The sequence below is a fragment of the Camellia sinensis genome, chromosome 1 (genome assembly GCF_055761805.1).
Source record: "Camellia sinensis isolate YWXY chromosome 1, ASM5576180v1, whole genome shotgun sequence".
Taxonomy (NCBI): domain Eukaryota; kingdom Viridiplantae; phylum Streptophyta; class Magnoliopsida; order Ericales; family Theaceae; genus Camellia; species Camellia sinensis.
The window spans coordinates 253,666,981-253,811,159 of NC_138961.1; the positions used below are offsets into that span (position 1 = coordinate 253,666,981).

Consider the following 144,179-nt stretch of genomic DNA (forward strand, 5'->3'; position numbering starts at 1 on the left):
CTCTAGGTAACCTGGAGTCCGAAAATGGCTCTTTTTGCCCCAGCACTTGGCTTTTTTCCATTTTTAAACTTGGTTTCTCTTAAAAACATGTAAAGTTGCCCCCATGACATGATAAATTAACATTACCCAAGTGTAATCTCATTTCAAACAAACCAATCTTTGCCTCCAAGTTCAAGATTCATGCTTAATCTTTCATGATCTTCAAGGTTCTTAGGACACAACCCACAACCCAAAAATTCACCCAATTCTTCCTTGATGGACAATTCTAAGGTGCATTTCATATGGTATTCATAAGATTGAGCTCCAATCATAAACAAAACCATAGAACCCAAGGTCTCCTTCCTTAAATTGAATTCAATCAAATACATATATAGAACCCTAACTCCAATGATCTCAAATCTGTCCATATCATCATGGTTTCATGAAATTGATATCTAGAACACAAGGATTCAAGATAAATTATCTTACCTTTGTTCAATCTTTGTCTTCCTCTTAATTCTCCTCTATTTCCTCAAGCCTCCATCGTTGATGTCCTTTCTCTTTCTTCAATTCCCTTCAATCATCTTCAACCCCCATGGTTGTTGAGCTTTCCATCATGAATCTTGGTCTCCCTTCTCTCTTTCTCTCTCATGGTTCTCTTCTCTCTTTTAGATATTTTGGCTCCCAAAAGATGAGACCAATCACTCAAAACACATCTATATATCTAAATACACACACACACATGACTTAACACAATAGGGAGAGCCAAACGTGGCCTTACGAATCGCGCAGAAATCAAATTTCAATTAATTTTCCCAAGTGACTCTAAAAATTACGCTGATCATAAATATGTCCTCTGTTCTGGTTTCTAAAGCCTCTAAGGCCTTCAATTGGCAGTATAAAGTTAACCAACCAAACGTGCATTAACGAATCAGACAAATTGGATTTCCAATTACTTTACCCAGTTAGTTCTAAAAACTCCCATTAACATGACCAAGCACTCAATTTTGATTTTTGAACCCATAATGGTCGGTAAATTAAATTTTAAAGCCGTGACTCAACAGATAATTCCTCAATTCGAACAGATATTATTAAATTAAAATACGTGAACCCATGAGGACATAAAAGTACTTTCAGATACGGATTTTGGGGTCGTTACAAGAGTAGGTGACCAAAATACATTCTGTATATATATATATATATATCATACACACAGCAGCAACCAAATAATCTCTCTCGCTCTCCTCATCTCCAAACCCTAACTCGGTCGATGCTCCTCTGACACTTTCCTTCGTCGCTGTTCCTCCGTTGCTCTCTTTCGTTGTTGCTTCGTTGTCCTCCGTTACATGATCCAGATCCATAGCTCATTGAACAAAGCTCAGATCTCAGTTTAGATCGTTGCAGATCTCGAGTCGGCGATGATAATCGTTGCAGATTGACGGTGATGAGATGAGGGAGAGGACAGCGGCGGAGGGAAGAAGTCGACGGTGATGAGAGGAGGAAGAAGACAGCGGAGGGAGGGAGTATAGCGATTCCGGTTTTACCTTTCTGTATTTATTATTTTCCGGACTTGGGTTCTGTGATGTTGGTGGTTGTATACCTTGTTGTCATCCTTTAATTCCACTTGATTGAGTTTTAAGATGTATTGGGCAGAGTTGTTACAGGTTGGTTAGGCCTTGGTTTTAATTCTTTGTTGCCTAGTTTTTAGGAGGTCCGTTCGAGCGGGTCTTCTTGCGCTTGAGCAGAGATTGCACACTCCCAGTATTTTGGTGCTCTGTAGAACTTCTGCAAGCATGTTTTTCACGCTTGAGCGGGTTTCTTTACGCTCGAGCGGGTGGTACTTTTTGGGTGTAAGTTCTGGAAGGGGGAAATCTACGCTCGAGCGGACTGGTTTTCGCGCTCGAGCGGATGTACTTTATTCTTGTGTCTTGGCGCTCAAGCGGGCCTTCTTGCGCTCGAGCGAACCTAGTTTTTTTGTTCTTGACGTTCGAGCATTGTGTTTTCCGCTCGAGCGGGAATGTCGTATAACAGAGGGCAACTGGGCATTTTTGAATCATTTCTACACTTCCTCTCTCTCTCTCTTACTTTTTCAAACCGCCATTTGAGAGCTTCTCTCTCTAGAAACTCCCTTCTCTATAGGGTTTGATCTAGTTAGAGTGCTTCCCTCTCCTTTGGCCTTTGTAAAAGTTGTGTTGATCGTCGAGGGCTACACTTTGATCCGAGAAACTTGTGATTTGGAGCAACTTCATTTTCGTCCTCTCTTCTCTTGGGCTCCGAATTTGAGGTAGGGATTCCTACTCACTACTATGGGTTTTGACTTAGATTTTTGGGCATTTTGTTAAATGGTTGATTTTGGGACTTAGGGTTTCAAAAAGTATAAATGGGGTTTTTTGTCATTTTGATTCTTAAATATGTATTTTGGGTTTCAAAATGGTGTTATTGATGTTGGTTGTTGATATATAGACCATTGGGTCAATATTGGGAAATGGGATAGAAAACCCTAATTGGTTCTATAAATTAATTGGTATGATTAATTTGGGAAAATTGTGGTTATATGGAATTGAGTTGAAAATAATGAAATTGGCTCATTTTATAGTAGAATAGTGGAGTTGGATTTATTAATCGCTCACTTTCGAAAACATTGATATTTTATCTGTTGGAGCTTTTATTATCTGTTTAGAAATAATTGCTTGGGCTACCGGTGGAGGGTAGTTTTGATTGTTGTAGACAATACATGATGATTAGGCAAGCTAAAACTAATCAGTTGGATATGTCATAAAGTATGACGGTTGATAGAATACATTAACGTTACGTATTGATTGATTGTGTATATGACCTATATGTATATACGTTGTATGTGTGGGAGGAGATAGGGGATGTACTCCACGGTTTAGGGGAAGATAGGGGATGGACCTCTAAGCCGAATGTTGTTTGGGAGGAGATAGGGGATGGACTCCACTAATACAGCTCATATGCTTGTCAGTTAACGTGTTGATATAGCTTATATGCTTATCTATGGAAGTGTTGATACAGCTCATATGCTTATCTTGGAAGTGTTGATATAGCTAATATGCATATCTGTTGAAATGTGGATACAGCTTGTATGCTTATCTGTTGAGATGTTGATACAACTAGTATGTTTATCTATTGTAAAATGGGAAACGTTTCATATGAGTCACTGTCTCATATAAATGGTTGGCTAGGTTCTGTGCCATTGATGTAAATTGTGAAATTGATAAGAAATGGAAACTGAAATGAAACATGAACATAGTGGTCATGAAATGGAAATGGGTTATGAATTGGTTTATAGAAATTGAACATTTATCAATTGCTAATGTCTTAGTTATTGGTCATACTGTGTTTAGCATATCTCTACTGGGCGTTGGCTCACCCTTTATGGGACATTATTTTCAGGTACAAGTAGTATGCCACCTCCAAGGACATAGCTTGGATGATGATGAGAGTTGAAGACTCTTGATTTTGTTTATTTTGTTTGTATTACATGTATATCAAGCCTAGGGCTTATTTTGTATAGAGTTAGTACTTTTCTTTTGTGTAACCAGGTGTTGACTTGGAAAGCTGTAAGCCCATAGGGCATTTTCTTTTATTGTGAACATGTAATACAGTTGTAAGAATTACTCTGATGAATAGAAATGGTTGGTTTCTTTTATATTAATGCATGTCTATATTGATGGGTTTCATGTATTATTTTGAGGGCGTCACAGGGAATGAGGGAGTCAGCGGTGGTGGGAGGGTTTCAGAGAGAGAGAGAGACCGTGAGAGAGAAGATTGAGAGGCATATGTGTGTGTGGGAGAGTGTAAGAGGTTTGGTTTATATATATATAGAAGGTAAAATGGTAATTTTATTTCGGGGATAAACCGGGGGGCGGGGGCGGGGACGGGGCCGGGTCGGGTACAGGGCTTGGATACTTATCCCCGTCCCCGGTCCGAAATTGATCGGGGATTGATTTTTCAATACCATCCCCATCCCGTCGGGGATATTTTTCGGAGAAACACCGCACAAATCGAGATCGGGAAGTCGGGTCCCCGTCGGTCCAAGTTTAAATTGCCATCCCTACACACCTACACCTACACCAACATCTACACCTGTCCTCCTGTATGGGATATCTCTCCCGCATCTCTGGACCAAATATTGCTGCCATTTCTTTAATTTGCCCATATACCCCTCTGTTTTTTCACTTTTCTCAATGCTACCTCTATTTTATTTATTTATTTATTATGGCTATGTTTAGTAATTGATTAATAGTTTAAAAAAAAATTAATGCAAAAGGTTAACTCATTTTTTTATTTTCTTATATTTTTTTAAAAAATTATTTAAAAAATTCATTCCCAAAATAACCTAAGAAACAGTTGTTTGTTTAATTGAGCTTAATTGGTTTCATAATTTCATTAGCCTAAAAATTTAGTACAATCTAGCTCTATGAGCTTAAAAATATCAATTACAAATGCTTCAAAAATTGAACATGAGTGTGCGGGGTGACCATGCCAATGACCACTGATAATTTTCTTTTCAACAAAAATGAATTTATCAATTCATTAAGTAAAGATCTCGGGTTAATTACCCCCAAAAAATATCTCTTGTGAATAAAAGTTGTAAAAAATATAAAAATAAGTATTAAAAGGTTTACCAACTTAACAACAATAATTTGGAGAAAGAAACCTCACGAATTCATTAATAACAATAATTTGGAGAAAATTGTAAGCATTAAGTTATTGCCAACTAGCATCTGCAATGATATTGGTGACCATCAACGTATGGCAAACGTTTGCCAACTTTCGTTAGGAGGGGGCATAATTTCATGACATTCTAGGCAAAAGCCCAAGACTAGTAATTCGTTACATCATATATTTATGATGGGTTTGGATATGAAAAAGAAAGGGAAAAGTGAGGAGGAAAAGATATTCTTATTTACATTTTTCAACGTAATATCTTTATGCAATGTCATATATAATTCTATATTTTTTCACTTCTAGACACAAAATAAGAAGATTCACATAAATAAATACACATGGGATTTAAAATATAAATTATAAATCTGACAACTGAAGCTGATGGCCACCGAGCTCTGCTCTTTTAATTAAGAACCAAACATTTGAAGGTAATCAAAGTCAATTAAAAAGGTGCGGATTTCCATTGGGGAAAGTTCAACCACCAGTTTTACCGGATCAACGGCTCCTCCCCTCACTACCTTGGGTTCTTCTGAAGAGCCTTCCACTTTCCAAACTAGTCTCTTTGCCTCCATTTCGGCTCTCTCTTGATTCGCAGACAAATTCATCTCTGTCACTTTCCGGATCTGAATATATATATATATATATGAAAACAAATATAGACATCATCATCATATGTGTGTCAAGGAAAAAGAGCATTTACGAGCACTGTGAACAAGTTGCTTTTACATACCTTCTTGGTTGGGAACAGCTTCTTCAGTTCCACACTCGTCAATTCTGAATAGTCTTCGTCCTCTCCAGTCTTCACATATATCAACCACCACAAAAGCCTAAATTAGATTATATGTGGTCCTAAAGAAATCTGATAAGAGTAAGCTATATAGTCAGCTTGCAATTTTTTTCCTGTTAAGAAACCAGCAAGTCAGCATGCACACAAGCAAGATCTGCCCTTCTTTTGATAGATATTATTCAAGTATGAGAGAATACCTCATATAAATGGGCTAACCGAAGGAGCACTCTCCCACTGTCAAGTTCCTGCAGTGTTGGGGGAAAATAGTTTTTAATTGACTAGCAAAGCAAGAGGAATAAATCTAACAGGATACCGCATGGAGCTCTATCAAGACAGGCCCCCTTCAGGAATAATATCTGAGAAATGTTGCATGGCGTTCCCTACATACCTGGAGAGTTATCACTGCAATGTTATTTGGTAAACTGTAGGAAGGATCAATCCCAGAAAATGTTGGTATATGGGAATTTGTCCAATTATTTCCATCCTGCAGAAAAATAACGTTAATCATCTAACGAAAGGCAGCCCACACAACAAAGAGTCAAATATGTATTACTTCTCTCACCTGCTCAGTGAATGCTAGAAGTAGTGGTGAATACACCTCTTGGCCAAATGTGCGACGCCACTTGGCACCATCTCCTAAAGGGTCTATTCTAATATAAAATTTTCCTTGGACCTGCAAAACACATTTAATAAGATAGGAGGAAACTACTACCAATGCTTCAACAATCAAATTAAAAATAACAAAGATACAAAGAATTAAAAGCCAAAGTATCAAATCCTCAGTTCTGTCAATTTCAGTCCCCATTAAACTAGCAATGAAGCTAATTTGGACCTACTAAAAGATAGTAAATCCATGAAGTCCCAGTTGGATGCATCACAAAAACCAAAGCCAAAAAGAAAAAACAAGAGGACCATGAAACAAATAGTTCTCTGCATCTTGTTCATGAAAGATTAAAGAATGAGTTGATTCCCACAAGGCAATATGCACTCTTGTGATTCAATTGAATTCAAATTTCTGATAAGAATCTCAAGCTACTAAATTGAGAGAGAAACTTAACAAGGTCTTTGCACTTGCTTTTGTTTGACGAAACTTAATTTAACTCAAGAAAATTCAAAACTATATGCACTAAGAAAGATTTGCGAATATATAGGTAATACAAGCAAAACATAATAGGTGTACAGGCCCCGTTTCCAACTCCTGGTTTCAGGCCTGTGTGTCAGTATGTACAGATGCACCACTATGGTCAACATGGTGTACACAACTCCTGGCGAAATTTTCCTACTTTCGTGCAACATATTTGTTAGAGAAAATTGTAGCATCCAAGAAACCCTGGAAGGAGCACGAGAAGGAAAAAATTGAGTTTTTGTAATTCAGTAACAGGAAGCCCAAGGGCATTATATAAATTGTTTAGAGTATTAAGTAACAGAGCCTGGGAGAACGGTTTTTGTAATCCAGTAACAGGAAGCCCGAGGGCATTGTTTAGAGAATAAAGTAACAGAGCCTGGGAGACAACGGTTTGAACAACAGCCAACACCAATAAGCTTTGACCATCTAGAGTTAGTAACTAAACATGAAGCTAAGCAGCAGTTTCAAAATAACTACTGACTCTTATATCATATATGCAGTTGGTAAAATATGCTAACCGTTAAACCTTTGCATTCATCAAGGACACAAACTTCTTCATTTAGAGCCTCACCAACACCTCTAGCATCATCATGAATTAGCCTCCTATATAACAAAGAAGACATATATTGGAGATCCTGATAATGCAACATGTGAAAATAGAATTCAAGTACTGACATTAAATTAAGTAGTCAAAGGAGAAAACCTATGGAGCATCAGCTCTATTTGACCATCCACCAAACTGGATCCACCTACTGCACGGTCCACCAACACAGATAGTTCAGTGCTTTCATCTTCGATGTAAATTCCCAGATTAACCTGAGAGAGAGAGAGAGAGAGAGAGGCAAAGTAACTATCAAATTGCGCATCAACCCTCAAATTATTTATGTATTGAAATAGAAGATCCAAGCAAAATCATTACCCCTCCTTTTTGGCAAATTAGATATTGACACCTACTTAAATTGTTGCCGATAGTAATACTTCCAAATACATGTATAATAGAATAGAAAGTAAACAAGATTTTGAAAGCAAATTAGATATTGCTGCCCACTTGAGATTCTCGCAAATACTTCCAAAATATAACTCCTCTTTCAAATCATTCATTCCACTCTTCTTTCTCAGTGCGGTGGCCTCAACAACTTCCAAACTCTTAATTGTTCCACTTCTTTAAACCCTCCTTTGACAATTTCAATTTTTTGGCTGACCCCGATCTCAAGCTACTTGCCACCGTGTAATTTTACCATGCTCCTATCTTCTCTCGAAAACCCTCCACTTAGAACCTCATATTTCAAATCTGAAAGGAGTCCTCCACCTCCTTATACCCCCTAAATCCAACAAAATTGGGAAGTGATCCAACCCCAGCCTTGGGGTGTGAATCACATCAGACAAGTGCTCCTCCTACAATGGAGAAATAAATAAATAAATAAATCTATCTATATAGGATAGGACATGGATGGAGGATTCTGATAACTAGACCAAGTGAATGAGCTCCTAATCAATGGAAGATCCATCAAACCCAAATCATCGATGAAGTTAAAAAAATATTGCATAAATCTAGTAATATTCGAATAACCCAACCTCTCCACTAGGAAACGAACATAAAAGTCACTCCCTAAACACCAAGGAGCATTTCATCTAAAGGAAATATTCGCAAATTCCCCCCACATATCTCTTCTGTCCGCATCTGAAAAATGAAAATAAAACTTCACTAGAATCCATCATCCACTCATTTGAACAAACATGATAATGAGAACATACCAAACTCACAATCCTCACCAACCAGAATCCATGATCTACGCATATGAACAAACACGATAATGAGAAGATCCCAATCTCACAATCCTCCCTAATCAACACCCTACAATCCCACATTATTTGGTCTACACCTGTATTCCCCACAGCCCCCAAAGGGTCCCCAATTCACAAATACTTCTCACCACCTCGACCTCTAAATCTTCCATTTTTGTCTCCACAATAAATCCCCTATTACCGTTGTTAAGAAAAGCTTTTGTTACAAATCACTTATCTGGAGCATTTAAAACAAATCCTAACTTATAATTTTTAGTCACATGAGGAAATGCATGACATCCTCCTTCCCTTCCTTAACATACTCATATTCTCACGGATACTCATCCCATCATAATTAAGCGAGCACTCCAAGTTCTTTCATTCTCGCTCTACTTCTTTGACCACCACTCCTTTGCTGCCCTCTATTTGAAGTATCATTTCACCATCTAGCTTCAAAAAGTCGCATGGCCTCCCTCTCAAAACCAACACGTCCAAGAATTAGCTAAAACCTTGCATGCACTTCAACACCCAATCTGACACCTGCATCTGATCACAGCCTTCCCTTGCCAGCCATTGAATCTCAGAAGCAGCCCCTCCAGGAGCTAGCATGGCCACCGGCGAACAGTCCAAAGCTCTAAAACACCCAGGTATACTCTAGAAACCCCTGGCATCCTCTCTTCATCCTGTGACAAAATCACCATTCTCCGTACCAGAAAATAAAACAAGCTAAAGGGCCTCTGAGTAGACTAAAACAAGTTCAAGCAGGAGCAAAATTAATGATATGGAGACCTTGGATCATCCAGAATCTAATCAATAACCATATAAAGACATTTCTCGTGGCCTTATTATCATAGTGTGTGTTTCTTTTCTTTTCTTTTCTTTGGAAGGGGGATTGAATATAAATATGCAATTTTTACTTATCAAAATATATACAGATATATATATACATATATGCAATTTCTGGACATACAGGATAATAATTTCCAGCAACAGGTTGGTTAACTTGAAGGTCCCAGTCTTCTCTGTAATCTCGAACCTACAAAATAAATTTTAGTCAAACTGCAAAAGAGTTTGATATTTTCAATTCAGTACCCAAGAACATAAATTACTATCTTGTGAATTATGTAATTAAAATTGAAGCAAATGCTCACATACCCTTTTAATGAAGTCCCGTCCATTAGAATCTGTATAGAAGGTTTTGTTGGTCATTATAGCTGTTGTGATTTGAGTGGTTATTTCTTTTCCAAATCCGTCATCCACAGGTATGGGCCCAATCTGAAGTTTAATATATGAAGTCAACAAACCATATACCTAACTGCAGAAAGTGGATTCATTAATTGTATCAATTTTTTTTTTTTTTTTTGATCAGCAACAAACAAAGATTTATTAAGGCTTAAGGCCAAGAAAAAAGAGGATAAGATATCCTCTTACAACAGAAATGGAAAAACCAAAAAGAGAAAAAAGAAAATACAAAAATACCAAACTCAAAAACTTCTACATAGAACAAACTGACACTCAATTCGAAGCAAGCAAAAAAAGCGGAATCCCCCGAAATAATGAGCTCGCCAAGGCCCAAAAAGACGCCAAGTCTCTCACCCTATCCCATAAGTAATCTATATCCCAGGCCACTCCTTCGAAAACCAGAGCATTTCTTTCCAACCAAACAACCCCGAAAATTGCAAAGACTACACCACTCCACAGTACTTTAGCTCTCTTCGATCTTCCAAAAACTTGAAAATCAAATAATAACATTTGAGCACATCCTTTTGGGGCCAGCCACATCACACTACCCAATCCAAACACCCTATGCCATAACCACCTAGCCACCGAGCAATGCAAAAAGAGATGATCCAAAAATTCTCCACTCCTACGACACATAATGCACCATTGAGAATTAAGATACCGCAAAGGTCTTCTCTTTTGCAATGAATCATTGGTCAAAGTGCCCCCATGAACCAAAATCCACATGAGCACTTTCACCTTGAGAGGAGCACACGCCTTCCAAATCTTGTTATAAAATAAAAACTGAGGGACATGAGAATTATCAATGATTTTATCAAGAAAGGACTTACAAGTAAAGACTCCGACGAATGGATATTCCAAACCAACCTATCCTTCAACATTGGAGACAGAGAAACATTTTCGAACCTTGACAAAAGATAAATCAATTACGGAACTTCCCTATCATGAAGATTCTGACGGAAATTAAAATTCCAAGATAAAGGAACCACCAAAGAACCCGCCACAGACGCAACAGAACAATTATGAGATTGAAAAACACCATATAGAAGTGGATATGACTCAGCCAAGGACGTTGAACCCACCCAAACATCCTCCCAAAATTTGACCATTTCCCCATTACCCAAGGAGCACGACCGCTATCCCTCGAGACCACCTGAGAGTTCCTACCATTAATCTGAATGCCATATTTACTTTTAATAACCGCATGCCATAATGAACCACACTCATTGGGAAACCGCCATAACCACTTGCCCAGCAGAGCCATGTTTCTAGCCACTATATTACCAATGGCCAAACCCCCCTTCTCCTTAGATAAGGACACCGTTTCCCAATTCACCAAATGATCCTTCCTACCCTCATCTTTCCCTTTCCATAGAAAATCCCTCATTAACTTTTCAATAGATTTTGCTACCTTGACTGGAACCTTAAACACAGACATGAAATAAATTGAAATTCCACTTAGCACTGTCTTAACCAGAGTGTACCTACCCCCACGGGATAGTAAAGCCCTACTCCACCCTTCTAACCTTTTGCCTATCTTTTCCACAACCGGATTCCAAAACACTTCACCCCTTGGGTTACCTCCCAACGGAAGCCCCAAATACTTCATCAGAAATGTCTCTATACTACACCCAAGTAACTCAGCCACTCTCTGAATCAAACTTGAATCAACATTAATACCTGCAACCCTACTCTTCTCTAAATTTACCCCGAGACCAGAGAGCACCCCAAAAAGCCTAACCACCGAAAAGAGATTCACTCTCATCCCCTTCAGAGAAGAAAATAGTGTCATCCGCAAACTGCAAATGTCACACTAATCTTATCTCTACCAACCTGTAAGCCTTCAAACAGACCAGCCTCTTTAGCCCTACCCACCATCCTTCCTAACACGTCCGCTACCATGATGAAGAGAAAAGGAGATAAAGGATCTCCCTGTCTCAACCCTTAAGATGCCTTAAAAGTTTGCCTCGGTTTACCATTGACTATCATCGACATATTGCAAGACGCTAAACATCCCCTTATCTAGGGCCTCCATCTCTCACCATACCCTTTCCTAACCATCACAAAATTCAAAAAATGCCAATCTACATGATCATACACTTTCTCAAAATCTGCCTTAAACACAAGACCTCTCTTTCCAGACTTTCTACACTCTTCAACCACATTATTCGCCACCAGAACCACATCTAGAATCTGTCTACCTTGCATAAAAGCCCCTTGTGTCGAAGAGATTGTATCCCCTAAAGAGGCCCTAAACCTTTTTGATAAAACCTTCCCCAAAATCTTGTAGAGTGATGTTACCAAACTAATTGGTCTAAAATCACCAATTCGGATGGCTCCATCCTTCTTGGGAATCAAACAAATAAATGTGACATTAGCACATAAATTAACCACCCCTGACTCATAAAATTCCATGAAAACCTTCACCAAATCCCCCTTTACCACCTCCCAACAATCTTGAAAAACTGCCAATGAAAACCCGTCGAGGGCCTGGAGCCTTGTCCCTCTCACAGTCAAAAACTGCATCCTTAATCTCCATTTCCTCAAAAGGCCTCTCTAACCAGATGGCACTTTCCTGATCAATAGATCTCCATTCAATCCCCTTCTAACCCAGCCTTGACTATCTCATCCTTTGAAAATAATTTTGAGTAAAAATCCAAAATCCCTTGGACTATTTGCTCCTCTGAGTCCACCACTACCCCTGGCCTTACTTCCAACCTCTTAATGAACTTTTTCTTCCTTTTGCCATCCGCAACCCTATGAAAGAATTTTGAACTAACATCCCCCTCCTTTAACCACCTCACCTTTGCTTTTTGTGCCAAAAAAATCTGCTCTCTAAGAGTCTACTCTTCCAACTTTACGCCTAGCTCCCTCCTCTCTCCTCTCAAATCCTTGACCTCATTCCCCTGCATTTCCAAAAAACCTATCTCCTCCATTCTACCCATAACTTGGAGTTTAGATGATTCCAAATTTCCAAACACCTCCTTATTCCAAAGCTTCACTTGCTCTTTAATGACCTTCAACTTTCTCATGAATTTAAAACCCTTCTACCCGTGACATCTAGCATTATTCCACCACCCCACAAAGTTCTCCTTAAATAAATGATGATCCAACCACATATTCTCAAACCTAAATGGGGCTGGACTCCACCTAAAAGGACAACTCTCGATCATAATGAGACAATGATCGGACACCAATCTTGGAAACACCTCCAGTCTCATATTGGGGAAAACCCCCTCCTAACCCAAAGAAAATAAAAATCTATCCAATTTATAACATACCCTGCTTTCCCAAAGATTAGACCATGTGAATCTTGCATTAAATAAAGGAAGATCCACCAACTCACAACCTCTAATGAACCCATCAAAATCTCTCATACTCCTATTGATTCTACCCCCAGTAAGCTTCTCTAAAGTCTTCCTAACCATATTGAAATCCCCCCCTAAACACCAATTGGAGTAGCATAATCCATATAACCCACCTAACTCCTCCCACAAAGCCTGTCTCTTAGCGGGGCAATTTGGGCCATATACACCCGACAACCACCACTCACTATTATCTAGATTCCTGAACCTAACAGATAATGAAAACTCTCCAACTAATGAGTCACACTCAAAAACCACCCCCTCATCCCAAATACATAAAAGACCTCCAAACCTTCCCACTGATGGTACAAAAGCCCACTTTTTATGCCTAACTCCCCAAACACTTTTAATGAAATTCCTATCACAAGCGTCCACTTTAGTTTCCTGAAAAATGACTATATCAGGTTGATGCTTCTTTAAAAAATCCCTAATGACCCCCTTCTTCTTTCGGGAGCCCAAACCCCTCACATTCCAACTAACAATCCTCATTGAGAAACATTGCCACCCCTAACCTCCTCATGTCTCCTATCATAATTAATTGTGCTCACCAAGTTCCTTAACTCCCTAGCCCCCCTTTTAATTGAAGCCTCTCCCCTTCTAACACACTCCCCCCTGGAGACACTAAGTTCCTTTCCACTAACCCCCTCCCTCCCATTTAACCTTACTAACGAAAGCCCCATAACTTGAAGCAAATGCCTGAAAAGAGGTACTTCATTTTCCTCAATAGGACACGACGCATACTTGCTTAACTCCATCAACCAATGCTCAATTTCAACCTCATTATCCCTCACTCCACTAAAAACATAACTTCTCCTGGGCATATGATTAACAGAATCTCCCACTTGAGCATCATTTACTTGGCCTACATGAATGTTAGCATTTTAGGACACAGGATTAATAGTAGAGCTAGACATCATGGCTCTGGAAATATCTGGCAAGACTCATTGATCATCCATTCCCCTAACAGAACCATCAAGACCCTAACTCTGAGATCCTCCTACCCCATACCCAAGAGAAGAAAAAATTTGACTAGCAATGTTACCCCTCTCAGATGTTGGAGCTATGAGATCTTGGATAATAGTGTCACTGACATGATCCATTGCTTCAGAGACATCCTCGGCCTCCTCATTCTCAACAATGCCTTGTTCCTTAAAGAGATTACACAGCTGAAAATCATACTCTTCTTGATCACCTCCATCGCCTTCTGAACCAAAGATAAACTTAGAGCTTGTCTCAGGCCCATACATTTCCAAAGCTTATAACACTTCGTTAGGCTCGAAACATCCATCATCAACCTTGCGACTCAACAAATCAGCATCGTTCACCTTCTCTATCCTCTCATCGACCCACTCCACCATATTCCTCTCTGTTTTCTGTAGATCCTCAACAGATCCATTCACGACATTAGCTAATCCTAGCTGAATCTCGTCCCTCGTTAGTTGAAACTGATTAGTCCTTGAAAAATTCATCTCGCGATCCACATCCTTGGGCTCTAGCACCCCAGACAACTGCTAATGCTGAGCCTCCTCCTCCCCCATTGATGGTTTCTGCTCTACAAGCAAATCAGGTCGAACTGCATCACTGAACCTCTTTTCCGACCCGTAAACCTCTTTTAATTGACCCACTAGACCCAAATCAGTTGAATAGACCACATCCACACTTTGAGGCCCAACATTACAACCCATTTGCTTCTTACAGCATGGCCCAGCTCTTGGAGAATCCAACTTGGACCGTTGATTCATAACACTCAGGACCTTCTCATAAAGATCACTTAGGCCCAAAATAAAGGTTAGCCCACTACGCCCCATTGGCCCAACTGGAGCCTCCCAAAGCCCCTTATCCCTTGATCTACCCTCCATTTCAGCCACCGCATGGGAACTAACCCCAGCCCCTTCAACTCCTGCACCCCTTCGATTTTCCCCATCGAAGCCGCCACACGTATCCCCCCTGGCTGTCTTTCCCCTTGTCTTCCTCGTCGTTGGCAAAAGATTCGCCAGAAGACTGATGTCGGAAGATCGTTGGCCAAACTTCCCCCTTCGGTCGCATTGACTTGGACAGAGACTTGAGACGCGCCATAGAAGATCGATCTCCCTCCTTGATCTCCATACAAAGCTGGCAGAAAACCACAATCAAAGCCTCTGATTTTCAATCTTACTTCAAATAGATTTTCCAAAGAAACCGTTCTTCTATCCACTTTCAATAAACCAAGACACCCTTGACCGATGTACTGGAATACCTTTTCATTCCAAAGGGTAAATGGCAAGTCACACACTGCTATCCACCCTCTATAAGAGACAATCACCTCTGATTTAACATGCCTTACCTCTGACCACTTCTCCAAACTGATCACCACACCTTTGTTGAAGAACCTCAATCCCATGTTTCCAATAAAATTTGCTTTCTCTCTATTACTTACCCAGAACAGAGCTCTATTGACTTGATATGGCCGAAGTGCAATAGACTTCTTTAAATATTTGCTCAACTCCTTTTCAATTTACGCCCAGCTGCTTGAGAAATCACATCTTACACAGACTACCGCCCGCTCCATATCAACCCCTAAATTACCCATTCGATTCTCAGTGAACAAAGCAACAAACTTTCTCCCTCTGTTCACCCCTGTATTCCTTTCCCAAGTCTTTTCCTTTGTCCCCTTGCTCTGAACTCCTTTTGTAACTCTAACCCTATCACCCATACCTATAGTTTTCCTCTTGGGTTCATTGCAAATGATTTTACGAAGCATGGTAGCTGTATCCATCCACCCACTACCATTATTCCCCGCCGGAATGATAATATTGCACTTCTTGACGCCTCCCTCCCATTTCAACAAATCAACAAAAGCACCCTTACCATTGGTATACTTCTGTAAACAAAACACAACGGAGCTGCTATGGTATTTGCTAAAGAAAGAGCCTCCTTTGTAAAGTTTCCCCACGTGCTGTAGAGCTTGCACAGCCCAACTTACACCTCCCAAATCTATCTTCAGAGAGAAGCTTTGTAGTCAATTCCTCTCTATAATCTCCACTAGACTCCCTCTAGATCTCTCGTCAACCTAGATAATGATTAACTTCTGTTCAATCCTCAATTCTGAGGATAACTCCCTATACTCTCTCATTTCATTCCCGTGACATATATCACTCCGTGTGTGCATTATATTACATCTTTTATGATGATGAAGCACTGAATGAGTACGAAAAACTGAAAACTGCACCAGAGTTTTGTTAACTTATTAATTGTATCAATTAATGTCATGTAAACTTACAATGAACTCAACTTCAGCATGTTCCTTTCCCTTGTATACCCTGCTGACCTGCATCCGTGCAGTTTTGTGTTATTGAAAGTAAAAAGCAACAATATGGGTAAACTTAAGAAACTCAAATTCTAGTACAGCGGATTATTATTATTCTAATTTCATAAGATTGAAGAAGAAAAAAGGAATATGATTTTACAGATTAATTTCAATGATTTGGTCTCTACGCTTTTGTAAAAGCACAATCCTAGAAAAAATTTCCACTAAAAGGTTCCTCAATGGACTAGTAGAATTGTCTGGATATGATCAATAAAACTAGAACTCCAAATTTAATAGAAACATTCAAAAGGATATTCTCAAATGTATGTTGTTCGCAAACAATAGAGTTCTAGTTGACTAAACATGTGAAGTGAAATCTACGTTACAATCACGGAAAACACATTTTAGGATAAGTAAGACTAAGACTTTGCTTATCAAACTTATTATATATATATAAACTTTGCTTATCAAAAAAAAAAAAGGTAGGACTAAGACATAAGGTATGGAGTGTAAGTTTAACAAAATTAGAAATAGCAATGAAGATATAGAAAAAAATTGATGGGCAAGAGATACCTATGAGTGACTATTTGAAATATCTTTATTTAAAAAAGAATGAGAGGTTGGGGAGCATATGGCCCTTAAATTAAAGCGGGATGAATGAGATGGAAGAGTGCACAAAAAAATGTCTTGTGTAGGATTCCTGTTAAGTTGAAAAAGAAGTTCTTTAGAACTGTTATAAAGCCTTATGTGATGTATTGTATAGAATGTTAAATGATTAAGAAAAAATGATTAAATAAATATGTGTAGCTAACTGAAATGAGAATGTTGAAAAGGATGAGTGGTGTTACAAGTAAGAAATAAAAGGAATGAATGCATTTTAGGAAGTTAGAAGTGGCACTAATTGTAGATAAATGGGGGAAAGCTGTTTGAGATGGTATGGTCATGTGTAATATAGACCAATGTGCTTGTGAGAGAATGATTTGATGCGCTTGAGAGCGGTAAGAGAAATAGAATACCCTAGATGTAGTTAATGGTATAATATAACTGTTAGAATTTCTCATCTTTACCTTCACCTACTCCACTACACACTCCACTTCACCTACCTCCACTTCACCACACACTCCACTTCACCTAACCCACTATCACCTCCACTACACCCACTACCACATTTTCTTCTATATATAGATTGTATAGGAATTGTAAACAATCATCTTGTAATCAATCAATTCAACATATCAATAATACATAAATTTTTATATGGTATCAGAGCAAGGTTAAGAACCTATTCATTCTGTTTCACCGGCGGGCGGCAGCCTCGCCTTGGCCGCCCGCCGGACCTCTACACATAACCCCCTGTGTTCGTCTTTGCAACACTCTCTCTCGCATTTTTTATTTCCCATTTGATTTGGAACTATGAAGCTAGTTACCAACATCAACCCAAAAAGACTCTTCAGGTCAAAGAAGAGCTGGTCGGTCTCACGATCCGACCCGTTATCGTTCAGCTCCGGTTCCTCCTCCTCTGAGTCCTCAACCTCCGGGCCGCTCCACCACCGCAAATCCGAACCCGAAAAGGAGACTTCGACTAGCGTTTTGCCTTCGAAATCATCGGAGATCTCATGCGATTGGTCCGAAATCTGCTTCGAGTTCGTTCAAACCTTCAAGATGATCGATAAAGACGCTGATGGAAAGATCACGAGCAATGAGCTCGAGGCTTTGCTCAGCCGAGTCGGCCTAGTCGGCGCCGAGCCACCGACCGAGGAGGAACTGAAGTTGCTGCCTGACGTTGAGCTTACGTCACCATTTTGGTCGGGATCACTGTACCGGCGACTGTGACCATTCGACCCAAACCTAGATGAGTCGGAGGGACCATTTGCTGCAGCATCAAATGCAGATCTCCAATCCTCACCGGGTCCACTGGTTCTTGGACTGCTTTCTGATCCACCACTATCCAGCATGCTGGAGGCTGCAGCTGCCCGATTGTCATGAATACTAAGTTGCCTGGTGAGCTTTGAAAGAAGAGAAGATTGTTTCTGACAACGCTCCCTCTTGCGCTTTACATTTTGGTCCTCCATCAGCAACTCTTCAATCCTTGCCATACTTTGAGAGCTGACTGAACTGTACAACTTATTAAGCATGTCTTCCTTGGCTTTCTCCACTTGGCAAAGAACCACTGCTTTTGGGACATTGGCAGCAAGGCTGTTCAGACCTTGAGCCTGAGCTTACAACCGTCACAGGGAATGTGCACTTTCAGAACACAAGTCTGGATCTTCAAAATTAATGGGGTTTTACACAACCCATGATGATGGCTAATGGTCCGCATATGCATAAAATGATGATAATACTTCTTTTCACACACTGATGTTCCCCACTAAACTTCCTTTTCTTTTCTTTTTTTTATTTTAATCCCTCTTTTTTAAAAAGACAACGCAACACACGATTTGCACACCCATGCTTTCCTTCATATATTCTTGTTATTCTTATTATTATTATTATTTTAATCAAAAAAAAAAAAAAACAAAAAAAAATGGGCCAAGCACCCAGGTGAATATTTCCCCTATCTTTCATTTTGATTTCCAAGTTATTCTTATTATTTCTTTCTTTATTTTTCTTTTACATTATTTTTTACTCTTTTTTAAATTTCATTCATACCATATCGCTTTGCACACCAAACCATCTTTTATTCATATCGGGATCAACCCCGATTCACATTTTACACAAAAAAAAAAAAAAAAAAAAAAAAAAAAAAAAAAATACACAACACATCACAACAACAACAGCTTTGTTTTCTTTTCTGCAGACGGCCACCCACCGACCTACTCTGCCGCCGGTCTTTTTTTTTTGCCTCCGTCCTGGGCGGTCCTTGACGGTGTTGCCTCCGTGTTTCCCACTCCACTGGGCACGATCACTCCCCCATACTCCTCCACTGCAGCATATGGCGGACCTCCAAATCGGAACATCACGGTGGCCTTCCGCTTCAGCTCCTTGTTTTCTGCCCTTAGCACGCTTATCTCTGCTCGCGCATCCTTATACATGCGTTGGAGCAGAGACAGCTGGGAGTTTAAATGCTGCACTTCATTTGTCCTACTCTGCAGCCGGTTCGACAAATTTGTGACCGCCGTCATGCTTTCCACACATGCCTTCAAAGTATACTGATTAGCCTCAATATCAGTTTGCATCGCCATTTTTTGCTCCACCGACCGCATCGGAAAGTTCAATGGAGCAAAACCAGAGGTGTTTGGTTGCGGTTCACTGGACACCGCACCAGTTATTTCTCCTGTGGGCTCGTTCAGTTCTGGAAAGAGCGTGAGCAGGTTCTGGGTAGCTGGACGGGAAGACGAGGCCATGTTTTTTGGGTTGCTAAGTGTTTCAGCGAAATAGCAATTTCAGACTGGTAATGTTCGGAAGGGTTGGTGACAGAATGGCAACAGAGTGTTCCAGAATCTCTTTCTCAGAAACGGAAGAGTTTTTTCAAAGGTTTTTCGGCGGTTTCAGACTGGTTTGCACAGCCTCCGCCTCAACCTTGGTTAAATAGTCGAGGCAGCCACGCGCATCGCGCGCCTCTTACCACCAGCCGACAAACGGGCACGCAAGCCAAGGCGCCCACGTGCCTCGCCATCATGTCCGGCACACCTTTTGATGAATTGGGCACGCCTTTTGATGGCACGCCTTTTGACAAAATTGGGCACACCTTTTGAGGGTGCCACTTTTACAAGGGTCCGACAAGACTCTATAAACTGTCCCGACATTTGATACCGGTTAGCTTTTTTAAGGGTCCGACAAGACTCTGTAAACTGTCCCGACATTGATTCCGGTTAGCTCCTTTATGGGTCCGACAAGACTCTGTAAACTGTCCCGACATAGATTCCGGTTAGTTTCTACAAGGGTCCGACAAGACTCTGTAAACTGTCCCGACATTGATTCCGGTTAGTTTCTACAAGGGTCCAGCAAGACTCCGTAAACTGTCACAACATTGTCTTCTACAACGGTCCGACATGACCCCATAAACTGTCTTTTACAACGGTCCGACATGACCCCATAAACTGTCTTCTACATCGGTCTGACACCACCATACAGTGTCCTCTACAACGTTATGACACCCCATACAGTGTCTTCACCAACGGTCTGACACGACCATACAGTGTCTCCTATCTTTTTTTATTTTTATGTATTTTCTTGTTTTGCTCCTCTCTCCAAACTCAAGTTGGTTAGTTTCTATCCTCCTTGAGTTTGCGGGGGGCTGTTAGAATTTCTCATCTTTACCTTCACCTACTCCACTACACACTCCACTTCACCTACCTCCACTTCACCACACACTCCACTTCACCTAACCCACTATCACCTCCACTACACCCACTACCACATTTTCTTCTATATATAGATTGTATAGGAATTGTAAACAATCATCTTGTAATCAATCAATTCAACATATCAATAATACATAAATTTTTATAATAACCAACAAAAGGAAATGAATCCACGCACACAATAAAACCCAAGTGCTTGGGACCAAGGCTTAATGAGTTTAGTTGAGTTGCAAAATTGCTAAACAAAACCATACATGATATGTAAAAACATTTCACTTCTAAAACCGTCTATCAGCATATACCAACTATGTGGGCCAAAAATAAAAGATGAAGTTCAAATAAAACTGAGAATAAAAGCAGAGCATATATCACATTGACATCTTTATCACCTGGTATATCCATGGATTGAGTTGCTGATGTACTTCATCCATGAGCGAACCCCTCATAACAGTTAAGGAAACCTAAAAAAAAGGTATCCATTTTCCTTCAAAAACTACCTCTTCACAGGCAACAAACTTATGGTGACAGTGCTTTATTTAACAGAATGACAAGCCAAGCATGTAAAATGATTACCTGGCCTTCAGATTTTATTGGGAATGTACCATTTGGACGAAAAATATATGCCCCAGAAGCCTTCAATCATTAGGGGAAAAACCATTCACAGAGGTTTAAAATCGTGGAACAAAATCCCTAATAAATTAAACTAAGAGAGAAAGTCATGCATACAAAGCAAAATACATATAGACATAAATAACAAAAATATCTGATGATTTTTGGTCAAGAAAGGTATACCTGGGAATCTTTGTCAGTTCCATTATATGCATAGTAGTAACTGTATGATTGCCTGGCAGCTGTTCTAACCTTCAGTTAAGAACAATATAGAAGACAAATCGTTACGTTGCATAACAAATGCCACAACACTATGTTGTTTTATTTATTTATCCCAGACAGGCAGACACTATGTATTCATTTATAGAATGAAATTGTATTTGCGCCTATATTTTTCCTGCCACTTGCTGTCATATGTCTTTTAGAAAGCAATAATTCCAAAAAAAAACAGAAAAGAATAGAAAAAGAAAATCAAGCATTCGATGAAAATATTTTTTCTTTTCCAAAAAAAAAAAAAAAAGAAAAGGAAAAAGCAAATGAACTAGGAAAGCATCACATCAATGAAAGATATTAAAGCAATAAGCTCAATCTCATCATGATTATTAGAATGAAAATAAAAATCCAAACAAATTTAAAAACACAACAATCAAACAGGATATGTTACTATCAAAATACACCACCAGAAAAATAACATAACATACCAAACTTCTGCCATTAATGTAATGAGTAAGCTTTCCCTCATTTGCATTGTAAAGTAGCTTCAAATTTCCTTGGCCAACTTCAACTGTAAAATCCGTACTTCCTTCTGAAGTATAGACTTCTGAGATGGTTGAACTACCCACTTCTGAAAATTTAAGAAAAAATGATAGAACAATAAAATAATACTTCATGTTAGCACCATGAAGAGAATGTGCCCTGTTCATTCCAGTTTGCAAGAACAAAGCACTAGATGATGAAGCAATATGGTTAACCTGTCCGTTTTGCACTCGAAACAATGTACGTGCTGAAACCAAGCGGTGGTACAGATACAGAAAAGGCAAGCCAATATTTAAGTGTGTCACCAGGAGATCTATCCAAATATGCTTTGACATGGAAATTTCTGATTCTTAAAGAGGCATTGGACAGAGGAAGAAGTTGAGATTCAATTTCTCTTCCAGCTGAATCCAGAACAATCACCTCAGTGGAAACCTGTAGGCAGCTTGTGTTTGTAGTTAGTATTATACAACTATGGCAATAACTTGACCAAGCAAGAAAACCACTTGTTTCATAATTAATATTACAGGAAACACATACTTTCGCATTGAATTTACATTTAAAAAGGTCTTTAACACCTTTAAAGCACTGAAATTATGCGTTAGACAGTTATCTCTAATGTTGTGTTTGGTTGGGAGATTTGTGGAGGGATTTGGAAAGGAAAAAGGAAAGGGAAAATATGTGTGAAACTAGGTGAAATGTAGGTATATTTTATCCACATTTCACCGAACTTTTCCCTTTCCCTTTCCAAATCCTTTCTCAAATCCTCAAACCAAACACAGCATAAAGAGGGTGGACACAGATGGGCTAGTCACTTGATAATCATAAGGTAGAAAGAGCTATCCACTAATGCTGTTTGGAAGAAGTAAGGTGTTCTTCACATGCTTACTTACAATACTTTCACATTCCATATACCAGGATGGCATGGCAGAGAGAAAAAATGCAAAAGATCTTTGCATGTTTTTCATATTGTGTAACGTTACACGGTGGATGCGAAATAGGCACCCAATCCATTTTTAAGCCTTGAACTTGAAGTCCACAGTGTGTTCTAAGTTTGTTCCTCTACCACAAAATAATCACATGCATTTCTCTTTCTGAGAGAGAGAGAGAGAGAGATTTCTATCAATCTATTTGAGAATGTTCATCCGCAAGGTGGTAATTTATATAATTACAGAAACAGTGGTAACCTCAATCAAAATAGTGTAGGACATTCATAACAATGAAGGACAGAAAAGCCAAGTGGAGCACTCACTGGAATCCGAATTGCTTCCTCCCTCTTCCATCCTAAAGGATTGTAGACAACTATGACCTACAAAAGAGGACAGCATAAATAATTCTTTTGGTTCCAAAATGTCAGCTCTAATCTTCATCACAACAAAAATACTAAATAATAATAATAGAACAACAAAAAAAATTAAAGTTGAATGATTCTCTCACCAAGCTTTTCCCATTAGACAAAGCAGCTTCTGATGGAGGACAGTAACTTACATTAAGAAGGGGACACTAACAAAAGGGAAAATCAACAATGTCAATATATAACTTACATTATGAGGACAGTAACTTACAATAATAAGTAACAATAATAATAATATGCTCAATTGCATTAAAAGGAGAATGTATAACAATGTCAGTATAAAAATGCAAAGAATATATTTGATTTCCTTTTTCCAAAAATTCTCACATCATCTTTCTAAAGAAACTTTAATTGCACTTTTTCCCCCTCTTAGTTGCATGGATTGTGTTGCTAATGAAGAATGACAAATGGAAAGGTTGACAAAGTGGAATATGCTTCACATATCAACCCAAGTCACAACTATTAATACAATTTATCATAGGACAATAGAGTAACAAATATAACCTGCTCCTGGAAAGGGTCAAACAAATAACTACTTGTGTTTTATCATATCTTCATGACTGTAGCTGTAGCATCTTTTATGAATCTGAATTGAAACATATACATTTGATACTTAGACTAAGTTCTATGTCACAGTTAAAAAAATGACTGTCTACAGAATAATGCTCATTTTAGTCCTCAAAAAGAGAGGGAAAGAATTTAGGTTGAAGAATACACAAGTGCATGCACATATGTGAAAAGGAATATAATTTAATAAACACATTTAATATTTAAAATGTAATTTTTATGTCGAAGTCATACATGTCAAAGAACTATAAATGGAGTAATTCCTTTCTGATAGCACAAGGGAAAATGAAAATACAGGTTACTGGTAACTCTAGTAACACAGAATACAATGCTTGTAATTAATATTACCTGCTGAAACTTGGTGACCGAGTCTTCATGTCTAGTGCTTAATTTTGACTCTACTAACAAAGCAAGTGATGACGTGACCACCTTCTCAGCCTGAAGATAATATTACCAAGAATATTAGCATGTTTGGTTTAAAACATTAAAATGCCAGCAACAAAAAAACAAAAGCACTAAATGTAGTCCACTTTTTCTATATCAATTTTTACTTTATGACAATGTGGATCAAAATTTACAAGGCGCTCATAGCCCTTCCTTAACATTATCAGAGTTTTAAACTGATCTGCACCTCTGCATAGCCCATGAAAAGTCGCTTTGCATAGTCAGCAGCCACATGTTGTCTTTCTGTACCACTAACTGCATCATGATGCTGAGCAATTGCCAAAGCATCAGCCAATGCATCTGTGTTCGACCCTGAACTGCTCCTGCCTTTAAAGTATTCCAGTTGTCTTGCTGCCTGATTGTGAAAGAAAAAAAGCAATATAGTTTCACAGAACTGTGACAGACTGGCAATCAACCATGAGAACCGCACTTCACGATTAAGATAGATTAGGCTGAAGATCTTACTAAATAGTAACCACTCATCATTCTGACATAACCCTTGAAGGCTGGCCTACTAGTAAAATAACCTGTCCAATATGCATTTTCATGATCTGCATACCTAAAAAAAAGCATTGTATTCTTTAACGAAAACTGAAAATTAAATCTAAGTAGCGATCAATTCGTTGCGAGTGTAATTTCACATAAGACTTACGGGAAGAAATCACCAGTTTTTAGAGGCCATAATTCATCTGTTGCAAATTTTGAATCAGTGTATAAGGATGGGGTTGAATATAGAGCATTGACACGGCCGTCCTAAGAGCACTCCAAGATTAGTCAATCCAGAACTAGAATTTTAAAATACTAAATCTAAGGTGAAGAGGATGTGAAACCACTCGGCACTCAATAATAAAATGCAATGCACACATCTGTCTTTCTAATTCACTCAGATTGAGCAAGACCTATAAAAATGATTACCAGGTTGACATAATGAATAAACTTGTCCATCTGCCTGAACCACGAATTTGCATACTGATACCGAAAATCTGTCCCCATGAGCCACATTATATGGTTTGTCCTGGTTACATTAGCCTAAAAAAAAAATACAAGTACACATGTAAACTGCAATGAGCATTGAATCAGACAATATTAAGAGAGAAATAGTAAATTCTCAGTTATACTTTTGAATTTCTGCCTTAAAATTGCATGGGACAAATAAATAAATAAATAAAAAGTAACTGGCAAGATTTGAAAACAAAAAATTTCTGGCAAATATGCACACCCAGATAACATAATAATCTGCCAAAGCTTTAGGCTATGTTTGGCTTGTGTTTTGAAAAACGGTTTTGGAAGAAAATTTCCAAAAACATGTTCAGTTACAAATTTTTTCAAAAAAATTTCAAAATTACTTCTCTCTCTATTACACATCAATCAATCACTTTTTCTCCCTCCTCTCTCCTTCTCAATCTCTTTTCCTCGCACACACATCTACTCAATTACAACAAGATATCAAATCATCCCAAACTCCCAAACTCCAAAACTATTTTCAAAATATACAACCAAACAAACCGAAAAAATTTCTAAACTCTCTCCCCAAAATTTTTTTTGTTGAAAATTTATCTCAAAACACAAGCCCATGATTTCATGAAGCTCGTTGAATGGAACTTGGGTAACTTTTAACTCTATTTTAATCCATCCAAATACCTACTTAATCTTCCTTCTCTTGTTTTTTCCTCTCTTTTGCAAAAAGGGAGAGATGACTGGGGACGAATTTGATGTGCTTTACGCAATGATGCAGCATACATAAATGTCTCTGCAGATTAGATGAAACATGAAGAGCAGGTAAATTACCAGTTATAGATATTACCTGTGCCACTGCAGCAGCTACGAAGTCATCAACTCGTTCTTCAACATTGTAGTCAAACAGGAGAATATCATCCTTCAAACAAGAAACTCATGTGAGTGGAGGTGGGGGAAAGGTTCCCAGAGAAAGTTTAATGCACTGTAGTTATGTTCTACTAATTTACCTGAATAGGAGGAGACACATCATTTATTTCAAAGGTAAAACCATCAGGAGGGTCATAATGCCTAGGGAATATGCCAGTAAAAATCTGCAGATAAGTTCAATGATGGGAAGAAAAATAACGTCATTCAGGTAATATTCTCATATCTTAGCCAAAGCATAAAAACTACAAAAATATATATATATATATATATAAAGATAAAGTGCTTGCTACCAGGAAACCAGAATAACACCTAATTCTCAAGACAAAGATAAACATTATAGAAGGCAAAACAGCTTTAAACAAATTTTCAAGCCTCTGACCTGTGAAGATGAAGCAAGGGACTTTGAACCCTGCCAGACAACCTCAAGAGTCTTGTCATCCTTTCGTTTAGCTCTGTCTTGGTAATCAATCCGTGCAAAAAAGAGAGAGTCAAATCCTAGCTGTAAGAGAGAAGTGAGTGAGTCAAATGAGATCAAAAGCTTACATGCCAAAAAAAGTTGAAAATGCTTATGATTAGGAGATGCAGAGTGAGTGTATTGGTCATCAATATTTTAATACCATAAATGGATCCTTACATAAAATGTGTCTGTATATATATAATCCATTCCATTGTTGAATACCATAAAGGTTGTGTTTGGGTGTTGAATTTATGGATTTTCCTTTTCCTCCACAAATCAAAGATCCAAATACAGCATAAAGAACATATATTGTTGGGAAAAAGGAATCTATATACGTAAAAGGTGAAGAAAAGATAGGAGAAACTACAAATTGTATACCTCTGCACCCAGCAAGTAAGCCTGAACAGCAGAATGTCCGAAAGGATCAATCTGCCAACCAACTCTTGGTTTCTGACCAAATTCTTTTTTGATAAATTGATGCCCTAGTGTAGTCTGATCAATTAGGTCAATGTAATGTGGGGTTGCCTCATCGTGCATGCACATTCCTCCGTTTCTAAATCCAAAGATAAAAATACAAAATATAAAATAAAATTAATCAGATATAGAACAAACAAACATATATATATATATATATATAGAAGCTGCACTGCAGTTGCATGACAAAAACTTGTCAATAAGAAGAAGTAATATGATATAGTTAGTAATAATACAGATTCTCTCATTCAGCAGATTCATAAAACAAACAATTATCTAATCCAATATTATTTTATTTTATTTTTTAAAAAAAGAAGAAAACAAAAAAAGAATATTATATATAAATATATATATCTATCTATACTATATATATAATGTAGTGGCCTCTTAAAAAATTTCAAACTCTCAATCCTAACATCTCATGAACCTCTTTCTTACGTGACACATTCATTCTTCTCTCATTCTATTTTCTTATTTTCCTATTTTTTCTTATCTTTTTTTTTTTATATATTTTTGATTACTTATGACATGGATATAAAAAAATTTCAAAATATTTAAAGATAAAAGATTTTCAAAATATTTAAAGATAAAAGATGAGTTTGACTCCAATTCAAATTTCTTCATCAATTTATGTCTTACCCAAGGATATTTGAAATAAATAAATAAATAAATTTATAAATCTCAAAACCTAACTTCTATGACAATATGAAATTATATATATAAGCAAATGTAGTGGCCTCTTAAAAAATTTCAAACTCTCAATCCTAACATCTCATGAACCTCTTTCTTACGTGACACATTCATTCTTCTCTCATTCTATTTTCTTATTTTCCTATTTTTTCTTATCTTTTTTTTTTATATATTTTTGATTACTTATGACATGGATATAAAAAAATTTCAAAATATTTAAAGATAAAAGATTTTCAAAATATTTAAAGATAAAAGATGAGTTTGACTCCAATTCAAATTTCTTCATCAATTTATGTCTTACCCAAGGATATTTGAAATAAATAAATAAATAAATTTATAAATCTCAAAACCTAACTTCTATGACAATATGAAATTAGGCAAAAAGATTGGAGAACAAAAATAACGTTGTAGAGAAATTAAACGAGTGATTTAACCAATTATGCAAAAAAATTTGGCATCTTATGTGAAAAGAAGCACATGTTTTAAATCTCATATTGTATTTTTTTCTCTCTCTTTTACTTTTGCAATTTATCTAAGTTTCTCTTTCTATATTCGTATAATTTATCTTCAAATTTACATTTGATTTTTTTTTTAATCTTTATCTTATATTTACAGGATCGATTCTTGCTTTTAATTTTCAATTAAGTTTATTCATTTTTTATCTGATTTTCACTTTCTATATTCTTATAATTTTTTATTCTTTCTTATTTCAATTAAGTAGCTTTAGAAGACAAAATTTGATTAAAATTATAGGCGGTAGACACAAAATAGAGTTAAAATTTGTATAATAAGATAACATAATTGCTTATTTTTTAACTACACAAAATTTAAATTTTAAAAAATTATAAGTGGCACTTAAATCTTATCTGATTTTTAACATACTACCTCGATTTTATTTTAGTTTTTTTTTTTACAAATTTTAAAAAATTATAAGTGACATTTCACTCTTATCTAATTTTTTAATTACTACCCTCTCCAGTTCTTTTGTTATTAGAGTTATATTAGATTTTATTTTTCTTTTCAAGTTTGTCTTATCCTATTTTTTAATTTTAAATTTCAACTTCTTTTTTTTTTCAATTACTGAATTTCTCTCTACCTCATTTTTCTAGGATTTATCTAATTTTCTTTTATATATATATATAGTTTATCTTCAAATTTAAACTTAATTTGTTTTTATCTATATCTTATATTTACAGAATCTACTCTTACTTTTAATTTTCAATTGAACTTTTTTTTCTTCTAAAATTTATTTAATTAAATATAGTAAGATCACTAAATATATTATTTCAATACCCATCTAAGTTAACATCATAGTATTTAATTATTAATTTTTAACATGTTCAACATTATTTATCATTTTTTGTTACTTGCTCGTGCATAGCACGGGTTATCGCTAGTATATATATATATAAATGTAATTTTACATGAATTCTAGTTGACCAGAGTTGACGAGTTCCTGGACTTTGGTCTTGAGAGCCTTGCTCTGCTGCCTCCACCAACGCTGAAAGAATGCCTGAAAAAGATAGGTTAAATATAAATAAAATCTACTTACATATCTAATTTCACACGATTTCCTTATCCTTATCCTTATCCTTATCCTTATCCTTTTCCTTCTCCCTCTCCCTCTCCCTCTCCAAATCTCTTTCCAAATCCCTCAACCAAACACAACACAGTATAAAGAAAACGCGCAAACTTAAAAAGCATATGAATGAGAAAGAAACAGGAAAAATTGTTCACCATTTCAACATAGATGAACTTTCGATTCTTATCCTCCAACAATGCCGAAATTACAGAATCCAAGACGTTCTGAACACAAGCTCCCTATATCCAACCAAAAAAAAAAAAAAAAGACTAATAAACAACTCCACTTCGCCAGAGATGATTTTAGTTTAATACAATACATATTAATACAACACACAAAAGAAAGAAAGAAGCAGAAAGAAAAGCCCAGTAATGAATAGAAACAAAGAAAGGAAAGGAAAGAACCCTACCCGAATTGAATTATTGGCACCGACGTAGTACTGATCGACGGTCTTCAACCAACCGACGTCATCGTGGGAGTGAGGGACCAAATGGACGTTGATTTTGCCATTGTTGATCATCCTCTGTGATGTGTTGTACTCTATGTACTCCGATTCCACCACTCTAATTCCCACCATAATTACTGTAATAATTAATAACAATACTATCTTCTTCTTCATCTCCTCCGCCATTGAATCGATCTTTGAGAAGCTCCTTTAACCAAAAATTGATTCAGAGAGAGACTAGTTGCATATATATATATATATGAATATGAATATGATCCCCAATTTGTTGCTCTCACTCTCACTCTCACACGCACGCACACCCACCAGTCTCTCCCTCCCCTCTTCGCTCTCCTCTGTCTCTCCTGTTTTATACATGTACTGATGATCATTTCGTCACTCTCTCTCTCTCCCTCTCTCTCGCCCCTTGTCGTCACACTCACACTCACTTCCTTGAAAAGCAAAAGGTTTCGGTACGTGTTAGAAAAGGGATCACTGGATAATTTTGATGACCGCGACTTTTTCCCTTGTAATTTTGTTGGGTAATTTGATTGATATACTCTATATTTTACCCAATTATTTTTTTGTTTTATTTCAAAGGGTGTCTTCTTTTTCTTTTTTCTTTTTCTTTTTCTTTTTCTTTTTCTTTTTTATCAGATCAAAGGGAATACATTCCTGTATTTTTTTATGTTAGAATAGAATGTGAATAATATATCTATATATTCTTCCCATAAATATTAAAAAACAAGAGAAAAATAAATAAATAAATATTATGTGTATATATAAACTTATTAGATTTTTATACAGAAAAAATTAAACTATTCTAATAAAATATAACTTCTTTTTAAAATATACTGATATTATGTCCTAAGAAAAAAATAAGGAATAGAAATTGGGGGGTTGAATAATTTAATGCAGGGGAGGAATCAATTAAATAGAATTTTTGTAGTAAAGAAAATAGTAATGAAGGAATATGGTGGTGTAATTTGCTTAAGTTAATAATAACTAATGATAACATTGACGATGGTAGTAGGTGGCGAAAGAGCACTTCGCTGAAGCAAGCCGAGATCACTTAATCACTTGTTTTATTATTATTAATTAGGATTTACTTGTTTTATTATTAACAAATAGGGTTTTCCTTGGGGGAAGGAAGGGAGAGAGGAAGCCCATTGTTGTTTGATCACAAAAGCCTCTCTTGAGAGTGAATTAAAAATCACTTTTTAATTTTTAATTTACTTGTAATTATATCATCTTTTACATTTTTTTAAATATTTTTTTTAAAAAAATCAAAAAAAATAATTTTTAATTATCTTTGCAAAACACTTTAAAACTACTAGCCTATCATGTAAACTTGTAACACTGACTATCCCAAAAAAAAAAATATGCCATTAGGTGGCTTGTTATCACACCATTCTGAGTGTCTCTAAAATGTATTGGAGTTTTTTTTTTTTTTTAAGATTGTAATAAATTATTAAAAAAATTATATTTAATCCATGAAATGAAACCAGTCTGAATCGTACTGTCTGCCAGTTTAACTAGAGGGCCACACTGCTGACAAAGGCATGCTATGCCAAGACTTGTTGACAAAAAAAATTGAGACCCCATTTCGTATCACTCATTCAAGGAGTATTAACATTTAGGCCAAGTTTGATATGTTTTGAAAAAGACAAAAAATAAAAAAATTATTATCCTATTTAAATCACATCATCTTATTTAAATCACATCACCTCTCTAACACATCACTTCAAACCCAACCCAAACCCAATCCATATTTCATAAAAAGTTAAAAAATACACTTATTTAGATCATCCCAAACAACCCCTTAATTCAATATAATATTCTAATTATAAATTTTCAAAAAGGTAAATTATATAAATAGTCTTATAATTTGCACGATGTGTCAATTTGATCTCTTTTGTTTTAATTTACTCAATTTTACACCCTTAATTTAACCGATTGTGTTATATTGATCCAATAAATAACAACTATTAAGTTTGGTAGACTAAAACTCAAATGATATGTCAATTTAGTTCATATAATTTACACGATATGTCCATTTGATCCCTGTCAAAATCGAGCAAATTAAAACAACAGAGACTAAAATGACACATCATGTAAACTATAGAGACTAAATTGACACATTATTTAAGTTTCCATTCACCAAACATAACGGCCGTTATTTATTAGATCAATATAAAGACCAAATTGACACATCGTGTAAACTACAGTGACCATTTATATAATTTATCCTTTTCAAAATTATAACGTTTATAATATTCTGAAAACAATTTTCAAAAAATAGTTCACCCCACCCATGACTGAAAGTGCATAACGTGACCACATCATATTTACTTTTTCATTTAAATACACAAGTAATAATGTTTTTCATCTGTGGCATTTCAATATGGAAAACCCCACAGAGAAGAAAGGGTGGAAAGGTTAATATAAACTACAACAGTTCATGATTTTGTCAAGAATAGTACAGCCGCAACTACTTACTGCTACATATTCAATCCCCAGGAATTTTGGGCAAAATAGATGCTTACCATTCAACAGTATACGTTCAAACAGGAAAGAGCAGGGTCACAAACATGTACTAGTTAGTCTCAACAAAACAACCAGACTTATAATAAGCGCTTCCGACAATCTGCTGCACCACAATAACACGCCATTTGTCTAATCTTACCATCAGCACCCATCACACTATCAACGGCATAACCATAATCATATGTAAGCTCCTACAGATAATCAAAGGGTGAAAAAAAAGCGTTAGTTATCATACTCAAGCAGTCTAATGAAGGCAATATAATCCAAAAGAGTTAGTTATCAAAAAGAGTTAGTTATCCACTCAATATAATCCAAGCAGTCTAATGAAGGCAATTTTCAATAGTCAAGCCCATGCAGCCAAAAAGAACAAAAAAATTATCATTGGACAGGAAACTCGTAGAATATCCTTCTGCGGAATTGTCTGTGTGGAAAGGCTAAAACTTTTCAAGGCAGATACTTTTCATATGTGGAAACATGGTGCATGATTTGTTGTTGGTATTGTCTAAAATAGACCACCTAGTTTTGATTGATTTACCATACATCTAGATACAAGAATAATTTCTCTGTAAATAATTTTAAAGATTCACAATGAAGCATGATACTTTCAAATCCACGAGTTCTACCACCTTTTGTGTCTAATGGTGAGAAATCTATTTTTATATATATATATAGCATTACTCGACAACAATTGTCAAATAGCTTAATTTAGTACATGGAATAGAAGTGTAACGTGTTTTATATAGTACATTCCCAAGTGGTTGGGGGATTTGAGGAGCGATTTGGAAAGCGAAAGGAAAAAAGTGTGAAACTAAGGCCTTGTTTGTCATAACTTAAAAAAGTTAAAAAGTCGAAAAGTCACTATCCTATTTAAGTCATATCATCTTATTTAAGTTACATCACCTCTTTACTACATCACTTCAAACCCAACCCATACCTAACCTATATTTCAATAAAAGTCAAAAAGTGAACTCATTTAGATCATCTCAAACTACCCTGAATGAAATGTAAATATATTTTATTCACATTTCACCTACCTTTTCCCTTTCCCTTTCTAAATCTCTTCACAAATCTCCCAACCAAACACAGCTCACGGACTTAGAGAAAGCTTGCACAACACCTACTCGAGTATGAAGTTATGAGCTGTATCAAGGACTACACTTTTTTTTTTCCTCCGATAAGTATATCTAGGACCACATCATTTATTAGATCAAAGATCACAAAGAATAGGTGTTTAACAGCAATGATTGAACATTTTTAAATTCGTAGAATTTTGTACTGAGTAATGTCAGAGATTGATCAACTACATGTTAGGAACATGGACTCACAAGGTTTTGGGAAAGAACATTTAGAAAAACCACATAAAGAGTGTGTAGAGAACCTTTAATGGAGGTATGTTGTCCGCTGCAAATAGAACCACCCTAGCTAGCTTGATATCATGGTGCGAACTCAGAACACACTGAACGAAAAGATTAGGCTGGCAACTATGGTTGATGAATCTGGCAATGTTCCCAGTGGAACCTGCATCAATGCAGTACTCTGGCACACTGTCAGATTTATGATCATCACTTCTATCCAAGTATGTGGGTATAGATACATCTCGCAATCGTCTCTGTTCAAAAAACGTCAGTTAATACAAATTTAATGGAGAATAGGGGAAAAAAAGGAGGAAGAAGAAGAAGAAAAAGAGAGAATCTTATAGCATGGCAGCAACCAAATTGAGTGAAGAAACCAGGTACTCAACATCAATATCCTTGAAGATGAACATCAAAAATTAGTAACAGCATGCTTAAAGCCAAAGATAATTGCCCAAGTGGCATTCTCTACACAAAGTCAGTGGAAGGACCTCATGACAATTACCAACAATTGTGTCTTTATCGTAATTTACTTTCTTCACCTTTTCTATCAAGTGCAGTTTTAGGATAAGTGACCATTTGATTTAGAAATTTAGAACTTGCATGGTCATTATGAAATGGAAAATACCCACCCACCTCAAGTTGTCTACTGAAAACAGTGATCTGTAACACCATTAGTTTGATTTTGGGACCACAAACAATCACATATTGATAATAATAACCAGTTCTTAATTCAGATTCAAACAAACTGACCAGAGTGAGTTGAATCACAACTCAAAAACACAAAGAAATACAATTTCCCGTCTCCAATTCAAGGCCTCAGCCTAAGGTCCACCTTCATCTTTAAAAATCCTACTTTTAGCATTTTTTTTTCCCCACTCAAGTTAGTGTATTAATTTCCAGAGCCCTTTATTTCACATTCATCTATAGAGGACAATATTAGATATGATCATATACCTTGAGTCCTTGACTTTTCAAAGAGGATAATCATTTTGGGTCATTCCAAAAAGGCAAGGAGAAAAAAAAAATGAGTCAGAGAGAATATTAAGTAAGATCTCCATCTTCATCATTTTCAAAATTACTTGTAAAAGGTACCTGCCTACCACATAATCAGCTTCAAATGTGATTTCACGAGGGAAAAGAAGTATGCTCCCTAAGGTAAGTCCTTGGCTGTTTGGTCTATCAGTATTTTTTTTTTTCCCCTTCATTTAATAGATTGCTCTTTCCTTAAAAAAAGAAAAAAGAAGAGAGAGAGAGAGAGAGAGAGAGAGAGAGAGAGAGAGAGGGTGTGCTGAGATAGAACATTAGAGTATATTATTGACATACAGGAAAAGATACCAAACACTTCCTATTGCAACATTGGCAGAAACATTTAAATCTTGCGCATTTTGAGGATGATATCATAGAAGCTACCAAGATATTCCATTTAACAACACAAAAAAAGGTGTGATCAACTACAACTTGAGCATACATGCTAATAAACATGGAATGAACCACAAAATTTCTGCTGTAACATACAAAAAAGAAAGCAGGGTGAAATCTGGATAGATTAAGTATCTGTCTTGCATCAACATGATAGTTTAATGTGCCCTCTACACAATTAGATAATGCCAACCAAACATCAAGTAGCAAAATTTCAAACAAATGGAACAAGAGATGAAAACAAAAGCAATACTGCATAGAACAAAAAAAATGGCATTTACTCATCAATTTCCAAGATTAAGCAAAAGCTATATTTAAAGAAAAATATATAGCTTTTAACAGAGATGACTCCACCACCAAATTTGGACAAGGAAAAAAAAAGAAAAAGAAATACAGGTATTCTGAAGTCTATAGTTTTGCCACATCCATACCTCTCTTCCATCAAGGCCCTTCATTGTTTGTAAACAATCAATGTCAAAAATATAATTATTTTCATGTGCCGTATCTATCTCTTCTGTCTTCATCAGAATTCCAGTGTATTCACACACTGGCGCCCCAGAAGGTATATAATCCCAAGATCTCACACCCCAGCCTTTCTTTGGAGTGCGGAAAACCTGTTACAGTTCAGGTATTAAAATCCAAACACATGTAGAAGCCAAAGTATAGTGACGAGTCTAGCCACACTATGGACAGTATAGTATGGTTATGTTTATAGAACCTCGAGTCGATATCTCAGGCCTCTCTGAGACGTTCTGTTGACACAGTCAGGACCACAACCACAATATGGACCACATTCGAACAGAACAGCCTTAGGTTCAATTAATCTGGAAGTACAAGTCAACACAACCATTAGGTAAATAAGACTACTATATATATATATAAGGTCAAACAAGCATAATATACAAAAGAAATTGCTACCTAAATTGTTTTCTTCCAGCAATATAAATCTTGCTACATCATTGCTGCATGTTAAACCGTATTCTGGACAGACAATTGATAATGGCCATCCATATTCTGGATGGAAAATGGTCACATGCGGTGCACACAACCAAGGTTCAGGCGCAAAATGGACCTTTCAACCCATTGAGTTCACTCACTAAGTTAACCCATTAACCCTGCTTTTAACCCAAGCACTGAGCTCACTCACTAAATAAACCTATTGCCTCTTCTATCCACCTCACCACCTACCACCACCACCTCTCTCTAGAATATCTAGAAGACTATGCTTCCACCAATATTTAAGCAAGCTCTAGATGAAATTCTGAATTTTTCTTCTTTTCTTGTTAGCGCATTGATGTAGGACAGTTTTAGGAACCTGACCTAAGCCTTCCTACAATTGGAATAGTGGTGGGTTTTGGTTCTGGAAAGCTTCTAGGGTTTTGAGAGAGAGAATAAAGTTTCTAGGGTTTGGAGATGAACAGGTATGAGATTGGTTTAATTTTTGAAAGTTCCAGCTTACTGAATTTTCATAACAGAGGCTATTTAAGGACCTAAACAATGAGTAATTTGGGGTCTTACTGGTTTAATAGATAGAAGAAGAGATTAGGGTTGCTTTGGGCATGATTGGATAGGGGTTTGGGGGGTGAAAAGTGTCCTATTTGAAAGCTGAGAATAGGACTCAAGTTATTCGCACTAAAAAGAAGAAAGAAAAAAAGGAGAAGAAGAGAGGGAAAAGGCTGTTCACCCTCACAAGGGTTAGGAAAATTCACAAATACAGTCAAATTCTCAAAACTAAAATCTCTATTCAAAATAAAGATCACATTCACATTTATATGACAAGGTTGACGATAGGAATGTCATAGAAGAATTCACAAGGACTACGATTCTATAATTAGAAGTTAACAAACTTTGACCAACTAGAATATTTTTTTCATGATCACAAATCTTTTTTTACAACAACAATATATAATTATTGTGTAGCATTAGTACTTTAATTGATCGTAACAGTATTCTAATAATTTTTATTGCTATTTTTAAGCTTCTTAATAAATTTTCTAATAAATATCCAATTCAATCTCATATCACCTAGAATTTTCCATTACCCATAATATTTATGGACCATTTTTCACGTTTTTATTTCCCGCTACCGTTATCCATATTGACAACTATGATTAAATGCATTTTAACATATTCTTTCTAAACTATGACTGTAATATCTATTTTTTTCCTACCTGCCACCATTGCGATGCACATATGGAAAGTCTGAGCCATTAAGTCTAGCACAAGCACAACTCTTGGGATTGATACAGTTGCCTTTGCAATCACATCCTGTGGTATTCTTGGGTAGCTTTACGCTTTCTGCTACTTGAATGCTTTTGCAATATGTGAAACCTGATATTTTTTAAGAATTCAACTCCAAAAGAGATTTAAGATTTAAGCAGCAGAGGAGCTAACTGAACAAGAGAGAGATAGAATAGGCATTCAATCAGAACTAAAAGATTCAGTAATTATTGGTCACCAACAGACAACATATATAACACAAATATGTAGAACACAATCAGTAAAGGACTACAAATATATATATATATAGATGCTGAAAGGTTAACAGAAGTAAATGGTTTTGGTTCAAGGCAGCCTAGCAGAGGTGAACCCTGCTATGCATCTGTAAGATGTTATGCATTTAGTAGTCTTAAGGGAAAATTGCATACTTCAGAGCACTTTAATATAAATACATGTGTTTATCGTAGTGAGCCCTAATTTTTTGGGTGTCTCCTAATAGTCGTATATTGTTTCTTCTTCTCTCGTTCTTCTCCCTTACTGTATCACTCTTAAGTATATCAGCTACCAAAATTCACTTCTACCAACAAAATAGGTAGTTAACTATAAATTTCAGAGTTACTACAGGCTATAAACATCAGATACTCTCAATCCAATAGACAAAAGTTTAATTCTTTACATACTAATAAATAGACGAAAATTGTGGACAATCCAATAGACATGCAAAACAAATATATATATATATATATATACCTTGAGGTTGAGTTTGGGGGGTGCAATTGAAATGAAGAGGTTTTGGGCATAAAATTACAAATATATAGGGGGATTTACTATTGGAGTTACATTAAGAGGCACTAACCAAATAAGGAGATTTAAGGAGGTAAATCAAGTAGGGATACCAGGATCCTTACACAATTGCAACACATCATAGCATGGATTTCATATAGCTTCCTTTCACCTTGTCATTTCAAATCCACTCATAAGCCACTCAAATCTGTCCATGTGTGGATATCTAAACAGCCATTACCATGTGGTTGGCCTCACAGGCACTGCATCATCTCCGAGTAATAAACCATCCTATTGCCATGACATCTCCTACATAGACTACTGAGTCCATGAGCCTAGCTTTAGTAGGGGAACAAGAACCACCAAGTATGGTGGCCTGGCCAACCAACATGCTTGCCACCTTAGCTTCAATCCATGGCACCATGGAATAAACCAAACCATAGGGCACCCTGAAGCATGGTCCAAAGCATTGCTTGAATAGGCTGAGGCATCTTCGCTTGACCACCGCTACTTGACAACACTCCACTGACACTGACTCGACAAAGGATCCTCTATCAGACAGTGGCTCTCTTACATCTCGTTTCCACTTCTTCAATGAAGTTATCTCCCACATAATTCAAGGCATTTCCAGCTACGGTCACCTAAGCAGGGAACAATGCCTAGGAACCCCTTCGTTCAGGGCCATACGAGCCTGAAGGTATGTGGTTTGGAGGGTAGAGTTAAGGAATCATCAAGTTCGCTCAGCCCACCTCCTCGAGATAGCCCCACCTACACTGGCCTTAAAGAGAAAGGAGCTTTGACTCAAGACGTGTGAAATCTTAAAGAATGTATCCTACCAAACATATCTGACAATCCTATTTAAGGAGCCTCCATGTGTACATTTGGAGCATGGCTAGCCACCCTCAACCACCTTCTCCATCTCCGGCAAGAAGCAAGACCTCTCCACTACCATTCAATCTCTCACTAAGGTCACCTAAGATTTCAACTCCTTAACCTCCGATGGTTCACAGACATCTCAGTGCCCGCCAACTTTCAAGGTCACATCCAGCTACCCATCACAAACCATCCACACCATGCATCTTGGTGAAATCTAATTGTATGATATTAAACCATAAGTTATATTCCTTGAATCATTAAAACTCAAATCCATTCATTTGAATTACCTCAACCAAATTCAACTCAAAAATCTTGCCAACACTACACAGTTAAAGAAACTTGTATTCTCATGAAGTTTTGAGGAAGTATATAAACACCATCTTCCTCATTTAATTCATCGACACAAAGCCTGGCCATCATAACAAAGACTTTGTCTTCTCGATTCAGCCTTAATCTCTCTCTCCATGTATGCATCAATTCTCCCCCAGTCAGTTCGCCTTTCTCTAGGTAGGGGATTACACCCCGACTGGAATGTTTAATAAGGAACTCCATTCCTTTTTGGCTTAGTTTCCTCTATTTTATTTTACTTTTGCAGATTTCACTTTCATCCCTTTTTCTTCCTCTCCTAATATTTAAAAAAAAAAATAAGGCCCAGATGAAAAGGCGAGGTGAATTGGAACCAAATCCACCTTTTTCTCACCAGTTTCAGCTCCATCATGTCTACATTCAACAATTTTCAACCAAATCCGTCTTTTTCTCACCATTGGAAAACTAGCCCACCATAAAAAAATTAGGCCACTTCATTGGGAACTGGTAAGGAAAAATAAGCGCAGGCATTTTCATAACCACAAATCTTAAAAAACTGTAGTTCAAAACCAAATGGAGAAAATGTGTCAGGTCAAGCAGAGACAAGATAATATGGAAGTCATCAAACATTAAAAAAAATAAAACTATTTGATGATACATTTGCAAACAAAATCAAACACTTACCTGTGGGTGCAAGAGGTGGGTCATCAACCAAATTGGTAGCAGGGATGGGAATATCCTCTTGGCCCCTGGTAATGTCCTCACATACCAACCTTATTCATTAAAATAGAAATTTCGAGTCACACTTTATATTCATATTGATAACCAACTATAAAGTGATAAGATGCAATAATAAAACAGTTCCTTTTTGTACCCACGTATCTCTGAAATTGAGTTAGGGGCACGACCTCGAAAATATTGAACCTGCCATAAAAATCAAAAAATAAAATTGATAAATCCTTAGAAGGTACACTGGCTCGTCATATAACCTTTGTAACAATTAAACTGATCTAAAATATGTTCAAAGATTGAAAACAATAAAAAATAACATATATGAAGAAAATATTTCAGCAAGTCCAACAAATACGAGCCAAGAAAAGATGATGCTGAAAAGGTATCTAATCAAAAATAGCACACAGACAAGAATAAAACCAATGGATGCCAATAAGTTTTATAATGCCATCAAAGCTGATAATGTAAAAAAAAAAAATGTTCAAGGAAATAATATAGTGAATTCACCAGTAAAGCTTCAAAATTAGCCCTTTCACATTGACAAAACTCATAATGCTGATTTCGAACTTTCATAAGACGAGTGTATTAGATGAGTATCCTAATTTACAGATCAAAGGCCACTAGCCCCAAAATCATAAGATGTTAGGCAATAGGCCAAACAATGTAAATCATGATCAAGCACTTCCCCTAAATGTGTTGGCCCCCTTGCACATGAAGAGATAAACAAGCAAGATGAGTGCAAAAACAACCAGAAGTAAATGCACATGGACAACGATAATGAGGGACAAATGGAGAGACTTGAACCCAAGACCTCCCAAAACCAAAGCTTTGATACAATATTAGACAAACAGTTCCATCAGGTGAGGTTGTCACTGGGACCAAATGTAAGCCCGGCGGTTTGGTGTTCAACACCTGCTGGCAACATCTTGTCTTACGGCTTACCCAATACTTGTGGCTTATGAGTGGCTGCAACCCGACCTTGGAGGAGTTCTTCGTCATAAAAAAAGGGTGGGAAATGGGCCAAACATATAACCTATGAAGCACCGACACTTCAAAACAAGTGTCGTATCTGTGTTGGACACACGGACATGGCGGGGGCACACAGAGCACGCCACATAATGTGTCCCCTTATTTAATTAATTTATTTCCAGGGGACACACCGAGGACATCCCAGGTTGTGTTTTCCCTCATTTTCTTTAATACTTCTAATAAATGTTGAATGTTTATTATTTTTTTCTTAAATTTTGTCAAAAATAGATGTATTATTGATTGATTAATTGATTGATTGTTGTGTTGATATTCTGTTTACAATGATTCATATATAGAAGAGAAGAAGGTAGTAGGTGAAGGGGTAGTGGAGGTGGTAGGTGGAGTGAGTGTTAGTGGAAAATAGATGTATTATTGATTGATTAATTGATTGATTGTTGTGTTGATATTCTGTTTACAATGATTCATATATAGAAGAGAAGAAGGTAGTAGGTGAAGGGGTAGTGGAGGTGGTAGGTGGAGTGAGTGTTAGTGGAGGTGGTAGGTGGAGTGGGTTGGTAATTTCTAACAGCCCCCCGCAAACTCAAGGAGGATAGAAACTAACCAACTTGAGTTTGAAGAGAGGAACAAAACAAGAAAATACATAAAAATAAAAAAGGATAGGAGACACTGTATGGTCGTGTCAGACCATTGGTGAAGACACTGAATGGTGGTGTCATAACGTTGTAGAGGACACTGTATGGGGGTGTCATAACGTTGTAGAGGACACTGTATGGGGGTGTCATAACGTTGTAGAGGACACTGTATGGGGGTGTCATAACGGTGTAGAGGACACTGGATGGCGGTGTCAGACCGATGTAGAAGACAGTTTATGGGGTCATGTCGGACCGTTGTAGAAGACAGTTTATGGGGTCATGTCGGACCGTTGTAGAAACTAACCGGAATCAATGTCGGGACAGTTTACAGAGTCTTGTCGGACCCTTGTAGAAACTAACCGGAATCAATGTCGGGACAGTTTACAGAGTCTTGTCGGACCCTTGTAGAAACTAACCGGAATCAATGTCGGGACAGTTTACAGAGTCTTGTCGGACCCTTGTAGAAACTAACCGGAATCTATGTCGGGACAGTTTACAGAGTCTTGTCGGACCCATAAAGGAGCTAACCGGAATCAATGTTGGGACAGTTTACAGAGTCTTGTTGGACCCTTAAAAAGTCGCACCCTCAAAAGGTGTGCCCAATTTTTCAAAAGGCGTGCCCAATTCATCAAAAGGTGTGCCGGACATGATGGCGAGGCACGTGGGCGCCTTGGCTTGCGTGCCCGTTTGTCGGCTGGTGGCAAGAGGCGCGCGATGCGCGTGGCTGCCTCGGCTATAAGACGGAGGCTGAGGCTGAGGCAGAGAAAAGCTGCGAAAAACCTCTGAAAAAAACTTCGTTGTGCTGAGAGAGAGAGTCTGAAAAAAACTCTTCGTTGTGCTGAGAGAGAGAGTCTGTAACACTCAGTTGCCCAGAAAATGGCCTCGTCCTCGTCTTCCCGTGGACTGCTCACCCTCTTTCCCGACCTCAACGAGTCAACAAGAGAGAGAACTGGTGCGGTGGCACTGGAACCTCAACCAAGCGCCCCGGAGTTTGCCCCGTTGAACTTTCCGATGCGGTCGGTGGAGCAAAGAATGGCAGTGCAAACGGATGTGGAGGCGAATCAGTATACTTTGAAGGCATGTGTGGAGAGCATGACGGCGGTCACAAACTTGTCGAACCGGCTGCAGAGTAGGACAAATGAGGTGCAGCATTTAAACTCCCAGCTGGCTCTGCTCCAACGCATGTATAAGGATGCGCGAGCAGAGATAAGCGTGCTAAGGGCAGAAAATAAGGAACTGAAGCGGAAGGCCACCGTGATGTGGCGATTTGGAGGTCCGCCATATGCTGCAGTGGAGGAGCAGGGGGGAGGCAACTTGCTTGGTAGTCTAGGAAGCACGGAGGCAACACCGTCAAGGACCACCCAGGACGGAGGCAAGAAGAAGAGACCTGCAGTAGAGTAGAGAAGAAAAAATCCCGTTGTGGGTGTGGTTGATTGGTTTGTTTTTTTTTTTTTTTTTTTTTTTTTTTTTGGTGTAAAATTGTGATCGGGGTTGATCCCTGAGATGAATAAAATATGGGTTGTTGTGAAAATTGGTAAATTTTATTTTATTTTAGTTTATTTTATGGTTTTTTTTTTTTTTTTTGATGTGTATCCATGAAAGAGAGGAATGTTAGAGAAAAGTTGATATAGTCGGAGCAAAAGTTGACATAGTGGAGGTGTAAGTAATATATTATAATAAATATATATATATAAAATAAAAAGAAGAGTGGGTAGTAAAAAAAAAATAAAAGGAAACGATAAGAGGGGACAAAACCCACGTGATAAAGTGGAGAGAAGGGGAGAGAGGGAAACTCTGTGTCCCGCATGTGAGTGAGAGAGAGTGAAAGAGAGATGAGGGGAATCTGTGGTCAATTGAAAAAAACAGCCCCCTGTTTTGTTTGGTGGTTCTTCTCTTTCAATGAGTAGTGTCCCTTTTATCTGAGATTCCAGGTCCAGCCACTTGGCCTCTTTACTCTCTCTCTCTCTCACAGTATAGTTCTTCTTACCTTGAGCACTCATCAAGTGAGTGTGTGCAGTACGCTGTTTTTAGAGAGAGAAGGAAGTGAGAGAAAGGTGAAAAGAGAGTGCGAACACACATACATATGGCTATGAGGATTGTTTGGAGCTCAATAAGAACCAAATGGGTCTCACTCTCTGGGCTACTTCTTCTTCATTTAGCTGCTGGACAATTACAAGACGGATTGCTGGACAACGGTGATTTCGAGACCCCTCCAGCCGGTGGGTTCTCAAACCTGGGATTAGGAGGAAGAGGAGATGGGCCGACGGCAATCCCAAGCTGGAAAACGAACGGGACAGTGGTGACGGAGATGAGGGAGTCGAGGTCGTCGTTGGGGAGCTGGTATTTGAGGAGGAAGGGGACGACGTCGTTCTCGTACAAATCGCCGGCGACGTAGAGATCGCGATCTGCAGAGTAGCTGTAGCGAAGCAAGCCGGCTTGCCTCGCCGATTCGAAGCACTGAGTGAAAAGGGAGATCATCGGTGCAATCCCAGCTTCCGGAAGCCGGTACATGGCTTCTCCGAAAGTCATCCATGGTGTAGAAAAAGAAGATAGAAAGGGAGGTTCATAGTGGCCATTCTCACTATTCTGGTCTCTGCAAATGGTTACTTACTATGGTATAGTATGGTACAGTTTGGTTGAGACCCGGCGGGCGGTCAAGGCAAGGTTGCCGCCCGCCGGAAGGCGAAGAATACCAAAATCTTTAACCTATAGCTCTGATATCATGTCAAAAATAGATGTATTATTGATTGATTAATTGATTGATTGTTGTGTTGATATTCTGTTTACAATGATTCATATATAGAAGAGAAGAAGGTAGTAGGTGAAGGGGTAGTGGAGGTGGTAGGTGGAGTGAGTGTTAGTGGAGGTGGTAGGTGGAGTGGGTTGGTAATTTCTAACAAATTTAAATATCATCCATAAAAAAAAGATATAAACTGTAAGTGTTAACTTAAAAGTTTTTTTTTAAAAAAAACAATATAAAATCAGAGTTAGTTTTTGCTAACATTGATTGTTTGTGGATGTAATATTAATCTAGATAGCAAATAAAAATATATGAAAACATATTTTATTGTCATATCCCCGCCGTGTCCATGTCCCCATTTTTTTTAAATTATCATGTTCTATATCAGCATCCGTGTCCGTGTTTCTTAGCATATAACACTCAAAAAGCACTCTCCTCTTATATTTAAATCAACATCTTAACTAAGATTGAACATCATCACATTGTTAAGAACACCCTCGCTCCTACAGTGTAATCCTCTCTCGCATGTAGAGAGAAAAATTATCATGCAAAGTAAGGCGCACAAATACACAGATAGGGCACATACTAGCAAACATAATGGAGTAAAGACACGTACAAAGAGACTTAAACCCAGGATCTCCATCTCATAATATGTGCCATACAACTAGTTGGCTTTAAATAGCAAATCCTAGTCAAAAGCTAATTTCAAAATAATAAATATAAAAATTCTAAGTCTTGTTCTACATCACAAAACCTGTTGATGCTTTTCGCATTCACTCAAAGGAAAAACAAATAGAAACAGTTACAGGTTCACAGAAGGGAACATATTTATCACATTATACGGATCACTTCTCAATTTGAATTGTAAAAAACAGTCCATCAATGCTTTGAATCCATCCTATACTGCTTTCCTAGTAAGGGAAGAAAAACCTGCAAAAAATCGGGTGTATTACATTGAAAATTTGAAATCATATATTTGAAAGAAGGATTCCTGACAGGTGGAAGAGGGATTAGGAGGAACTAGACAATAATAAGTGGTAGGTTTAATCCAATACAAAAGCACAGGAAAACTAGACCACGTGGAGACAGAAGTCCACTACTACAAAAGTAGCCACTAAAATTTTCCCATAGGAGCCAGTTAAACTTGGAAGGAAAAAAAACAAAAACAAAAGCAAAAAGAAAAAAAGTATCAAGCCTAAGAAAAAGTCACTAGTAGATATTGATTTGGCCAATCATTAACCATAGTGCTAACCACTATGTGTTCAATTAGAATTAATCTTATTAGCAGACAACATTATATATATATATATATATATTGTGTCCAGAGTGCCAAATAGAACTGGCTTTGAAAATCAGTAACCAAGGGTCGGCTTATCATATCATTCCATGTCTGGACCCATACAGAAAATGTAAAACTCTCAAAACTTGTGTTGATACTAAGAGGGGCTAAACTATTTTCTACCAACAACCCCGTCATCTGTGTTTTGCATTCCAGACAAAAGAAAAAATAGTTAGGAAAAATTACAATTACACTGGAGCACATGCATATAGAATTAGAGTTTGCCAAATGTTAATATGTTAATATGTTTATGTTAACCATAAAAGAACTGAGAGAGTCCAAAAGTGGATACTCGTTCACAATTAAGAGCCTGGAATATTTTTTGAGAACAAGAGAATGCCTATGGTACCAGCAAATATATCTGTGTTTAAGTTGTATATTCATCCAAGTGTCTTGACAACTAGAATAATCGGGTGCAATGCTTTCAATATAGAACTGTTGATAGTTTTAAGGGAAACTAAAAGTTTTAGTTACCCTTACACAGAAAGAAACTTACCACTATATATCAATATTTTTAAGTAATAATAGATCCAGTTACATTTTGCACAAAAAATATTTAATTGCTCCACCAGCAAAAGACTTGTGCCAATATCATAAAAGGAGAACATAGGCTTTTAAGGACTAGTACGAAAAAAATAAAAACCTGATTTGTAGTCAGTAGAGGTTGGCCCTCAAGTCGCTTCAATCGAAACTTATAAACAGTAAATCCAGAAACGCCTTTCTCTGCCCAGTAATTAACAACCTGCAAAATTAATGAACAAAGTCATGCAGTTCTCCAACATATGTGCACAAAAAAACGCCACAAAAGAAATACTATGCATGTAAAAGAAATAAAGGAATGTCATACAACATAGATAATCCACCAAAGATGTTCTTGAAGCAATCAAAAGCACGGTATATAAGAATAAGAGGCACTTGAATTCATCTTCAACCTGCTACAATTATAACTCAAAATGCTTCAACGGAATTCATATCACCAATGTTGCACGCTCCCTCTCTCTCTCCCAATTCATTGTGCTTTCTCTTCTCCTTTTCTCCCCTTCTCTTTTATTCTCTTCTTCCCTATGTCCCCATTTGGTTGCCGGATATGATTTTTGAGGATTAGGGGAATATGTAATACCTAGGAATTATGGACAAGATATTGGATGAGATTATATATAGCATGGCCATGCTTGTACTACATTTGATTAGGGAAGGATATATAGCATAAGCTATGAGAGGGAAGCTTATTTCTGGCAGTTGGATGGACATGAATAAAATGAGTTTGGTATGCAGTTCGTCTTCTTCGGCTGCTCTCTTTTTTTTTTTTTTTTTTTTTTTTTTTTTTGTGTGTGCAAAGAAAGAATAATGAAAAAAAGGTTTCGTGGCCCACGGTTTGGTTGATGATGAAAGTTGGGATAATATTTATTATTTTGAGTCGGTCGTCCATGTGGTGGATATAAAAAGATGGGTCAGGAAGAGAACAAAATAAAGGTGATGAAAAGTTTGAAAGAAATGATGGTGAAAATAAAGGAGGGACAAGGAAAGTGGCCATAGTGGTGGTATTGGGAGAGTGGGTGCAAAGTGAGAGAGAGAGAGAAGCAGTGTGAAACGCACTGAAATCGGGAAAAAAAACTGATGAATCTGTAGGAGGGACAACAAACTCCATAGATCCACTACGGTTTGAGTTATCAATGAGAAGTATGGACCATGCCAAAATAGAATATCTGGAGTCATACCTCCATTCACCGTCAATCTGCCTGACACTTGGTGCCTCTCTAAGAGCTGGAAGAGGTACTGAAATCACAACATTCTGCAAATCAAACATTGAAGAAGCTTCGTACTCGATACTGACATAAGTTTCATTTGGATGGAGAGGAGTACCTCATCCCATCATCCACTTAAACCTACTCCACTAAACCTAACCCACTACACCACTACCACCTCACCTACTCCACTAAACCTAACCCACTACACCACTACCACCTCCACTTCACCTACTCCTTACCTACTACACACTCACCCTCTTCTATATATAGGAATCATGAATCATTGTAATATATTAATATCAGATATCAATCAATAATACAATTCTCTCTATTTCTCTATACATAAATTTTTACATGGTATCAGAGCAGGTTTAGAACCTACTATTTTCGCTTCCCCGGCGGGCGGCAACCTCACCTTCGCCGCCCGCCGGACCTCAACCTATTCCGTTTATTTTCTACACATACCTTCCCATTGTTTTTCCAATGAAAATATTTTAGGCCTCAAAGATTCTAACAGGCCATTTCCTACTGGTCAATCTACTGATGGTGTTGGCCTGTTGAAGTGGAGAATGCAAAGTGTAGATGAGTCAGTTGTCCCATTGACGATCAACTGCTGGCCTTCTGTTTCTGGAAATGAAACTTATGTCAGTATCGAGTACGAAGCTTCTTCAATGTTTGATTTGCAGAATGTTGTGATTTCAGTACCTCTTCCAGCTCTTAGAGAGGCACCAAGTGTCAGGCAGATTGACGGTGAATGGAGGTATGACTCCAGATATTCTATTTTGGCATGGTCCATACTTCTCATTGATAACTCAAACCGTGGGCCACGAAACCTTTTTTTCATTATTCTTTCTTTGCACACACACAAAAAAAAAAAAAAAAAAAAAAAAAGAGAGCAGCCGAAGAAGACGAACTGCATACCAAACTCATTTTATTCATGTCAGGCCTCACCCCGATCACCATTTTACACCAAAAAAAAAAAAAAAAAAAAAAAAAACCACCACAACACACCCACACCCACACCCACAGTGGGATTTGTCTTCTCTACTCTGCTGCAGGTCTCTTCTTCTTGCCTCCGTCCTGGGCGGCCCTTGACGGTGCTGCCTCCGTGTTGCTTCCTAGACCACCAAGCAAGTTGCCTCCTCCCTGCTCCTCCACTCCAGCATATGGTGGACCTCCAAATCGGAACATCACGGTGGCCTTCCGCTTCAGCTCCTTGTTTTCCGCCTTCAGCACACTTATCTCTGCTCGCGCATCCTTATACATGCGTTGGAGCAGAGCCAGTTGGGAGTTTAAATGCTGCACCTCATTTGTCCTACTCTGCAGCCGGTTCGACAGGTTTGTGACCGCCGTCATGCTTTCCACACATGCCTTCAAAGTATACTGATTGGCCTCCACATCCGACTGCACTGCCATTCTTTACTCCACCGACCGCATCGGAAAGTTCAACGGAGCAAACTCCGGGGCGCTTGGTTGAGTTTCCAGTGCCACCGCACCAGTTCTCTCTCTCGTTGACTCGTTGAGGTCGGGAAAGAGGGTGAGCAGCCCGCGGGAAGACGATGAAGCCATTTTCTAGGCAACAGAGTGTTATACAGAATCTCTCTCAGAAATCTCTCTCAGAATATCTCTCGCAGGTTTTTTTACCTCAGCCTCAGCCTCTGTCTTATAGCCGAGGCAGCCACGCGCATCGCGCGCCTCTTGACGCCCGACAAACTGGCACGCCTTTTCATGGCACATCTTTTGATAAAGTGGGCACGCCTTTTGATGGCACGCTTTTTGAAAAATTGGGCACACCTTTTGAGGGTGCGACTTTTTAAGGGTCCGACAAGACTCTGTAAACTGTCCCGACATTGATTCCGGTTAGCTCCATCAAGGGTCCGACAAGACTCTGTAAACTGTCCCGACATTGATTCCGGTTAGCTCCTTTATGGGTCCGACAAGACTCTGTAAACTGTCCCGACATTGATTCCGGTTAGCTCCTTTATGGGTCCGACAAGACTCTGTAAACTGTCCCGACATAGATTCCGGTTAGTTTCTACAAGGGTCCGACAAGACTCCGTAAACTGTCTTCTACAACGGTCCGACATGACCTCATAAACTGTCTTCTACAACGGTCCGACATGACCCCATAAACTGTCTTCTACAACGGTCCGACATGACCCCATAAACTGTCTTCTACAACGGTCCGCCATGACCCCATAAACTGTCTTCTACAACGGTCCGACATGACCCCATAAACTGTCTTCTACATCGGTCTGACACCACCATCCAGTGTCCTCTACACCGTTATGACACCCCCATACAGTGTCCTCTACAACGTTATGACACCACCATCCAGTGTCTTCACCAATGGTCTGACACGACCATACAGTGTCTCCTATCCTTTTTTATTTTTATGTATTTTCTTGTTTTGTTACTCTCTCCAAACTCAAGTTGGTTAGTTGCTATCCCCCTTGAGTTTGCGGGGGGCTGTTAAAATCCACCTACTCTCCACCTACTTCATCCACTTAAACCTACTCCACTAAACCTAACCCACTACACCACTACCACCTCACCTACTCCACTAAACCTAACCCACTACACCACTACCACCTCCACTTCACCTACTCCTTACCTACTACACACTCACCCTCTTCTATATATAGGAATCATGAATCATTGTAATATATTAATATCAGATATCAATCAATAATACAATTCTCTCTATTTCTCTATACATAAATTTTTACAGTATTGCTTATCCCCCATTTTGGGGGATATAAATCCCATAGCAGCACATATCTGGAGTCATTTAACAAACATGGGGGATAAACAAACATGCCTAAATTTCTTCATTCAGAAGTTCCAAAAGCAACGAAACACCAAACCAGCCACACCATAGCCTGTCAATAGGACTGTATTGATGCCCACATAAACCTGTCCAATGCTGGTACCAGTTCTGTGACGTCATAGCTGATGCCCTCCAGTGCTGGTAGTAGTTGCTGATAGTAACTAATTTTGGAGGCTTGAAGTAATTTCCAATTCAGACCTAGTTTTGCCCATTCAATTCCACATATTTAGTTCAATCCGTAAAATGGTGCTCTCTGTTTCATTTCTACAGAAAGCAGTGGTTCCAGGGTGTATGAATTATATGGAGCATATTTTCACTTTCAACACAAGACATTTCTTTGGTGATTTCAACAGCACCTTCCTAGGATGCCAGAGCTGAATAATGTCATCCAAGACACAATAAAACAAAATAATTAAACTAATATATACATAGGAATGCAATGTTAAACTATTCATATCAATGTGCAATCCAGGCCCAAATTTTTGTTGCGTTCCCCAAATAAAATAAAAATGAAATAAAAATAGTAGATGACTATCAGAAATGGTATAATAACTCCTGGTGTCTACTGAAACATGAATGCAACTTTTCCATCGCAATGCAAAAGAAAGTTGTGAAACTTGAAAAAGCATTGCAGAAAAACAAGGGTTAAAATTTTTAAGGAGTATGTTCCAGTTAGCTACCTTGTATAAGCCATCGTATGTGTAAACCTTGCCAACGTAACTATTTGCGGACTGATGGCCACGAACAACTCTAACAGGCACACCTTGCTCCATACAATTCTGCACTTAATAAACTTCATGATTAACATTTTTCAGAAAAGACAACACCTTGCAACCCCATCCCCATAGTGGCATAAAATAGAAAATTTCACAAACATGTAACAAGCCTAAGTGCTCCAGATCCAAAGCCCGCTCCCAAACCCCTCTAAGATCTAATTTATTGCATAATAGCATTTTACCAGCAAGCATGCACATAAGGTGTAGGCTGTAGACCAACTTGTCCTTCAAGATCTCTGAAGGTCTAAACATTGCCCTTTCTTCCACTATAAATTACCTTTCTTTAGTGTGTGCATTAAAGGCTTCTATCACATTGCTAGTATAATAACCTAAAAGTCACTAGTTTTCAAACTCCAATGCGTAAGCACAGAAAGTAAAGAAATAATATGCGAAGTGTTCTTTTAATTTTGTAACAGCTTGAATAATTTAACAAAGCTTTTTTACCCAAGTGACAAGTCCAAGGCCTACCTACATGAATTTTGAAACACCTATTACCTCCAATCAAAACATATGGTTTCTGTTAAACCATAGGCCAACAACTCTCTCATTAAATTAAACAACATCCATTTTCATCTTCACCTCATCCTCATACAAGCTTTGGCTTGGATCATATCATATCACACCACAGCAGTACAGATACTAGTCTCATTGTACATGACCAACCATCTTAATCTATTTTCTCCCATCTCATGCCCAACATGTTCTTAAGAATCTGAAAAGGAATTCTCTACAAGTCATTACCTAAACAACAAGACTTCATCCTTTCCAAGGGGTTAAGACTTAAGAGTCTTTAGACCGACTACGATAAGATATAAGAAACAAAATCTCTTTAACAACTCCTAGTACTCTTCAAGTAAAAGTTCAAGGTTCAAAGCAGTCACAAGGTTGAAGTACACAAATGAATTTTCCCATAACGAACATAAAGGCAGCTTAACATAAAGGAACAAAAGAAACAGAAACTGCTCACAGCTCACCACATGTTTAGTTCAAAGAATTGCCAACAATGTATAAGGCCAAATTAGAATGGACCAATGCATAACACAACAACAAACAAGAGAAAAACGGTCCAAATAATGAGAACTCAAAGGTACACACCTTCAATCCCAAATTACCACGTTCCATTACTTGATCTTGTATTTGTCGTCTATTGCCAAGTAAATTATTCCCACCCTGACCAGTGTAAACAATATCTTCACAGTTATCCAGATCATCCTCATACTGTCCAGACAAAACAATGGAAACTGCAAGTGGTAATGTGTAGCCACTGTAGTCCTGCAAAATCCAAGAAAAAACTTAAATGGCTTTTCATTGTGTGACAATGACAACTAGCCTTATAAAGACAAAGATTGAAACTCAGTCAAGGAATGGCCTAATACTTTCTTCTTTTTTTTTTGATAAATAATCAAACTTTATTGAAAAAGCATCAAGGCGATGCAACGAATACAAAAACCAACTAAAGGGCTAGCTAACAAGCTACCCAAAAAAAGAGCAAAACCAAAACAACTAACTAATCAAATCCTCTACAAAATCTACAAAAGTCAGCACATCCAAATCTACTAGAACCGTAATTCAACTATGTAGCACAGTAAGCAAACGCCATTCCAAACATGGAACCGACTAAGTCACGCCCATAAAGGCACGCCGATTCCGCTCCAACCACATCAAATGATGACCTACAAGCAGCCACGCCTTCCAATGTCTCTTCCCAGCCCAACTCTGCGGCACCTCCACCGTCAATCCCGGTTGAACCCAAACCAAACCAAAAAGAGCAACAATAGACATCCACAGACGTGAAACAACCGAGCAATAGGTAAGCAGATGGTCTACTGTTTCCGCATCCCCACAGCACATGCAGCACCAATTAACTAAAATATGACGACGACGAATCAAGTTATCAATAGTCAGAATACGCCCTAAAACCGCTGTCTACACAAAAAAAGCAACTTTAAGCGGACAGCCCACTACCCAAACACTCTTCCATAGAAATGGAGCACCATCCCCGCCCACAAGCAAATGATAAAAAGAGGACACCAAGAAAATCCCTTTGGACTTCGAGCATACCCACCCCAAGGTATCCTCCCCTTCCCCCCCAAATCGAAGGCCATACAAAAAACCCAACAAATCCACCAGTTGCCCTAACTCCCAATCCTGCACCTCACATCACAGCGCAAGCCAACATTCCAAACTACCACTTGCCCTTACACATGCACATAAAACGCCACCATCACCTCCCCATCAACAACAATATGAGAAATCAAAGGAAACCTTGCCGCCAGAGTTTCTGCTCCACACCACCTATCCTTCCAAAACCTGACCCGAACCCCCACCCCAACCTAAAAACAAACCCTCTTCCAAAACTCCTCCCGACCTAACCATATCCCCTTCCACAAACTTCACCCATGTGACTGCCGCACCTCACCTGTACACCACTCTCCCCATCCCAAATGCTAGAGCACCCATGTGAGTATTATGTAGAATATTTGGTGGTTTTTTGGGGGGTCCCTAGCATTGCTCTTATAACATCAGCAACAAAACCACAGGGGATTTAGAAAATAAGATTATACCATGCGAAATAAACAACCAAAACACGGTCTGCTGTAACTAAAAGATATAATTGTTAATACACGTCCATCAGCCCTGATGTAGAGCACTTCTAAACAGGGCACTGACAGCATCAAGCTGGTACAGAAGATGAAACGTATGAAACAAACAATCTCAAGAAATTTAAGCATTGACCAAAACTAAAATTAGAATTTCAAGACTAAACTGCTATTCCATCACAGTTGATTTTCAATTCAAAACCAAATAATTGTAACAAAGACCAACTACATCACTCTAAGATCTGAGGATCCAGTGGATTACCTAAAATAAGACAAAACAAAATCATTCAGTTACTTATTCAGCCAACCAACACATTTCTTAAGCTTCAGATGAATATCCTGACCACAACCTTGAACTTCTATTATTCTCATAATTTGACAAAGATAACTAATAACAGATGATATATACAGAAAACTATAAACTCAAGCAAAGTTTAAAATTCTGAGCTCCACAGAACATAAAAATTTAAGAACAAAATAAACCATTCAAGACCCAATGGTAGTTTCATTCACTTCTTCATAATGCATCACCTTGCTAGCACTTTTCCCAATGCAATCAATTCCATTCAGCCAGTGGTTGTGGAAACCAACAACCACCATCTCAGCCCGTGAAAAGAACTGATGCCCAACATCAATACCTACCATCATAAGAGCAAGATCAACATCAATGCCTGAATTCAAATTATTCAAACTTATCTTAAACTAAATTAATCCTAATGATGGACACCCCAGTCAACAGCAAAACTAAACCCAAAATGTGACTGAAAACAATATAAGTACACGCTACGAACCTGGAATGGAGCCAAATCTTTTACTTGGATACAGTACAGTATTGGTCTCCATCATCTGCCACAATTTTTTTTTTATGGACAGTCATTATTATTTTACATCAGAGCAATGCATAAGCAAACCTAAATATCATCAACCTCTAGAAATACACCATAGCCAATATCATTCATGATTAACACCAGAAAAAGAACATGATAATGCTGTCAATCTGCTTACTAACATATTCAGTTATCACATAAACCCAAAATCCGAAGACATATATGGCTGTCAAAATAAATAAATAAATAACTGAAGGAAATGTTGCTTCTAAAAAACTCATCAATAGTCCAGTGACATGTTGACAGATTTCCCTACTTAACAAATAGACTTCAGAAAAACTCAAAGACAAACTTGGACTAAAAAAGAATACAGCGAAAATTTATGCATGAATGTCAACGAGGTAAAATAACTCTTCAATACAAAACAAAGGCCTCAATTAAAAACAAAAATAAAAATTATTTAAATTAAGTAATAGACACTATTGTAGTGCTTACTAAATACCTCATGCGTAGGATATCAACTGAATTCGCACTTGGGAACAAAAAAAAAAAAAAGTACTTTGTGAGTCGTTTGGGCTTACTGTAATCCTTGTGTCTTGATGATTAGTTCCATAAAATCACTTTCTATAAATGGTCAATTCAGACAGAGATGATCTAAAATATAACCCCCGTAAATTTGGTGTGTTAAAATCCACCTACTCTCCACCTACTTCACCCACTTAAACCTACTCCACTAAACCTAACCCACTACACCACTACCACCTCCACTTCACCTACTCCTTACCTACTACACACTCACCCTCTTCTATATATAGGAATCATGAATAATTGTAATAGATATCAATATATCAATCAATAATAATACATACAATTTATTCTCTCTCTTTCTCTATACATTATTTCTTACATGGTATCAGAGCTGGTTTAAAACCTAGTATTTTCGCTTCCCCGGCGGGCGGCAACCTCACCTTAGCCGCCCGCCGGACCTCAACCTATTCCGCTGATAAAATCAACAAAGATTTGTGCAACTGTAGTCATGTGTGAGGCTGATGGAGAAGAATTCTTCACCTCATATGACGAGACAGTCTGGAACTGGAAACACTGCAACATTCTGCTCTGGAATTCTGCAGCAGCTAGATTATAGCTTGGTTGAGTGCCAAGCTTTGGTTCTTCCACCCACTCTTGAACTTGCCCAGCAAAGTGTGAAGGTTCATGCTTGTGTTGGAGGGACTAGTGTGCGCGAAGATCAGCGCATTCTCTCCAGTGGGGTTCATGTTGTTGTTGGTACTCCTGGTCGTGTGTTTGACATGTTGCGGAGACAATCACTTCGCCCTGTTTTCATCAAAATGTTTGTCTTGGATGAAGCTGATGAAATGCTGTCACGAGGTTTTTAAAAATCAGATCTATGATATTTTCCAGTTGCTGCCACCCAAAATCCAGGTTGGGGTGTTCTCAGTTGCTGCCACCCAAAATCCAGGTTGGGGTGTTCTCTGCCACAATGCCACCAGAGGCTCTTGAAATCACCAGGAAATTCATGAATAAGCCTGGAAAGAGAAAAAGCTCATGCTAGGATTTGCGAAGTGATTCGCTGCAGGATTTTTGGCTTTGGATGAAACCCTTACCATACTCCACTCATTCTCTCCAACTGTTCTAACTTTTTATTTTTATTATTATTATTATTATAATCAATGCACTCATGTTCCCCACTAACAGTGTCCACTTTTGACCCAAACCATTTTCAATCCATCATTTCTCCTTCACCTTTTGCACCCCACTCACCGACTCTCTCTCCACTTTATCACATGGGTTTGTCCCTCTCTCTCCTCCATTTGATTTCAAAAATCACATATTTTTATTTATTTTTTCCAAGTCACTTTTCCTCTTTTTTAAATACCCCACTTTATTTTGAAACAATCGCACTGATGTTTTTCATATAATCCATCTATAAATATTTTTTATCTATTTTCTTTCTCCCTTGTTTTCTTTCATTTTATTTTTATTTTTTCAACAAAACACTCCCAAAAAAAAAAAAAAAAAACAACAACAACAACAACATTTTACAAACTTGTCATTTCTTCATGCCGGGGATCAACCCCGATCAGCATTTTACACCATAAAAAAAAATAAAATAAAATAAAAAAAATAAAAATAAAAAAAAAACACAAAACAAAACAAAACAAAACACAACCAACACAAATCGGAACAGTGGGATTTTTCTTCTCGCCTATTCTGCCGGTCTTTTCTTCTTGCCGCCGTCTTGGGCGGCCCTTGCCGGTGTTGCCTCCGTGTTTCCCACTCCACTGGGCATGATCACTACTCTCTGCTCCTCCACTGCAGCATATGGCGGCCCTCCAAATCGGAACATAAAACTGGCCTTCCGCTTCAGCTCCTTGTTTTCCGCCTTTAGCACACTTATCTCTGCTCGCGCATCCTTATACATGCGTTGGAGCAGAGCCAGTTGGGCGTTTAACTGCTGCACCTCATTTGTCCTACTCTGCAGCCGGTTCGACAAATTTGTAACCGCAGTCATGGTTTCCACACATGACTTCAAGGTATACTGATTGGCCTCCACATCCGACTGCAACGCCATTTTTTGCTCCACCGACCGCATCGGAAAGTTCAACGGAGCAAAACCAGAGGTGTTTGGTTGAGGTTCACGGGCCACCGCACCTGTTATCTCTCCTGTTGACTCGTTGAGGTCGGGAAAGAGAGTGAGCAGACCACGGGAAGATGAGGCCATGTTCTGGGTAGCTGAACGGGAAGAAGAGGCCATGTTTTTTGGGTTGCTGAGTGTTTCCGAGAAGGGTTGGATACAGAGTATTTACAGATTGTTTCAGAATGACAAGTTCAGAGGTTTCAGTCTGGTTTGGTTTCCTCCGCCTCCGCATTGGTTTATATTGACACTGACGACGCGGCCGACACGCCGCTCTGTCGCTCACGTGCCTCGCCGCGTCTCCAGCTCACCTTTTGATGGCTCGACGCTTTCTGTCGGGCACGACTTTTGATGAAGTAGACGCGCCTTTTGAGGGCGCAACTTTTGATAGCACGCCTTTTCATGGCACATCGTTTGATAAAGTGGGCACGCCTTTTGATGGCACGCCTTTTGAAAGATTGGGCACACCTTTTGAGGGTGCGACTTTATAAGGGTCCGACAAGACTCTGTAAACTGTCCCGACATTGATTCCGGTTAGCTCCTTCATGGGTCCGACAAGACTCTGTAAACTGTCCCGACATTGATTCCGGTTAGCTCCTTCATGGGTCCGACAAGACTCTGTAAACTGTCCCGACATTGATTCCGGTTAGCTCCTTTATGGGTCCGACAAGACTCTGTAAACTGTCCCGACATTGATTCCGGTTAGTTTCTACAAGGGTCCGACAAGACTTTGTAAACTGTCCCGACATTGATTCCGGTTAGTTTCTACAAGGGTCCAACAAGACTCCGTAAACTGTCACAACAAATGTCACAGCATTGTCTGCTACAACGGTCCGACATGACCCCATAAACTGTCTTCTACATCGGTCTGGCACCACCATACAGTGTCCTCTACAACGTTATGACACCACCATACAGTGCCATCACCAAAGGTCTGACACGACCATACAGTGTCTCCTATCTTTTTTTTATTTTTATGTATTTTCTTGTTTTGTTACTATCTCCAAACTCAAGTTGGTTAGTTCCTATCCCTCTTGAGTTTGCGGGGGGCTGTTAAAATCCACCTACTCTCCACCTACTTCACCCACTTAAACCTACTCCACTAAACCTAACCCACTACACCACTACCACCTCCACTTCACCTACTCCTTACCTACTACACACTCACCCTCTTCTATATATAGGAATCATGAATAATTGTAATAGATATCAATATATCAATCAATAATAATACATACAATTTATTCTCTCTCTTTCTCTATACATTATTTCTTACATGGTGTCATATCATGGTGATGATTCATGCCCATATTTATTTTTTGACTCCATAATTATTTAGTTATTTCTACACCAACATAGCCAAAATGAGAATTTTCAACATCCACGTGGGATTGAATGCAACACGCTTAAACATCAAGCAGTGAAATCTGTGACCTAGAGACAAATAACCAAGTTGTAATTACACAATGCACTGTGTTTAAAAAGGAGCACCAACAGCATAATGCCATAATTGTATTTAGCCCATCAAAATTGACTTGCCTTAGTTATTGCCTTCAGATCAGGTCGTTTTGAACCAAGTTTTGTATCATCTTCAGGCACATTCCCTTTCTGCACAATTTTATACATTAATATAAAAATGCACAGAGATATGATCTAAAATATAACCAAAACAAGAATTCTTAACATCCACATGAGACTTGATTATGCAACATGCTTAGGCATTGAGCAGTGAAATCTGTGACCTAGAGACAAATAACCAAGCTGTAAGAACATCAATGGAGAATTACACAATGCACTTTGCTTAAAAAGGAGCACCAACAGAACAATGCCAGAATTGTATTTAGCCCATCAAAGATTGACTTGCCTTAGTTATTGCCTTCAGATCAGGTCGTTTTGAACCACGTTTCATATCATCTTTAGGCGCATTCCCTTTCTGCACAATTTTATACATTGACATAATCTATGAACAATAAAAGGATTAATAATCAGAAATCAGCATCTCATTTGGTTTCATAGTTGCCTGTGAGTTGACATGGCAAAATAGAACAAACAAATGTCAAAATAATCTGCATTTCAAAAATGTTACGCAACTTTAATAAAACCTGAAGTGTACATGAGCGAGTAGTCAGAGTCAAAGGCCAATAAATACAGAAAAGTGAACAATTTCAGCACCTAAGCTTTGATTATGCATATGGTGGAGAGAATGGTGGTGGTGTTAGTCATAGAATTAAAGTAGGATGGAACAAGTGGAGAAATGCTTCCTATTTATTGTGCGATAGATACATAACTATAAAACTCAATGAAAATTTCTACACAACGGCTATAAGACCACAGGGCTTTATCGTTTAGAATGTAAGGAAAATAAGAAACATTTTCATATTGAGTGTGGTTGGGATGCGATTATGCAAAATGTGCAAATGCTTAGATGGATGTATTGTAAAACGAATAAATTTAATAGGAATAAACAAATTAGTGAAATGGTACAAGTAGCATTTATAAGTGATACAATCAAAGAAAATCGATTAAATGGTTTATTCATGTATAACGAAGATCACTAACTACACTAATAAAGAAGAGTGGTATGGTCTGGTCCACATTAAAAGTAATGCTAGGGATTGATGGAAACCAAAATTACCACAGGAGAGGTAGTAAGGAAAGACATATTAGCACATCATTTAATTGGTATGCTGGCTTTAGATCGAGCAAAAGTAGAATGGAAAGACATAATTCATGTAGCCAACCTCAAATAATTGGAACAAAGCTTTGCTGAGTTGAATTTCAAAAAAAATTAAAAGAAGATGCTCTTAAGGAAATTTCCAGTCTCCAAACATGGCAGGATTCAAATTACCCTAACAAATTTTGTCATTATGTAATGTAGGTTGCCCAAAAATTTAGGAATTAATTAATACACATTATTGTTCTTTTTATCGGTAAGAAACACTGTTGTAGTCTTGTAGATTTCTTATCATGGCTTGAACATGTCACCTGTATTAACAAAAGAAAAAGACTTCACTCCAAATCCGTTTGGCTTAGTCTTGAAATTAGTTTTCAAAAGAGTTTTGAAAACTCAAAACCTGTTTTGTTATGAGTTTTCAAAAGTAGTTTTTGAGTTGTATATTTTTAAAATAGTTTTTAGAAAATTGAATTCAAAACTTGCTTGGTTATGGGTTTTCAAAACTCAATTTTGAGTTTTTTTGGGTCTGTGTTTTTTTGGGTCTTGTGTTTTTTTGTCTTGTAGTCAACTTTTTTACAATATTATAGTCAAATTTATTTATTTATTTCATATACATAATCTAACTATGCTTTTTAGATGCATCTAATCTAATCTATACGGCAGAGTTTTACTGTGATTTATTATTTTTTATGAGTGGTTTAGAAATTTTAACACTTCTTTTCTAGTTTTATATCTACTCAAGCTACATACATTTAAAAAGTTTCACATCTATGAAAAACTTTTATAAAATTACTGAATAATGACAAATATACAAACAAAAAAAATCACCCAGTTTAAAAAAGTAATACAAGTTTAATGATTTATGTATTTATTAAATTTGTTTTGGTTTCTTCACATTTTGTTTACTATTTAAGTACATGTAGATCATATACATCTAAAACATAAAAAATTATTTGGCGAATACTTGAAAACCAAACAAACAAGTTTTGAATTTTGGGTTTTGGAAAACGGATTTGAAATATATGTTGTGAAAACCCAAAACCAAACAAGTTTTGGGTTTTAGGTTTTGGAAAATGGATTTGAAAATTGAACCAAACGGGCTCTTTGTGTCTTCCCCTTATCAGGGTGTAACTATTTTGAGAAACAAGATGCAGATATGCTTGCAAAAAGTCAAAAGTGGTATGTGCTTCTTATCACTCAAAAAGTTTATCCACAACTTTCAAGGGCTGCACCATGGAGATCATTAATTCTTGTGTGCAGTGTCTTTTACTTATTGTATTTTAGGCAGGAGTTGTCACGTCTTGTCATGATAAATTATGATTTGATGAAAATCTTTAAATCCCAAGAAATATAGTTCACCAAACACTCTTATTACATGAATTCTTAGTGACTTGTTCAACAAGACAGGAATAGGTAGTCAATAGTGATTGTCGGCACATGATTTAATATAACTAATTTTCCTAGTTAATGTCAAATAGCAAAACAAGATTAGCATGGCCCTAAAAGGTTGAAGCCAGGGCTTGTCAAAATAGATTTATTTAACAAGTAAGTAGCCTTATAGCTTAGCAAGTCACATGTTCTTTAGGCAATACCAAAAAATCTCAAGCTACAGTCAATCATTGGATACCACTTAGGTGTTTGTTTTGCATGTGCTACATCATTTTGTTTGGGTCGCATCCATTGTTGTCAAATCAAGATATGAATCGTGGACCGTTTTTTAATTTTTCTGAATTGCGTATCATATCATGTATCATAAGATACTTTAATACCTTTAGAAATAGGTAGAAATATAAAATAAAATAAAAAAACAAATATCTTATGAGAATAAAACACTAAACAATGTATAATTCTGTCAATTGCAAAAGCAAAGTGTCTTAAATTAAATATATACATACAGCAATATATATTATCTTCACAAGGCATAAATTAATAATGCAAGATTCCTAAACCATACAATAGATATGTCAAAAAGGTCAAGAAATAAACTAAAAAGTACCATTCTCATCTCAAAAATAGTTTTTTTTAATAAGTTAATAAAATTTTTCGACAATACTAATTTATATAAAATAATTTGAATTTTTTTTTTCAAATTTGCTAAAGAAATTTAAGTATTTATGTAAAATACGTATCACATTATGTGTCGTGTATCGTATATCACATCATGTATCGTTTATGTATCATAAGATACATTTAATTTAAGATACGTAATAATCTTTCTGAAAGGTATCGAATCTATGGTTATCAGAACCCCGATCCAAGTCTTATGATCCTACAATCTTACGATCCATTTGGGTACAATCGATCCGGATCGTTCAAAAAATTCTTTATAGGTAGGATCTTTCGATCCTGGTAATGGGATTTATAGGATTGTGGAATCCTAATCCGGTCCTATCCGATCTAATTTACAAGCCTTATTTTGTATTATACGATATTATTTATTGCAAATTTTATGTTTGTTACCAATTTATGTGGTCAAAATAAATAATAAAAATTAAGTAGTATTGAATCAAATAGGCTAAAAAAAACAAATTAAGAAAAAACATTTAAATATTGTGGTAATTTAAGAAAACGAACTAATCGAAAAAATAAACTTAACTTTAGTGAAGTCTAAGGAAGGCAAGATGATTGCAACTTTATCCTAATTTTTAGAAAGACTATTTTTGTGACTCGAATCCGCTCCACCATGAATGCTAACAACAAACCTTATCATTTAGTTAAGCCGCTCATTTGAGTTCTCAATTTATTTTGATTTCCAATTTTGTTAAATATTTTTTCTTCACTTTTTATGTATTATTGTAAATTGTAAAGTATTTTGTTATAAAATTATTCTTATTCACTTTCTTTTTTGATGAAATACAAAATTTTTACCATTGAGTTTTCTATTGTATAATATTATATTATATGTACATTTTACATGGAGTATTATATTTTTCACAATATCTTCACTTCTTTTTAATAGAATATAGGCTCATTTTGTGTATGTTTTTTAAGAAATGTTTATTTAAATTAAATTATTACGTAAGTTGTCTTTTTTGGTTTCCGATTCTATGATTCTATCTTGTAAACACCTCCAACGATCCAATGTAAGATCCTGATTTTAACAACCTTGATCGAATCGTAAGATTTGTATCGTGTGAATCATAAAATACTGACAACACTGGTCACCTCACCTCTCTACCACATCACTTCAACCCCAACCCACATTTCATATTTTTTCGTAAAAAGTCAAAAAGTATACTAATCTACCACTTCCCAAACAACCCCCTTTAATTTGATGGCCAATCATAAAGTCAAATAATTGGAATTGCCATCTCAGCGAGGGAGACTACTAATTAGAAAATCCAAAATCCAATAAAATGACTTATTAAGGAACAAGAACCAAAGCAAGCGAAATCTAATAAAGAGATACAAATCAGTCAAGAAGATAATTAGCTGGAATAACAAATCACATTATCCAAATAACCACCTATACAAACCCCGCCAACAACAAATAGAAAATAAGTAGCCGCTAACCTTAGAATTTGAACCTTTTGTTGTTTTTCGATCAGCTTCTGCTCTTCTACACCTCTTTTCCTCTTCAAGCAACTGTAAGCGAAAAAAATTTAAAAATATCATAAACTCTTGAGTCATGGTTGTTAAAATACAGTTCCAGATCTTACGATTCATTTGGGCAAAATCAATCTGGATCATGTGAAAAGTCTATGGCTGATAAGGATCTTTCGATCCTGATAAATAAATCTTGTTGGATTGTTGAATCCTGATCCGTATCCAATCCAATTTTTAAGGCTTCTTTTGCAAGTTATCAAAAGTTAAGAAGGTGCCAATGGGGTGTACAAGGGATAAATCTATGATTTTACCTTTGCGGAGCAAAAGCACGTGCAACTCCTAATCAAGAACATGATCATCCCATTGAACATAATCTCTTGTCTGAATTAACTCACGCAAAACGATGACTATTGTCTATTGCTATATGTCTCTATCTACAAAAGTTGAGCATCTGAACTTGCACTTGATAATTTATTATGACATAAAAAATAAAAACATTTTTGATAGACTTGACATCAAAACCTTACACGATGTATTACTCAATAAATTTGATTAAGTCATTAGCTAGAAAATCATCCTCCATCCTACTACATAGTTTGGTTCTGGCAAGTTTCATAGTCTATGTTACATGGACTCTTCAAAATAAATCAAGTACCCGTGTCGGACACCCGACACTCGGACAAGGGTATGGGATATGTGTCGGATACTTTTCAACGGATACTTCTTATATAATTGTATATAACACTATTATTATATGTACATATTGTTTTATAATCGCTATAAATGCCATTTTGACACTATAAGTTAAATATAATACCATTTTATCTCACATATTAGATTAAAAATATAAAAATATGACATTTTTTTGCCGAGTCCGCGTATCCTTAAATTTATGATTTGATGAGTCCGACCTCTAGATACATACCCGCACCCGACACCCGTACCCGAGTCCATGTAACATAGTTCATAGTTGAAAATGCATGTTCCAGTCTGTAGTTGAACCAAGTAAAATTAACACAATAATCAATCTATAAACAGTAGGATAATTTGTTTCAGCAAGCGATATCAAATTTCATAAACTCGTTTTCAAAGCAAAGCTAATATCTGATAAATCCCGACTAGAACTATTATTAAAATTATCATATAAAATCTTAAAATTATCTTGCTAATTAATTACTAGTATAATATGGGAATTTTTCAAAATTTTGGGGTGCCTCCGCCCCTACAACACTTAGGGCATCTCCAATCCTAACCCCTGACCCCATATCAAATATAAATTTGAGTAAAAATGCTTTAAAAAAAAATTCACCCCTCCTTCACACAAATTCATACCAAAATAAGTTTTACTCAAATTTTGACCCGAATCAAGGGACCCTTATTTTAACTCAATTTTCAGAAGGCACTCCAATTTGGGGTGATAAAATAAAACAGATATCTACATTTACAATTGTGCCATATACCAAGCTTAATACTCAAATTTGAGTTTGGGCATTGGACAAGTGTAAATGAAATGAAGCTGCCTGTTACTCAGAATTTGAGTAAGGGCAGGAGATGACCTTAGAGATCCATGATTTTGGGCGAATGAGAAGAGAAAACAAACCTGGATAAAGTGAAGGTAGTGCTTGTTAAAAGTCCTCAAAGTCTCGGTAACGAGGGCATATGCACTTTTCTCAACCCCAACCCCAATCCCGGTCCCGGTCCCAGTCTCGGTCTGAGTCTGAGTCTCTGCAACCTCTGTGAACGCAGCCCCCCGACTGCCCTCGGCATTAGCACTGTAGTACTTGATCTCAGGCTTGACTTTGTTAGCCTCAGAAGAAGCATGGTGGTTATCATCAAGCACAAGAAGAGGACTTACACTCACTTTTTTTCTCTCGTACACTCTGGTTTTCTTCCGACTGACTTTCTCTTCAACATGTTTCAACGACTCTTGCTCGTCACGAAGGCGAAGAAGAGCTTTCTCAGTCTTAATCTTTTGTATCCTAGCACTGGCCCTTCTCTTTAACGCTGGGGAATTGTTGACGCTAACTTCCTCGCATTTTATGCTAATCATATCGCCCTCCTCGGAAACCCTCGAAACCATCAAATCAGCGGAAACAGAAACTCCATTATTGTCTGTACTAGGACTAGTAATACCATTTTCAAATCCGCATTGAAATGACTGGACCACCATTCTTCAACTGCATAAATAAGAATCTGCAGAAACAAGATTTAAAAATTCAATAATCAAATTTCTTGAATGCTGGATTTGGTTATGATTTGAGAAGAGATTTAGAAACGGAAATGAAAAAAAAAATAGATGAAATCAAAATAAAATATATTTATATTTCACCATATTCCACGTATCTTTTTATCTTTTCTTTTCAAATCTATTTCCAAATCTCCAACCAAACTCAGAGAAAGTGCATTTAACTTTGAAATAGCGGAATACCTACCTCTGAAGAGAAAGGAGGGGTTGTGGACTTCGCAATTAGGGTTTCAGATGATGGGCGTCAGAGGCACCGCGCACCTGAAAATGCAAGGGATCGGTAAAGTGCGCAGACGGAGAAAGAGAGACATACGTACATACACACACATACTCCGGGGGGGTGGGGGAAAGACAAAGAATGGGACTACCGAGGCCGGTGAGTGAGTGAGTGAGTGAGGGGGGCCAAAACGACACGCACTCGCTCGTTAAATCAATCGCATTTTTTGCGCTTTGCTCTCTCCTGTGTACCACTCTCACCCAGACCCACCCCATTTTATTTATTTTTTCTTTTTTTTTTTTAAGGTCGAAGTTTGATGCACGCACGGGGTCTGCTTGTTTTTACAATGCTTCGTTTGGGAAGTTATTATTTTAGTAAATTATTTTAATTTTTAGTTATTTTAGTAGGTTAAAATTTTTGTATTTGAGAAGATGATTAAATTTTTTTGTGATTTGATGTGATATTTGTGAGAAAAAAAGTGAAATGATTAGAGCATCTCCAACGGTGTACCAAATGTCTCACCAAATTTGAGTCAAAAAGGGATTATTTCTTTAATTTGATACTTCGCGCTCCAACGGTTCAACATCAAATCTGTTTCATCAAATTTGCGCTGGGCAACCGGTTGGTCGACCGGCCGGTCAACCGGTAACGGCAAATTTTTTTTTTTTTTTTTTTTTTTTTACCGGTTTGAACCTTTTTTTTTGAACTTTTTGAACTTTTGATGGTCGACCGGGTGGTCAACCGGGCGGTCGACCGGGTGGTCGACCACCTAGGCAAAATTTTTTTTTTTTTTTTTTTTTGACTGGTTTCAACCTTTTTGTGAACTGTCTGAACTTTCTCCGGGGCGACCGGTTGGTCAACCGGATGGTCGACCCGTTCGTCTCATCCCAACGGTTAGGAACAGTAATTTGGTGAAGTGCTTCGTCTGCACTCAGTTTGGTACCATTTTTGCTGAATTCTGGATTTGATATCGATTTGGTGAAAACGTTGGAGCTTAAAAAAGTGACTTTTTCACCAAATTTTAAATTTGATGCCAGGTTTGGTTCACCGTTGGAGATGGTCTTGTGAGTTTGATATGATATCAAAAAAGAGTGAGACCCCCTTTCCAAGGGACCCCACGACCCCCTTTGCCTTTTGATTGGTTGAAATTTTTTTTTTTTTTTTTTTTCTCTCCCACTCACCAACCCCACGTGTGTGTGAGGGTGGTGGGGGTGAGAATATAAGGGGGTCCTAATCACAGCTCATATGATATTTTGTCTTATTAGGTATTTTAACCTATTTTGTCTTTTTGTGAATTTTAGCCTAAACTAGGCTATTTTTTTCCTTGCCAAACACCCCCAATATTTTTGTAATTGTAAACCAAATAGGCCCGGTATGATTTTAAGAGTTGTTTAGGATAATTTAAATAAGTATAATTTTTTTTTTTTATGAAATATGAGTTAAATTTAAAATGATGTGATAGAGGGGTGGTGTGATTTAAATAAGACGGTGTGACTTATAAATAGGATAGTAACTTTTTTAGGTTATGACAAATAAAGCCTTAATTAGGGGTAGACGTAAATCGATTGCGACAACGGAACTTTTAATTTATTATTCGTCTATTAAATTGATAGACTAGAGAGAATTAATCCATATTCGTCTGCCAATTCAACAAATGCAGATTGATAGATTGACGGATGGATGCGAATCGATTTAGCAGTTTAAAATTTTATAAATTTTCAACGTAATTTAACTTGTGCACTTCCTCGAAAGAAAAAAATTATATTATAGTCAATGACCTAAAAGAGTATTACAATCACTGTATGTCTCATCTAAAGAAAGAAAATTTGAAATTTTAGAATATTACAATCATTGTATGCCTCATTCACATATTACAATCACAGTTTGCCTCGTCCACACAAAATATTACAATATGTGGTTCTTAAAATATAAAAACAATTCAATCCACCAAAACCATGAACAGAGAAGTAATAAAGATTGTATGTCTCTGTATTGTTACATCTATATCTGTTTTTAAAAACAAAAACCAATCAGCATATATCATCTTTTTTATTTATTATTTTTACAGTTAGATTTAAAAATAAAAAATATAGATAAATAATACATTTATTTTTTTCAATTCAAAAGTTGAAACTCTTTTTCCACTGAATATTTAATTTTTTTTTCAATTGAAAACACAAACAGAATATCTAAACAAATTGAAAATACAAAAAGTCTTACAAACTAGGGGTGCTCGCGGTTTGGTAGTCCGGTTGCGGCCAAAGAACCTCAAATCCGCCATCCGTTCAAAACAAGACGGATTGGAAAAAATCAATTCGCAACCGTCTGCTCATCGTCACACATCCGTCCAAAATATGGCGAACCAATTAAATTCAATCGATTTGGACAGATCAATATATTCGTTGATCACCCCTAATTCTAATTGCACACAATCAACTTCTCTTAGACCATCTCCAACGGTTCATCAAAGTTGACATCAAATTTAAAATTTGGTGAAAAAGTTACTGTTTGGTGCTCCAACGGTTGCACCAAATCGATATCAAAATGAGATTTCACCAAACAATTCATCAAACTGAGGACAGAATACTGATTTCATCAAAACACTGTTTGTGACCGTTGGGGGAGACCAACCGGTCAACCAGCCAGTTGACCGGCCGGTTGACCACCAAAAGGTTCAAACAGTTCCAAGAAAAGGTTCAAACAGTATAAAAAAAAAAAAAATTGTCTCACCGGTCAACCAGCCGGTTGACCAACCGGTCGATCACTAAAAGGTTCAAAAAAATAAATAAATAAAATAAAAAAAAGAATTTTTTTTTTTTCGCCTAATCGATCGACCAACCGGTTGTCCCAGCGCAAATTTGATGAAAGTTCACCGTTAGAGCGAGTGATATCAGATTTGGTAAAATGGGTCATTTTTTACTCAAATTTGATGAAAAAAAATACATCGTTGGAGATGCTCTTAGTATGCATTATTATCTTTTCAAAAAAATTGATCAATCATTTTGGACAAAATTCTCAAAACATTTGGCAACTTATTTGTTTATTTATTACCGTTTGCACTATTATTAAAATATTCCCATTACATAAATTATACCATTTCGTTTTCAGTTTTCAATTTATAGTTATAAAAATTTTAAAAACTGTTATGAAAACTTGTTTGATAATTTTTTTAGTTTATAAGTGATTGTCTCAGTTTATAAATTTGAGGAAAAAAATGTAAACTCAAAAAATGAGTTTATATTGATTTTTAAACAGAAATTTAAAAATTTAACTAACAATTTTTTTTTCAATCAAATTTTTTTTTTTCAATTATTATTTTTTGCAATTATTTTTTTTCAATTATAATGTGTATGATCCTATTGTCATAAATAATAAAAAATAAATATAAATATAAATATTTTAAGCCTGAGCAAACATATATTTTTATTTTATGTTTTTAAAATTTTTCAAACATTTTGTTTAAACTAAACGCATTTGTAGTTTATGTTTTTCTAAAAATAAACAAAAAATAATTTATAAAATTTATGTAAACATAAACTAAAAACGTAAACATTATCAAACGCTATCACTATGTTTTAAAAATAAGTGAAAAATTATAATCGTCTTTATATCCTAAGAACACTTATTACCAAAATTCAATAATTGAAGTTTAAAATACAATTAATAATGATTTAAATATGTAATTTATGTCCAAAATATAATCATTTTCACAATAATTTTGATTATTACAAAAAAATCAAATTTCATATTGAAAATGTGACAATTTGTCCTTGAAATAAAAGTTTGCACAATCTTACAAAAATTATTTATATGATTAATTTTGTGATCCGTTTTCCACACAATTATTAATAGGGAAAATCGGTTTAAGGTCCCTATCCAACTTTTAGTAATGGATTAGGTCCACAATATGTTCTTTTGTAGCCTAAGGTCCCTCAATGTTATTTTAGAGTGTAAAATACCTGTCTTACCCTTGTTTGTAATATACGTTGTTTTCAATTTGACAGCTAAAGATCATATTGATATTTTGTGGGAGATTACGTGAGGATGAACTTGATGATTCAGATTTTTGTGGAGATTTTCTAGGGTTTTTGTAGGTGTTGAAATCCTGTTCGTTGTTTGTAGGTGTTGAAATCCTATACGAGTTGAAATCATGTTCGTTGTTTGTAGGTGTTGATCGATCGTGTAGGAGTTGAAATCTGATTCATTGTATTTGATTTGATTTCATGTGGAGTTGAATCAGATAAGTTTTCAATTTTTGATTTGATTTGATCATGTAGGTGTTGAATTAGGTTTTTGTTTTTAGTTTTGATCAATGTGAGAGAGACGAACTCAGTGTTGTTGTTTTTGATTTTTGAAGTTAATTTTTCATTATCTGTTATTGATGAATTTTCGATGGAGTTGATTTTGATTTTTGGAGTTGCTTTTTCATTCTCTGTCAACATGGTTATGAGTTGCTTTTTGGTGCTCTGTTTTTCTGCGTTTTTGTGCTCTGTTTTTTGTTCACTTTGCATTTTTTGTATAGTGCAGAGAAAATTGCAGGTTTGTTACTATAATTGAACTCAAATCACAGAGAAAATTATAAGCTTGTAGTGCAGTGAAAATCACAGAGAAAATTGTAAGTAGGCAGAGAAATTTACAGACGTAGCAATAGAGTAGTAAGTGTTTTGTTTTTTTTTTTAAAATTTTTTGAATTGAATGTCTTGTGAACATAACAGATTTTCTCTGTGATTTTTTTATGTGCTAGTGTTTAATATATTTTTGTCTCTTGATGCTAATGTGTTTTTGTTTTTGTTATATTGAAAGTGAATATAAGTTCACAAATTTCTCTGGACTTTTCTTTGTAGTCCAGAGAAAATCATATGATTGTATTACAAATGATAAGTATTACAAATTTCTCTGGACTTATATATTGTGTTTTTATGTGTTTTTATATGTTTGCACTTATCAAAATTTTCTGATATGTTTTCTTTGCACTTTTCATTTTTTTTTTTTTTTTTGCACTATTCATGTTTCTGGACTTTTCTTTGTAGTATAGAGAAAATCGTAGGTTTGTTATTATAATCCAATGAAAATGACAGAGAAAATGTTAAGCTTGTAGTTGAGTGAAAATCACCCTTGAAGTTGGTGTCTTGATCTTGATGCTTATTGCTTCTTCAACTTGGACTTATTTTTTTTGTGGTGTTCTGGTGCTACTACTGCGTTTTGATCTAAGATCATAAGACGCAGACACAGAGACTTTTGGTTTCTTTTTCGGGGTTTCTGGGGTTGTGCTGCTTTTGCGTTTTGCTATTTCTATAGAATGAAAACATAAACATTAAATCCCAGAGAAAATTACAAGGTAGCAATGATTACACAACAGAGAAAATTACAAAGTAGCAACATAAACATGACAGAGAAAATTACACAACAGAGAAATTTTGAGGAAATTGAGCATTGAACAAAATAAATATGGCAGAGAAAATTAGACACAAGACATAAACATAATGTGGCCAGAGAAAATTATAAATGCTGCCAGAGAAAATTAGACACACAAGTAAGAAAAGTAATTTGGCCAGAGAAAATTATAAATGCCAGAGAAAATTAGCCACACCAACAGAGTAGTAAGCCACAGATAATTTGCTTAAGAAAATAATGAAGAAACATAAACATGCCAGATAAAATTACACAATAGAGAAACACAAATGTAGCAAGTTACAGAAATTTACAAAAACAAGAACACAAGAAGCTTCAATAAGAAGCCCCAAATGCACAGAAAGCAGTTCAATTTTGACAGTTAGAAGGAAAGCAACCCATCATCAGTTGGAAGCAAAGAAATTCTGGACTTCCAAGGAATTTCTCTGGATTCAACCCAGAGAAAATTCAAATTTCTCTGGTCCAGAATTTCTCTGAAACGATAAAACTCTGATTTGATCAATTTGTCATTGGTTTTGCTGCTGCTAATTCAATCACAATTTCCTGCACAAACAAATTAATAGTTCTTCTATGAGTTTGTGATAGATTTTCTTTAAACTTAATGGTATGAATTTCTCTGGGTTGAATCCAGAGAAAATTCAAATTTCTCTGGGTTGAATCCAGAGAAAATTCAAATTTCTCTGGATCACTTTAAGCCTTCCTCTACTGCTGTCTCTTCCTCAAGCTTCTTATTCCAATATTCTTCAGTAGGGGTCCAAATAATGCTTTTCCAGAAACAACTCCAATTCTACTAAACCCAAAAAATCAAAAGACGTTATATTCAACACTCAGAGAAATTTTGAACCTGAAGATGTTATATTCAACACTGGATATATATATATATATGTGTGCTGACATTGTATATATATATATGTATGTATCATATATATATATATATATATGTTTGCAACCATAGATAAGATAACTAAGAGTGACTGTTTGATTATGGTTGCAAATGGTCTTAATTGATTAATTATCATATATATACTAGTCAAGACAGTGAGCAACAGATTGTATATATATATATATATATGTATGTATCATATATATATATACATCTATTAAATTTTTTTGAAAAGAAAAAATAATAATGCATACATGTCGAAGATGATCTGGAGTCGAGAATCGAAGCTCTGATTAGTGATTTGAGACCAATACTCGTAAAGCTCATCTCTGCTGATCTTGTCAACATTCAACCTTCGTCGTCTGCTCAGAGCATCGAACAATTCCAACGCAAATTCCTTTGAATCATCTCTCATTCCTACAACCAGAAATAATAAAAATTGAGATTGAAAAGGTTTAAACATGCATTGAAATTGCACCATTCAGGTCAAAAAAATCAACTCATCTGAAGATGAACAGACGTAGGGTATTTTGGTCCAAGAAATTGATAAAATGCGCAGGTATTTTGGTTAGGGACCTGAAGCAGTATTACATTTTTTAATGTCCTTTATACAGAAAATTGTTATTATTAGGGAGCTTAAAAAAAAACCCCCTTATTAATATGATAAATAATTACTCCAGACAATAAGATTTTTTTATTTTATCTTTCTCCTAGGAACCTCTCTCATAATTTTGTCATTTTCTTAATTCAAAATTTATAAGCTGGCATGTTTGCAACATCTTCAATGATAATGTCAAAATCAAATCATAGCATAGCATGCTACCATGCTAAAATATTGAGACACTAACAAATCAGTCTTATTAATTAAGTTTATTTATTCACAGGTTTTGATTGATATTTATTATTATAAATTTATTTATAAAAATAAAAGAATAAGATTTAATAGGTAATAACTCTCAAAAATAAAACCTATTGATAAGTTGACAATTAATTTTTCCTAATTGTGAGAATGCATTTTTTTCCCCCCTTTACTCACAAAACATTAAATAAAAAAACATACGATTTGTGGGACTGCATGAGAGAGGTAGAGAGTTTTGTAAAACTTTGTATTAAATTTGACAATACCAAAAATTTGAGAAGAGTTTCAGTAAATCATGGGAGAGTAAGTGTGTTTTGGAAAAGTTAATAAAGAATTGATTTTTTTTTTTTTTTTTTGTGATTTTTTTTTTATATAAAAAAATTAAAAAGTCAAAAACCTAACTTTCTACAACCCAAACTTTTTTGGTAGACTTACCAAATTTCAACTTTAAGTCAGAGTTATTCCAAAAATGTTTATATTTTGATTTGATAATTTTACTCGATTGAATTTTTTTAAAATTTTTCATACAATATCGAATAAAAATATTGTTTGTAATCCTATCACGAAAGAAGTTAAAAAAGAATATTGTCAAATCTTAATAATTGAAAAATCCCGTGTTCAAATTGACACAATTTTAACAATATTATAATTTATCATTAACTTTATCACATCATTAGAGCGTAAATTTTGAAAGCCCTCGCTATAATGTAACTTTAATAACTATATTGTAATTCTTATAGCATGTCACTCAAGTTGCTCTGACTACAATAAAATAAAGAGAAAATTCATCTAAAGTTCCTATCTCATTTTTAATAATGAAAGAAATTTACAATATTATTTTGTATTGTTTAAGATCTCTCAACCCAACACCCATGCATCACAGAGAAATTTGACTCTCTCAAATCAAACCTCATTTCTCTTTACCTACCCTATTTCATCTCTCTCTCTCTCTCTCTCTCTCTTTAAATCCAAACCTCACTTCAAGACTTCAATCCAAACCCAAACCCAGATTCAAAATTTCTCCAAATTAAAGACCCATCAAAATTCTTAACAAACCCATTTCTCAAAAGATAATTTGAAGAGTCTAGATGAGGTCTACCATCATCACAAAACACAGGACCAAGTCCAACACCAACCCCACCGCCTCCGGCAAGTTGCAGGAGAAGCTCAGAAGTCGACAAGCGCCAAGTCGACTTTTGCGCATTTCAAGGAGGACGAAATCATGGAGGCTTGCCATCTAGCGACGGTAAAGAAGGGTAAAGTCTCAATGGAGGCTGTAGAAGATGAACATGTTGATGCAAAGGCTGATGATTTCATCAACAGTTGAAGTTGCATAGGCTGGACTCCATTAGAAGGTACAAAGACATGATCAGCAGAGGGGTACAAAGTAAAGTATCTTGATTTCTTCGGGTTGTTTTTTTATTTTTGTCAAGTTTTGGGGTAGATCTCAGACGTCCTCAGGTTTCACCCTCACTTCCTGTGTCCAGAGAAATTTGGTGTCGAAGATGTGTAAAGCTTTCTCTGTGATGTATCCAGAGAAATTTGATGTTGGAAACGTGTAAAATTTTCTCTGTGATGTGTCCAAAGAAATTTGGTGTTAGGAATGTGTAAAATTTTCTCTATGATATGTCCATAGAAATTTGGTGTTTGGTGTTAGGGATGTGTAAAATTTTCTCTGTGATATGTCTAGAAAAATTTAGTATTAACGATGTGTCAAATTTTTTCTGTGATGTGTCCAGAGAAATTTGATGTTGGAGATGTGTAAAAAATTTTCTGTGATGTGTCCATAGAAATTTGGTGTTGGAGATGTATAAAATTTTCTCTGTGATGTGTCTACAAAAATTTGATGTTAGAGATGCGTAAAATTTCCTCTATGATGTATCCAGAGAAATTTGGTGTTGGTGATGCTTAAAATTTTCTCTATGATGTATCCAGAGAAATTTGGTGTTGGTGATGTGTAAATTTGTCTCTGTGATATATCCAAAGAAATTTGGTGTTGGTGATTTATAAAATTTTCTCTGTAATGTGTCCAGAGAAATTTGGTGTTGGTGATGCGTAAAATTTTCTCTGTAATATGTCCAGAGAAATTTGATGTTGCAGATGTGTAACATTTTCTCTGTGATGTGTCTAGAGAATTTGGTGTTGGAGATGTGTAAATTTTTCTTTGTAATGTGTCCAGAGAAATTTTTTCTGTGATGTGTAAAATTTTCTCTGGATCGAATTTTCTCTAGATCAGTCCAGAGAAATTTTCTGGATCAATATTGAGGGACCTTAGACATTATAAAAATATTTATGCTATAAAATTTTAATACCAGGACCTTCAAAAAAATCCCCTATAATAAAATAAAGCATTTAAATATTGTATAACAAAAGAAAATGGACAACTTTCAAATAAATAGAAAAAACAAAAAATAATTACAAAAGATTGGAAGAATAAAATAATACAAAACAATTAAAAATTATGAAAACACTAATATATCCTCCTTTATCCTCTCTTCCCATCTCTTCTTTAACCTAACCACCATTGGCCAACACCTCTCCCACTATCTTTAGCGCCGCTAGCCTCTCTCCTACCTTCCTCAATTGCCGATCACTCCCCTACCCTTCTTTGCATTCCTAGCCCTTTCCTTATCGCCACCGCCATCTCCTCACCCTCTTTCGCTCTCTTCTTCGCTCTCTTCCCTGGCCCTTCCTCACCTATCTCTCTCTACAAACCCTCCCATGTCTAAATAAAGAGATATATCGTGATCTATGGGAACAATCATGTAGTTCTTTTTTATTTTCATCCATCCTAATTGGAGTCCAAGTGTAAGAAGTTAAAAAAAATTGAATATTTTTGAATTTCATTACAGAACAAGAGTTAAAGAACATGTGTACTCGATTGTAGAGGCTATAGAGAGAAAAAGAAACAAAAATGCTGAAAATCCATGTTGGCGTAACAAACCCATGATCAATTTAGAAAATATTATTACCAATACACGTTTTTGTTTTTGTTTTTGTTCCCCCCACCCCCCACAAAAAGCTTTTCTAACTTTTGTAAGTAAATCATTGTTCAACTTGGATTCTACATGATTGGAGTTACAGATCATGCCAAATCTGGATATGAGAGGGGTTGCAATGAGACATGGATGGCGAAGGCAAAGGGGTACAGGCTAGGAAGGTGGGGGAGGTGAGAGGGAGGAGTTAAGGAGGGTAGAGGATGGTAGGACAATGGATAGAGGCGAGATGGGCAAGTAGTAGGAAGAGAAAATGAGGGGCTGGCTGGCTGACTGGTGCCAAGGTAGGAAAGAGGCTATCAGCGCCAAGGATGGGGTTAATAAGAGGTGGGTTGATTAGGGTTTGAAAGGAAGGGAGAAAGGGAAAGATGTGAGATTGTAATTTTAGGTAATTTTACATTTTTCAATCACTATTTTGTAATTATTTACAATCTTCCATGTCCAATGCAATTATTTTTGGTTTCCAAATTTAGAGAGAGAGAGAGAGAGAGAGAGAGAGATTTTTTATAAAAGGGTACCCTTTCATATGAATTACCATCATGGCTTTTCTACCTGCAAAACAACCTCGGTTAATGGTAATCTCCTGCCCTCCCTGATGAAACTTTATCATAATTTCATTATTTGTTGTGGCTCACTTCTCTTAGCCACAGTAGACACATCCTTTCTATTCCATTTGCACATGAACAACCTTAACTTGAGCTATTAGTGCAGCAGATCCTATGTCTTCAAAGTTATCTGTTACAAAACAACTACATATGTCACGTTATATCTTAAAATTAACGTATCATAAAATCTTCACATAAGCTAATTATGAGCATTTGACATAGAGATTTAAGATCTTCACCAATTTAGTCCTATCCACATCAAAGTTGCATAGCACAATGTTCAATCACATGCTCAAGATGTTCCTCCCTGTTGCCGAAACAAGATAATGTTCATGGTCCCACATCCCAAAATTTGTTAGAAGAATCACAATTTCACTAATGGAAAGAAAACAGGTTGACCCACCAGAAACATCAATTTCAAAGAAATCAACATTATGCCAATTGCCAAGGAAATACATCTCAAATAGCTACATTGTGTCACAGAGAATATTAAGATATCTATCATGATTCTAACAATACAACGAAAGTAAGTGATTTCCCCTTCCCTAGAAAAAAGAAAGTCGGTTATAAAACATTTATGAGTACGAAAATAAGTTAAAAGCTTTCTTCGAGCAAAGACCTCTCTTCAGGTGGTATGATATCTTTTTGCCCATGGTTCTCATTCCTGTCTGCCATCATGTGCAGAGAGGACTGAAACTCTGGGCGGGGAAATAATAGCTTTAGTCGAAAAGCATCAACTCCATTCAAGTAGTACCGAAAAAGCCTTTTTGCCCTAATGAACCCAAGACGGCCATATAATGCAAGTGCACCCTTATTTGTAACTTCTGCTTCCAAAGTAACCTTGAGAGAAAAACACAAAATCATGAGTTAATTGTACCCTTCAATTCCTTCTCATTAAAAATCCAGGCAACATGACATCAAAATCACAACACTTAACAAAAGGAAGATGCATTATGCATGTTTTTAACCAAATCGAGGATACTTTAAACAAAAGAAACACTGTTTTAGAAACTTTATTAGAAGCCATACGCTGATATTCCTTGAAGAACATGTATTTATTTTCAATCTAGCTACTAATAGATCCATAAAAGACATCAGCAACCATATCAACTTTAAGCTAACATTTATCCAACTTCATGCACATGCAATAGAAAAATCCAGGAATACTGTCCCTAGCAGTAACACCTCAAGATGGTAATCAAATCGAATGGAAGTTATCATGCATTGTGGATATGCAGAAGCTGGACAGAATATGGTTTTCCAGGGACCCAGAATATATGGAATAGTTATGCCAGCGCAAGATGACTATCTCTAATGAGCTTTAGACAGACCTAATTTGAAAGAGGGGGATCCCAGTAGCCATCCCCAAAAATCCAGTTAAGGTTTTGCTGTGTGTGTGCCTGTGTGCTCGTGCATGAGAGAGAGCATTTGGCAGGGATGTCCAGTTGCACTGGGTTCAAAAGCAATGGCTTTGTGACTCTTTAAGCTAGGTATAAAAATGTATTGTTAAACACAAACAAAAAAGTTTCCACAAGCAAATTACTAGGCATTAAAAACATGAAGATTCTAAAGAATGGGTGTCACCCCATTTTTTGAGGAGAAGTTTCCAAGGGACCATTGCATATTGTGTGCAAATTACATGCTGATCAATGTGAAGATACTAACCAAATGCAATGTGGCAGACAACATATACGATGCTATTTGGGTAAGAGCATGCATGGAGATGTACACTTCAAACCAAAAATTTGTACATGCTCCCCATACTCAAGCTTATACAACCATCAATGCAAGTAGACTACATTCACGTAACAAAAATAACTAGTGTAAGGATGTTTACCAGAAATACAGTGCAGAGGATGTCTATAGAAATTGAAAGACCACAGCAAAACAGAGCATGCTTCTTCGAATGGAATAATACAATCAAGTATCCAACTTAACCAAACAGCAACGTCCTTGTTCTCCATTGTTTTGTGGTCGGGAACATAAATTTTGTTTAGTTATTTTGCTCAATCTAGAGTCACACTTCTGTAATCAGATTTTTTTTTTTTTTTTTTTGTGCATTGGCACTGGGGTGTCCGGATCAAAACCTAACTAATCCCCAGGGATGCACAGGCCCTTGGCAAGTAGTTTTCTGCAAGTGCACCACAATTAATTCAAGGGTTTTTCCCCAATCCGATGGCCCCCAAGAATTATTAGCACCCAAGAGGTTTCAATCCCTAAACCTTGGAAGGAGCACACCCCCAAGACCTAAAACCCAAGACCTTGCCATCAGGCCAACCCTTTGGGCTTAACTTCTGTAACCAGATTTCAACATGTCTTTTTCTCATAACCTCTGCCAATATCTTCTTCCATTTTTCCATTTCATTTTCCTGGATCCCTATTTGTACCAAAGTTGACCACTCAAGGTAATGGCACCAAGTGGCATAGCTATCACTAAAAGAGGTAACCAAAAAGAGTCTTGTGCAGGGCGTGTAACCATGCGTTGAGAGGATAGTGGCAGGCGGTTAATATGGACAAGGCCTCACCCGAGTGCGGGAGGCTTACGCCCATTTTTTTCTCTCTCACCAGACCCTATTATGTAGGGATTTGGTTACAAGTTGGCCAGGTTGTACGTGGTCAATTGTACTAAGTGGGACACATGGCACATAGAGATATGGTATAAGCTGGTAACATGGAAGCATTAAACCAAGAGAAGGGACTCTTGCACAGTCTTGAGGTAAAGGTGCCCTCACCCTTATATACTTCATGTTACATTAATACCTAGGTGATGTGACACTTCGCTTCACATCCTCCCTCACATGCAACGTGCTCACTCAACAGCACCAGCAGCACAAGCTAGAGACACATGCACCATACCCATCCCTGGTACTTCAGCTCTAATACCTTGTAACAAGGTCTTGGGTAGGACTCAACTCCAAAAGATGCTATTGAGGTGAGGGTGCCCTTACGCTTACATACTTTCACATTACTTTAACACCCTGCTTGACAAGGACATGCGTTTAATCCTCCATGCAAGGCTAGTACAAGATAATTGAGAACAAAAAAGTGAAGACCAAGACAAGGGAGTCAAGGGACGCTTGGCACTACGAGAAGGACTAGCCGTTATTTCCCGGAACTATAGAAAGAAAACAAAGCAACAAAGGACAAGACACACGGCTAATCAACTCAAACAAAATCAAGTTCATGCTTCCAATTAACCACATCAAGCTTAGGCTTCCTGTTATTTCATGTTCAATGCATGTTCATATTTCAATTTCAAAATTCCAAGATCCGGTTACATTAGTTTTTACCTAGTTTTGTTTAATTTCCAAGTTCTGCATTGTGCTGGCTGATTTTCATCAATTCAAGGTTATTTCCATTTTCATTTGGCCTAGCCATTTTCATTCTTCTAGCTAAGATATTGCCAAGTCCTCTTCATTAAGGAAATAAAAGTACCAGATAGTTTATTTCCCCTAAGCTACACACGACTTTGGTGGAAGTCAGATCCTTATTCGGACTACATTACAATCTTGGTATGCCTGCACAATTCAATTCGTCTTGAGTTGTTTCCAGAGTTACAATACCCAATTGTTTAAAAGCCACTTGCAGTCCCTTTAAAAATAGTCTCCTACCCTTATAAAGCTACAAACCCAACACTCCCCCACAAAAAACATGCACACACACATAAAGAAGAAGAAGAAAAGGAAAATTATCAAATTTTGATGGTTCTGAATTAGCCTCCCTTCCCTTGGTCATGAAAGTAGCTTTTTTTCCCCTCTATATAATCACGACAGCCAAGCAATATTAGCAACAGGAATATGCTAGTATTTTAGTCCAGTGATACTTAAAAACATGTATATGAACAAGTGTTATATAAATTCACCCCCCCCCCCTCCCAAAAAAAATATATATATATATATATGTATATATAAAAAAAAAAAATTTAACCATTATAGAGTTAAAGAATCCAAGATTTTCTTCTACTTTAAGTTATAGATCAGCTCTCCCTCTCACAGTGTCCTGGAGAACAGTATTCAGTTTCAACTTTAGGCACAAAGAGATGAGAAAGCAAGAAGGACTAATTGTCATTATAAAATATATAATTTAAGGCATAAAACTCTTATATTTACAGCATACCTCTTCACAACCTGATTCCATCATCACTTTAATAGATCTGGTCACAAGTTCTGTAGCTGCAATATGAGAAAATTGACTTAGACCAAATAACATTCAGAAAAAAGGGGAGAAAAATGACAAGTAACTTACATATGATTTAAGAAAGGAGTAGTCCTACTGTTAATTATAGAACATGGATCATTCCAACAAAAAGGGTTCCACAACTTTAAACCCAGAGTATACAAAAGAACGTATACAACTACACATAATTGTAATAACTAATTTATCAAATAAATAACGTTGAAAGCACAGAGCAAAGTATTAAGCCGACAAAGTAGCTATCAAATAAAGAATGAGACTTTATCTAATGTTTGAAACACAAAGGCACACCTCACCAAGTTTGGTATTAAAAATGTTACTGATCAAGTAATCAGTTGTGTCATATTATTTATGACAGTTTGCAGTGTTAACATATTTGTCACATAATTGGGTTAACCTGGAGGTTGTCTCTAGCAGATGTACTATTGTTTCCAGTTCAAAGACTTGGAGATACATTAGGAATGAAAACACTTTTGTGAGAAGAGATGGTATGCTTGATTCAGATACAGCTGCTTATCACCCATCTTAGGATTGTATCCATAAGTACAATCAGTTTAGAACATAGAGGTGGATCGGCCTTTTCAGCCGAGATTAAATTATCAAGAGTTACACTGCCACATTCAAAAATGCTAGCGGCACTAAAAAATTGTCCAAATAATCTGTTCACTAGTCACATGGGTGTGGCTCCCATATGGCGTGGGTCCCACACCCTTTTTGGTTGATGTTTTTGGGGTCCTTAGAATTGCTCGGGGATGATTATGCCCAATTAGTGGGCACTAACAGAATGATGAAAAGTGATTAACATGATAATCTTTATGTCTTCCTAAGAAACCAGATATTGTTCTAAACTAGATGCCAATGGACTAAAGTGATACTTTAGCTTAGGGGCTCATAAAATAAAAATAAAATAAAATATTTAAATAAATAAAATAAAATAAAAAAACCCTAATAATTAGCTGCCAATTGACTAAAGTGATGCTTTAGAGCATTTCCAACGGTGAACCAAACCTGGCATTAGATTTAAATTTTGGTGAAAAAGTCACTTTTTGGAGCTCTAATGGTTTCAGCAAATTGGTATCAAAATGAGAATTCAACAAAAAATTCATCAAAGTGAGAACATGGTACATATTTCACTACTTTACTATGCGTGACCGTTGGAGGAGACCAACTGGTCGACCGGTTCCTTTCAAATAGATAGATTCAAACCGGTCAAAAAGGTTCAACAAGGTTAAAAAAAAAAAAAAAATTTACCTTACCAGTCAACCGGCCGGTCAACCCTCGCCTTTTGATGCACGATTGGAGGAAGAAATATCAGGTTGAGAAAATTAGCTTTTTTTTAACTTAAATTTGGTGAAAATTTTGGTTCCCCGTTTGGAGATGGTCTTAGGCCTCATAAGAAGACCCAATATTAATGTTCTGGATTGTTGTTGTTACATATACCAAATATTTGGATAATAAAGAGACCAACATGTCTCTGGACGCAATGCAATGCCAAAATCAATAGAAGAGAGAGAGAGAGAGAGAGAGAGATACCGATGCCACGGCCTCTGTAAGGCTTGAGGACGACGAGCATTGCAATATAACCTCTGAAAGTATTGCGATGCTCTCCCATTTTACAAACGACAGTTCCAACACACTTGCCTCTATGGAAAGCCTGAAAATCACAGACACCACGAGTACGTATTTACTTACACATACGACTACAATTAATTAATACTGTACAATTCTATGCACCAATCGGCACTCAAAAAAAAAAAAAAAAAAACATAATCAGATGGGTACATAAGGAAGAGAGAGTTCAATGAAATTCGAGAGAGAGAGAGAGAGAATAGTGAATACGAGGAAAGAGAGTTGGGGCCAGAGATAGACAAAATATCGGTAGGTGAAGATGGAGTAGGGTTCGCTAAGTTCTTCGTCGACAAGGCGCATGATAAGGGGTAAGTGATGTTCACCCCCATAGCTCAAGTACTCTATCTCTGATCCCTCCAACTCTTCTACCGTTGTTTTCCTTTCTTCTTCATTCGTCTTCGTCTCCATTCTCCCTCTCCCCCACACTCTCTCTCTCCCTACTACTCTCTGTTGGGCGAATAACGGACCCGACCCAAGTAAGTACGCCTAAGCCGCACGCTAATATTACATTTTTATTTGGTGAAATTGTTAAAACACATTATATTGTTGATTGTAATTTTAATCAAAAATTATTAATTTATTTAGTATAATTGTTAAATTATGAATTTAATTAGAAGAGTAATATTTAATTAAATAAGTTGGGATAATTAGTCTAAGGTCCCTCTTTCACTTTTCGTAATGGAAGAGATCCACAAAATTATTTTTTTATGTCTAAGGTCCCTAAACATATACCAGAGAAATTTGACTCTTTGTCTCTCCTCTCTTTCTCTCTTTTTTCTCTGCTCCTCCACCCTCCTCTACGACCTCTTCCTCAACGCCTTCTCCTCCGACTTCTCTCTTCGCTTCGCCACCGTCGCAGACCTCTGCGCCGCCCAGATCCGCGACCCGGCCTGCCTCTCCATAAATTTCTGATTGAACAGCTGAACGCAGAGTTTACCCGCAACACCTTCGATGGCAACCAAGTCTTAGAGCTCAGATACGAAGCTTAGTTGCCAAGGGCGATTCGCTGCACCAAATCCATCTGTTCATCAACTCGTTCCTCTTGGAATCTCCACTCCATCGCCGTCGCTCACCGCCTTGGTCTCGTTCCAGTCGACCACGCCAGCGTCTTCATTGCCGTCTCTGCTGTTCATCGTACTGAAGCTTCAATGAAGAAGATTCGGCTGCCAAGGCCAGAGTGTAGGCAGCAGCCAAAGTTGCAACAGATAATCAGCATTCACAATCACAGTATACACCAGTTGGCAAACCGAAAGAACAGAGTCATTATCATGATCAGTATACACAAACTGCTGATCCTCGTTATCCTGATGTGGCTAAGCCGTCACTTCATGCAACGAGCTATCAACAGTATCCACCTCCAGCTGCACCCCCACACAGGCCACCCATGGTTCATCTGCAGGAGTCTGCATCCATCAATTCTGGGCAATCTTCTTTTGTTCCAGATGAGCATTTAGCTTACAGTGCTAGAGATGGAAATTTGCCAGGAGATCCAAATGCTGCATTTCCTCATCAAGAAAGTTCACCTACAAGTTTATCGGTTCATCTACAGGAGGTACCTTTTAGTTAACTGAATTGATTGCTGAACTGAATGTCTCTGGATTAAAACCAGAGAAATTCTATGGTTTTTTAACTGAATTTTCTCTGGGTTAGTCCAGAGAAATTCTTTGGTTTCGAGCTCGAACCTGGAATGCTTAATTTGTATAAATCCCATTGCATTTTTTTCCCTCTGTATTTATCTTCTTGATGTATACAAAGTTGCCCATGATGTTAAAGCAGAGAAATTTGCTTCCATCTCTGGCATCCCAATCACAGAAATTGGAATTTCTCTGGATTGGAGAAGAATAATTTCTCTGGTTTGGGTTGGAGAGGGAGAATTTCTCTGAGTTAAGTGAATTTCTCTGGATTGGAGATGAGAATTTATCTGGTTTTCAGTGAATTTCTCTGAGTTAGAGATAGAAATTTCTCTGGGTTGAAATGAATTTCTCTGGAAAGTTAAGAGAAATGTGAGATTTTCTCTGTGCAATCCAGAATTTCTCTGGAAAAAATTTCTCTGGGTTGGAATTTCTCTGGACTGGAATTTCTCTGGGCTGAAATTTCTCTGGACTAAAATTTCTCTGGATCAATGTTGAGGGACCTTAGACATTATGAAAATATTAGATGTCCTTTATACTATAAAGTCTTAATACCAGGGACCCTAAAAAAAAAAACCCGTTGTAAAATAGTTTTTTATTGTGTAATATCCTTTTTGCCCTTATAAAATATAAAAATTATTATTTTCTCATTTTCTTTAATTTTAATTTAAAAAAAAATTATTTTCTTAATAAAAGTTAATATAATTAGTATCAATTAATATAAAAATTGATACATTTCATTACAACAATTGTTATTTCATTATTTTTATTTCATTTAATAGAAGTTATTTTATTTTTTTATTATTTCATTTTTTTCATTAATATGAATTAAAACAATTGTTTTTATTATTATTACAATACCAACAAGAATTTTATTTCAATTGTGTAATTGTGCAATTTATATCAATAATTGTGAAATAAATTGTGCAATTTATTTAATGGATATAAATTGCACAATTTATTTCAATATTAATTGAAATATTTTTTTTGAAATTAAATGGAAGTTAATTGAAATAAATTGTGTTTTTTTTTTTTTTTTTTTTCATTACAATTTTGCAAACCCTAGCCACCACCGGTTGTCTGCAAGAAGTCCTCACCGTTAATGGCCTAGCCATCACCTCTGGTTTGTGAGAAAAAGAGAAGTCATTCGTGTCGGAATCGCGATAGTCTCAGATCGCAAAAGAGATAAAGAAGTCATTCATTCTCTTTCGGAAACGAGCGATTCCTGTCGGAATCGCGATATTTTCAAATTACGAGAGAGAGAAAGCTCTGATTCACGCCGGAAATTGCCTTTCACAATGCCGGAGATAGCAATTTCCAATATCAAATCGTGATGATTTCAGATCACAGAAGTTGGAGAGAGAGAGAGAAAGAGAGCTCACAATAATCGGAGAACACTTCTGTAACAACCCGACTCTTTTATATGCTTTAATTCTCTCATTATAGATGTGATTATATGTGAGCATATGTGCTTGACGTGAAATTCCATGTTTAAATGTGTGAATTACATGTTTATAAACTTGTATCTGTCGGTTATGAGAAACTCTATTGAAATTACAACCTTTAGACTAGAAATTGAAAGCCTTAGAGATTCGATAAGCCAAAACCGACTTTATATCTATGTTTAGCATGATTTTTGGAACTTATTGGGAAATTTTAGAAAATTACGATTCATAATGAATTAATTGCATTTAATTAGCTTAAATTTTAGTTTTAGTTAATGTGAGCTTTATTAGCTAAGCCTAATTGGTGATTAGCTTAAATTATCTATATATGTGTGTGAGTCTTAGCTTAGGGACTCATAAAATATCTCTTGGGGAGGAACAAGAGATGGAAAGAGAGAGAGTGGGAAGAGGAATCTAGGAATTGGAAGAAATCAAGGGAGAATTCAAAGATTTGAGCTAAGGTAAGTTAATCTATCTTTGATCCTTGTAGATAACTCATCAATTTCATAGAATCAAGGATTTAGTTGAAGATTTAACATTTAAATGAACTAGGGTTTTGAGTTATGGATGATATGGGTTAAATTCAAGAAATTGAACTTTAAATCCTTTGATTTTGCATGATTCGAGTTCCATCTCGAGAAAGACTCATGAAATGAGTTATAGGGTTTATAAATTATGATCTAGAGTGAACACATTTCGTGAAAATGAACATGTAATCTTTGGGTTGTGTGATTAAAGAGTTAATTCCTTTATTTTTAGTTTGATTTGGATTGGATTGTGAGAAATTGTGATTTAATCTTGAGTCTTTGCATGCTTTGAACTTATGTAAGCATATACAACACGTATAACATAAAAAGATGAAGGAAATTAAGGAAATATGGAAATTAGGGTTCTATATATCAAATTAAAGTAAGTTATGATCTCTTTGAGCTTGAGTTTCATGCTTATTGTGTTTATATGTCATGTTTTTGAAGTGAAAGTGCTTGAATTGGGCCTTAGAAATGCATTTGGAAAGCTTGAATTTGTTGGATTTTCGGACTGCACAAACAGAGCCCATAACCGCACGTGCGAGGTTCACAATCGCACGTACGGAAAACAGAGCAAGCAAGTCGAACATTCTGAAATAAAAAACACGTGCGGTGCGGGTCGTCCGTACGTGCAGGAAACATAGAGGAAAATTGATACATTTTGTTTATCTTTTCGACCCTCTGAATCTATTAATGTGTGCATTTAAGCCCTCCCGAAATGCTTAAAGATGAATATAAATTGAACGAAACGGAAAAATGATTAAAGAGAAAAAGTAATAAAAGAATGGATTGCTTATCAAATTTGTATGTGCTGAATGTATAGGTCACTCACCGGAAGGGACCATTGCACAACCAAATCACAGTGAGTAATAGTATTGTAAATATATGTTTTTATTTAATTCTTTATTTTATTTTGATATGAACGATGTGGCTAATTGCTATTTTGGAACAATTGAATGATATATATATATATATATGACATTGGATTATGATATAAATGCGATACGAACGTTATAGAATGTCTTATTACGAGTAGTAAAGGATGCTTGATGAATGGTAATGAACAAATGAAATGTGGACCTAAGGTTGTTCTGTTTCTGTTATAAGTGATGGGCCTGAGGCCGTTATGTTTGATATGGATTGCTTATGAATTATGGGCCTAAGGCCGTAGGGGATAGAGACATGTTGATGTTTTATCTTCCCTATGATAAGAAATGTTTGGACCTGAGGTCGTTCAGAATAGCTGTTACTATATTGGGCCTAAGGCCATTCCACATTATGTTGGGCCCATGTCACGACCCAAATCCGCCCCTATAAGTTTAGCATCGTAACCAGCCAGTAATCCTTAGATTACCAAAGGCCTCTAAATAGAATGACATATAATTAGGGGCTGCGAAAGCAATATACAGAAATATACATAGTCCATGAGCTGTGAAAACAAACATGAGACTGATAATCTTAAACTTTTTAAGCATACATGTGATGTCAAAAGATACAGTAGTTACACATCACCCCATGTACTGTACAGATAAATAGAAATTTTGTCCATAATTCAAGTCAAAAGGAACAAAGCCTTAAATATTCACAAAAACATGGCCATAAGACTTGACATGATCCAGAACCTCCTTGGGAGGCACAAAGGGTAGCTAACAAACTCAAAACTCTTCAGGCATCATCTTAAGCCTGATCACGCGCCTGATCACCTACATAAATAATATAAATAGTGAATAGCAGCCCAATGAATAATAACAGAGTAAATGGTTAAATGAATAATGTCCCATAACTAATTCAAAAATCAGAGTTCATATCGAAGACAGGTTCACATTCATATTCTTGAGCATACACAAAAATCAGAGTTCATGCTTAATCTTACATGGCTTATCCATTAGCGCTAACAGATCTCATACAGAACATCAAAGGTCATACTTATCAGTTCCATAATGAACCTCCGGCCGAGTACGGATAACTTGTCAATTCTATAAAGGAACCTCCAGTCGGGTACAGATAACTTGTCAGTTTTATAAAGGAACCTCTAGTCTAGGTAAAGATAGCATACTTGAATCACAGATTTAATGTCACAAATATTTGTTAGAATTGGACAATCATTCATAGTACAGAAAAATCATTTCATAAAACAGCTCTTATTCCATATATAGAAAATAATTTAACTTGAATATAACTTTACTAAGTTATTACTCACAAACTGTTATGAGATCGTTATGAATCATAGATATAATATTGCAATAATAATTGATTCAAAAAAAAAAAAAGAATAGCAACAAAAAGGGAAGTCCATTTACCGTTTTCACCTTGTAGTGATGGGTAATAGTAGAAATGGAACCGGATCATCGGTCAGTGGTACGGATCCAATAGAGCAAATCATGGAAAGAACAGTTACTAGTTTTCTGTGAGCCCTACAAACTAACGTTACCAGCAGATTGCCTGAACGATGAGAAGAGCCAACTACTATAAAACAGTTCCAGGACTTGAAACTTACTACATTTACCGGCAGCACAAACCCACTGGTGGCAGAAGCTTGGGTCAGAGTTATAGAGAAAATTTTTCGCACGCTACCTTGCACAGAAAGACAGAAGGTGACTTTCGCCACATTCACCTTCAAAGACGATGCACAAGAATGGTGGCTACTTACCTTGGAGAAAGAAGACATTGTGACTTGGGCTAGATTCTTAGAGGTATTCTATGAAAAATACTTTCTAGATTCGCTGCGAGAACAAAAGGCGTCAAAATTCATACATTTAAGGCAAGGAAGCATAACAGTGGTCGAATACAAAAGCAAGTTCACACAACTGGCCCGATTCACGACGTACGTCATCCCCATCGAAGCTCGAAAAGCCAGGAAATTTGAAGCAGGATTGGATCCTAAAATCGAGGACAGGCTGGAGGTTTTGAAACTACCAACCTATGCGGCGGTGGTAGATCGAGCTTACATTGTAGAAAAAAGGATTAAAGCCTTGCACTCCAGGGAACCAAGTCAGAGGAAGCGATTTTGGAAAAGAGATAACAAAAGACTCGATGTTGCGCCTCCCAAGAGAGTAAATATAGGCACAACCAATTCAATCGGTTCAAGCAATCAAGGTCTGACAAATCCCAGAGGTGACACCATTCCAGCTTGCGCTACCTGTGGAAGGACTCATTGGGGGCAATGTCGTCGAGATATAGGAGCATGTTTTAGATGCGGCCAAGTTAGCCATTTGCTGAGAGATTGTCCAAAGCTTGCCAATCCTACAACTGGCCCCTCTGAACTAGTCCGAAAACCAGCAGTACCTAAAGGAGTGAGAAAGGACCAAAAATGCCAAGGAAGAGCTTTTGCCTTGGTACCTGGAAACCCAGAAGTTACAGAGAACGTCGTGTCAGGTAGATTTTTTATTTGTGGCCACTTAGCCCATGTTCTCTTTGACTCTAGTTTAACTCATTCTTTTGTTACACCACACTTTGCTACCAAGTTGCTATCAACACCCGAACCCTTAGGATATGTATTATCTGTGTCTTTTCCTTCTGGTAATTCCGTCCTTAGTACTAATGTGTACAAATCTTGTATTATATCCTTAAAAGGTGAAACCCTACATGTAGATTTGATTCCCCTCTGCATTAGTACCTTTGATGTGATCTTAGGAATGGATTGGTTAGCTGCCAACCGTGCCTCTAACGATTATGAAGCCAAAAAGGTCTTCCTCCAGTCACAACACCAACTCGAGCTCGTCTTCGAAGGAACTGGAGCCTCTCCTCCTCCATGTATTGTATCCTTCATGACAACCCAACGACTACTAAGAAAGGGTTGTTGTAGTTGTATCTATTATGTAATCGATACTCAACAAGAGACCCCTACACTTGATGCAATCCCTGTGGTTCAAGAATTTCCAAATGTATTTCCTGAAGACCTGCCTGGTACCCCGGTTGACCAAGAAATCGAATTCACTATTGAAACCCAACCTGGTACACAACCAATCTCAAAGACCCCTTACCGCATGTCCATGACAGAATTAAAAGAACGAAAAACCCAACTCCAAGAACTACTGGACAAAGGCTTTATCCGACCAAGCACCTCACCATGGGGAGCTCCAGTACTATTCGTAAAGAAAAAGGATGGCACGATGAGGTTATGCATCGGCTATCGAGAGCTGAACAAAGTCACCATCGAGAATCGATACCCTCTACCATGAATTGACGACTTGTTTGATCAACTGCAAGGCGCCCAAGTATTCTCAAAAATTGACTTGCGCTCTGGTTACCATCAATTAAAAGTCAAAACATAAAGTATCGAAAAGACTGCCTTCAGAACTTGTTACGAGCACTACGAGTTTCTTGTCATGCCATTTGGCGTCACAAATGCTCCAGCGGCCTTCATGGACCTCATGAATCGAGTGTTCGAATCCTATCTTGACGAGTTCATCATTGTCTTCATTGACGATATTCTTATATACTCCAAATCGCCAGAAGATCATGAGCACCACTTGCGAAAAGTTCTACAGACATTATGTGATCACAAGCTTTATGCCAAGTTGAAGAAATGCGAATTCTGGATCACTAGTGTACACTTCCTCGGTTACGTCATTAACAAATATGGCATCTCAGTAGATCCCCAAAAGGTTGCAGCAATCGTGGATTGGCCACGACCTACTAACGTATCTAAGATTCAAAGTTTTTTGGGCCTAGCAGGCTATTACCGGCGGTTTGTGCAAGATTTCTCAAAGACAGCTTCACCATTGACCCAGTTAACTCAGAAGAACACACCTTGACAAGTAGGAACGCGCTTCCAAGAATTGAAGAACAGACTCGTGGCGGCTCCGATGCAAGCACTCCCCGCGGAAACAGAAGGGTTCGTAATTTATAGCGATGCCTCATACAATGGTTTGGGTTGCGTTCTTATGCAAAATGGGAAGGTCATTGCTTATGCCTTCCGTTAACTAAAGACTCACGAAAAGAACTACCCAACTCATGATCTAGAATTGGCTGCGGTGATCTTCGCCCTCAAGATCTGGCGTCATTATCTTTACGGTGCAACCTGTGAGATTTACACTGATCACAAAAGTCTCAAATATATGTTTACACAAAAGGAATTAAATATGAGGCAACGACGATGGCTAGAATTTATAAAGGACTACGATATAGAGATCCATCACCATCCCAGCAAAGCTAATGTAGTAGCAAACGCATTAAGTCGAAAAACGACCAAAAGTTCGGCATGTACCCTCATTCCCCGCAAGATCCATGGACTGCTTGCCAACATCATTGTGGAACCTGAGTTGATTGAAGAAATCAGAATCCGCCAATGTGAAGATAAACTTTTGAAAAAAAAGTACGAAGAACAAGGAAGCACGCCCGATCCTAACTTCACGATAAGCAATAGGATGCTAAAATTTCGGAATCGAATTTGCATACTTGACTTTCCAAAACTCAAGAAAAGGATATTGGCAGAAGCTCATAGCTCGAGGTTTGCGATCCATCCTGGCAATACGATGACGTATCATGATCTGAAGGAACACTTCTGGTGGACAGGAATGAAGAAAGACATAGCAAGCCACGTCTCTAAATGCCTGCATTATCAACAAGTTAAAGTAGAACATCAGAGACCTGCATGAATGTTGCAGCCACTCCCTATTCCCAAATAGAAATGAGAGCATATTACTATGGACTTCATGGTCGGGCTACCGCAATCAGTCTCGAAGAATGATGCAATATGGGTTATTGTAGATCGATTAACGAAGTCGGCGCATTTTCTACCAATCAGAATCATGTACTCCCTCTCTAAGTTCGCCACTCAATACATCAAGGAAATCATTCGTTTGCACGGCACTCCAATTTCAATCGTATCCAATAGAGACCCCCGCTTCGTATCTCATTTTTGGAACAAATTGCAAGAAGCGTTAGGAACCACTCTGAGGTTTAGTACGGCTTATCACCCACAAACTGATGGCCAATCTGAAAGGACGATCCAGACTTTGGAAGATATGTTACGTTTATGTGTGCTAGACCTCAAAGGTAACTGGGATGATCATCTATCTTTGATAGAGTTCGCGTATAATAATAGCTACCATGCAATTATTGGAATAGCACCGTATGAGGCACTATATGGAAGGAGATGTCGATCAGCTCTGTGTTGGACGGAAGTCGGAGACAGAAAATTTTTAGGCCCGAGATCGTGCAAATAACGAGCGATAAAATTCAACTCATCCAACAACGAATTCGCACTACCCAGAGTCCCCAAAAAAGCTATGTAGATATACGGAGGCGAGACTTAGAATTTCAAATAGGAGATCATGTGTTCTTAAAGATCTCACCAACAAGGGGGGTTATCCGATTTGGAAAGCGATGGCCCATTTGAGATACTCGAAAGGATTGGTTCTGTGACATATCATTTTGCGCTTCCACCCGAACTATCCAATGTCCACAATGTGTTTCACGTTTCGATGCTTCGGCGATAACTTCGGGATCCAGAGCATGTTGTCAATTATGAGAATTTGGAAGTGCAAGAAGACCTCTCTTATGAAGAACAACCTGTACAGATTCTCAATCATCGTGATCAGGTCCTTCGAAATAAGATTATACCTCTCGTAAAAGTCTTATGGAGAAACCATCGTGTCGAAGAAGCAACGTAAGAAACTGAAAGTCAAATGCGAGTCAAATACACACCTCTTCGAAAACCAAGGTACGTCAAGTTTGGGGACAAACTTCTTTCGAGGAGAGGAGAATTGTGGCACCTGAATTTTTAACATGATTATATTAAAAATAAATAAATAAATAAAATAATAATAATAAAAAATAAATAAATGCATAGTTTAGAAAGTTGAGAATTAATCGATTAAATTTTTAAGGAAGTAGATTGTAAGGCACCACATATTTAGAATGTTAAACATTTCAGTAAATGGTGAGTGATGTTTTATGGTTGGGTGGTGAGGTTTTAACATATAATCATAAGTAATTTGAGGGCTCATAAAAGGAATCATAATGTAATACCCTTGTTCCGTAATATGTTAATCGGTCCTTAATATGATGTGATTATGTGTTTTGATATGATTTTGTGTTCCATTATGTGAAAATATGTGGTTTTGAAGTTCTATCTGTTCACCGTAGGAATATCTGTAGAATAATCTACCTTGGGAATTAAATTGAGGGCCCTATCGGCCACAGAACCCAAAATTGACTACGCCTTTGTGATTAGTGTAATTTTTAGAGCCTATGGTGAAATTTAATTAGAAATTGATTCTGGTCAGATTAAATTGATTCATTTAATGGCATTGTGCTCAAATTGTTTAATATTCTTAAATTGGGACTTAGTGGGATTTGTTGGATAGGAGCATTACACCCCAATTCCTTCATTTCTTGTATTTTGACTGACCTTGGACTCAAAACCAAAGGAAGGGCCGGTTATAGAGAGAGAAAGGGAGAGACTTGTGTAATTTGGGCTCAAGACTTGGGAATTTGAAGATTAAGCTCAAGATTTGGCTAGAACTTGGGTGTTTAAGGCTCCTAGGTGAGTAATTATCCCTTGAATCATGGATTCTTGTTTGCTATTTGTAAATTCAGAGTTGAACAAGGAGAAAGAGCATGAGTTGGGTTAATTTTGTTGAATTGAAGCTTAATATGTGCATGCATGTAAGAAATTACCTTGAAATTGCATGTTTGAGCACAAATATGTATAATCCATGTGAAATGTTAAAGGAAACTCATGTCTTGACCACCTCTTCACCAAATGAGTTGAGAATGGTGAGCATCTCCCACATGCATGTACAAATTATGGGAGAGTAAGTCTTGAATGTTTGAGTTTGAGCATATTGGTGATGAGTTTGACATATTTTGGGGCATACATGTGAATTATTTGTGAATTGAGCTTCATTGGGTTGTGATTTAAGGTTTACATCATGTTAGTATAATTATATTTGAGATTTGAGCCATAACATGCATGTTTTGTTGGTTGAAAATCGAATTGGAGCTCAAGAACACAACATGGAATTTCCAGAATTTTGACGTCCGCTCGAGCGAGGGAAGTGCCGCTCGAGCGGAGAATTCGAGCTCCCAGCATTTTTGACAGACATGGTGTCCGCTCGAGCGGGATATCTCACGCTCGAGCGGGGAGTTTTTGTAGACTGGCCTTCCGCTCGAGCGCTCTATTCCACGCTCGAGCGTATTTTTCATGCAACCAGTACTTTTGCAGGCCTTAAGGGTCCGCTCGAGCGGGGAAGTTGATGCTCGAGCGTGGACCCTGTTCTCTGAAATTTTGTATGCTCGTTCTGTGTTTCGTTTTCCATTCTCTTTCACTTGTAAGCACTCTTAGGCATATGTTAAGCATTGTAAATGAGTTAATGAGATAAGAATAAAGCCTAAAGAGGAATATGTGAATCAAAGAACGGATTGAACTGTTAGTGACCCCTTTTGTGTTCATGAAATGTGTAGGGTCAAGCTCCAGGGCAAATCCACAAGCCGATTACTGTGAGTAATATCGATATTTGAAAGCTTAGCAATGTCCAACTGTTTATTCCCTTATAAGCTTTATGAGTTGCTAATTGGGATTGTGGACAAAAGCCTAACATGAACGAATGAATGGATCGAAGGTCGTTTCGATATGAATAAATGGACCTAAGGTCATTTTGATAGAAATAAATGGACCTAAGCTCGTTTTGACATAAATGAGTGGGCCGAAGGCCGTTTTGACACGAATGTATGGGCTGAAGGCCGTTTTGACGTAAACGAATGGACCGAAGGTCGTTTTGATAGAAATAAATGGATCTAAGGTCGTTTTGACATAAATGAGTGGGCTGAGGGCCGTTTTGACACGAATGTATGGGCCGAAGGCCGTTTTGACGTAAACGAATGGACTGAATGTCGTTTTGACAGAAATGAATGGACCGAAGGTCGTTTTAATAGAAATGAGTGGACCGAAGGTCATTTGGACATGTATGAATGGACCTAAGGTCGTTTTGACATGAATGAGTGGGCCGAAGGCCGTTTTGACATGAATGTATGGGCCGAATGCCGTTTTGACATAAATAATGGGCCGAAGGCCGTTTTGACAAATCTGAATGGGCCAAAGGCCAGAATGTTTGGAACTACAGTCACTTGATTTAAATTTCGTATAGTTATATATCTGTTAAATAGAAATATGAATTGAGCCCAAGGCCGTTTGGAACGTGTTGTTCTACATTGTTATGTAACTTCTGTATTTGATTTGATATTATTCACTGGGCTTTCGCTCATGCTCATTCATGCGTTTGTAGGTGAGCCAAGAGAAGTCCAGACCCAGCCTCAGTGAAGTCTGTATGGAACAACTAAGGTTTTGAGAGAGTCAGCCCTTGTGTCTCACGCACGAGACCCATCTTCGCCCTTTTGTTATGTATTTACATTTTGTCAGGTTGGCGAAGTTTTGAATACGTCTGTATATAGTTTTCATGGGTTGACTTAGTTTGGATGATCCTGTCTGTATAGAATCTTATGTCATTACACTTTCTGTTGTGAGTTATTAACATATGTACATACGGAATGCTATGGTGTGCATATAAGCACGACTCTATGGACAAAGTTTTAAATTTGTTTCCGTTTGGCCCCTTTTACTCTGATGAGTATTGTCTTATTTGGTTTAAGGCCGTAGGTAATCTCGTGATTACTGACCGGTTATGGCCTTAACCCATAGGGGCGGGTTCGTGTTGTGGCACATAACCTTTACAATTGAATAAAAAAAATAAATAAATTTGCCAAACGGTTTTTTGGTGGGTTGGCCCTTGGTGGTTTCTTGAGGATGAATTAAGTAAGGGAGAGATGGCATTTGTTTGTCATGGACCCATTGACCTGTATTTTGACTGTCACTCTAGTGACCCCTATTCTGTTCTGTTCTGCACCGTGGTTATAGTTAATTATTTCAATTTCTGCCACTTAATTAATTTGTGTATTCAACTCAAATCATGTTAATGATTTAGCTTAAATAACTGTCCATGGCTATTTGGTACCCCCTATGCTCACTGTATAATATTTCTGACTCTGCTATGTACTTATAGCTGTTACCCCTTTCAGGTGACGAGGTTTAGCGGGATCAAGATGAGAAATGAATCGCTGTGTTGTTTTTGTTATATTTTTTTTAAGATTTCTATCTGTTTTTTTTATCAGACTCTTGTAATACAATAAAACTTGAATGACTGTGTTTTGTTTCCTTTTAATAAACATTTGGTACCCAATTATTTTATTTTAATTTATTTAATTTATCCGTTGCGCTACGACTACAAAATTATTTGAATTATTTCATTTTTATCTTGTTACGACGCCGAGCCTTTGGGTACCGGGTTTGGGTCGTGAAGCCTTCAAGCTTCAAAACTCAAATTCAAAGTCACAAATCATGTTTTTTTGGGCCAAAAACTCAAAAAAACATGTCTAACTTGAAAAATATTGAGAATTAAAGATCATTTTATGAAATCAAGGCCCATAAACTTGTCCATTTGAGCAAACTCAAACTTGAATTGTGCAAACATAATATAAATATGACATGCATGTATTACCTTGGCTTCAAGACATAATCTGATGACACAAAATGACATAAAACTTGATGAATTCTTAAAACTAAGGTGAAGTAGTAACATGCATGAGGAGATTCTTGGAAAAACAACTTCAAAATGTTATGAAATATGCATGCATGCGTGGTTTGAGTTCATTTCTTCGATTCTAACTCAATTCTCATGTTAATCTATTCAATCCTCTTGAATTCATGAACTCGCCAACTCAAAGGCAAGACGAAAGGCTTGAATTCTTACCTTAAATTTTGATTTCACAAGTGTAGAGGATTAAAATTCAAAATTCTCTTCAATTCCCAATAATCCTAGCAATTCTTCTCTTTCCATTGTTGATTTCACTTGTTCTCTTGGTCTCTCTCTCTTTTTTTTTCACACGTTGGAGTCTCACGATGAGGAAGTGAGAGTGTGTAGGTGTGAGTGGAGTCATATAAGCCTTATATGGTCTTAATCAAGAGTGAACTAATTAGACTTTAATTAGTCTAAGCAATGGCCATTAATTAATTTGAATTAATTTGTTCTGAATCGAAATTTAATTAAAATTACCATAAAATTCTAAAAATTCCAACGAACGCATAAATCAAGTTAATTTCATGGTCGAATGTCGGTAAGGCCTTCAATTCGTAGAACGAAATAGAAACGGAAATACATATTTCTACGATAAAAAATATAAGTACAATAAGGCAACACACACATAGGGATGGCAATTTGAACCCGGCCCGACGGGGACTTGATCCCCCAACCTCGATTAGAATGGGTTTTTCTCGAAAATTATCCCCATAAGGCCGGGGATAGTAATGAAAATTAAATCCCCGATAGTTTTCGGGCCAGGGACGAGGATAGGTTCCCCCGGCCCGAATTATCCCTGAATATTCCCCATATATATATATATATGTTAGTCTGCCTCTCTAACTCATTATTCTGCCCCTCTCACTCACTCACATTCATATTCTCTCAGACTCTCAGCTTCTCTCCCTTTCTCACTCTCACTCTTTCTCTCTCTCTGCGCAGTTACTACTCCTCACGGCGTCGGCGGCGATTTTTCTCTTCCCATTACCGCCGATCTCCCTCATTCTTTACTGTCTTCGGCCGATCTCCCTCCTCCCATCATCGCCGATCTCCTCCCTATTACCGCCGATCGTCAGAGTTCTGTCGCTCCTCTCCTCTCCATCACCGCCGATCTCCTCAGATTTGTTGAATATATATGTCGTCAGAGTTCTGTTGTTGAATTTTTTGAGGATAATTGCTTAGATTTTTTATTTTTTATGTTGTTGAATATTTATTTTTTATTTGGTAATGATGTTGATGATGAATATATATGCTCAGATCTATTTTTTTTGTTGAATATATATGTTGTTGTTGTTGTTTTTTTTTTATTTTATATTTTGGTCGGGAAATTTTCGGGATCGGGGAAATCCGATCCCTGTTAGGGGCAGGAACGGGGGTGGGGGCGATGATAGGCTCCCCGTCGGGGATCGGGGATCGGGGATCGGGGCCGGGGATAGGGAAATTTATACCATAGGAAATCGGGGACAAGGAGTGTGATCCCCTACCCCGCTTTGGTCCGTTGCCATTTCTACACACACATGCAATTAATTCAAAACTTCACCTTAATTACTGATTAGGCTTATTTAACCATGAATTAATGTAAATCAGAGGTCGGGACTATGTGAGAGATGGAGACACGTCAATGTTCCATCTACTCTATGATAAGATGTGTTTGGACCTGAGGTCATTGTAAACAACTGATATCATATGATTGGGCCCAAGGCCGTTCTGTTACATGTGGGCCCGACTTGAGGCCGTTCTGAAAATGTGATTATGAATAACGTTATGCTTAACGTGACTATGGTAGATGCTCTGAATATTGGTTTTTGGACAAATATTGGGTTTACATCACATGCCTTCACTCTGTATTTATATATATTTATGTAGGTGTTCAACTTGGAGGTCAACCCTAGGTCAGTTTCAAGAGTCTTTTTGGTGGACCTGTCTTGTTAATCCTCCAAAGTGGAGCCTTTTGCCTTTTTGGGGATTCATTTGATGTACATTTTGATAAGTGTTTGGTGACTTTTATTGGACACTATGTTAGTATGTAATTTTTGGGTTGTTAACTCCTTGTATATACCTGTGTATGAACTGTGTATGTGAACTTTCTATGTATGACATGATGCTTAAAATCTTAGCATATAAGCATTACTCAATGGACATTCTGTTATTTTATTTGCTTCTGCTTAGGCCCCATTATTATAAATTCTTTGTAATCTATTTGAGGCCGTAAGTAATTAAGAGGTTACTGGCTGGTCATAATCCAAACTTTTAGGGACGAGTTTGGGTCGTGACAATTTTACCATTGATCACAATAGAGGGGACGACGATAAAGGCACAACAGTGAACACAAAGAGAGAGAGAGCTTCACCGGAAATCACCTATCTCTCTCCCTCTCTCTTATAGTGAACAATGATATCATTGTGGTTCATATAATGGCAATTTGGTAATACTTTAAATTGGTGAAGGGCTTTTAAGTAATTTTAACCTTTTCTGCTTAAGCTGAGAATCAGAAGCACCCTTGGAGCAAATTCTCAAAATCAGATTATTTAACTTCAAAAAAAGCTGTTATAAGTTTAAGTTGGTATGATTAAGCTAAAACAAACAATTAATTTTAGCTTTTTTTAAGTTAAAAGTTATAAGTTGGGTAAAAAAAACTGGACCAAACACCCCTTATGTCTGTGTCAATGGGAAGAACCAAAACTCTTAATATAAATACTCAATAAATAAAAATAGAATTTCATCAAAATACAAAAATAAAGAGAGTGGTAGGGTTTGGTTAAAAATTAGACTCATGATTTTTTTCTTAAATTTAAAATTCATAACTAAATAAAATTTTCAAAACTTAATTACATAACTCTTTTCAAAATTTATAATCAAATTCTTTTCAAAACTTTATTTAAAAAAAATTATTTGTTCTTTAATTTTTTTTTGAAACTTTATTTTTTATTTTTTAGAAAAAAATATTTTGTTATTTTTTTTAAGTATTAGCCAAATAATTTATTATAATTTAGATATTTTAAAAATATATATATTTAAAAAAAAATTAAATTTATAAATATTTATAAAAAAACAACACACAGATTTAGTAAATACAACACATATTAAAAAATAAACAAATAGCTACAATAAAAAATATTTACTCTACAAAAATAAAAATAAGAATATTTTTAAATATTTTAAAAAAATTAACTCCAAAACAATTTCAAAATACAACTCAAAACTCAAAACTCTTTTCAAAACTCATAACCAAATAATTTTTTTTCTTTTCAAAACTTAAAATACAATTCAAAACTCAAATTATGATTCAAAAACCAGACCAAATGCAGCCTCCCCAATATTTTGTCCCCCCCCCCCCCATAATGTAATAATCATCTATACTATTATCTCTTCTATTATCTCTTCTTTTAAAATTATTTGTCACATAATTGGGGTGAACTTGTGGGGAAAAAAAATAGGAGTAATGGTAGGGATTTCAAATATTTTTTCAATATTTTTATCAAATATCTTACATAGTCTAAAGTATAAATCACGGGAAAGACCGTACATACCTTTCAAATAGTACTTTTTAATTAAATAAGAAAATAACGTAATTTCATATTTTTTTAGTCATAACTGAAAAAGGGTAAATTACAGACACACCTCCTGAAGTTTACTTGAATTACAAATTACTCCCTGTGGTTTTAGAAATTAAATTATGCCCCCTTAAGGTTTCTAATTTCATAACAAATATGGCCTTTTATTAATAAATCATCAAATTAATGAACAGTTTTTAATAATGTTAAAATTTTATTTCAATTAATAATTCAGATAATTTTATTATTGTATAGGTGAATAGTTAGAAATTTCACTTTTTCAATTAATTCTGTTAAATAAAAAATTTTGACAGGAAATTATTTGTAATTTTTCAAATCACAAGGAACAATTCGTATTTTAAACAAACCTCAAGAGCTGTATTTGTAATTAACCCAAAAAAAAAAAAATCATAACCAAACAACACATGAGGCATAATCAAATATTTCATGAGTCATGATTAAAAAAAATTGATCATAACTAAAAAATAAAATAATATAACTTAAGGGTATTTATAGTAAGAGGTGTATATAGTAGAATATTCCATAAATAATAGTTCAAATATTTCTTATTTTATTTCATATATTTCATGTTCCATATGTTATAATAAATTTCTGACGAAATAGAATTATCTCTATCAAGATGATATACCCATTCTACGTATATCAAATATCTCATGAGTCATAATTAAAAAAATAATAATTATGACTAAAAAATAAAATAATATAACTTAAGGGTATATATGGTAAGAGGTGTATATAGTAGAATATTCCATAAATAATAGTTCAAATATTTCTTAATTTATTTCATATGTTCCGTGTTCCATATGCTACAATAAATTTTTGACGAAGTAGAATCATCTCTATCTAGATGATATACCCATTCTATGTACTATCAATAAGATCAATTGTAACAAATCACACACTCATATTACAAACATACAAAAATAAAGAAATTCCACGATTGAACTAGCAAAATAAGATGGATTATAAATCCGAGCTTTCAATGACTTATTTTGTATTGAAAGCTATGACTTTGCAATTCTTAGAGATCTAATTCATTGAAATTCCATCCAATAAAATAGAAATTTATAGTATCATTATTTTAAGTATAAAAAAGAACTATATATGTTTTAAGATCACATGGCTCTATATTAAAAGTCAGAAATACCCCTTTCTTAATTTTGAGATAATTAAATTTTTTTAATTTTTTAAAATTATTTATGTCTAATAAGATTTAAATATAAACTGTGTCAAAATAATATGACATAAACTCTAAAAATAAAAATAAAAATAAAAAATATTATAAACAACCAAATAAGTAAATTAAAAACAAGTCCCAAATACAACTCATATCATATTAACCGACCCGGTTATGGGTAAAAAAAAAATAGGGTAAATTATAAAACTCATATCATATTAACCGACCCGGTTATGGGTAAAAAAAAAAGGAGTAAATTATAAATATACTCTTTGAAATTTGCTTAAAATACGAATTGTCCTTTATAGTTTAAAAAATTACAAATACCTCATTGTTTGAATTTTTTATTTAACAGAATTAATTAAAAAAGTGAAATTCTTAATTGTTCACCTATACAATAATAAAATTATCTGAATTATTAATTGAAATAAAATTTTACCATTATTAAAAACTATTAATTAACTTGATATTTTATTATTAAAAAGACCTATTTATTATGAAATTAGAACTTTAGAGAGGTATAATGTAATTTCTAAAACCATAAGGAATAATTTACTTAAATTTAAGTAAAGTTTATAATTTACCCAAAGTATAAATGAGCCGATGCAGCGCTGGCGATCAAGAAGTGTACTCCAACTTTTGATGCTTGTGAACTATATACATATATATATATATATATATATATATATATCAATGTATGTATTTGGAACTACTTTGATTTGGCGTGTGGCAATTTGGGCTGTGAGAGAGAGGGTGAAGGAGAGTTTTACAAGGAGATTTACAGAATCTTAATAGAGAAGATGTTAAGAGTCGCAGTTAGGAGGAGGCTGTCTTCTTCTCTATCGTCGTCGTCATCATCATCATAGATGCCACTGCCAAGCCAGGCCTCATCATCGGCTATCATCTCCGAAAACCCGATGAAAGGCCTCCCTAGTGTGACCACCTCAGTCTCCAACTCATCATTCCAATTTCATCTTCTTCCATGCAGAGGTCGGTTAGGTTCTCTGGCTCTGTCTCTGTCTCTGTCTCTGTCTCTCTCTCTCTCTCTCTCTCGTGATTGCATGTAATTTCTGGCTACTTAAAAGCAGCAGCAGCATCTCCCATTGATTGCTAAAATAGCTAGTCAAAAGCTCAAATTTTAGTAATGAATATTCTCAAAAAATATCATATTTTTTAATATTTATTCTAACACTACAATTATTATTTACGAAAAATTAGCCTTCAGTGTCGTTTCAAAACTTACATTGAATTGAAACTTTCCCTATTATTTATTCTATTTCATTCCCAAAAAGTTGAATAAAAATATCATTTGTGAATTATTGAGAGATAAAAGAGAGAAGAGATCTTGTTAAAATTTAACTATTGCCACATTTTGTGCCGTAAAATTTAGCGAGGCTACTGGCCAGAGAGCTCAATCTTGACTTCCATATTAAATTTTAGCAATAAGAAGATTTTTAACTAGACATTAGAATAGTTCTTGGTTGATAGATTTGGAGAGAGAAACAAAAAATATGTGTAAAATTAAATAAAATTTAAATATATTTGATCACATTTTATTTATTTTTTTCTTTTTTCTTTTCGAATCCCTCTTCAAATCTATAAACCAAAGCTTAAAGGATAAGAAAAAAACGATGTCTCTATTTAGAGACTCTAAATTCCTATTATCGACTTCTAATTGTGTTTCTGTTGTTGCCTCCAAGTCCAATATATATAGTTTAAAATAATGGTGAAATTTTTATTCAGATCGTAGGTATGTTTTCTTTACAATCCGGCTTTTGTTAAAGTTCTTTCCTTATTTCATGTTTTTGTTGTCTCCTATCATTATTTTATTTGCTACAACTTGGAGCTGAGTTAGTGAGTTCCTTATATTATTCGACACATTATGGGAATTTGATGCACTGGTTTTGACTCGTGAGTCTTAACATTTCTGATTATGTAATTAGTAATCATTAAAAAAGTGAAAGCTAATGATGCGATATTAATAGAAAATGCATAAATCATATCCATTACTATTCTGCAAAGCCATTAAGTTTGAGATGAGCTGTTTGATACCGAGACACCAAGCATGGCCCATATCTGTACTTGTACCAATATATTACGATGTAGAACCATGATTGTGACATTAAATAGTTGCAATAAGCATTGTTCTTCCTTTAATTAATTGATCTTTGCACTATCTTGGGTAAATTCAAAGTCGGTAAAGACGACTCCCAATTTTGTTTCAAAATGCAAGCTCTTCTACAAAGTATATTAGCTGGATCAGCTGATGCATTCATGTCCTTTTTTACCGGTCCTCCTTTTGCTGGAATGATGAGATGTATTAATCTTTGTTTGTTTGATGTTATTAATACTATGGATGATGATTGTTGCAGGTTTTGCATCAGTCTCTCACCCCCAAAAGGGAAAGCAGTGTTATTTAGACATTCCTGCAACTATGGCAACTATTAAGAACCCAACTCCAAAGATAGTTTGCAATGAGTACAATCATGAGCGTTACCCTCCAGGTGAACCGAGCAAGCGGGCATTCGCCTATTTTGTCTCAACTGGTGGGAAGTTTGTATATGCTTCGCTGATTCGCCTACTTATCCTCAACTTTGTTCTCAGCATGTCAACCAGTAAGGATGCCCTTGCACTGGTCTCTATAGAGGCTGATCTCTCCAGCATTGAGCCTGGTGCCACTGCAACTGTCAAGTGGCGTGGAAAGCCAATATTTACAGGCACCGAACCAAGGAGGATATCAAGCTGGCAGTGTTGATGTGAGGTCTCTTCGTGACCCACAGAAAGACTCAGAGAGAGTTATAAAGCCAGAGTGGCTTGTTGTAGTTGGGGTCTGCACCCATTTGGGTTGCATCCCCATACCAAATGCCGGTGACTTTGGTGGATGGTTGTGCCCATGCCATGGTTCTCATTATGATACCTCTAGCAAGATTCGTAAGGGTCCGGCACCCACCCTACAATCTGGCGGTACCTCCTTACACTTTCTTGGATGAGAGCAAGCTGCTTATTGGTTGAGAACTGAAGATGAGGTTGTTTTCCATTGGCCTAAATCTTGTAGAATCTAGCGCATGTGTTTAATTTTTGTAGGAAAGAAAAAGAGAAAGAAAAAAATAGTCCAATGCCTGTTGCAGATGTATTTGTTTTTTTACCCCTTCACGTTTTAGGAATGTTCAGCAACACTTGTTCATCTTGGATGTTGCAACCAACGTTGACGGTTAGTGTTGGTTTGAAAACAGAACAAGTTGTCTGGTTCATGCTGCATATGTGCATACACGGTCCAGTATCTTGATACCTTAAAGAGAGGCTGCTTAATTTATTCAGTCATGAATATTGGGGTGTCCAAAATTGATGCAGAATAGGTTCAAGTTCAAAGGAAAATTAATTAATGGATACATTGGATACACTTCATTCCTTATATTAATGGATACATTTCATTCCTTGTATTCATGGATACATTGGATTGTATTCATGTCTTTCAAACTCTTCAAGGTCTAAAGGTTTGGTTCTTTGTATTTGATACATTGTATTTGGTACAAAAGTTTAAGGGAGTGTTTTAGTATTTATTTCTGTATTAAGAAATTGACAGTTTGAGTATCTAGTAGTTAGTATAAATATGTTTGTAAGCCTTGTGGCAAAGACATAGATAGATAGAAAAAAAAAAAGTTTTTTTTTAAGAATATAACCAGAGTTCTCTCCATTTGCCTTGTGCGCAAGATTGTTTATCTTTACTCGTGAGTTCGAGTTGTTACCGTCCGAAGAACGATATCTTCCCCTTCGTCTACTAGAACGATATCTAGTCATTCATTCTATTACAATGCTGCGTCAAGTGGTATCAGAGCGAGGTCCTCCCTTGTCTCAATGGCCAACGACGGTGAGACTTCACCAAAATCTAACAATGAAGCTGTGTGGGGTGCAATCGAGAGGCAACAACAACAGTTGGACCAGATTCTTGGTTTTCTCAATAGATTGAATCTCAACGCCGAGAGAGCAACAACAGAGGATCCTATTGCGCCTCGCGGCCAGCATGTTCGTGAACCAAGGGTAGGCAACAATCCTGGACGCTTAGGGGTTCCTCCTAAGCGTGCTGTAAACAACCCAGTTTACGATGGTGATTCAACAGATGATGATCTTGAGCAGATCGCAATGTACGAGAAGCCTAGAGAAGTTGTTCGGTATAACAACAATAACTACCGTATGAGGATGGACCTCTCTTCCTTCAATGGGCAGTTAAACATCGAAGATTTTCTGGATTGGTTGAATGAAGTAGAATGGTTCTTCGATTACATGGATATCGAAGAAGAGAAGAAGGTTAAACTTGTTGCGTACAAACTGAAAAGCGGTGCTTCTACATGGTGGGAGCAATTGCAATTGTCTAGGATGCGACAAGGCAAGAGTAAGATTCGGGCTTGGCACCGAATGAAGCAATTGATGAGAGCACGTTTTCTTCCTCCAGATTATGATTAGGTTCTGTTCCATCAATACCAATGATGCCAACAAGGTGCCATATCAGTCCATGAGTATTCTGCTAAGTTTCCCGTAACGACTTACCGGAAATAGAAGGACAATTGGTGGCGCGATTTGTGGATGGATTGCGTACAAATCTATAGGATGTGGTTAACATGCAACCGGTTCATACATTGCTGGATGCCATTCAATTGGCAACAAGGGCCAAATTGTAATTAGCCAGAAGAATGGGTTTTCAAAATCAGCCCTCTACCAGGACAGTCATGCCTTCACCAGTACAAAATCAGTCCGAGCAGGGTAAAAGAAAAGCAGTCATTGAAGCGGGTCAGAGTCAAGCTTCTCAGAATCAGAACAAGGCCCCATGGAAAGGTCAGTCTCATACAAAGTCGAGTACAAGTAGTTCAAGAACACAAAGTGACCCTTACGCTCCATCACGAAGTGATAAGTGTTACCGTTGTGGAGAAGTTGGACACTATTCTAATCGTTGTCCCTAGCGACGTACTGCCAACGTAGTTGAGCATGAGGAAGAAGAAGGCAGACAAGAGGAGGAGAATTTCGAAGAAGAAGATCTAGCAGAATGGACCCATAAAGATGAGGGTGTATCGCTTGTTGTACAGCGTTTGATGTACACACCATGGAAAGAGGATGTTCAGAGGCACAATATCTTTAAAACTCGTTGTACCGTCAACCAGTGAGTCTGTGATTTGATTATTGATGGAGGTAGCAGTGAAAATATCGTGTCAAGGACTGTGGTTGATAAGTTGAATCTTCCAACAAAGAAACATCCGTCTCCTTATAGTGTTGGCTGGATCACAGATGTCGATGAAACAAAAGTAACAGAACAATCTGTTATTCCTTTCTCTATTGGGCCAAATTATAGAGATGAGATTTTGTGCGATGCGGTCGACATGAATGCTTGTCATATGTTGTTGGGTAGGCCGTGGCAGTTTGATTTGAACACTGTGCATAGGGGAAAGGAGAATATTTACACCTTTTACAAAGATAAAGTAAAAGTTGTCTTGGCTCTTATGAGGCGTGAAATTCGAGTAACAGCCTCTCCAACCAATGCTGAATATTTCCTTATAATACCAGATTTTATAAAAGAAGTCAAGGAAACGCAGTTGGTTTATGCTTTAGTGGTCAAGGGTGAAAAACAAAAAAAAATTATCATTGCGATACCAAAGCGAGTTAAGCCATTAATTACCGAGTTTCAAGAACTTGCGCCAGACGAGTTGCCAGCAGGGTTACCTCCTATGCGGAACATCCAGCATGAGATTGATTTTGTTCCCGGAGCAAGTTTATCGAACCTGCCACATTAAAGAATGAGTCCGAAAGAGTTTCAGATTTTGCAGGACCAGGTTAATGATTTGCTCCAAAAAGGTCTAATTAGAGAGATTATGAGTCCATGTGCAGTGCCAGCTTTGCTAACTCTGAAGAAATATGGAAGTTGGACGATGTGCATTGACAGTAGAGCCATCAACAAGATCACGGTAAAGCACAGATTTCCTATACCAAGGTTAAATGATATGTTGGATAAATTGAATGGTTCGAAAGTATTTTCAAAGATCGATTTGAAAAGTGGTTACCATCAGATTCGTATCCGCCCCGGTGATGAGTGGAAAACAGCATTCAAGACAAGAGAAGGGTTGTATGAGTGGCTTGTTATGCCATTCGAATTGTCTAACGCGCCGAGTACATTCATGCGATTAATGAATCAAGTATTCCAGCCTCTTGGAAAGTTCGTAGTTGTCTATTTCGATGATATCCTTATTTATAGTCATGATGAAGAAGAGCATATGCAACACTTGATGAAAGTTTTCAATGTTTTGCATGAGAACAATTTATATGTGAATTTAAAGAAGTGCAGTTTTTTGACAGACAACTTGATCTTCCTGGGCTATGTTGTGAGTGCCAAAGGGATCAAGGTTGATGAGGCTAAGGTTAAAGCCATTCGAGAGTGGCCAACCCCAAAGTCCATTACTGACGTACGCAACTTTCATGGTTTGGCAACTTTTTATAGACGTTTTGTGCGGAATTTCAGTACCATTGCTGCCCCACTCACAGATTGCATGAAGCATAAGCAATTTGTGTGGACTGATGCTGTAGAGCAGAACTTTGCGGTTTTGAAATAGAGGTTGACCACAACACCGGTTTTAGCCATGCTGGACTTTGATAAAGTGCTTGAGGTTGATTATGATGCTTCCGGTATTGGCATTGGAGCTGTTCTTTCTCAAGAAGGCCGACCCATAGCCTTCTTCAACGAGAAACTTAGTGATGCTCGACAGAAGTGGACAACGTATGAGCAAGAGCTGTATGCAGTAGTACGAAGTTTGTACCATTGGGAGCCATATCTGATTCAACGGGAATTTGTGTTAAATAGTGATCACCAAGCTCTCAAATATCTTCAGAATGCTACTAAGCCAAACCGAATGCATACCAGGTGGATTGCTTATATACAAAAGTTTACCTTTTCTCTTAAGCACAAATCTGGTGAATTAAATAAAGTAGCTGATGCGTTGAGTCGACGAGCTTCTTTACTTATCATTGCGAAAAATGAGATTTCTGGTTTTGAATATTTGAAAGAGCTTTATGCTGATGATGAGGATTTTAAAGATGCATGGGCTCAGTGCAATTCAGGTTTTCAAGAATCTAGCAAATACCTGCTACTTGAGGGATTTTTATTCTTCGATGATCGTCTTTGTATTCCTCGTGGGTCTTTGCGAGAGCACATTATACGAGAAACTCATGGTGGAGGCTTGGGAGGGCACTTGGGGCGAGACAAGAACATCGCTATGGTCGAATCTCGATATTATTGGCCTCAGTTGAAAAGAGATGTGGAGAGGTATGTGAAGCGTTGTTACACATGTCAGACTGTGAAGGGTCAAGCACAAAATACTGGATTATATACGCCTCTTTCTATTCCAGAATTTTCTTGGGAGGATCTATCCATGGATTTTGTTCTCGGTCTTCCGCGAACACAGCGTGGTGCAGATTCTATTTTTGTTGTTGTTGATAGGTTTTCGAAGATGGCGCATTTTATTCCTTGCAGGAAAACACATGATGCCAACAATATTGCTCAACTATTCTTTCGCGAGGTAGTTCGTCTCCATGGTGTGCCAAAGTTTATAGTTTCCGATCGCGATAGCAAGTTTCTGAGTTATTTTTGGAAGTCTCTTTGGAAGCGGCTAGATACAACTTTGCAGTATAGTACTATTTGTCATCCCCAAACCGATGGTCAAACAGAGGTAGTGAATCATACATTGGGAAATATTTTGCGGAGTTTGTGTCAAGAAAGTCCAAGGCAGTGGGATTTTGTTATTTCTCAAGCGGAGTTTGCTTGTAACAATGTGCCAAACCGTTCGACTGGAAAGTCTCCGTTCGAGATTGTTTATGTTCGATCCCCGCTGCATACCTTAGATTTGGTTCCTTTTCCCAAGCTTCCAAGAATGAGTATCATTGCTAATCATATGGTGGAAAAGGTGACCAACATTCATGCAGATGTTCGAAAGAAATTGGAAGAATCAACTGCGAAGTATAAAACTGCCGCAGATGTACATCGACAAGTGAAAACTTTTGAAGTTGGTGATATGGTAATGGTTCACTTGCGCAAAGAGAGGTTTCCAATGGGCACATACAGTAAGCTTAAACAGAAGAAGATTGGTCCTGTTCGCATTTTGAAGAAGATCAATGATAATGCTTATGTGGTGGATCTTTCAGAAGATTTAGCCATCTCCAAAACTTTCAATGTCCAAGACTTATTTGCGTATCATACGACTCCAGATATCCCAATTCCTCTAGTTAACTCGGGGACGAGTTCTTTCAAAGAAGGGGAGACTGATGCAGAACAGGTTCAAGTTCAAAGGAAAATTAATTAATGGATACATTGGATACACTTCATTCTTTGTATTAATGGATACATTGGATACATTTCATTCCTTGTATTCATGGATACATTGGATTGTATTCATGTCTTTCAAACTCTTCAAGGTCTAAAGGTTAGGTTCTTTGTATTTGATACATTGTATTTGGTACAAGAGTTTAAGGGAGTGTTTTAGTATTTATTTCTGTATTAGGAAATTCATAGTTTGAGTATCTAGTAGTTAGTATAAATATGTTTGTAAGCCCTGTGGCAAAGACATAGACAGATAGAAAAAAAAAGAGTTTTTTTTAAGAATATAACCAGAGTTCTCTCCATTTGCCTTGTGCGCAAGGTTGTTTATCTTTGCTTGTGAATTTGAGTTGTTACCGTCCGAAGAAAGATATCTTCCCCTTCGTCTACTAGAACGATATCTAGTCATTCATTCCATTACAACGCCGCGTAAAAAATGCAGACTTTAAGATTGTGTTACCTAAATTTTGTTGCGCATATTAACTGTATAGCATGTGGAAAACCCCTTCTGTGCATCTGACAAATTGATCTAATCTATTTGTTGCTGCGCCTTTTAAAAGAGATAGTAAACAGGAAGATAAGAATGAGATGAACCCAGGCAGTAATGGTTGATTCAACCTGGGGGATGTTAATAGGAACATCATCATCATCATCGACTATCATTTCTCAAATATGCCTTTTACATAGACCATTCCTTTCTCATTCAGCTGTAGTTCCTTTCTCATTTGTTCTACTTGCTGGTCATCTCCTCGTACAATGATCTCTGACAGGGTTCCATCATCTTCTGCCAATATCATTTTAACCTTGATCTGCTCCTTCCTTGATGCCCTTTTCCAGTAATATACTCCTCTGTTTCCATTCCACCCCACAAACATTATTAAATAATTATTCATCTATTATAATGGTCACCCAGTTTCAAATTGAATGAATGCAAAGAGCTAAGCAAAAAAAACAAAAAAACACGGGAGAGGCTGCACTACTTACGCCAGTGGACTTGAGATGGTAAGCCAGAACCAATTATTGCCAAATTGTGGAACAGTGATGGTAAGAACAAGGGCAACACTTGCTAGGCTTATGCAGGTGCAGAAAGTGAGCAATGCTGCTTGGCCTCTGTTTGGAACCATCATACCCTCAAACCTTTACACAAAAGAAAAACATGCATATCAATGAGTTGTAGGAGAGAGAGAGAGAGAGAGAGAGAGAGGGAGTGTGTGCGTGTGTGTTTTCACCTGTGATGGCTGGCTACACAATTCGAGTCCTCCTAATTCGGATGAAATTAGAATTCAATCTCAGCTATTTAGTAGTGGAGACAATTACAAAGAATTTAAATAGTTAAGTTGGTTGGCACCTTATTCAAAAAAAAGTATATTTGTTTTCATAAAAATAAAAATCATGCAGGTGAATGAGGTTGGTTGCATATCCTATTGAAATTCAAAGAGAGCTCCAAAAGTATATTTATGAAAAATTCATCACCTCATTCCTTGAGAAATGCTGTTAAACAAATTAATTTCAGGGAAAAAAAGTAAGTGGACATTATTAGTGTGGGCAAAAAATTTTCATCCTGAATGTCGCTCGTATGACCCAAACCTGTGATTGGATTTGGGGAGGGGGGGGGGGTTTAAAAATTTGTGATTGGTATACCCTTTTTGTTGTTGAGAGTAACATTCCGGGTTTGAAATTGTGTTGTGTTGTGTTGTGATAATAATGAAATAAAAACAAGAGATGCAGAAAAAGGTGAGAAAAATTAGGGATCATGAAAATTTTTTCATGAAAATAATCATGAAAGATTTATGATTCTTGCATTACTTTGATTAGTGTATGTTATTTTATTCTAAGCATAATTCAAAGGTCACAAAACTTTTATGATTATTTTCATGAAAATTTTTTCATGATACCTACCATTATTGAAAAAGGAAAGAGAGGGAAGGGGTGGGATGGTGTTACTGACGTTATGGTCTCCCTCTCTCCAGTATTTATGACCACAAAATTGTTGCGAGTGAAGAAAGAAAGTATTTCTCCAGCCACCTGATTAGGCATCTTCTTCCCTTCTCCTTCCCCTATGTATGTCTTCTCCACGATCTGATTTCACCCCCAAAACATACATTACACAGCATCAATCATTAACAAAAGCAAAAAATATAAATATAATTTTTTTTAATGAAATGATGCGATTGATTGAATTGATTTGAGACCTTTATTTCAAAACCAAAAAAAAAAAAACCCATAAGATTGCTTTCTTTTAAAATTAAATTAAATATGTAAAAGCCACATAAACCATTTATTTACCCCCCCCAAAAAAAAAAGAAAGGAGAAAAGATGGGGAAAAAAGGAATAAAAAAAAAACTAAAGGGGGAAAATATTGAGGATAATTTAGTTTAATTGGGGTAGGAGAGGAGAGAATTAAACCTTAGATTTAACAGAACGCTTGATGAGAGACCAGAGGCCAGGGACAGAGATGACAAAGAGACCAAGGGAAGTGTAGTAGCTGGCCAATGAATATCCTCCGGAGGCAGCAGCGGAATCAGCCAGTAAAAGGAGCGATCTGGAGGAGGATGGGACGGGGACGGGGACGTGGCTCGTGATCATCGTCATCATCAGGTGATGGACATTAGTAATAGCTGCTGAAGAATCTGAAGAATACGAGAGGGGATCCATGAGAGAGGAGACTGCTACTCCACCAACAATCCTCTTCCTTCTCCTCTTGCTCTTGTTCTTGTTCTTGGTGTTGGTGTTGGGTACTAGAAGAAGAGGGCGTCCCTGTGGCCATGCTGATTGTTGTTGTGGGGCGACTTCTCTGGTTTTGGAATTGGATGGATAACAATAAAAATAAGAAGGGGATAGAGAAGATATAAGGCGTGTTTGTTGTGATACTATTACTTTAGCTGCCGCCGCCATTATTATTAGTCACTCACTTGCCAAGGCTGATACTCTCAGAGAGAGAGAGAGAGAGAGACAGAGAGGAGGAGATACTAGTACGCACAGCAACAGCAAGCACAGCCAGAGGATGAGCCCCTTCCCCCTTCTAATTTCTATGCACACCATCGTTCTACACTTTTCTTTTACAGAGAACCTTATCTTATCATGGTGTGTGGGTAATTATTCGGTAATCACCCAATATAGACATGTGGTTCTATAGTTTTGTGATTAATAGAAAATGTGATTCTATATTATTGTGATCGGTAGAAAATATGGGTGGGTAAACAGTCCAAATTCTCAGCCGCCCTCTCTTGCGGTCATTCCTGCAGCGCTCACAAACGACATCGTTTTGGAACAAAATTTCAATTAATAATAAATAATAAAAAAAATAGAACATGAGCAAACCAGAGTCTCTTTCCTCTCTCTCCTCTTCTCCAAAATCTCTCAAACCCTGAAACCCATCTCTCTCTCCACTGCCTTCTCTTCTTCCCACTCCAAGAAACGGCGAGACCATTCCCGTCCTCCTCTCAGTTAACCTACATTAGATTTTCCTAAATCAACCAATAATCTCAAAGAACCCCCAATTTTTTTATCAATTAATTTGTTTGTCAACTTCTCAATCATCCCAATTCAAAGGAAATTGATTAAAAAAAAAACCACCTCTTCAAAACTAAACTTAAACTCTAACCCAAGAACCTCCAAGATCAACTCACACAAATACTCACAAAAAAACCCATCAAAATCATCACAAAGGATTCAGTTTGTTCTGTGAAAATCAAAGTCCTACAACCTTTATGTTTCTACGTTTCTAGGCAATGATAATTCCTCAAACCCACCAACATAATGCTAATCCATATGTATTTACATAGCTTTAGCAAAGTTATGATATTCACCTACTAGTTGTCTTTGAGATGAAAGAAAGAACTAAAAAGTTCTCCAAGTTTACTAGAGAGAGAGAGAGGGGGAGGGGGGGATCTAGGGAGTCGTAGAAGGCGGCGAAAAGCTAGCGATTTGCAGAAGTGACCCAGAGAAAAAGGAATCTGGATTTGCCGTTGCCTTCCTTCTTTTCCTTTCTTCCTTCCTTCTTCTCCCTCTCTGGTTTGCTCTTGATATATATATATATATATATTTTTTTTTTTAATTGAAATTTTGCCCCAAAATGACGTTGTTTTGGGGCACCGTAGGAATGTTCACAAGAGAGGGCGGCCGAGGATCCGGACTCGATAGGTAAGGTATTGTCTTGGGTGATTGAGAAACATGAGGGAACATAATGAATGATGATTAGTTTGGGAAGTTAAAAATCGTGTTTTTTTTTTTTTTGCTAAAATTTATATAAAAAAAATAAAATAAGTTAAAATAGTTAATAAGACAAAATATCATATCAAATTATAATTATTTCACTTTTTTCCTCACAAATATCTAACTACTAGGGATGTAAGAAAAACCGAAAAAACTGACTAAACCAATTGAACCGTGTAACGCCCTCAAAAAAAATACATAAAACCCAACATTTCAGACATGCATTGATACAAAAGAAATCAACCATTTCTATTTATCAGAGTAATTCTTACAACTGTATTACATGTTAACAACAAAAGCAAATGTCCTATGGGCTTACAGCTTTCCAAGTTAACACTTGGTTACAAAAAGAAGAGTACTAACTCAATACATATTAAGCCCTTAGCTAGAATTTACATGTAATACATCAAAATAAACAAAAGAAAGAGTCTTCAACTCTCATTATCATCCAAGCTACGTCATTGGAGGTGGCATACTACCTATACCTGAAAATAATGTCCCATAAAGGGTGAGCCAACGCCCAGTAGAGATATGCTAAGCACAGCATGAGCAATAACTAAGACATTAGCAATTGATAAATGTTCCATTTTCATAAACCAATTCATAACCCATTTCCATCTCATGACCACTACGTTCATGTGTCATTTCAGTTTCTATTTCTTATCAATTTCACAATTTAAATCAATGGCTCAGAACCTGGCCAACCACTTATATGAGACAGTGACTCATATTAAACATTTCCCATTATCACAATAGATAAACATACTAGTTGTATCAACATCTCAACAGGTAAGCATACAAGCTGTACCTACATTTCAACAGATATGCATATTAGCTATATCAACACTTCCAATGACAAGCATATGAGCTGTATCAACATTTCCAAGGATAAGCATATGAGCTATATTAACACATTATCTGACAAGCATATGAGCTGTATCAGTGGAGTCCATCCCCTATCTCCTCTCAAACAACATCCGGTTTAGAGGTCCATCCCCTATCTTCCCCTAAACCGTGGAGTACATCCCCTATCTCCTCCTACACACACAATGCATATATACACAAAGGTCATATGCACAATCAATCAATACATAATGTTAATATATTCTATCAACCCTCATATTCTATGACATATCCAATTGATTAGTTTTAGTTTGCCTAATTATCATGCATTGTCTACAACAATCAAAACTACCATCCACCGGTAGCCCAAGCAATTATTTCTAAACAGATAATAAAAGCTCCAACAGATAAAATACCAATGTTTTCAAAAGTGAGCGATTTATAAATCCAACTCCATCATTTCACAACATAATGAGCCGATTTCATTATTTCCAACTTAATTCCATAAGTTCACAATTTTCCCAAATTAATTATACCAATTAATTTTAAACAACAAATTAGGACTTTTACCCCAAACTCTCGATATTAACCCAAAGGTTCCAATATCACCAACCAACAACAATATCATCATTTTGAAACCCAAAATACATATTATGAACCCAAAATCATAAAACCTTCTTTAACACATTTTGAAACCCTAAGTCCCAAAATCAACCATTTAAACAATAGGCTCAAAATCTAGGTTAAAACCCATAAGAGTGAGTAGGAATCCCTACCTCAAAAGATGAGACCCAACGAGAAAGATGGTGAAAACGAAGTTGCTCCAAACCACGAGTTTCTCGGATCAAAAGATAGCCCTCGACGATCAACAACCTTTTTGTAAAGGCCAAAGGTGAGGAAAACACCCTAATTAAGTCAATATCTAGAAAGAAGGCAAGGTTTTAGAGAGAGAGACTCTCAAATGGCTTTTTCGGAAAAGTAAGAGAGAGAAAGGATGAGAAAAAGTTATTTAAAACTGCCTCACAGCCAACTGATATACGACATTCCCGCTCGAGCGGAAAACATAACGCTCGAGCGTCAAGAACAAAAACTAGGTCCGCTCGAGCGCCAAGACACAAGAATAAAGTAAACCCGCTCGACCGCGAAAACCAGTCCACTCGAGCGTAAATTTCCTGCTCCCAGAACTTACACCCAAAGGTACTACCTGCTCGAGCGCCAAAGTACCCGCTTGAGCGCCACCGCTCGAGCGTAGAGAAACCCGCTCGAGCGTTAAAATCACACCTGCAGAAGTTTTGTAGGGACACGAAAATACTGGGGTTGTGCAATCCCCGCTCGAGCGCAAGAAGACCCGCTCGAGCGGAACGCCTAAAAACTGGGCAACAAGGAATTAAAACCAAGGCCTAACCAATCTGTAACAACCCTGCCCAAAACATCCTAAAACTCAATCAAGCGGAATTAAGGGACGACACAAGATAGATACAACTACCAGCCTCACGGAACCGAGTCCGGAATACAACAGAACAGCAAAGGGACAACTGAGATCGCTATAAACCGAATCGAGCCGGTCATATTTGGTTGGTTTTTTAATATAAATCGGTCTGTTCGGTTTTGGAAATTAATTTTTTTTGGTTTTTGATTCGGTACCGATTTTGATATACTATACACCGATTTGCACCGAAACCGACCAAATATATTTACATATAACATATATTAAATATATAATGAATAACACTGCCAATTTGGTTCTTAGATTATATTTTGTTTCTAATTCTAATTAAGTGAAAGCTTCAAGCCTTAGTATTTATTAATTTTTTTGTTTGTGTTTTTGTGAATGGTTGGATTAGATATGGTTAAAATTGTGTACAAATGGCTAATTTAATATTTTTATATAAATTATTTATTATACTACAAATAAAGGAAATGACTCAATTTTGAAAGTACTTAAACTAATTAAACCGCATTGAGCTGAACCGTTTGAATCGGTGCGGTTCAGTGCGGTTCGATAAAAAATTTGGTCTGTATTGGTTTTTAATATAATAAAACCGACATTATCAGTTTGGTGCAAAATTTCACCTAAATACCGACCGTTTCGAACCGATTACATCCCTACTAACTACAAAAAAAATTCAACCTTCTTGTCAAATACAAATATTTTAACCTACTAAAATAACTTACTAAAATAGCTAACTTTCCAAACGAAACCTATAGATAGCTTTGTTAACCAAATCTTTAAATTGTTTGGGATGGTTTGCATTTTTTTACTTTTTACAACAAGATATATAGAAAATTAGAGTAGTGATGTGATTAAAAAAAGATAAAAAATAAAAAATAAAAAAATAATGCACCCTCGTGTTAGATTTATTAATTTTTTATAAAAATTAAAAATAAAAATAGCTCAGTAGTTAAATAAGGGAAAATTGAATATAATTTTAAAATTTGAAATTAAATACGAATAACTTCTTACTTAATTTGATAAGTATATACTATAAAAATAAAATTATTTAAGTTTGATTTATTTTCGGCTCGTTAAAAATTTATTTAAGATCGACTCATTACATAAATAAACTAAACTTCAATCATTGTGTTTGGTTTCAATTTTCTGAATTCAATTTTTCAAAAATTGAGTTTTTTTATTTTTCATGTTTTTTTGTTTTTAGTAATTTTATAAAAAAAAATTAAGCACTTTTTTAAATTTTTTTAGATGCACCTTACTTAGTGTATCTAAAAAGTAAAATATTTGTAAAAAAAATATTTTAAAAATTCAATAAATACACTAGAATACAAAAAAATGTAGTGAATTTTCATAATTTTTTTTGTATTTTTTATATTTATTGAATTTTTTAAAGATTTTTTTTACAAATATTATACATTTTAAGTGTATTTATATTAGGTGTATATAAAAATTTAAAAAAATTACTTACAATATTAAAAAAATTTAGTAAAAATAAAAAAAACACGAAAAATAAAAAAAATTAATTTTTCTAAAAATTGAATCCTAAGTTAAGAAACCAAACAAACTGATTTTTGAATCTCATTCAATTTTTAAGTTAACACTCAAACAACCTAATGCTCATCTTAACTCGTTTATAATCTTAATTACATTTACACTTCATGAAATATATATATATATATATATAATTAATGATTAATTACAAAAACAAAATAGATGGTGATTTGATATATACACGACAAAACATTATATTATATTATATTAAAAAATTAATGATGTCTAAATAAAAAATATGACACTCAGTTGATAAATTCAAATTCGGATTTCCTTGGCCAAAGGTCTATGTGCTCAAATGCTGGGATCTTATATTTGCACACACCCATTCCACTCTGTGCACATACTTAATTATACTTATTTTTATTACAATTTTACCCTTAAGTGAAATTACTATTATGGACATTATACATAATTCAAATAAACACAAGTTCTCATTGCACATCCAAACTCCACATCCACATCAAGTTGAACCTGTTGAAGCTCCACAAGTCCATTGTAGCTACTCCATTCTTCCATACTCAGTTTGCTAAACTTCCACATTCCCTCTTTATCCTTCGAAAACTCTTCATTGTTTGCTTCCATTCGCTAGTTCACACACACCCTCATTCTTGATTCTTAACTTTTTATTAGTTTACACACTTAACCTCATCCTCATTCATCATTGTTATGGGAGATTTCTCTTCTGAAAATTCAAATTTTCAGAAGCAGATAAATGTTTATGAGAAAGATGGCCGAGGAAATGCGAGTTTTGCTATGTAAAAGTCATTTTTTTTCCCCCATGTCTTTCAGAAAGCCAGGGTCGAAAAATATCAATTTATTCAATAGTCTACTATCGAAATAATTATTTAGTTTCGAAAGTTGTCATCCGACATAATTTGCCTATGTTTGGGAAGCTGGTTATGGAGTTTTTTTGGGCTAAAATAGCCACAAAAAATAAAATAGATTTTTTAGTCCAATAAGACAAAACATCACATCAAACTCATAATTATTATATTTTTTCTCTCACAAAAAAATCAAAAAAAACCAAAAAGCCAAAAGCCTTTCCTAAACCAAGCTTTTTAGTCCCAGGTTAAAAAAGCTAAAAAAGTCAAAAAGCCAACCCACTTCCCAAATGAAGCCTTTGAAGTTTTCGACATTCAACTTTTGAACTGGTAAAAATAATTCGGACAACTACATTCGAACGGTAGCATTCTTTTCGACATTGTACTTTTGTATGAAGTAATTTTTTTCCATTTTATATTCTAAATTCGTAAATTGCATACTAAATTTGCAGTTTCAAATTGCAAATTTGTCTTTATAATGGCATTTCAAATTTGTAATGTTATACAAATTTGGTGCAAGTTTGACCACTAACTTATGAGGTATAACCAAATTTGTCTTTATAATGCCATGTACAGGAAGTTATGAGGTATGACCACTAACTCAAGTGACATTTGGTGCAGGTTTTTTTTGTAGCCAGGCCATCCAATTCCTCCTATAGCCACTAATTGGCGAAAATACAGTCACCCTTACACTGTCGACTGGGATGATGCATATGTGCGCCGCATTCAACATTTCAAGGACATCATTCATGATATTGTAGTTACTCGAGAGATATTTGATGTTGTTGATGTCGAATGACACATGTATGTATTTGACAATGTTAGAACTATGGAAGAAATTAATGGATGTGTTTTTTGCTGTTGATGTGTTATGTGGCATGGATTGAATGTTATCGACCATTGTTACTGCTACATTCTAATAAGAAAATATCATTTACAATGTCATCGACTATTGTTACCATTCCATTATAATAACAAAATATTTTTTATAATGTCATTACAAGATGTGTACAACAATGTCAGCTTATAAAAACACCACAAAAAAATTTCATCAACTGACAAATAACATGTCACGAATCATCTGTAGGCCTACGACTAGGCCTACAACTATATGTCAATGTCAGAGATGAAAAGCGACCTGCAGTACAACTAGGTCCAGTAGAACTAGGTCCAGCTTCGTCAATGTGCTGACCTTCAAGGACATGCGTCATAGCCTCGATAGCCTGGTAAAGTCGATGAGGATGTTGAATCTCGTCCTGGATCACGACCCCGACCTCGTCCCTGGTCATGGTCAAAATCCAATTCATGATGTCGCCCATTTGAAGCAGTATGTGGGACATGTTATTGACATTCAAAATCCATATTATTTGCAAAAATTAATATATTTAATGAGTATACAATTGTAAAAAGAATATACAAAAGAGGGGAAGAAAAAAAAAACTGTTCGGAAGTTGAAAACTGTAAATATCTATTCTGTTCGAAAGTTGAATGTCGAAAAAATGAAACAATTTTGGAATTCTACTGTCAAAATAAATGATAATTTTCGGAATTCTACTTCCCAACAAGTTGTTTATTTTTGGAAAACCAGTTCCGAATGAGGAACATATTGCTCATTTCAGTGGGCTTCGTTTTGAAAATGTAAAAACAAACCTACATTACAATGAGATTTGAAATAAGTAAACTAACCAAAGTTCTCCAAATGTAAAGAATTCTTTCAATGATTCACGTGAGATGTCTTCAATGGTTTAATGAGATGTCTTCAATGCTTCAATGAGATGTCTTCAATGGATGGTTGTAGCTTTTGGGAACAAAACGTAGAGTGTGAGAGATGGGTGTGTGTGTGTGTGTGAGATGGGTTTGGGACCTGAAGGCTTTGTGTGTGAGAGACGAGTTTAGGGCCTGAGGGGTTTGTGTGTGATAGACGGGTTTGGGGGTCTGGATGTGTGTGTATGTACATGATTTACATTTGAGGGTAGATGTGAAATAAAAGGTGTGTGCAGTGAGAAAAATAAATTAGGATTAATTTTTTAAGTGTGTGTATTGAGAATGATGTGCGTAGAGTGGAATGGGTGTGTATAAATAGAAGCTCCTTTAAATGCTTTATCCAAAATGACAAACTCTTACAAAATGACCAAATTACCCTGTATATATATTGTTTGCCAAAACCAAACAATCCATTATCTTATTCTCTTATATTTGTGCTATCTATCTATTTATCTATCTATCTCTCTCTCTCTCTCTCTCTCTCTCTTCTAGATCTAAAGCTTCAAAATCTCCAAGCTTAAGCCATCGACGACACTCTCGCTTTTCCGCCGCCCTTTCGTCGTCATTTTCTCTCTCTCATCTTCTTCTTCCCTCTCTTCTCTTCAAACTCTAATCCTATTTTATCGTCAAAATTGTCGCCGCTATAACCCATGCCAAGCTTACCAAATACGATTTCTCTATCGGCCTCATCCTCACCAATATCTTTGGATACAACATCAATGTTACCTCCAACTCTCTATCTACCTTGGTGACACCTACAAAGTCACTCTCTCTTCTGGTAACTACGTCATTATCTACTCCAAGCTCATCACCAACGAGATCGTCGTCGGCCACATCGCCGACATCAATGAAATTAGTGTTAAGGCTTTCTTCTAGTGGTGGTCTATCACCGGAATCAAATCCAGCGGTGATAAAGGTATACTCAAATCTGTTATCACATTACTTGGAAATCTCTGATCTAATTTCCCTTATATGATATATACAAGTATAATTATTGTGGGAACCAGAAAAAAAAAATATTAGCTTATTGGGGTTAACCCAAACAAGGCCTACAATGGGTCCAGCCCAAACAAATATCACACCCCCCATCTATATAAAGGGGGGGCATCCCAAGTGGAAGGCATGTCTCATCTCTCTCTACAGAACATACACCCCTTGAAATATATATAATATTTACTTCTTTGATTCAAGGACTGACTTCACCATCGGAGTGCCTCCGGTCGGCAACCCCGGTTGGGTGGCGCTGATCATTCTCATCTTTGCAGGCCTACTAGGATATAGTTCATCTCTTCGTTGGATCTCTACAATCCATGTGAGAGGATATTTCATGGTCTCACTATAGGAAACGACTGAACGAGATCAACGAAGAACACAGCAAACATATTACTATAAGTAAACATTCAACATCAACAACATTTTGATGGTTATCACGAGCCACAGCTAAGCTTTGAATTTTCTCTCTAACGAAATTTATTATAAAATTATTGGAAAATCAATTCTTGAATTGTATACATATATCTGTGTATACTGACAAATTCCATAGAAACTCTTTTCTTTTTTCATGGTGAATCTTGATGAAAAGTGTTACAATAAAACAAGTGCTCATGGATTTACTTTTACATCTTCACTTTCTCTCTCTAAAAATGGGTTTCAGATTATGTTTGTGGGAGCTTCTTTTCGGCATTATTCAAAGAGTTGCTCGGCCAAACCCACTCCCAAGATTGTTTATTTAGTTTTTGCCTCACAGGAGTTTATTTTATAATTTATTCTTGAGGTATACATATATCTATACTAACAATTTTTATGGAATCCACGACTGGGTCCTTAGGTTTTCTCTCTCTAGAATTATTCCCAGCAAGAGACATTGCCATAGGATGGACCATGAGTTATGATAAAAAAAAAAAGAAGTTATTATTATTATTTAGTTAATTGTGGTAGCCTGCAGACTATATATATGTATATTTATATCTGCATATAAATTCAAACAGAGGCAAGTTCAATTGTCATAAATGGGTCATGTTGATGCTGTCCAAAATCTCGACAAAACCGAAGATATCCAAATTCACCCCCTGGTCATTATTTATTTATTTATCTCTTGGCTTCATATATATATATATATATATATATATACTTGCATGCGTATGGAACTTTATTAAGCACCTGGGTCTTCACTTCTGTGTCTTGGTATATCTTGATTAGATTAAACATTATTATTTGGCACCACAATAAAGGACGACTTCAAGAGTTACATTGTTTTATCTAATTTTAATTTCTTGTTTATCACAATTATTAATTGAATTTGTTGTCCGCAACATCAACATAAATTATTCTTAGAACTTGGGCAATTATTACTTTAGTATAATTTAAAATACCTCCTAGCATTCAAGCATTTCTCTCATCTAACAAGTGCACTCGGCAAAGCCAAAAGTTACCAAGCATTACCACCAAAGCTCTCGGCAAAGACAACACTACAAGAACAAGCCAACCAAATGCTCCAGCAAGAAAGAGCCAAGATGAGTTGTCAACCATTGCCAGTAAAGTTCTTAGCAAAACCAAATCCAAAGAGATGCTGACCAAGTGTTTCGGCACACCGCGACGCTAAGAAAAATCGCCGATCAAAAGATCGGCACAATCACAGACCCAAGCATTGCTGACCAACTTCTTGGCAGTCACATTATATATACGATGGACGCTGATGTTGTTTCGCAATCCAACAAGGCTGTACGGCAGCCCAACATGGCTGATTCGGCAAGTTTACATTTGTATCCGACGTTGGAGCCCATGCATATGCATTTCGACAGATATTTGACGCCGAGCTCCATTCTTTGGCAATGAAAACAGCCCCGACTATTCGCCACCGAGTGCTTAGCCAACAATGTGAACCACCAAGCTATTGCCGAATACATTTCCCCTCCAAGTACATTCTTCCATCGACTACATTTTTTGCCGAGGACAAGAGTTGAACAAAAACAATAACAACAAAAAGAAGTAAAACCATCTTATTGGTCAACATTGGGAGGTCCGCCAGCATCCGAGCAGTGGCGGAATGAGGCGTACAGCTGATGAAATGAACACTAGGCTACAAGCTGAATTCAACATCGCAAAAATGAGACAAATCGGACTTAAAACAAGAGAGATACAAAGGCACAAAGTCAGGAGTTTGAAGCTAAAAATATGCTTTTCATGTTATGTTGCATGGAGAAGATGACATAAGAAGTTATTGTGTGCTTCTCGGTGCAAGAAGTGTAGCCATTTTTGCTCGGCTCTCCTTACTCGGCAACATTATTCAGCAACATGTCTTATTTGGCTAATTCTCCCTACTCGGCAACATTATTTGGCTCTCTTCCTACTCGAAAACATTATTCGGCAACACAACTTATTCGGCATTTCATTTGGCATAACATCAATATCAACGCCGCAAGATTATTCGGCTCTCTTCCTACTCGGCAACATTATTCGGCAACATAACTTATTCGGCTTATTATTTGGCACAACTCTGCAAACTCACAACTTATTCGGCATTTCATTTGGCATATCAACATATTAATATCAACGCCGCAGTCTAGTATCGACAACTTATTCGGCTTTAACATCTCGGCTTTGGCAACAATATTTGGCGGCAATACTCTCGGCATCGACTTAGAACTAGCATCTCGACTTGCCGAAATCCACATCTAATAATACCACAGGATTCGTATTGGTTCAAAGAGTCCAAACCCACCAACCCGATAAGCTAGGAAGTAACCAAAGTTGGCCGAAAGTTGCGATACAGATAACATTTATCGACAAACTGAAATTTCCAAAGCCGTCAAATTCACGTTTTGCCCATACCAACGTGACGTACTCATCACAACGAGTCTAACGTAACAAACCACGCCAAAATCGAAGCTCAAACGAAGCCGTACGAGCTGCTCAAAGTTTGCCCAAAAAATGCCCAGTTTCACTGGAGAAGACGACATCCAGCTATGCAAAAATTATCCAATGCTTCGCAGTTACATTACACCCTATTGATCTTAGCCTTCCGATCCATTTTGGGTACAGCTACGCTATCCGAAGTCCGATTACAATGATCCAATAGTCATTTCCAACTATTTGTCACCTCCTGAACATATCCATATGGTCAGAATTTGAAAATTAAAAATAAAAAATAAAAAACAAATTATAGATTTCATTCAAAAATTGAGTGCAATGGCTTACTTCGCATATCACCAAGTACCCTACTTTGTCTCGGCTTCATTCTGATTTCGCCACGGCACTGAACAGGGGCACGAAATCCGTTTTAAATTGTTATCGGCCTACTCGGCAATTTTGGCCCAAGTCAATTTTATTCCTTCCGAATAACCAATCTTATTCAAAAGCAATGGGGGCAAATATACGTTGGACAAGAAACTTAACTTCAAAAAATTGGCAACCATTGCCAACCAAGTTCTTAGCAAATCCAACTCTGAAGGGATGCCGACACACTGCGAAACTAAGAAAAATCGCCGACCAAAAGATCAGCACAATCACCGACCCAAGTGTAGCTGACAAACTTTTCAGCAAAATCACATTATATATGAAACAGACACCGATGTTTTGACACTAGTTACTCGGCAGTGCATCAAATTTACTCGGCAATATTATTTGGCACCATTATTAATTCAACATTATGATCATTATTCGGCCGTGCATCAACTTTATTCGGCTAAACAACATTATTTGTCAACTTTATGCATTGTCAAACTTTATGGAGCAACATTGGTCACAGTATTCGGCAACTTTATTCCCCTAACAACATTATTTGGCAAAACAATTGCCCACTGGGACATCTTAGTCAATTTTCTACTTTCCAATTAGGGCACATCAGCCAATCATCATCTTGGTACCTTTGATATGCATGCATACTCGGCCAACCTGGTACAAACATTACAACGACATTTACTTGAGTTACACACTCCCGCTCCTTTTCACACCACTCCAAGCAAGCGCTAGTTTTGGGGCAATACATTACACTTGGCAGTCGGCAATTCGCATTTGGCAGTCAGTAGTTCACACATTGTTGTGCGCCGTCATTTTACCAAAGCCGAATCTTCCCTGCAATATAGGGAAATGGGAATCTACATTCCTTCCGACTAACACCTGTCATTTGAAAGCAATGGGGCAAGTCTACTTTGGACTAAATGCAAACCGAGCAACTCGGTATAGACGTCCCCGAATGTCCCGAGAAAATTCCGTTTTGTTCATTGGGCTCACTACAGTTCGGACTTGATGTCACGGTTCTGAATCTAATCTCGCAAAGTGCAATGCAAGATCGATAAATCACCAAAGAGTCCAAATCCGGCAAATCGTTTTGAAAAACTGATTTTTAGAAAGAAGTATCAAACGTAGACTGCTTTGCCAGATACAGAGTCACCACCTAAATATTTTATTTTGGCGAAATTTAGGAAACCCTGACTCATGCCTAAGGTCATGTGTCCGTCATCACCAAAGTTGCCACGGCTCGAGAACTTGGGTATGATTGGGGAAGGTCATTTCATGAGCACCCCCGCTTGCCCGATCAAAAATCGGCCACTACTAAGCACGATATCTTGTTTTTTAAAACACATGTGCACTTATTCCGGTTATTAATCTAGAATTACTAAATGATGCGCACAACATACAAGTATAGACTAGATTGCCTAAGTTGGAACAAAGCATCGCATATCTGTTTGTTTTGAAAATGGATTGAAGTTTGCTTCTCGCAAGTAGGCTAAAACACGGGTTTCGACGAATTATTCCAATTCAAGCAACCCAACCTTCACCCACAGGCATTCAGGCAGTTATATCACATAAGCACATAGTGTCACAGCCCAAACCTGCCCCTATGAGTTTAGTACCGTAACCGGCCAGTAATCCGAGATTACCGAAGGCCTGCTTAACAGTAATACAGCAATACAGAGTACAGGGGCTGGCGGAAGCCAAAACAATAATTAAAAGATGTCCAATGAGCTGTGACAGTCTGTATGCAAAAAGACTTTTCATATATATACAATCAGTATCAAAACAGTATGCACAATATATACAATCATTCAGGACAGGGACTTAATCCCTATTTAAAACAGTACAGTACAAAAACATTCAGTCTATACAGAACATAACCAAGAAGGGGAAAAACCAAAACACCCCCAAAGCCCTAGCTTGAAGGACTTAGAACCTCGCAGTGAGGCACAGTGGTTGGCTTTGACAAAAGGGGGTCTAACCCACGCTCCTAGCTCCGGTCTGGTGCCTGAACACCTACGTATGTATTAAGAATGAATGTCCTTACAGTAACGAAAACAGTTCATTGAATCAGTATATCAGTCATTCAGTCATAACAGTCATATGTGGTACATTCATTAGCAGAACAGTACAGTAAATAGTAGGTCTTAAAAGACCAAACAGTCAATGATGGCCATCGTAACAGTAAACAGAAGTTCCAAGATAGGAACTGACAGAGATCTCTGTAACAGTAGCAGTAACAGTAACAGTAGTTGCTAAAGATACCACAATACAGTTCAGAATAGAGGACAAACATTCATTCAGTTAACAGTAAACAGTTCAGAAAACAGTTCAGTTGATCATTCAGAAAATATTCATTTTCAAACATATCTTTACAATATTGTTACTCATAGAGTTCTGGGCTATAAGTAGCTAGAGCGCGTCTCCGAAAGCCAACCCTATACAGTGACAGAACGAACACATACTAAGTTACATATTCGGGAATCAAAGACGTAGTCCCTACTTTGGCTCAGTGTGGTCCTACATCAATATCCTTATTAAGATGCCTTAAACTAGACTTAGGAATGCCTAGGATGGAATGAGGATGCAAAGATGCACTTTAAAAATATTTTCAGAAAATTAGGGTCCTGCTCGAGCGTGGAATTTCCCGCTCGAGCGTACAGGCAAACAAAATACTCTGCTCGAGCGCGAGTTACCCCGCTCGAGCGGACTGTCAAACATGCCAAAAGTACTGAATGTGTGAAAATCACGCTCGATTGGGCGCTCGAAACCCGCTCGAGCGGACTGTAAAATAGTGTAAAGTGCTGGATGCATGAATTTCACACTCAAGCGTGAGTCCAAAATCTGAAATTTCTAGATTTGAACCTCAAGCTCAAAAACAAGTTTCAATGTACCAAATTCAATCCTTTTGGGCTAATTTTTGGGAAGACACTTCAAAACTCATAATATAACATGTTTCAAAGATCAATTTGAGAAATCAAAGCCCAAAGGTAGTTCAATTAAATCCAATTTCAAACCAATTTTCATGAACATAACTCAAACATGACATGCATGAGTTTAAACCAATTCAAAGCTTCAATTGTTTGCTCAAATGAGCCTCAACTTCCAAAAACAAGATGAAAACATGGACTATAACAATAATATGAACATGCATGTACCAAATTCCATGTAATGAACCTCAAAATGCAACAATGTGGACATGCATGCATAATATATGCTACAATTCAACATTATGAACCAACTCTTAGCTAGAATCTCTAATTTCTCGTGGATCATGCAAGACAACACACAAATACATCAAAGAGAGGTTGAATTCTCTACCTTAGGTCTCCAATCCCAAGCCTAGAAGCTCAATTTTGCAAATCTTCTACCAATTCTCCAAGTCTCTAAGCCAATTTGAGATGGAAACAAGCTCTCTCCTATCTCTCTCTCTCTCTAGTCGGCTATGATCACAAGAATGGGCTAAAGAAATGTTGTGTTTACATGTAATAAGGCTCAACATGTATTACCTAAATGGTCCACTAACATGGCAATATGGTAAATAAGGCAACTTGTGTAATTTAACTTATTTTAATCTAATTTAATCATACCAAATCCAAATTCAAGTAATTATACCATAAAATCCTATAAATTCTAATCATCACATAACACTAATCCATTCTTGGTTCGGCCGCCGATAAGTCCTTCAATTTGCAGTTTAAACATAAAATGTGAACAGATAGAAATGCACTTAAATAGATACAGACAATCAATCAGTTCAGGATTTCAATCAATTCAGTCAATTATCATAATCAGTCTCAGTTTAACAGTAATCAGTGATTTATCAGTAAACAGTGGTGAGGGTTGTCACACATAGCCTCATGGTAAGCATGCTATCATGGCAGTCACTCACACGCATACAAGGATGCTAAAGCATAAATGCTTACCAAGTACTCCGAGCCAAAGGAAGAAGCTAATTAGAAAACATGCATGAATCCTAACTATGCTGAGATGCCTAAACATGTAAGAATGCAACTAAGATAGGCTCAGGCTTTCTAAGATGGCATATGAGATGCTACAGATAACATGTATTCAACTTAAAATTGAAATACGATGCAGTTAGTATGATGCGCCGAGCCCGATGCATGCAAAACAGATGAATGGATGCAAACATACGAGCATAAAGATGCTAATTGAAACTTGCCCTAAAACTAACCATCATAAGCTGGTAAATAAAAGAGAGAAAGACGTGGGGTTGGAAGACATACATCACACACATGCACACATATTACAACATTGCCCTCTCTCGGAGGATCCGAATAAATAATACAGGATCAAATTAACTAATTATTACACAACGCTAGCTAATTAACAAATTATCTAAACTAGCATGCAAACTATGTAAAATGGGCTGCCTCAGCTCTGCTTTGAATGATAAAGGATGCATGCATGCTCGAGTCGCCTTGTCGGGAAATCCATCGCGATGCCTCGGCTCGCCTTTGTTTGCAATTGATTTCAGAAACTTGCACAAAGCTCCAAGGAGATGAAACTCTACCCTGGGAATCTAGGGGGGGCTGCCGACCAGCTATAGGCATTGGAGACCACCTACCGACCACCCTTGGTGGTGAAAACCAGAAAAAGTGGTCGGCTTGCCAGAAAACCTGGTCGGCCGACCAGTTTCTTCTCCTGGTTTCTGTATTTTCTGCAACAAAGGCAAGAGAGAGAGAAAGCAAGGTATTTGCAACACATGTGTGCACGACCACTCTCCCCATCATTGCATATGCTCTAGGGAGTGTAGTCCTTGATCCTCGGGCCACCAATCATGTATCTCAATGCATGATGGCCGAGGAGTCGGATTGCACGACTCAATGTGAAATGAATGCATATATAAACACATAAATGCCTAAACTTCATCATGTGTTAGTCAAAAGTGTCGGTGACCAAGAATCGAGGCACGTTTCATCACTTGGAGTATGAAATATCCCTCGTTTCTCGTGTTTGAACTAACTCCTATTCCAAACTCAATGCAACAAGTAAAATGGCATGCACAATGCGACCTCAAGCATGCAATCCTAAGGCGATGCAACCAAGTCATGCAAACATGCAAAGGATGACGTGCAAACATGCAAACTAGCATACGCAATGCTATGAACTAATGATGGCATACTCAATGCACATGATACTATATGTCATACACAATGCACATATGAAGACTATTATACACAATGAAGTGAACAAGGCATGCGCAATGCAATGATCAAACATGCGACAACGCGACATACTCAATGCTATGAACTACAATGGCATACTCGATGTAAAATGGACTTAAACCAAAATGAATGGGCCTCAGCCACACCCAAATCAGTGGCCATGCATGATGAAAATGAGGCAACAAAACACATGCAAACATGAAAGATGCAAGGGCCTAAAGCCTAGGGCACAAGATACAACTGTATGAAAGCATGGAAATGATAAAATATGGAATACAACAACATAGGTTCCAGCTCTGAAATGACATACAAAATGGTCCCGAATCATGCAAACAACTCATGTTATGCATGTTGAATGGCTCAAATACCAAAACGAGTGAAGTGCATTACACTAGAGGTATGCAAAGCAATGTCCAAATGAACAAACCAACCCCAAACAGTCCCTATGTAGGCCCAAAACAGTGGCAAAATGGACTAAGATGATGGCTTGAAATGCACAAAAATGAAGCTCATGCAATGGCCCATAAATGAGGTATACAAGCACAACTCTCAAACGCATTTAAAGAGTGGAAAACATGGGAACATGACAGAAGTATAGGCTCTAAAATAACATGCTCAATGATGCCAAGACATGGAAACACCTCAAGTTAAGCATGCAAGGGGCTCCAAAACTCAAGGCTAGGCAAGGATATTACACTACAAGTATGCATGGCAAGTATCATTCGACCAAGAGGCCTCAAAACAGAGCTAAGGAAGCCCAAAATATGAACAAAATCAGTTTGAAGTATGGCCAAAATATGCTAGAATCAATGGCCAAAACAACATGCAATGTAAGTCAGTGAGCATGGTTTACACTACAAGCATGTAAAGATTCAAGAGGCCACTAAACCAGCCAAAGACAAAGCTATGATATGCCAAGGAATGACCAAAAATCCACTGAAACATGACCAATACATGCAAGAATGACATGCTCCTTTGATAAGCTATGAAGGGGATTATTCTACACATGCAAGAGGCAAACATGAAGTGACCAAACCAGCCCTAGAAAAAGTCTAGGCAGGTCCTAAAAGTCACTAAAAATGGCCTGAACTAAGGCTAGGAAGTATGAAAATATAGGCTCATTGGAAAGGCCAAATATGCAAACAAACAAGGCCAAAAGAGAGAGGGTCACCCCTCTCTGATTTTGGCCCTCAAAACAGCATGCCAACCACTGAAAATCCACTGGATTTCAGTGGCTAAAAGGCCAAGCAAAGGTCAACACAAAGGCTTTAAGGCATGGCTCAAAACAAAATGAAACATGTAAGAGGGTAGATGACCTCCAACAGGAAAATGGCCTTAAACAAACATGAATAATGCTTAAAAATAAACTTTTTTTCAGTTGACAACAAACCTCAAATAAGCATGCAAATGAGGCTAAGAGAAGGATCAAAATAATGCTTAAAAATGGAGAAAATGAGTTACCCTGAAGCTTAACAAAGACAGCAACCTCTGGACTAAAAACCCAGCTCCTTACCCTTTGAAAATGACCTCCAAGAACCTTGGGTTGATGGTGGAAGTGTTAGGCTATGAGGTGTGGTGCAAAAGGGTCAAGAATAATACACTTCCTAAGCCTAAATATAAAGACAAAAAGAGAGATATGTGTATGTGCCTTAACCCAAATCTGAACCCTCACAAAGGAGGGGGAGGCCTTCCTTTATAGACAAAGAAGGCCAAAGCTTCTCAAAGAAGCTAAAAACTAAGGCCAAAGATCCTCCATACACGTGTATGGAGGATGCAGTCTATGCCTTCCAGCTGGTACAGCTGGCAACAACTCACAGAGACAAAATTGGAGGGAGCAAGCCGACCAGTTAAGGTGGTCGGCCGACCACTTCCCCTGGTCGGCTGACCAGGGTGAGTGGTCTCCCTCAAGGAAAAGTGGTCGGCCAGCCCATTTGATGGTCTCCCAACTGAATGCAAGCTAGTGGTATGGTGGGAGACCAGCAAATGTGGCTAAAAAATCAAGGATACCAGTTTCCCGACAAGAAAATCGGCTGGCAGAGAGAGAAGTGGTCTCCAAGAGAAAAGGTGGTCTCCCACCCTTGTACCACCTTCTAAACAATGAAAACAAGGTTCATGCTAAAAATGAACCAACACCGATGCAAAATGAGGGTTCGGGGGGCAAAATGCGCGGCCGAGTGCCCCAAAAACAGGCTGTTAAGCACCAAAAGTGGCGTGCGACCACAAAGGCGGTCTCCCGGGCTGCAGTGTCCCTTTAGACAGAGGAAACAAGGTGTGTGCCAAAAATCGTGCCAAACTGAGAATGTTAAGCGGTCCCGAACCGAGACGCGCAGCCGACGGCTCCAAAAACCGGAAGCTGGTCTCCAAACGAGGACAGTGGCCTGCGACCATGAAATATAGCCTACAGCCACTGAGAGATGGTCTATAAGACCTATCCCTCCCTCTGGGAAGAGAAAGCAAGACCTGGTCCGCAAACCGAGGCAAAGCATAAAAGGGTCCCGAGGTCCGGGGGTAAGGCTCTCAGCCAAGAACTCTGAAACCTCGAAACGAGCACAACATGCGTAATCACCGAGCGCTCAATCGGTGACATCCGAGTCTTAAGATTAGTCAAAAATGGGTGTCTACACTCGACAATTAAATAGTTGGCCCAATATCTACTTGGTAATTCCATACAAGCGGAGCAATATTATTAGTGATTAACACATCCACCTTATTCGGTGCATGATGCATTATTCAAAGTCATTGCCATATTGGCACTTGGTTGCCACTTAAAATCAGCAAAAGTCTCCGAGTACAGCGCAATCTTCGCACTCGGCACAAAGCGTCGTTAGCAAAGGCCTACACCTATGCCCGGGGGTTAGAATACTGCGGCCTACACCTATGCCCGGGGGTTAGAATACCGCGGCCTACACCCATGCCCGAGGGTTAGAATACCGCGGCCTATACCCATGCTCGGGGTTAGAATACTACGGCCTGTCATTATGATTTGTTTATATTCCTTTATGGGTTTTAGCTCACCCCCCTTCATCCTATGATCGACTTATATACATTTATACATACATTCAAAACATACGTACATTTATACATTCATTCAAGCATACATGCAGTCATTCATTCATACCTTTTATTCATTTATCCAAAGTGTTCTTTATCAAAAAAACCTAACAGCTATTTGAACAGCGTAACTTGGCAAGAAAAAACTCTCATTCCTTCTACCGCAGACAATGAAAGTTTTGGGACAATTGTGGGAGCCAGGAAAAAATATATATCAACTTATTGGGGTTAACCCAAACAAGGCCTACAATGGGTCCAGCCCAAACAAATATCGCAACCCCCCATCTATATGAAGAGGGGTCCTTCCCAAGTGGAAGGTATGTCTCATCTCTCTTTACAGAACACACACCCCTTGAAATATATATGATATTTACTTCTTTGATTCAAGGACTGACTTCACCATCAGAGTGCCTCCGGCCGGCAATCCAGGTTGGGTGGCACCGATCATGCTCATCTTTGCAGGCCTACTAGGATAAAATTTATCTCTTCGTTGGATCTCTGCAATCCATGTGAGAGGGTATTTCATGGTCTCACAATTACATACATACAAAAAAAGAGTTGTGAAGTTTTATTATGGAATTGCTTTGCTTAGTTTTTATTTTTTATTGAGGAATCTTGTGGTGTGAGGAATGTGATGAATCTCTCTAATTTACAAAGTAGAATTGAAAAACTCTATTAACTTGAACATACAGGTTCTTAGTTTAGATAACAAATAGGTTTTTAGTTTAGATAGATTTGTTATTGTCGTTTATGATATGATGAAACATATAGCAATTGATTAAAAAAAATTTGACAGATATCTGTTGATATGTTCAAAATTTGAATAGATTTGAACAGACTGAGGGGAAAAAATTGAACATATAATTAAATTTGGACAGATATTTGAATATATAAGAAATTTCAACATATAGATATTCCAACAAATAGATAAGTTAAAATGAGAATTTCAACAGATAGAGAGAATAAGAAGTGTAAAATTTCAATAGATGGTGTGGTAAATTTCAACAGATAGTAAAATTTTAAACATGTAAGATTTAAAAATTGAACAGATAGTCAAAAAAAATTGAACACATAGATACAAATTTGAACAGATAGTCAAAAAAAAAGTTAAATAGATAAAAAAAAAGTCAACGGATAAATTAAGGGATAAAATTAGAAAGAAAATGTCTTTCAAAACAAATAAAAAGATTTCTCACAAAATTATTTAACAAAAGGTGGACCTCTCATTAGTAAAAAATATCCATTAAATCTAATGCCTTATCCCCTCATTAAGTTGGATTTTCTAACAATTATCTCTAAAAAATATATATTAAAAAAAAAAAGATGCCACATATTAATTTCAAAGTAAACATTTTGTCAATATGTTTTTTGAAGTATATAATATTACCTTTACATTATTTCAGTATAATTTTTTGTATTAAAATTATAGGAAAAAAGAGATCTTATCAAGTCGAAAATCTAGACTAGATGGTGTTTTTTGGAATTCATGGAACTCACCACGGGTCCCGTTTCGATGATCTTTGTTGGGCACTTTCTATATTTCATTTATACAAAAAATTAGATCGATTTGATAAATATAATTTATTCAATTTATCATGTTTCTACGAAAATAAAAAAATTATAAATTAAGTTATAGTTATCAAAGTAATCTAATTTTTTGTATGGATAAAATAAACAAAGTATCCAACAAAAATGACGGTTCGAATCATTGATGCGAAACTCACGATGAGTTCCACGGGCTCAAACAATGTCTTCCAATCGAAAATTTGTACCGGAAGGAATACTTTTCTCCCCCTCCCCCAAAAAAAAAAGAAAAAAGAAAAAACATTGTCTTGTGAGAAAATGGATCAGATTTAAGAAATGTTTGTTTAGCAAACATTTACCGTCAAGGTGTCTTATTATTGTTAGTAATTCTATACACGAGGAATTGTAATGCATGCAATAATAGCCAAATTAGCTCCTCTCTGCAAATTATTTTGATTTGGATATGACTTTTTTTTTTTTTTATTATAAAAAATATATAAAAAAGTAAAAAAATAATATAACCCAAATAAGTTAATGAGTTATTTATTTCGGCATTGCAAAAGGAGTTTGTTGAAAACAAACTTATAAAAGGGGAAAAACTATGGTACTTATCCTTAAAAGGGTGTCTGTCATATATAATTTATAATTAAAAAATAAAATGGTACAATTTCATAGTTTTTAAATTATAACAAAAAAAAAATTATAATAAAAAATTATTATGAGTCATAACTAAAATATTATCATAAATAAAAAAAATTAATCATAACTAATAAAAATATATATATAATTAAAGATATATATGATACACCATTTGCAAAAAGTGTGTATAGTATATTTTTTTCTTTGGTATATGATATGATGATGGAGTGGTGTAACGGTATCTCCAATCCTTTACCAAATATTTCATTAAATTTAAATTTAATGAAAAATTTGGTAAATATATCATCCAATGCTTTTTATCAAATTTATATCAAATCAAGAAAGAAATAAATTTGTTTATCAAATCAAGAATAAACCAAATCTCTTATCAAATTTTCAACAAATCTTTTTTTATTTAAATTTGATGAAATTATTAAAAGAAAAAGAATTGGAACGGGGTATCACTCCCCGTCCCGTGTACTGCGATTGATTGGATCGCTTACTGTTGTTAAGACCATCTCTAATGATTACTCAAACTTTTAATCAAATTTGAATTTGATGAAAAATGAGTCATTTTGCTGCTCCAAAGGTTAAATCAAATACGTATTAAATTGAGGATTTCACTTTTCTATCATCAAATTTAGGACTGATGCCCATGTTATCAAATCAATGTTCATTGCCATTGCCGGATGTCACCCAGATGACAACCTAAAGGTAAAAATTTGTGAAAAAATTATATTGGCCTGGTCGACTGTCTAGTCGACCATCTCAAGGTAAAAAAAAACAAAAAAATTTATACTGACCTATTAACTAACCGAACATCCACCCGATCGTCCGACTAATATTATGATAAAGCTCTAAAATCTTCCATTAAAATAATTAATATCAAAAAAGACTTTTGTTCAAATTTTTATTTAAATTTAGGGCAAATTACACTAATAGTCCTTATAGTTTGGGACTCGTATCACTTTGGTCCCTAACTTTTCAATTGTGACACATTTGACAATGAATTTTGAATCTTGTTCTAAATAAGGACAATTGAAGATACAATTGTTTAATTTCAAAGGCAAAATCGTCAATTTAATAAAATATAAACTAATTTGACAAAAATAAATGTCAAAAAAATATTTTTATCCACCAATGATAAAATTATGTAAAATTGATAAAAATTACATGATTAATTTTACATGATCATCATCCAAACACATAGTAAAAAATAATTTGATAAAAAAATAAATAAATGTCTAAAAGATTTATCAATTTTACATAATTTTATTTTTAGTGAGTAGAAATAATTTTTAAAAATTCAAAAATATTTGTTTGACATCTATTTTTGTCAAATTAGTTTATATTTTATCAAATTAACGATTTTACCTTTAAAAAATCTAATGATATATTTAATTGTCCTTATTTGGAACAAGATTCAAAATTCAGGGTCAAATGTATCACAATTGAAAAGTCAAGAACCAAGATGATACGAGCTCCAAACTGTGGGGACTATCAGTGTAATTCATCCTTAAATTTAATAAAAAAATTGATAAACCTTTGATAATACTCTAAGGGTGTGTTTGATTCGCCGGATTAGGGGGGGACAATCCAAATAGTGCTCCTTATCCGTCGTTTGATTTTTTTTTTTTCCGCCGGACTCCTTATCCTCCATATGGGGGACTATTGTGTCCTGGGGGGGTATGGGATAGTTTTTGGGGGACTATCCACTGTTGGGATTAGGTGGTCAAAATGACCATTTTGACCCTCTACTATTTAATTATGTATTATATTTAATAAAATTCAATAAAATTTAAATGTCTCAATTTAAAAATAAAATAATTTTATTTAACTTTTTATTGATGTTTTATTTATTTAATTTTTTAAAATAATTTTTTATAGATATTTTATTGATATTTTATTTTAAAATTTTGTTTATATTTTATTTAATTTCATTATTTAAATTTAATAGATGTTTTATTTAATTTCATTGTTTGATTATTATTATTTTTAAAAAAAAATTTATTTAAAATTTTAATTAAAAAAATAATATATATTTTTATTGATATTTTACGTATTTATTTATTTTTTTAAAAAAAAATAAATTTATTTAATTGTGTAAAAAATAAAATAAAATAAATTTTTATTTAATCTAGTTAAAAATAATTAAAATATTAAAGATATGTTTAATATTGCTATTACTTAGTAAACAATTGAAAAAGAGTAAAACAGTTTTTTGTTCATTTATCATATCTAGTCTGTCCAACCAAACGTTGGATTCACTAAAAATAGTCATTTTCAGATATGTAATCCCATGAAAAAATAAACACATGATACATATCCAATCCAACTAAATAGTCCGAGGGATTCACAGTTCCAGGACTCAAGTCTGATGAATTTTAAGGGTGTGTTTGATTGGGGGATTAGTAGGGACTATTCACTATTCGGATTGCTTATCCGAAGGAGTGAGTAGTCCATCGTTTGTTTTGTTTTTAGTTCACCGGACTTCTTATCCTCTATATGGGGGATTATATTATCCCGGGGGGGTGTGAGACAGTTTTGGGGGATAATTTACTTTTGGGATTAGGTAGTAAAATGACTATTTTGACCTTCTACTATTTAATTATGTATTATATTTAGTAAAATTTAATAAAATTTAAATGTCTCAATTTAAAAATATAATAATTTTATTTAACTTTTTATTGATGTTATATTTATTTAATTTTTTAAAATAATTTTTTATAGATATTTTATTTTAAAATCTGGTTTATATTTGATATAATTTCATTATTTAAATGTTAATAGATGTTTTATTTAATTTCATTGTTTAATTATTATTATTTTTAAAAACAAATTTATTTAAAATTTTAATTAAAAAAATAACATATATTTTTATTGATATTTTATTTATTTTATTTAAAAAAAAATAAATTTATTTAATTGTGTAAAAAATAAAATAAAATAAATTTTTATTTAATCTAACTAAAAATAATTAAAATATGAAAATATGTTTAATATTGCTATTACTTAATAAATAATTGAAAAATAATAAAATAGTATTTTGTTAATTTATTCTATTCAGTCCGTCCAACCAAACGTCAAATTTAGTAAAAATAGATATTTAATTCCATAAAAAAATAAACACAGGATACATATTCAATCAAACTAAATAATCTGAAGAATTCACAATCTCAAGACTCAAGTCTAATGAATTTTAACTCTCCTTATGCAGTCCGTCCAATTAAACACAACCTAACCTAACCTAAGTAATATCACCGACCCAGAAGATACCGAACCGCCGATGGGATAGGGATAGGGATAGGATAGGGATCCCATACGCATAGCATAAGGCTCGAGCCAAGCCGGAGCCCCAAGCGCGCGCGAATGTTGAGGGAAATAGGATTCTATCCTATGATTTGCAAAAGGAGACTTGCGTAACGGTTCCCCCACAAAACCAAACACACACTCGTCGTCTGATTTCTTCTCCTCTCCCTCCTCTCTTTTATACATTTGTGCCCTCCCTCTTTCTCTCTCTCCGCCCCTCCTCTCCAAGCGAATCGGATAACACCAAACCATCTTTTATTTCTCTCTCCTTGTTGAAAAACCAGTGGCGTTTCTTTTTTCCCCTCAATCTTTAATTTATTGCTGGGGGATCAAACTCACTATTTCACTGCGAATCGTCCTCAGGTATAGCTTGGAGTTATTGGGTACACTCGGGCTTTGAGTATGCTCCAGGTATTGTTTGTGTTCCCACTGTTCTTCAATTTCTAGGGCTTTGTTTCTCTTAAAACCAAAGACGGAATCTTTATTATTGTGCTATTTCATTTTTTTTTTTAGTAAATAGTTTGTCTGAACCTGAATATTGGATGCCTTAGACCATCTCCAACATTGAATAAAAAATTTCATCAAATTTTAGTAAAATTTTGATGAAAAATTTGATTTGATGCTGTTCACTTCAACGCTATTTTTTCACATGCCCGGTTGTCCGAGAGGACGTCCGAGCGGATGTCTTAGAAGTCGTCCGGACATGAACCAAAAAAAACTGTCAAAATTGCTTTTGGTGGACTTGGTGGACATCGCCCCAGGGTAAATTTAAATTTGATAAAAGATGAAAGGCTGCTTCATTTGATGAAAGCTTTGGTTTTGCTCTATTTGATATGATTTTGGTGAAAGGGTTGGATTGCCTCATTTGGTACTTTCAAATTTGATGAAGCATCTCGTTCAAAAAAAAAAAATTTTGATGAAGCATCTGATGATACTGAACTGGAGCTGCACTTAGGAGTTGTAAATTTTTTTTTTTGGATCTTTTTTCTCCTGCCCTGTACTAAGGTTTGTATCTCGCATTGTTGGTGCTTCCGTGGATAGATTATGATGAATTCAGATGGTATGAAAACTTTGAACGGATTATTTACTTGACATAGACACAGTTACTTCCTTGAGCTTAAACTCATATTGTTTTCATAAGGATGAGGAAGGGAAATAGGGAATTGGTTCTTCATATTTTGTAATTTCAAAGGAGTGAGTGACTTACCTTGAAACCAACCAAAGTTGGAAATATAGATCAAGTTTGTTGCATTCAATGTCTACCTGTCTGTTTATGTTTACTTGTTAATATCAGTGATATTTTGTGTTACCGAGTCATGCTCCCTTTCTAAAGTTTGTAAAATTCTTATAGGTTTTCAGTGTCTGTGTGCATATTTATATTACTTGCTAAAATGGCAAGAACATATTAAAGTTTATTATTATATGATAAAAGCAGCAAAGTTGTGCATTCATTCCCATGTTATCTGAACAGCCTTCATTGTTCCAAGACAGTATTATTAACTTCTGAATCCTTCTTAATTCCTGCAAAGAACTGTAATTTTCATGTTGAGTGACTATTATTAAAGAGTGTCTTGTTTTCTAATAGAAAGTGATAATATTAAGGGTCTTCAAATTAGCGACTCAATTGGTATTTTTCTGAAAATATGATTATATGACACTTTGCAATATTATGTAATGTACTTGGATTGTTTTGTTATTTTATTTTTATGTATGTTTTGGATGCCATGTAGGCATAATGCGTGTTTTTTTGGTTCTCTTCTTTGTGAAACCATTTAAGTTAGTTTGCTAATGATAATATTTATAAATCGTGGCTTCAGTAAACATAGGGAAGGAAGTTATTCTTTGACTGTGATCATGACCACTTGTTAGGTATTAATATTATGATCTGCTGTGGATAATCTTCATAATTTGTGCTAATGGCGGCTGATAAGAGGAAGAAACGATTAAGCAATGCCAGCATTGCTAGTTCTCGGGAGCAGGACAGAGCAAAAAAGAATAAATTGGAATTGCTACAATGTGATTTGAGCGTGAGATCCAATATTTCTCTTGAGTGGGACGACAAGAAGAAGAGTGTTGTTGCCAAGAGGGAACAGATTGGCTTAACACGGAGAGACTTGATTCCATTCATTGGTAATGTTCCTCATTGCCACAATATCTTGGCAGATGTTCTTGTTGTTCCTCATGAAATTTTTGAGTTGGACAATTTGAAAGGGGTGCTCTCTTATGAGGTAACACGAATTTCATGGTGACACAAAATTACTATCTTCTTGTTTTAAGTGACTTGTTTGTTCAGATTTTTCTATGTATCTTGTGTGAAATTACTATAGGTTTGGCAGACTCATTTATCCGAAAATGAGAGACACTATCTTACACAGTTTCTTCCCAAGGGAGCTGAGACACATCAAGTTGTCCAAGAATTGCTTTCAGAGGATAACTTTCACTTTGGAAATCCTTTCCTCAAATGGCAAGTATTGGTATTTTTGTGTTGAAAATTCATGGCTTTGTTTTGCCATTTTTTCAAAATTAAAGTAGCTATTTTGGTGTGTAACGTTTTCGGTCAGTTGGTCTTTTTCAAAGTTAATGTTTTATAAACTTAATAATATGAAATAACTATTTTTTTTGTTTGTTTTGAGAGATCAACTCCATTCCATGTTGAACAAAGGGTAATTCTATTATTTATTATTTTGTTACTATAAACTTTTTTAAAAATTGTTCTTTGATGATTTTATTTATTAGAATGCAGAAACTATGTGTATACATGTAGTGTAGGTGTTGTAAGAAAGATTCCTAGATAGATAAATATATAATGCGATGTAAAAAAGTCTCACCCTTGGAAAAACATGTACCGATTTCTATTTCTTGGATGAAAATGATATATCATGAGCAATGTTTTTCACAAATGATGTAGGACCACTCTTTTATGACTACTAGTAATTTTCCTATAATGAATATAAGGTTTTGAACATTAAAAGATGGGATTTTAGGCGCTGTTTCGGGGTCTTATAGGCACTGTGAACAATATTTGTGAACAGTAGCTTAGGCTGGATTGGGCTGATTTTTATGCTTTAGTTGTCAGGTTGAGAGAAGAGTGGCATAGGCTGGGCAAATTTGGTTGTGCTCATGATTATCAAAATCCCAATCGGGATTGTGTAAAAAATTCCTAGTAAGTAGGATCTTTCAATATTGATTGTTGGATCTTATAGGATTGTGGAATCTCGATTTGATCATACCTGATCCAATTTTTATGCATGGCTGTGTATTGTATGAGCTGTTTTATTGTAAATTTTATGTTTGTTGCCCAAATACCAATTTTAGGTAGTCTAAATAAATAAAAATAAGTCATATTAAATAAAAATAGACTAAGAAGAAGAAACTAGGGAAATATACATTCAAACTCATTTGTTTTCCAAATGACTTGAACAAGCTCCTAAAGAAGCCAAGCCTGATTTTTCCATAAACGTTTCAAGTTTTTTGTAGCCCTACATAGCAAGTGCAATTTTTAAAATTTATATGAACCTGTCTTTGGAAAAATGTTATTTCTGGATGGTTTGTGGTGTAATTCTATGTCCTTGCAGGGGTGCTTCACTTTGTTATGGTAATCGTCATCCTGATGTTGTTCTTCATCAGGAACAATGCTTCAAGGCAAGTAAGAAGGTATACTATTCAGAGTTGCAGAAGTATCATAATGGGTATGTAATGTTGCGAGCTACCTCTTTTTCCACTATTGTACACAATGTTCTAAGTTGTTTCTTTATCTAATTACACTTTGCTTAGATAAAAAAGGGTTCTAATTTGTTTCTTTGTGCTAAATTAGATGGTTTTGAATTTTTATGTTTCTTTTGGCAGCATGATTGGTAATTTACTGACGTGGAAGGAAAAATTGGCTAGCTGTAAGAATCCTGAGAAGGAAATTGTTCACAAGATATGGAGGTTAATACTCTTTGGATGTTTTTTCTTCGTATTGAAATTGAGTTTGGTACAGGCAGAATTTTCTGCCTCCAGCATGGGTAAACCGACAATCTCTTCAATATGGCTTTCTGTGGGATTCTATGTTGTCTATTTATTTGCTAAAAACTGGTGAACTATGTGAGGAGCTATGTTATCAATTTGTAGACAGATATATCCTCACAATCTGTCATTTTGGCTGCAATGGTTGTGTTGAGGGGGTGATTTGCATCTGGAATGGTGTATTTGAATTGATGACCAATTCTTTAGTTGTTTCCCTTTGGAGAGATACTTTTTGAATCTTATTTAGTTATCAGTTTACATTCTATGAACAGGTCAAGAAAGCAAGCTGAGAGAAGTATCCCTGTTGATGCAAATGAATCTAGATTTCATGATGCTCAGGAGGACCTTCCAGCCACATCTGAATCTGATTCTTGGGATGCTGATGAGAAAGCAGGTAGTAGTGATAACCAGAACTTAGTGAGGAAGCACGGAGAACTGCAAAAACGGTAATTGAGCTTTATACTATGAACTTCTATGCCAGCGCCTGTACATTTGGTTTCTCTGAATTTGACCGGGTCTTGAGGGATAAGAGACCAAATATGGCCTCTTTGGGTTATCAAAAGACAACTAATTATGACTTGAATCCTTGTATAATTTTTCTAGGGGTTTGGTTATATATATATATATATTATACATTATGTATATTTAAAATTGAATTTAAACTTTCATATATATATATACAAACACAGATTGTTTTGCGCTTACACTTCTGTGAACATGGGCCAGGATTAGAGGCGGATTGTTTCAGGCTCATGAAGAGTCTACTTATTGGAAAATTAGGAAAAAAATGTATTGTTAACAGAGAACTTCTGTTTTTGTTTTTGAATGGGTTGGGGGATGACTGTATGTTTTATCTTTCACATGACTAACAGGATTGATTATTTTGCTAATTGTTTCCTTTTTTATTAATTTCCCTCCCTGGCTGAGATGGGCTAAAGTTGCTATGCTGAAGCTTTAGCTAATTCAATTTTTTACTGCAGATGAATTACTAAACAGCATATTTGGCCCAAGGATAATATATTATATACTAATACTATTACTGGCATCTTGGGATGTAGAAATTTGACATAACTGAGATAGTTTCCTACTTTGGTAATACAGGAAAGGGCTGCTGACTGGTTGATGACACATGTATTATGTATTACAAGCTTTGAGAGAAAAGAAATTGTGTATATGCTATTAAACCCTAAAGCCAATTACATAGTTATATAAAGTAAAAAGAGAAGAAAACTGCAAATAGCCTTAAAGACTAAAATACCCTTATTGAAAATATGAATTAACCAAAAACCATGATTTGAGCCTGGTGAGCATAGAGAGTTTGCCAAATAAAAATTGAAAATGAGCAGAATTGTGAGTCTTCTTGAAGAAGTCTTCAAGCTGCAAGGAAGATGAAACAAAAGGCAGTGCATTAGTATCCAACTGCAGATGTTGACAATTAATCTATATATGCTTCGTGTGCTCGTGAAAGACAGAGTTGTGAGGCTAGCACTCTGATTATCACAAGAGAAGAGTAGGCGACAATATAGGAACTTCCAAATTAGAGAGGATAAAGCTTTGGGACTGTTGGGGAGGTTCCTACGATACGATGCTAGGGTTCCAATGAAGCTAGGTTCTTATTGGAGTCAAGTGGATTTACTGAACTTCGACCAAGCAATAGAGAATGAGGGACTTAGAAAGTCGGAGAAGGCGTGGAACCAATGGAGAACAAATGAAGAGAGAGTGATGATTGGATTTTGAACCAGAGAGTCGCAATAATGATTGGAGTTCGAATTAGAGACCAAAGACTGGTCAGAGGATACCCTGAGAGTTGCGTGGTTTGCTGGAGTTCAAACC

General features: G+C 36.5%; 7 protein-coding genes and 1 pseudogene across 15 annotated transcripts in view; 3 read left to right on the top strand and 5 right to left on the bottom strand.

Annotated features, from left to right (window-relative positions):
- Positions 1–4,886: 4,886 nt before the first annotated feature.
- On the bottom strand, positions 4,887–30,352 carry LOC114289826 (Glycosyl hydrolase family 38 protein). 6 transcript variants are annotated; one of them, XR_003638752.2, is made up of 29 exons: positions 29,790–30,352; positions 29,536–29,619; positions 29,223–29,311; positions 27,013–27,187; positions 26,557–26,676; positions 26,258–26,341; positions 26,098–26,169; positions 25,209–25,322; positions 24,946–25,046; positions 24,759–24,852; positions 24,481–24,648; positions 24,198–24,287; positions 23,366–23,431; positions 23,181–23,237; positions 22,147–22,363; positions 21,877–22,019; positions 21,359–21,427; positions 21,140–21,199; positions 20,956–21,027; positions 16,236–16,283; positions 9,525–9,644; positions 9,340–9,405; positions 7,288–7,400; positions 7,111–7,187; positions 6,021–6,131; positions 5,847–5,942; positions 5,656–5,703; positions 5,402–5,470; positions 4,887–5,294 (listed from the first exon to the last, which is right to left on the bottom strand). XR_003638752.2 is itself a non-coding variant. In XM_028233640.2 (29 exons), exons 1-29 carry the CDS (start codon positions 30,009–30,011, stop codon positions 5,079–5,081), a joined length of 3,069 nt encoding a protein of 1,022 aa, XP_028089441.2. In that variant the 5' UTR covers positions 30,012–30,352; the 3' UTR covers positions 4,887–5,078. The 6 variants fall into 6 exon arrangements, 1 of the variants encoding a protein (XP_028089441.2); XR_014349192.1 differs by having other exon boundaries at positions 5,402–5,571; XR_014349189.1 differs by having other exon boundaries at positions 5,402–5,571; positions 7,103–7,187.
- Positions 30,353–32,141: 1,789 nt separating this feature from the next.
- On the bottom strand, positions 32,142–66,192 carry LOC114289847 (histone-lysine N-methyltransferase, H3 lysine-9 specific SUVH4). Of its 2 annotated transcripts, none has more exons than XM_028233672.2 (17): positions 65,848–66,192; positions 65,016–65,608; positions 63,383–63,454; positions 59,060–59,128; positions 58,735–58,803; positions 54,507–54,561; positions 54,247–54,353; positions 52,211–52,387; positions 51,020–51,118; positions 46,405–46,503; positions 40,203–40,252; positions 40,013–40,101; positions 37,315–37,474; positions 35,862–35,967; positions 35,575–35,757; positions 33,748–33,978; positions 32,142–32,560 (listed from the first exon to the last, which is right to left on the bottom strand). In XM_028233672.2, exons 2-17 carry the CDS (start codon positions 65,583–65,585, stop codon positions 32,447–32,449), a joined length of 2,250 nt encoding a protein of 749 aa, XP_028089473.1. In that variant the 5' UTR covers positions 65,586–65,608; positions 65,848–66,192; the 3' UTR covers positions 32,142–32,446. The 2 variants fall into 2 exon arrangements, with proteins under 2 accessions (XP_028089473.1, XP_028089467.1); XM_028233666.2 differs by having other exon boundaries at positions 59,060–59,155.
- Positions 66,193–71,506: 5,314 nt separating this feature from the next.
- On the bottom strand, positions 71,507–77,012 carry LOC145806289 (respiratory burst oxidase homolog protein A-like). Its single transcript, XM_082902820.1, has 4 exons — positions 76,872–77,012; positions 76,580–76,762; positions 72,427–72,589; positions 71,507–71,832 (listed from the first exon to the last, which is right to left on the bottom strand). The coding sequence occupies exons 2-4, from the start codon at positions 76,635–76,637 to the stop codon at positions 71,823–71,825; spliced, it is 231 nt and encodes a 76-aa protein (XP_082758946.1). The 5' UTR covers positions 76,638–76,762; positions 76,872–77,012; the 3' UTR covers positions 71,507–71,822.
- A 35-nt stretch (positions 77,013–77,047) lies between these two features.
- Positions 77,048–82,953, bottom strand: ATMAK3 (Acyl-CoA N-acyltransferases (NAT) superfamily protein). The gene is made up of 4 exons (XM_028233705.2): positions 82,666–82,953; positions 82,360–82,480; positions 80,749–80,804; positions 77,048–77,472 (listed from the first exon to the last, which is right to left on the bottom strand). Exons 1-4 carry the CDS (start codon positions 82,861–82,863, stop codon positions 77,227–77,229), a joined length of 621 nt encoding a protein of 206 aa, XP_028089506.1. The 5' UTR covers positions 82,864–82,953; the 3' UTR covers positions 77,048–77,226.
- Positions 82,954–88,507: 5,554 nt separating this feature from the next.
- On the top strand, positions 88,508–90,239 carry LOC145823144 (uncharacterized). The gene is made up of 2 exons (XM_082922425.1): positions 88,508–88,652; positions 88,777–90,239. Exons 1-2 carry the CDS (start codon positions 88,508–88,510, stop codon positions 90,237–90,239), a joined length of 1,608 nt encoding a protein of 535 aa, XP_082778551.1.
- A 13,414-nt stretch (positions 90,240–103,653) lies between these two features.
- Positions 103,654–104,545, top strand: LOC114289884 (cytochrome b-c1 complex subunit Rieske-4, mitochondrial-like; annotated as a pseudogene).
- A 5,712-nt stretch (positions 104,546–110,257) lies between these two features.
- On the bottom strand, positions 110,258–112,921 carry CCB1 (cofactor assembly of complex C). Its single transcript, XM_028233712.2, has 4 exons — positions 112,147–112,921; positions 111,689–111,819; positions 110,725–110,877; positions 110,258–110,589 (listed from the first exon to the last, which is right to left on the bottom strand). Exons 1-4 carry the CDS (start codon positions 112,633–112,635, stop codon positions 110,400–110,402), a joined length of 963 nt encoding a protein of 320 aa, XP_028089513.2. The 5' UTR covers positions 112,636–112,921; the 3' UTR covers positions 110,258–110,399.
- Positions 112,922–138,311: 25,390 nt separating this feature from the next.
- Positions 138,312–144,179, top strand: part of LOC114289890 (uncharacterized) — a 10,481-nt gene continuing 4,613 nt past the window's right edge. The window contains exons 1-6 of one of the 3 annotated variants that reach the window (XM_028233737.2): positions 138,312–138,749; positions 140,208–140,566; positions 140,666–140,802; positions 141,914–142,027; positions 142,185–142,268; positions 142,619–142,792. In XM_028233737.2, coding sequence (XP_028089538.2) covers positions 140,255–140,566; positions 140,666–140,802; positions 141,914–142,027; positions 142,185–142,268; positions 142,619–142,792 — 821 coding nt within the window. In that variant the 5' untranslated portion in view covers positions 138,312–138,749; positions 140,208–140,254. Of the gene's footprint in view, positions 138,750–140,155; positions 140,567–140,665; positions 140,803–141,913; positions 142,028–142,184; positions 142,269–142,618; positions 142,793–144,179 lie in introns of all 3 variants that reach the window. The other 2 variants (XM_082902725.1, XM_082902727.1) reach the window with 2 other exon arrangements.

What these genes read in the sequence shown, in the direction of transcription:
- LOC114289826 (XM_028233640.2), bottom strand. Translation starts at nt 30,011, where the DNA reads ATGGCGGAGGAGATGAAGAAGAAGATAGTATTGTTATTAATTATTACA. An exon ending in CCCTTGCTTCATCTTCACAG is followed by an intron (nt 26,342 to 26,556) that starts GTCAGAGGCTTG and finishes ACTTATCTGCAG; the next exon opens with ATTTTTACTGGCATATTCCC. An exon ending in ATGAATGCAAAGGTTTAACG is followed by an intron (nt 6,132 to 7,102) that starts GTTAGCATATTT and finishes TGTGTTTTGCAG; the next exon opens with GTCCAAGGAAAATTTTATAT.
- LOC114289847 (XM_028233666.2), bottom strand. Translation starts at nt 65,585, where the DNA reads ATGGTGGTCCAGTCATTTCAATGCGGATTTGAAAATGGTATTACTAGT. An exon ending in CAAAAGGTTCAAATTCTAAG is followed by an intron (nt 59,156 to 63,382) that starts GTTAGCGGCTAC and finishes TATTGTTCATAG; the next exon opens with ATTATGTCAATGTATAAAAT. An exon ending in TTGGGAAAAGTGCTAGCAAG is followed by an intron (nt 52,388 to 54,246) that starts GTGATGCATTAT and finishes TGGATTTTGCAG; the next exon opens with GACTACAGTGGCTACACATT.
- LOC145806289 (XM_082902820.1), bottom strand. Translation starts at nt 76,637, where the DNA reads ATGATAAAGTTTCATCAGGGAGGGCAGGAGATTACCATTAACCGAGGT. An exon ending in TAACCGAGGTTGTTTTGCAG is followed by an intron (nt 72,590 to 76,579) that starts GTAGAAAAGCCA and finishes TTCTGGTTGTAG; the next exon opens with GAATGAGAGATGATTCAAAG.
- ATMAK3 (XM_028233705.2), bottom strand. Translation starts at nt 82,863, where the DNA reads ATGGAGACGAAGACGAATGAAGAAGAAAGGAAAACAACGGTAGAAGAG. An exon ending in GGCCCCAACTCTCTTTCCTC is followed by an intron (nt 82,481 to 82,665) that starts GTATTCACTATT and finishes TGTGATTTTCAG; the next exon opens with GCTTTCCATAGAGGCAAGTG. An exon ending in TGGAATCAGGTTGTGAAGAG is followed by an intron (nt 77,473 to 80,748) that starts GTATGCTGTAAA and finishes TTTTCTCTCAAG; the next exon opens with GTTACTTTGGAAGCAGAAGT.
- LOC145823144 (XM_082922425.1), top strand. Translation starts at nt 88,508, where the DNA reads ATGAGAAGAGCCAACTACTATAAAACAGTTCCAGGACTTGAAACTTAC. An exon ending in CTTGCACAGAAAGACAGAAG is followed by an intron (nt 88,653 to 88,776) that starts GTGACTTTCGCC and finishes AATACTTTCTAG; the next exon opens with ATTCGCTGCGAGAACAAAAG.
- CCB1 (XM_028233712.2), bottom strand. Translation starts at nt 112,635, where the DNA reads ATGGCGGCGGCAGCTAAAGTAATAGTATCACAACAAACACGCCTTATA. An exon ending in AGCGTTCTGTTAAATCTAAG is followed by an intron (nt 111,820 to 112,146) that starts GTTTAATTCTCT and finishes GGGTGAAATCAG; the next exon opens with ATCGTGGAGAAGACATACAT. An exon ending in ACCATCTCAAGTCCACTGGC is followed by an intron (nt 110,590 to 110,724) that starts GTAAGTAGTGCA and finishes GAATGGAAACAG; the next exon opens with AGGAGTATATTACTGGAAAA.